This window comes from Phaseolus vulgaris, chromosome 7 (assembly GCF_051622355.1).
Source record: "Phaseolus vulgaris cultivar YP4 chromosome 7, ASM5162235v1, whole genome shotgun sequence".
NCBI lineage: Eukaryota > Viridiplantae > Streptophyta > Magnoliopsida > Fabales > Fabaceae > Phaseolus > Phaseolus vulgaris.
The window spans coordinates 53,875,204-53,979,446 of record NC_143504.1 but is presented as its reverse complement, the minus strand read 5'-3'; the positions used below and the strand labels follow the sequence as shown (position 1 = coordinate 53,979,446).

Here is a 104,243-nt window from a genome sequence, read left to right as displayed (position 1 = left end):
CTTCTGTTTTTTCTTTTTCTCTTTCTCTTTCTCATTTTGGTACACGTGATGTATCAATACATTATTATTATTGTCTTCAACATCAAGGGAGCTTCATTACACAGAACTTGGTTACTTCTTCCTCTTCACCCTTCTCTCTTGTAATTTCAACAAACTTCTGCACGCAATTTCAAATTTATGACCTACGTTTATATGCTATATATACACAGATACCCATCAAAATTCTTTTTTTTCTTAAACAATCATTTCCCTCTTCACCAAATATTCCCTTTATGCTGGTGATTGATTAAAAGAAAACCTTTCTTATCTAACTGCTACACTTATTACATAAGACTTAAATACTATGTAATATGCATTTGATCCATTTTTAAAATTACCAAATATGATACCATTTTAATATGAATTTTTTTGTTGTACTTTAGCATTGCCAACAGTTTTAAAAAAATTTATTGCTAGAAAAAGTATAATTTATTTATTTTTAAAATTTATTATTGTGGAGTAAGTCATACTTTACAAAAGCAAGTACCACTTTAACGTTTACAACAACAATTTATTCCCTTGTGGACCACCACACATGTAAAAGTTATAATCATGACAAATATAACTTTATGCTACTAAATGTTTTAAAAATAGAGTGAGGTTAAATCTTCTTTTTCTAAAAATGGTTTTTACTAATCTTTCCACTTTATAAATAAATTATTAAATAAAAATAAAATATTACTTAATATATTGTAAAAAAACACTTATTATACAGAGAAATTTAAGAGAACTATTAAAAATATATATTGCAGGAGGATTTAGAATTATTCTTAAAAAATACATTATAAGTGGTGAAAAAAACTTCAGAAAATATAAACATAAAATTTAAAAATGAAATCAAATATACAATTTTACCACCCAAAAAATTAAAAGACAACGACAAACCTAAAACCAAAAAAAAAAAGATCTCAGATATCACAGAAAGTGTTGAATGAATAACATACACATAACAGGTAAAAAATTAATATAAAGGGGAAGGATGAACATTGGTACTATTTTACTATTTTGCACAAACATAAGCTGCTGAATATATAGCTAGGGTTATGGTCAACCACATATATATTAGAGTTCATAATGAAAATTTGAGTTATAATTTATCAACACTGCATTTAGAGTAACCTTGAGAACCCTCCCATGGAAGAATTTATCCTTCTCTTGCACATGTCTCATAAACCTCTAAAAGAAAATATACTTTTAATTCGTGTCTTGAAATGTCATAACATAGATGACACACAAATTTTCCCAATGATTTCATATATCCTTTTTATTATTAACATTTTACTTCATGAGAAAATTGAATACATAACCTTAAACCACAACCTCTTTAGTAATTTTCTATATACTGTTGGAAAATACTTAATTACCATTATGTAAATATGGATTAGTCACACACACAAAAGATTCAGTAATGCAATCCTAGTTACTATTAGTTAATATCAAAAGCTTTGTGCAATATCTTTTATTTTTTCAAATAATAAATAAGTGCAGTATTAAACTTTTTCATGTTTAAAAAAAATAAGATATTATTTATTTAATATGTTCATTATGGATAATATATTATTCATAGAATAAGTTGAAAAAGGCAAACATTTTTAATGATAAAAATATTAAACCTGATAATTTGATATGTTAATTTTCTCTCATATTATAAACATGTCTTAATTCTTGAACATAATTAATGTGTGTGTATAGTCTCTTCTCAAATACTCAGGTCAAATCATTTTTATCTTCCATTTGTCATCTGCTGATACAAAGTTTTGACTTTTCTTCATTTTATTAATTAAGGTTTTAATTGTTTAATTTATATTACATCACTACAAAAAAATCACTAAATATAAAATAATTTTAGATACTAAAAATAATTAATTGCTATAGTGATTAAATTAGAGACGACTTTAGAGACTAAGAAAATTATTGGTTTTTAAATTAGTTTCTATTATTGATAAATAGTTTCTAAATTAGTATCTAATTAGCTACCAATGTTTTAATGACCAATTCTTTAGATTCTAAATTTGGTAGCAAAAACCTTGGTAGCTAATTAAATACCAATTTAGAAATCATTTAACAATAATAGAAACTAATTTAGTAACCAATTTTTTTTTAGTTTTTAAAATATCTCTAATTTAGTCACTATAACAACTAATTTTTTTTTCTAAAATTAGTTTCTATTTCATAATTTTCTTTTAAAATATTATTTGTACAAAATTTAATACTCATTAGTTACACTCAGCATTGTTCACTACAAGAAAATCATGAAATAGAAACCAATTTGTAGAAACCAAAATAATTAGTTGCAGTAGTAACTAAGTTAGAGACCATTTTAGAAACTAAAAAATAAGGTTTCTAAATTAGTTTCTATTATTTTCTATTATTGTTAAATAGTTTCTAAATTGGTATCTAATTAGCAACCAATGTTTTTGCTACCAAATTTAGAAACTAAATAATTGGTAGTTAAAACTTTAGTTGTTAATTAGATACCAATTTAAAAACTATTTAACAATGATAAAAAATAATAGAAACTAATTTAGAAACTATTTTAGTTTCTCTTGTAACTAATTATTTTGATTTCTTGGTTTCTATTTCATGATTGTCTTGTAGTGGTTGAGAGATACATAAGTATAAAATTAACCAAAATAAATTATAAAGTTAATTATAGTTTTATTTATATTTTACAAAATCCACAGTTTTGTTCATTAGTTCTTTTTTACATTTTTAGTTCCTTAGTTTTTTAGATATCCATATATTGGTCCAAAAAAATTAGACAATTTTTTTATTTTTCATAACTTTATTCGATTTTCAAATTCAATTATATGTAACTTTTTGTTACTTTGGATATGACATGGGAAAGAACGCAACCATTGTTAGCAATTTGAAAATTATTTAGAATATTTTTAGAATTAAAAATTAAACAGTTATATATAATTAAAGATTGTGTAAAAAGAAATTCAATAATCAAATAGTTAAAAATTAATGTACTAAATTAAGAGAAAAATTAGGGAACAAAATCACATTTCTTCTAAACATAGGAACAAAGTTACAATTAAGCCTAAATTAAATTATATTATAAATTGTCATAATTTTGGATTTAAGTTAGTTTCATCCATTCGAGTCAACACCAGACAGCAGACCAATACATTTGGATTTGATCAATTTGATGGATTGAGAATTGAGCGGTTAGACTCGCAAATAGATTGTTTCTTAAAATACAAAAATAATTTTTGAATTTCAAGTAAATTAATCAAGATAAACTGAAATAAATAAAAAATATAAGTTGTCATTTTCACTACAAACTCGCATTATAATTCATGTTAATAGGAAAAAAAAGATAAAGTTTAAAAACTCAATATATGATTGACCTTAAAATCAATTGACAACGGATAGAACATTAAATTTATCATTTATTAATTTTATTAATTATAAAAGAAAGTAAATAAATCAGTTCACAATTGGTCCAACCCTTCATACGCCTTTATTTTAGATTAAGGCAATTTCTCCCTCCACCATATCAATTTTAGCATGCACTCAATCAGCTCTAGAAAATGACAAAAATATCCCTCATAAATGACTAAAATAACCTTACACATAAATGGAAAAATTTATTTTTGAATCTTTTATGTGAAATATTTTAGATTTCAATTTTCGGAACATATTTTTGAATTCTGAAATTTTTTATCCGGAATGTATTTTTAGTTTTGTGTTCAGAATTTTTTTTCCAGCATGTATTTTTTTATTTCTCAATTATAATTATTATTTTGGATTTTTTAATTTGGAATAAGGGTAGTTTTGGAAATTTAAAAAATTGATATGGTGGAGGTTAAAATTGATATGTTGCAGGAGGGTAGTTTTGGAAATTTAAAAAATTAATATGGTGTAGGTTAAAATTGATATGGTGCAGGAAGAATTTGCCGAGAATTTTTTTTCCAGCATATATTTTTTTATTTCTCAATTATAATTATTATTTTGGATTTTTTAATTTGGAATAAGGGTAGTTTTGGAAATTTAAAAAATTGATATGGTGGAGGTTAAAATTGATATGTTGCAGGAGGGTAGTTTTGGAAATTTAAAAAATTAATATGGTGTAGGTTAAAATTGATATGGTGCAGGAAGAATTTGCCTTAGATTAAATTGAGAAAAAATGTTCACGGGCGTTTTCACTCTAGCCCAATCCATTTCGATTAGAAGGCCCATTTGTAGTTAAGACCAGCATATTCTCTTTTTTATTCAACTGTTTTTTCTTATATTTTCATAGTTTCAGATAACACCATCATCATAGTCAAATGAAAATATAATTTTATTTAAAAAAATATATATTTCAAATTCTACAATTTCAAAAATATTTTTTTTTCTATCTACACCTCTTAAATTGTAAAATTTAGAAAATATTTTTTAGATTCTATAATTCTGAATAATTTATTTTTAAAAAAAAATACATTCTAATTACGGAATATATATGGAAAGTGAACATTAATGTAATTTTTTTTTTAAAAGTACAGATATTAATAGGGATTGAGTTACCTATTTTCTTGAAAGGGAAACTGCCCCCACATCTACATGTGTGTTATCCCAACAATACTATGAGTTGATATTATTAGATTAATTATATAACTTGTTCGCTTGAAATTAGTCACAAATAATTATTTTAATTAAACTAAGACTACGATACAAATAGTTAATGTGTTGAATTTAAGTTCGAATTCTTTGAAAATAATTCAAGTACAGTTATTGGTGAAAAAGATCACTTGACCAAGTTTTATTTACCTTCCAATCAAGCTACATTAGCCTAAGATGAAATATTGGTTATGATTAAAAAAAACTTCAAGGATGTTAAAGAATAATTTTTTTAAATGAGTTAGATTGTGTAAAACAGAAGGTGAATAATGTTAAGACTTGTTTTTGTGTATATTAAATATAAGATTTAAAGTAAAAGAAGAATGAAAAAAAACTTATATTAAAACAATTTATTATTTATTTTAACTAAAACTTTATCTTTCTAAGTTATTAAATCTTTTGCATCTTCTTTTAAGATTTTAGATTGAATATTCATAATTTATTTAAATATATTACACCGTTAAGGAGATGACAACACAAATTAAACACAAATTAAGATAGACCAATTTTGATCAGAGTTGAAGTTTTAACGGTAGTTGAAAACTCTTTTCTGCATCTATTTATTTGAGTTTTAAATTAGATGTATTTGAATGTAATATTATTTCATATTGATGTTGAGTTTTCTTTGAATTGAAATTGGATGGAGTTATGTTTTCAATGGTGTATAATAATTTTGGATTTTAATGTTCTAAATATAATTGGAAATAGTCTCTAATCAAGTTTTGGTCTATATTAGTTTTATTTTAATGTTTTAAACTTTCATAATTTCAATGAGTGATGATTTCCCATATTTTTATTTTGCTAATTTTTGGCAATTTTCTCTTGGTACCAAGTTGACACTCAAACTATTGCAATTATTATTTTCATTAGCATGTCACGTGTTGTCATAGTCTTTCAAGCAACAATGTTCTTTTTTTGAGATTATTCAAGGCTTGAATAATAGAATTGTTAAAACAACCCTTCTTTCAAAATTTTCATCACTAAGTTAGAATGATATTTTGAAACTTGTTGACAGGTACACTAAATCATATTGCTCAAGTATTCTTCTCCTTTATAATTGTTAAATTAATATATAAACGAGAAAAATGTCAAAATAATTTCGTCTCTTCTTAAGTTAATATTGATTAAGTAATGTTGGTCCAGGTAAGTTTATAATTGGTAGCTTAAAAGGTGATTTTCTAATTTAAATAATGATTTTGTCCTGTTAAAAAAAATAATTATAAGTTAGTTTCGATAAAATTGATTTAACTTATGATTCTTATTACAAGATATAGGTTGATATGATATAATATATATATATATATATATATATATATATATATATATATAATTCTATCTTTTCTTGATTCTAGTTATGCATTACAATTCAAATATGAGTATAAAACTTATTTCAATTCAAGCAAAATACATACAAACAAGGATAAAACGAAGTAAAAAAAACATAGAGTAGAAAAAAACACTTAAGATGAAAAATAAAGAAAAATCTCCACTTAAATAACTAAAAATTCAAGAACACCGTATTCTCAAAAAGAATTCACAAGTTTTTCACAATTCTCAAAAAATAATGTCTAATCCATTCAAAGTTATGAAATAAAGATAAAAAAAACTTTTTTTTCGTATGTATTAGATCCTTACCTTTTCTCGTTGAGTGAGACGTTTAAATGGTCTTTCATCTATAATACAAATTACAAGTAAAAAAAATATTATAAAATTACAATCAAGCAATCTGTTCTAAATTACAACTAAATAAAGCCTTTGTAAACAACATAAGGCTTAAAAATAACAAACAATTATAAATTTATTATAAACAAAGAAATTTATTTGATTTTTATACTGAGACAACTTTTTCCTTTTCTACTAAATTGATGTTAAGGATATAGATAAACCATGTCAATGTAATTACATTGTGAAAAAATTGTGTTCTTATGATATAATTTTTCAAGTCAAAGTTAAAATTGTGTTATATAATTTTTATATTTAATGATAGTGGTGTATCCTTTTATGATTTGATTAGCATTCTTTTTAAATAAAATTGTGTCTAGGTGACGTAACTTCAATTCAAAGAAAGTTTACATAGTTCAATTTTTTCTTGATTTATTTTTTTAAAATATTTATTTATTTATTTAAATAGATTAATTAATTAAGTTATTAAAAATTTGACAAATTTTATAATTTTTTTTAAGAAAAGACTTTTGAAAACTTCAAAACTTTTAATAGAAAAAACATATTAAAATATGCTAAAAATGAAAGTTGTTTGAGATGAGATAAGAATGTCATGGTCAATACTCCAGGGAAATTGAAAATACCAAATTTTCAAAAAAAAATCAACATTTACTAATAGTTTTTTAAATTTTTTTAGTATTTTTGGAACATTTTTTTATATTTTAAGCATAGTTTATATTCTAACTTTAGGATTTTAATATCCTTTTCTAATTCATTTTTCAATTAAAAAATAAATATTTTTTTTCTTAATTTTATAATAATTCAATTAATTATTCCAAGTTTTTTTTTTAAAAACAAACAATTTAAAAAAATTATAAAACTAAATTGTGCAAATGTGACATGTCTTAAATGTAATTAACCTTAATAAAATTTAATGTAATTAACCTTCAAAAAATTTATTAATCAAAATAGTGTAAGATTGATACGAATTTATATCTAGTAACAAAATCTTGCCATCATGTACAACTTATTCATAATCATGCAACTTATCTATATTTGTAATTTTTTAAAATAAACAACCCCAATTTGTTAAAAAAAAGAAAAATTATCCCAGGTTAATAAAAAAACCAATTTATTCTCTACTGAATATAAACTAATATTTGGAAAAGATTCTCATTTCCATCCATTAGTCAATTTGGAACCTTGGTATCCAATGACTTCATAATAAAAAAAAATTACGAATAAGCAATCTTAACAACTAAGGAATGCTCTGAAGCCAAATCATATAATTCTGTGGTCTTATGTATTTCAGCTGTGATCAAATTGTAGCTGGGTTCTATAATTGGATGCAGTTGCAAGCATTGTAACAGGGTAAACGCCTAAGATGTAACAAATAGTGTAATAAAATTTGGTGGATTAACAAGTGTTGCTGAGCATACCTCTTAATAGTTAAGCATTCTTCAATTGGTATAGAGCCCAATAAAATATAACAAGGCAATAATACACTTAATGCATACTGCTGGAAGTGTAATGAAATTACAGTTACTTGTTGCTAAATGAGGAAGTATAGAGAAAGAACAAGGTTGCTTTGCACATTCATTGAATCACTAATGCCTCACCAAAATAATTCCAATTGAGACTACCATTTTCTCACTGTTGTACATGTAAATTGACTCTATCTGTATGCTTGAGATGCTCTTAGGCTTATATGAGAAGTAAAAAAACCTTTGACATCAGCATGTACAGATAAAAACAATTGTGTATGTCTAAATAATACCATGTCCTTCACTTTGTGAAGATTGGAAAAAGTGAACTCAAAAGAACTGCAAAAAAGATAGACAATCTACAACAAACTCAAAAACAATTTACATTCGCAGAAGGGCATTACTCACATAATTTTATGAAAGATAGGGTGGATGGATCAAAATTCAAAAACAAGTTTCTCACAGGGCATTCACTAATGCTATAAGATCAATCCTTCCTTCACAATTTGTTCCAGCCAAGATGCTATATCGGACATAGGTGGTCGTTCACTTGGATTCTCTCTCACAGCAAGTTCTGCTATATCAGCAAGCTTAAGCAAAGGTTCAACATTTCTTGGAAGAGCTACGTACCTATCAATAGTAGCAGCAGCCTTCCCTTGTTTGATCAAAGGCACTGCCCACTCAACCATGCTGGGTGGAGTGTAATCCCTATCATAAGCCTTTCTTCCACTCAGAATCTCTAGCATCACAATCCCAAAATCGTAAACATCGCTATCTATGTCTCCATTGAGATCTTTGTCACTCGAAGCAAGAAGTCCAAAGTCCGAAATTCTTGCCCCCCACTCCGAATCCAAAAGAATGTTTGAACTTTTTAGATCTTTATGCACAATTGGAGGAACAAGTTCCTTGTGAAGATACTCAAGCCCCTTTGCGGCTTGCATCGCTATCTTCAACCTGAGGCTCCAATTAAGGGGAGAAAGACCACCGTGGAGGTGATCATAAAGCGTTCCATGAGGCATATACTCGTAAACAAGCAACCTCTCCCCCATCTCTGCGCAGTACCCCAGCAAATTAACAATATTACAATGGCGGATTTTGCAGAGAATTTCTAGTTCCATTTCAAAATTACGATTATTGGTGTGGATTATGGTAGCCGCATTTGCTCTTTTAACAGCAACCACCCTCCCATCTGCCAACAAAGCTTTGTATACAAACCCATAACTTCCTCTCCCAAGTTCATTAAACTCCTTAAACCCATTCGTAGCATCCTTCAGTTCAGAAAGTCTGAAAACCTGAGGCGCCCCGGGACAAGAATTAACAGAAGGTGTTGATTGAAGAGCAACATTGACATTATCATCCTCTTGCTCCGGTTTCCCCATGCAAGACTTGGATTGTTTCTTTGTCCTCTTTCTGACCGATAAAAGACACCCGTAAAGCAAAATTATCAGAACCCCCAACACGGAGCACCCAACTATAACCATCCATTTACGCAAACCATGCCAGCGCCAATGCATACGTAGACCCGTTGAGGAGTGAAGTCCACAAACACTGAAACAAGAGCTGTTCTGACAAAGAGAACAAGCAGTGCAGACTCTATCAGCATTTTTAGTACACGAACTTGACAAGAAGAACCCTTTAGAACAATTTGACCCACAAGGAGAACAAATCCTCAAATCCTCTCTAACACAGAGGCTAGTCAAAGCTAGCTCGTTAAGCATACTAGCATTGAAAGCAAACTCATCGACCCCACAAGAACTAGCCCTGCAGAGTCCAGGACTCGAAAGCTCCAAAGGAGGATCAAAATCGGGTTTCAAAGCATTTACCATCCAACAATCCAGAAGAAGATCATCTTCCCTGATCCCACACGTGGTGAAATCCGAAGAAGCAATAGCCATGAAACCGTTCCCTCGAGGAATCACAGAAGAGTTCAAATCACCCCAACACTCTACTTCATGGTTATCCATTCTAATGCCGCAAAAATGGTTAGCCCCAGCAGATAGAGACACCAGTCGAACCGAATCCAGCGGAGGATCCGAAAACGAACCCGGGTCGCCCCAGCATTTCAACTCGCCGGAAACGTTGAAAACACCGCACACGGCCCTCCGACCCGCCGCTAAAACCGCGAAACTCTCGGAAACATTGGAAACTTTTATCCCTTCAGACTTAGGTCCCCAACATACGAGTCCACCGTCTCTGACCTCGCCACAGGTGAACCCTTCCCCGGAAACAACCCTCTTCACCTCCAGATTCATCACGGCTTGGTTGAAAAACAAGTAACTCTGTTTCGCTGTCAACGTTTTGTTTACAGTTGTCGTGATATCCCAGCAATCCACGGTGCCGGAATCGTGATCGGCGTAGTAGGATCCTCGAACAGCGCACACGTGATTCTTGCCGGCGGCGATGTGGGAATAAGCAGTGTTCCGGTACGCCGGCGGCACGAGGATGAGATCTGCGCTGGGTTTCGTTACAGCGCCCCAGCAAAACGCCTGCGAGGTGTTCGCTAAAATGCCGCATAGAAAGCCTTCCCCGCCGGAGAGTGCTGACATGGCAGGAACAGCATTGGTAACGGAGGAGAGAGACGGTGAAGTGGCGTTATTCCCCCAGCAAATGACGTCTTGCTTCCCGCTAGCATCAATGGCACAAAAAACCTCGTCTTTTGCAAATGAAGCGGTTATTGGACCCATGGCGCCGAACCCATGTGCAGTGCCACACAAGATGAGGAAAATGAGAAGAAGGGTAGCGAGAGTTTGCATGGTTAGGTTGGGTTGGGAAGAGTGTCATGGACTCTGCGATGAGTTGTTGCTTGGGTTCATGATGATAAAGATAGTGATGCAGTTTTTGTTTGCTATTCCTCCTGAAGAAAGAACCTTGTGAGTGAGAGTGAGAGTGAGAGTGGGATGGGTGATGACCATCAAACAACGTGGGTGTCGCCATTTTTACAGCTCCCATTCTCACTTTCTTTACTTACTTCCATCTTTCTTTCACTGTTATTGCTCCTCGTTTTCCCCATCAAATTATTTTTTTATTCTCATATTAATCAATCTTACAAGAACAGAAATTAATCCACCACTACTGCATCTGCAATTCAGACGTGCCTTTTCTTCCTTCATTCTCTTCATGCTTTCACGTTGACTTACTTTTTTATTTTCAATTAAGAATTACTTTTATAAATTGTTTCAACATGTTGACTATTTAGAATACATAGATTGAATTGGATCTTTTCTTTCTGTGAGGGTGAAATTGAATCTAATCAATTTTAACATAATTTCCTACTTAGCTTAGTTGGTCAAATTTCTTAAATAGTATATTAACAATATTATAAATATTGCTGAATCTATTTTATTTTATTCTATTAATTAAACAATTGACTATAATTATTAAATAATAATATAATTATTATTGTTATTATTTTATGTATCTCATTATTTTATTAACTAAAATGTATATTTTAAAATACTAAATTGTTTAATTTTTTAAACATTAAAAAATAGTAGAATTTGTTTTGTAAAAATTGAGTGAGGAGTTTGTATTAAAGAATCCAAATATTGAAGATCCTAATTTAAGTTTTAATTGTAGCAATATTCACAAAGATACATTGGCTTGATGGAAAAGGTGAATGATAAAATATGGATTTTGGGATGAATGAAGTGGATTCTATCAGTGTGTCCACTATGGAATCAACACAACAAAACAGCCACCTTCCAAATTCATCACCATACATTGCTCACTACAGACAAAGAAATTCAATATTTAATTTAATTTTTGTATTATTATAATTTAATTTTGGATTTTTTTTCTTTGAATTTTTTTTTTTTATTCTCTACTTACATTTATGTTAAAATATATTAGTATGAGAGACCAAGTTGAAGAGACCTAACTCAACTCAATTATCTCCAACTTTTCAGTTTTCACACTGCAATTCAATGAGTTTTGGCACCAATCAACGTAAAATATGATAACATCAACTTGAATAGCAATATAACAGTCAAGTGTCAAGTGTTACTTTTTTTTATGCCTTTTAATAAAATACTCAAATAAGATATTTCTTTATTTCCACTTGTATACACTCTGTTCTAGTTTAGCTGGGATCTTACTTTATTTTTTATTTTTAATTTCAGTTGCTCCTATTTTGTAACGTTCAGATTAAGTTTTTCTATTCAAAGTTTCATTCGTAGAATCTGTTTTTACACCAGTTAGAAATTTTATTTTAACTTTTCTGAAAATATGAAGTTTTTTCGGTAGAGAAGTTTTGAAATACTTTAGTTGAGTCTGAAGACACTTGTAATTAACAAAATTATCATTGTGTTGTATAATTTGCATAAAAAATAAACTGATAACTATTAAAATCAGATAACCATTTATAATGGGGATCAATTGACATGAGATTGATCTAATTCACACCTGTCTCCAATTTAAGTATGAGATCAGTTTGCACCATAAAATCTACGTTTTTATATAACAAAAATCTTAGTTTATTGATTTTAACTTTTACGTATTAATTGTATTAATGAATTGTAACACTTATCACTATTTTGGAAAAAAATAATAACATTGGAAAGCAAAATAAAATATTGATTATATAATAATAAAATTAAATATATTTTCGTTTATATTAAGAAAACTATTGAATGTATCTTTATCAATAATAATACGTAATAAACAAATATTTAACATGAATTATTTTTGTAATAATATTATAACATTTAGGTCATTGATAAATTAATATAAAACATTTTAAGATTCTAATTCATACTATGAATTAAAAACTCATTTTAATAATTTTTTTAATATAGATATTAGGAGATGTGTTTATATTAGAAATAAAAATTAATTTTGTGTAAATATAAATAGACACAACTCATAATAATAATAATAAATAAATATAAAAAATATAATTAATTAATAATAATAATAATAATGATAAATAGTAGGAGATTTTGAAATGCTTAGCTCTCCTTTTCGAACCTGCGTGTAAAGTTAAAACAGTGGCATCCTTGCAAACTCATTTCATTTGGTTTTAGCGAATTGTGATCAGATGAAAAGCACCATGCATCATATCACAGCATTTTCAATTGGGTTTCTCTTTTCTTCTTTCTCATGTGAATTTCTAAAGTATTTTGTCTTCTATGAAATTAGTTGGCCAAAAAGATTATTTAATCAGATTTGTCTCATCACAGAACCAACCTTTGTTTGCTTTACACGGAAGTGAACACTTTTCTATATCCAAAGATCAAAACTACAAAACAAACACGTGAAAAAATTACCATGGTGGTAGCAGTAAATGTGTATAAGTATCCTTTTTTTCCCTGAAACAAAGCATCTATTTAACAAATCACCAGAAAACATACCCTCATCGACCTGCTTAAGAAACTCAGTCTCAATACTTATATACCATGCTGCATATTTATCTTTAAATTTATGCAATATGAATCTAATATCTTATAAAAAAGAAAGAGTTCAATATATATATATAGATCTAGAGGAAGAGATGAAGGTGGTGGTGCAGCTGTTAGAATGACCTAGAACTTCTAAACCGCTGATTGGATCACGTGGATGACCAATCTGAGCTGTCTTGTGTCCTTTGATTGTTTGTAGAACAATAAAAAAAGTGATAGAAATGAAGAAGAAGAAAAATAATAATAGCATGAGGTCAAATAGACATGTTTTAACTTGCAACTTGGATGGTCCCTTGGTTCCTGTGGGGTAGACCCACCCATTGGGGTGCTGGCCTGCAACTACTGCAACTGCATGTGCACTATACCATTCACTTTTGTGTTCTATCTTCATCTTGGTCAAACCCAAATAAGAATAGTCCCTGTCCCTTGTGTAGCCACAAACCAGTCCAAATGGTTCCAATGCTGCATATTTTTTGTGGATCCCTACCAAGATCTTCAACAGCAGCCAGCCAGCACGGTACCAACCTCATTTCCTATGCATGATTAAGATTTATTTATATTTAGATTCATGCGTTGTGAAATTGTTTTATGTCATGACATGACTTGCAACTTGATATTCTTTTGTTCTCTTCTCAAGTTATCATGTTATTAACATATTTTTGTGCGCTTAATATTGAGGTTTTATTTTGTAGCTAGTGTCCACATAAAGTTCACAGAATGCAATGGAGATGGTGATGGGATAAGGATATACATATGAAATATGAGACATATATCATCCCATCGCTTTTTGTTCTTGTCTTTTGCTTTGCACTAGGTGAAATGAGATCATCGTGCATGCACTGCCACCGACCTGCTTCTCATTCATGTCATGCAATGACTCACCCTTCAACTACTACTTTCTTTCATTCTTTTTATGCACAAAAATCTTAAGTCAGTTCGTCATGGAGGTTCATTATATAATCATATAATACAATGCACTTTCAAGCTAGATAAACAATTCAAAGAGATATACACAGCTTATTCACCACCAAAAAAAACTCACACTGGAAACAGAACTAAAGCAGTAAATCGCAGTTCCTAATGAAAAATGAACTCTCTTTTTTCTCTGTCATGGACTTATTAATAATTAATCTTTACCAGAGAAATTAGTTAATATTTTATTAAAAAAACGTATTTTAAATTTAATTCAATTTTACAGTTGAATTTGTGTGTTTTTTTTATCAACAATAAAAAATAAATAAATGAGAACCACTTCAGGGATAGTCCAACCCTTATCCATAAAAAGTTAGCGCCTTACCAACCTCCAACCAAGGAACACCTTCCAACTTAAATAAGGAACAACCAAAGCAACTCAAGAAAGCATTAAACAACCAGCCTCAAAACCCACGTAAATGAATTACAACAGGACTTTGCAAAAATCCAAGACCAAACATTTACATGTACCAGTGCAAATACCTCGAGCGCATCTACCACGTCCCTGTCGAAGGTCACCGAGTTCCTATGTCTCCAAATTCCACTCACAACACCAACCCAAATCACTCCCCAAACGTCATTAACCACATCAGAAGCCGAACACAACCAGAATTGTTGGAAGTTTACCAAAGGGTCCTTGTGAATAACAAACGACACTCCAAGCCACTCAAAACAAAGGCACCGTACCCGCTAGATAAACTCGCAGACGGAAATCAGATGACATAAGAACTCGGTGTGTAAGATTATAAATATTTATAAATGGTTCAATAGGTAAGTCCAACAAACTATTTTATTATAGATTTTAAATGACTCTAATAATATATTAATAAATTAACGTTAAATCTGATTGAATCTTATAGAAGAAAAAATTTGTATTCATTTATATATTATTAAATGTGTTTATTTTTTAGTTGAAGTAAGATTATCAATTATTTTAAATGAAATCTATTATCTCTAACATTTTTTTATTAAAAAATTATGATTTTTCTCAATTAGATGAATGTTTGTGTTCAGTTACTCTAATGGAATAATCTACTAATTGAAGTAGGGAGAGGAGTAGAGGGAGGTTGAGTTGGTGAGGAGAAAGAAGGGTCCACTTATGTATGGTATATGTTAGTTTATGGGAAATGATGTAGGATTGGAAAGTTAGAAAGTGAAGTAGCACATGTGTTGTCTATGGGGTAAGAGGCTAAATTGAAGTTACCCTCTCAATTTTTATCTGTCATTCTATTGTTTTTGAAGAGTGTGGCAGTGAGAGTAAGCAAGTGTTGGGAACATGTAGGGCAGGAGTGAACTGCAAAAAAGAGTGTCTCATCAGAAAGAAAATCACATTTTCCTTCATTAAAACCTTTAGGACAATTGCCCTAAAGGACACCAATTCCGTAGGTCATATAGTACTAATAACACTTTAGAAATTAATTTTTTTTCCTATCTTTTCCACAGAGTGCAATCTCAGTACTTAAAGCAAAAAGTATATTGCACTTTGAGAATGAATTTACAGTTGTACGATGTCTAGTTCTCAGTAATATTCTTAAACATAGTATATGTTTTTATGGGAAAGGATAAGATTATATTATAAATAATTTTATATAACTTACACGTTTTAGCAATGCAATTGTTGAAGGAGAAGGATGAAAAAAAATATTAACATAACTTCCCCAACTATAGCATCATACGATCATATTTGATTGAAACCTTTATTATCAAAACTTGCATTTCACTTAGATCATGTTTATAGAAAAATTTTGTTATTCTAAAATGATTTAATACTTTGGCTACATAATCTAGGTAAGCCTAATATATATATTTTAAAATATATGATGATTATAATTTTGGAATCTTTTCGTTGATATTTTTTCAATAAAATTTTACAGACACATAATATATAAAGAGAATTTCTCTTTAAAAAATTGTTTTTGGTGTATATAATTTTTTTATTATTTATCTTTATATCAATGTTTCATTTTATTATTTTATTTTGGTTATTTTATCATTTTATAATTACTTAAATTTAAAACTAAAAAAAATTAATATTAAATTTGAAAGAATTTGTTTGAAAACATGCACTACGTTTATATTATTTGAAAAGAATGAGTCAAATTGAATTTTGAATTGATACATGGTTTGATAAATCGTTACATTAACTTTCTAGAATAGGCAAAAAGACATAGTACAAATAAGTACTTTGAGAGAAATGTGAGAAAAAAATATTGAAACGAAAAAAGAACAAAAAGAAAAAAAAAAGTTGAGGAAAGGAAAGAAACATAAAAAAAAGAGTATAAACCACAAAAAACTTAGTTTGTTTTTTAATTTTCATCAATGTAAAGGTATTTCTTATTGAAGCAATGTCATTGTTGTTTACTAGAGGGAACACAGACACTGACTATGTATCCACATTTTTTATTTTTATCATTGATATGTAATTATGTTTAATATTAAAATTGAATAAACAATATTATTATTCACACACTTATATTATCAGTATAAATTTAAGTTCATTTTAATAAATACGAATACATGTAAACATAAATTTTATCAAAACATAGCTAACATAGTAGTAATACATGATAAATTTACCAATTATTCAATTTAGTTTTATTTTGATTAAATATAAATTTTAATCAAATTAAATAAATTTTTACAATGCAGATTATCACCAATAAAAATAAAATCATAGCATAGAGCAGTATTTGTCATATCAATAGTGTTGTTTCTCCTTTCTCTATAAGTTCTTTTTTGTGTACTCATTTCTCCTTTCTATTTCCAACATTTAGTCTTCAAAGTTGTGTTTGTTATGTAATCTATTAAAATCTGGAAAAATAATAAATATTAAAAAATTTTAAAAAAATTTATATTTACTTTTAATTAGACAATTTTAAAATTCTAAATAATTTTTTTAATAAGCTTATATAATTTTTAATACTATTTATTGATAAAACTAATTAAAGTAATGAAAACTAAGTTAATAAATAATAAGATAAACGGGTATTGATATATTAATTTCAAGTAAATTTTATATTTGTTAACAATATTAATTTATATGCAAAGGAACTTAGGTGATATTTCTTTATTATAATTTCTTTTTAGAAAAATATCCAAAATATGAAATTAAAAATGATAACATTATAAAATAGTTTCTTTTAACTGATTTCATACAACTGTTTTTGTCTTTCAAAACCCACATAATACAACACAATAAAAATTGAAAATTTATAACTATTAATAAAACATGAAAACATATTATCAATTTATTCATAATCTTTATTCCTCTCTCCATTTTTCTCTTTATTTCTTATTAATTATTTTTATGATATATCAGTTTTCCACAAAATGTGGTAAGTATGGTAAAAAGTAGGTACTGAGAGAAAGTGGAAAGTAGGATAAGTGGTTTATGTGTACTAGAGAATCTTCTTAAATAAACTTTAAGACGGCTACAATAGTGGAGAGTAATTAGGAATAATAAATGTAGTACACCTCTCAGTTCTTTCAAATTTAATATTAACTTTTTTTTTTAAATTAAGTAATTATAAAATGATGAAATAACAAAAATGAAATATTAAAATGAAATATTGATATAAAGATAAAATAGAAAAAAAAATTATACAACCAAAAACAGTTATAATGGGAATCTCTCTCTATATAAGTATAGAGGTATAGATAACCAAAATAAATAAATAAAATAAAATATAAAGTAAGGATAAAATAGAAAATTATTTAAAGCAGTTAAAGTGGGAAATGCCTTATATAGGTAAAGATTTTTTATTTTATTATTTAATTATATTAAATATGGAAAAAATTAAATACAAAATTTAATCAAATTAAATAATATATTACTATTTGTATTAATCTTTTATCACTTATATTTATATTTATTTTTAATTAAATATGTTTAAAATAATTAAATAATTATATTTTTTTTATCTCAATAAATCGAATGTAATATTATTGAATAACTTAATATTTTAACAATGTGATTCTTAATGACTAAAGAAATTGAAGTTATTATTTTATAAAATAAACTAAATATCTCTATTTAAAAAATAAAATAAAATGTATACATTAAAGAAATAAGAAAAGCAAAATAAGATAAACAAAAGAGATGAAATATGAAATAGGTAGAAAATACATAGTCCTGCTACCTTTTACATGCTACCTTCTACCTTCTACCTACTACCTACTACCTGCTACCTGTCACTTGTTACCTGTTACTTGTTACCTCTTACATGTTACATGTTACCTATTATCTGCTACCTGCTACCTACTCCCTGCTCCCTGCTACCTACTCCCTACTCCCTGCTCCCTGCTACCTGCTACCTGCTACCTGTCACCTGTCACCTGCTACCTGCTACCTGTCACCTGTCACGTGTCACCTGCTACCTGCTACATGTTACCTGCTACCTCCTACCTGCTACCTTCTACCTGCAACCTGTTGCTACCTGCTACCTGCTACTTGTTACCTGCTACCTTCTACCTACTACCTGTTACCTATTACCTGTTACATGTTACCTACTACCTGCTACTTGCTACCTCATACCTGCTACCTACTACCTTATACCTGCTACCTGTTACCTACTACCTGTTACCTTATACTTGTTATTGGTTACCTGTTAGATGTTACATGTTACCTGTTACCTGTTACCTACTACCTGCTACTTGTTACCTGTTACCTGCTACCTGCTATCTGCTACCAGCTACCTGCTACCTGCTACCTATTACGGTTACCTGTTACCTGTTACCTCTTACCTGCTACTTGCTACCTGCTACCTCCTACCTGTTGTTACATGCTACTTGTTACCTACTACCTCCTACTTGCTACCTCCTACTTGCTACCTGTTACCTGCTACCTGCTACTTGTTACCTGCTACCTGCTACCTGTTACCTGCTACCTGTTATCTGCTACCTGTTACCTTCTACCTGTTACCTGTTACCTTCTACTTGTTCCATGGTACATGTTACCTGTTACCTGTTACCTGTTACCTGTTACTTGTTACCTGTTACCTATTACTTGCTACTTGCTACCTGCTACCGGGGTTATCTCTTACATGCTACTTGCTACTTGTTACCTGCTACCTGTTACCTGCTACATGCTACATGTTACCTGTTACCTGCTACCTGCTACCTGTTACCTGCTATCTGCTACCTGTTACCTGTTACCTGTTACCTGTTACCTGCTACCGAGGTTACCTATTACCTGTTAACTGTTGTTACCTGCTACCTACTACCTTCTACCTGCTACCTATTATTTGTTACCTGTTACATATTACTTGCTACCTGCTACCGGGGTTACCTATTACCTGCTAACTGTTGTTACCTGTTACCTGCTACCTGTTACCTGTTACTTGTTACTTGTTACCTGTTACCTGTTACCTGCTACCTGATACCTGCTACCTGTTACCTGCTACTTGCTACCTGTTACCTACTACCTGCTACCTGCTATTTGATACCTATTGTTACCTGTTACCTGCTACATGCTACCTACTACCTGCTACCTATTACCTGCTACCTGTTACTTCCTCCCTGCTACATGCTACATGTTACCTGTTACCTGCTACCTGCTACCTGTTACCTGCTACCTGTTATCTGCTACCTGTTACCTGTTACCTACTACCTGCTACCAGGGTTACCTATTACCTGCTAACTGTTGTTACCTGCTACCTGCTACCTGCTACCTTCTACCTGCTACCTGTTACCTGCTACCTGCTACCTATTACCTGTTACATGTTACCTGCTACCGGGGTTACCTATTACTTGCTAATTGTTGTTACTTGTTACCTGTTACCTGTTACCTGCTACCTGCTACCTATTGTTACCTGTTACCAGCTACTTGCTACCTATTACCTGTTACCTGTCACCTGCTACCTGCTATTTGTTACTATCTTCTACCTACTACATGTTGCTACCTGTTACCTGTTGTTACCTATTACCTGGTACCCGGTACCTGGTACATGCTACTTGTTACCTGTTATCTACTATATGTTATCTGCTACTTATTACCTGCTACCTGTTACATGTTGTTCCTTGTTACTTGTTTGTACCTGTTACCTGCTACCTATTACCTGCTACTTATTACCTGCTACCTATTACTTGCTACCTATTACCTGCTACCTATTACCTGTTACCTGCTACCTTTTACATTCTACTTGCTACTTGCTACCTGCTACCTTCTACCTGTTGTTACCTACTACTTACTACTTGTTACCTACTACCTGTTGTTACCTTTTACTTGTTACTTATTACCTACTTGGAACCTACTATGGGCACTTGTTTAGTTAAATTCAATTTTGTTTTAAAAATTGGATGGATGATAATCATATCACAATTGATAAAGAATTTAATGAAGAATGAATTCCAGAATCAATCTACTTTCTAATTCATTTTACTTTTCTTTCTTTTAATTTCTCAACAACAACAAACAATTTCCAATCACTGCTTTTTCTAATTAACTAATACTATAATTGAACTCATATGAGACATATGAATTTTGTTTAACTAATACTATAATTGAACTCATGAGACGACGACTAACTCTATTTATTATTTAATATTTTAACAATGTGATTCTTAATGATTAAAGAAATTGAAGTTATTATTTTATAAAATAAACTAAATATCTCTATTTAAAAAATAAAATAAAATGTATACATTAAAAAAATAAGAAAAGCAAAATAAGATAAACAAAAGAGATGAAATATGAAATAGGTAGAAAATACACAGTCCTGCTACCTATTATCTGTTACCTGTTACTTGTTACTTCTTACATGTTACATGTTACCTATTACCTACTATCTGCTACCTGCTACCTACTACCTGCTCCCTGCTCCCTGTTACCTGCTACCTGTTACCTGTCACCTATTACCTGTTCCCTGCTACGTGTTACTTGCTACCTGCTACCTGTTACCTGCTACCTGCTACATGTTACCTCTTACCTGTTACATGTTACTTGTTACTTGTTACCTGCTACATGTTACATGTTACTTGTTACCTGCTACATGTTACCTGTTACCTGCTACCTATTACATGTTACCTGTTACTTGTTACCTGTTACCTGCTACCTGCTACCTGCTACCTGCTACCTGTTACCTACTACCTGTTATCCGTTACCTGTTACGTGCTACCTGCTACCTGTTACCTGCTACCGGTTACCTGTTACCTGTTACTTGTTACCTGCTACTTGCTATCGGTTACCTGCTACCTGCTACCGGTTTCCTGTTACCTGCTACTTGCTACCGGTTATCTGCTACCTGTTATGTGCTACCTGCTATCTGCTACGTGCTACGTGCTACCTGTTACCTGCTATGTGCTACCTGCTATCTGCTACATGTTACATGCTACCTGCTACCTGCTACATGTTACCTGTTACATGTTACATGTTACCTGTTACCTGTTACATGTTACATGTTACCTGTTACATGTTACATGTTACATGTTACCTGTTACATGTTACATGTTACCTGTTACATGTTACATGTTACCTGTTACATGTTACATGTTACCTGTTACATGTTACATGTTACTTGTTACTTGTTACTTGTTACCTGCTACCGGTTACCTGTTACCGGTTACCTGCTACCGGTTACATGCTACATGTTACATGCTACCTGTTACATGCTACCTGTTACATGCTACCTGTTACCTGCTACCTGGTATATGCTACCTGCTACCTGCTACCTGTTACATGTTACATGTTACCTTTTACCTTTTACCTTTTACCTGTTACCTGCTACTTGCTACCTGCTACCTATTACCTGTTACCTGCTACATGCTACCTGTTACCTGTTACCTGCTACCTGTTACCTGCTACCTGGTATATGCTACCTGGTATATGCTACCTGCTACCTGCTACCTGTTACATGTTACATGTTACCTGTTACCTGTTACCTTTTACCTTTTACCTTTTACCTTTTACCTTTTACCTGTTACCTGCTACCTGTTACCCGCTACCTGTTACGTGTTACCTGTTACCTCCTACTTGCTACCTCCTACTTGCTACCTCCTACTTGCTACCTCCTATCTGCTACCTGTTGCTACCTGCTACATGTTGCTACATGTTGTTACTTGTTGTTACCTATTACCTGATACATGTTACCTGATACTTGTTACTTGTTACCTGTTATCTACTACTTGTTACTTGCTACTTATTACCTGCTACATGTTATATGTTGTTGCTTGTTACTTGTTTGTACCTGTTACCTGATACCTTTTACCTTCTACTTGCTACCTTTTACCTTCTATCTGCTACTTGCTACTAGTTGCTACTTGCTACCTTCTACCTGTTGTTACTTATTACTTACTACTTGTTACCTACTACCTCTACCTGTTGTTACATATTACTTGTTACCTATTACCTACTTGGAACCTACTATTGGCACTTGTTTGGTTAAATTCAATTTTGTTTTAAAAATTGGATGGATGACAATCATATGACTATTGATGAAAAATTTAATGAAGAATGAATTCCAGAATCAATCTACTTTCTAATTCATTTTATTTTTATTTCTTTTAATTTCTCAACAACAACAACAAATTTCCAATCACTGCTCTTTCTAATTAACTAATACTATAATTGAACTCATTATGAGACATATGAATTTTGTTTAACTAATACTATAATTGAAACGACTACTAACTCTATTTATTATTTAATATTGTTAACTTTTCATATAATAGATTATATATGTTATGAAGGACAGTGTCCAAAAATATTATGTTAGAAGTGTACATTCAATTCTTTTATTTTATTAAAACCGATAATAATCACTCACACTTCCATATTTCAAATGTACAACAATCTATCATACCTTTAGCTAAACAATCTTCAACAAATCACATATCTTCCAATTCTTTTTTTTTACCATCTCCTATTTCTCACACCGTGTTCTCAAATTGCCTGAAAGTGTTATCTTTCACACCCTTCCTCATGTATCCAAAACCAACAACCCAACCATTTTAGTCCCCATACTTCCGACAAACAACAATGTTTTCATAAAGCCAGCTTCTTAGAAAACTTTTCAACAAGGGTATCCATGTACTTTTTTCTCCTTGAATTTGCTCCAAAAAAAATCAAAGGAAAATTCAAGCATCCTATGGTTCAGAAAGTTTGCATATATTTGTCATCAACTTCACGCAACACCACTTATCTGAATCTACCCTTGTAAAAGTTCAGGGTCACAATGTCAATTCAAAACATCTTAAAATCCTTTTAATGAACCATCATATTATTCAAAAACATCTCTTCCATAAAAATAGCATCATGTGCGTATTGTAGAAGGTTAACTTTAACCTTGTCTTTTCCAACTAAATACCCCAACAACATCTTTTTGACAGTAGTCTCTCTCATCATTCATCTACCACTGTAAAGAGAAATGCAGTTTATGGGTCGGGTTGACGAAATCTCCTATGTAGCTTAAATTCGGCAGTAGGATTGTCATTTACAACAAAAGCCACATAACTAGAAACAAGCATCCTCTTATCCATTAACCTACCTTTTGCAAAAGCCCAACCTTTGATAGACGTCCCACTGTATTGCATGTAGTGCATTTGAATATTGGAATGTTGCCATACAATTTGACTTTACATTTATAAGCAGGGGAGGAACTAGTCCTCATGCACTCGTTAAAACGGCAACACAAAGATACACGTCTTTTAATTCTGAACTGTTTATTTTAACAAATTTCAAGTGATTTCTTTGAACACAGAGCAGCAAGGTACTAAGCATTATAACCAAAACAAGAATCGTATCCTCACCACAATATCTAGAGTAAAAAATAAACTCAGGATAATAATAATCATAATTTAGGAGTCCTCAGCACCAATGTAAAATCAAAGGGTCCTAATTTTTCACACTTGTAACATACGTGCGAAGCATGGCGACAACATCATCCGAAATTTTTGCAGCCTCGATTTTCAGGTTCTCAATTTTTGCATCAGTTTCTTCCTCAAGCCGCTTGACATTAGCTCCAGAATCACCAGTACTCTGTATTATTAATGTAATGTAGGACAGCACATCACAAATTAGAATACTGTAATGGGCTAGTCTAACATCATCAAATATAATCATACTGACTTACATCTGAAACCTTCTTTTGAAACTCACGCTCCAGTTGAGCTCGGTATTCAGCAATCTCTTTCTCAGCCTCTTCCTTGGCTTGTTTCAACCTAGCCAATTTTTCTAAAAGTAGACGTGCAGAGGAAAACATTGATAAGGTTACAAAAAATAGACACTTGTGATGGAACACATAATTAGCAATAATACGAAAAAATAGAGGGGTGGCTGAAAGTTGGCTGTTTGGCACTATCATGTCATAGCAATAATTTTCAAAGAGAATTTGTTCTAGAATAAAATTAGAATGTCTTAACAATGTAAATGTGTTTTGCACAATCATCCAATCAAAGATTATTACGCATGGTAAGTCTATTAATACTTTAGAACTTCATTACAATGAAATGTAGGTATAAATATTTTCATGTTGTCGTCCAATTACATATTACCGCTATATAAGTTTGCTACTTTCACTGTAACTACTTCAAAGTTACACTTAGGATTATTTCAGATTAATTGACCATTTAAAAATATTTATCCTGACCAAGCATGAAAATTAAACTAATTTTTTAAAAGAAAAATTTAACGTGATTTCTATTTAGTATAAAAATCTTTATTCTGACCAAGCATGAATTATTCTGAAAGTAAAATCTGAAGTGATTTCTAATTAGTTAACCATGTAAAAATCATCATACAATCAAACTCTTTGTTTTGTCACATGTATGAAGAGGCAAACAAACTCGTTCCCATCATAAAACCAAGAATCCATCCTTCCAGGTAAAAAAGAAAAGACCTGTATAAAATGAATAGAGAGTAAAACAGGTCTCTCTGGACATATATAATTGAGTCAAGCATAATTTTTAAGGAAAACACTTAACCAGACCAAAAATTAAACGTAATCACGGCAAAAAATGGGAAGATATGAAAGATAACGAAGATAGAAAATACCAGTTTTTGCAGCATTCACAATCCGTTGTGCCTCTTGTTCAGCAGCCAACAACTGCTGAATTCCACCTTGACCCCTGTTGGATGCCATTCTGTGACGAACACAGTCAGAAACTATATTTACAAATGGTTAATTGGTTAAATTTAACCTACAAGAAAGCAAACACTAAGCAATTACTCCGGCAACATATATCAATAATTAGGCAAAAAAATCGGCCTTGATTCTAACTAGGAATTCGGAAAAGTGCAAGGAGTTCAACAGCAACAAAACAGAACTGACTCTATGATGAAAACTTGAAATTTTGAACTAAAGAAATCATAAAACCAACCAAATACTCTTCTCCCTCCAAACAAAGGATGAGAAAAATCATTAGACGAAGTAATCATAGCAAAATCATACAGAATGGAAGCATGCAATTATACATCGATCGTAATTAGCTTGATTTGCAAAGACCAAAACACTTTCAAACAACGTCTGCAACGATTAACATTAGGTTTTTAATGTGTCAAGTTTTTTAATTGCAGTTTCACAGGATTCAATTTTAAACTGTAGTTGTGGTTAAGATTCGGGCGCGATTCACGATCTTGCAAAAAAAACGCAACCAAACACGAGAAAAAGGCGCAGTGAACTTAAAAATGAAATTAACGGGAAGCAGGGATCATCCAATCACAAATTTTACGCAGTTAAATTTGGATCTAACTCCTCTCGAGTGAAATTTTCTCAAGTGTAAAAGAAGTAGCGCAAAGGTGAAAATACATACAGGCATAGATGTGTGGGAATATCAATTTATCAACCATTCATTTTCTTGTTTAATCAGTAAGATTAATTACTTCTCCAAATCGTTACTGTTATTTGGTTTTAGATAAAAACCCTAGAAAAGCTAACCAGCATAGCACAGAATCGAAATTCAGTTGATAGAACAATTTAAGAAGCAAAGATCGAAATCTAGTTAAGGTGCAGTTCAGCGGTTGTATTTAATTTATATTTTTGCAGGCTAACGAAGAGAGAGGAAAAGGAAGGTATGCGGAAGAAACGGCGTGGAATTGGACAGGGAAAGCAATGGAATCGCGTAGATCTGAAAGGGAAGAAGAAGCGTACCTGTGACTGAAAGGTGTTTGATAATAGATTCAGATGAAATAGGAGAGACGCAGAGATCGCCAGAAATTTCTGTGTGTGGTGCCAAACAAAAACTGTCCTAGCTATTGCCAACTGTTTTGCTTCTTAACCCAATACTCTCTGCACGTCTATTTTTCCCACTGCTATTTTTTCACTTTTACTGCACTCATATATGTACATATAATATTTTTTCGCATAAATAATTTATTTATTTAACTTTCAAATAAAGTTAGTCAATGTTAAATATACCTCATTACTATTTAAATTGATAATGCAGTCTTCATATAACCAAATTTATAAAGAAATAATATTACTGATGTTGAAAATTTGTTAGGATTCGATTTCTAGGAAGTTAAATTTAAATGAGGTATTCCAATTTCTTTTTTTTTAAATTAATGAAAAGAAATTATAAATAATAATCTGAATTAGCGTTGTCAAACTGGACAAGTGAGTGAAAGAGAATACAAATAGCACGTGTAAGGACACCTCCGTCGTCCTTATAAGAATAAAATTAAATCATTAATTATTCATAATTATATTATTAATTAATTAATTTTTAAACTTTTAAAATTAATAATTTTATTTATTATGAATAATATCTAGAAAGATTGAATAAATTGGTTTTGGATTTATTGTAAAAGCTAAGACAAAATGACTGTGAAGTTGTTTTTTAGTTTTTATCCTTGGGCCTATAGGTTTCTGTATTGTAGAAATTCCATATCTGGATCTACTTTTATCAATGCTTTCTACACCCAATCAACTTTTTTAATTTCCAAAATGCTTTTTCATCCTGGAATTAAAATATATATTTTGAAAAAAAAATATGAAATTGAATTTTGTGTTTTGGAAAATCAAAATCTCATTATACATTAAAAAACAATGAAAAACAAAATCTGAAAAAGATTCCAAAAGGCTGTTAATTCGTGCACCTCTTATTGTAACACCCCATACTTCTTAAAATAACAAAAATACCCTATACCTTTATTTATGTTTTTCATTTCAGAATAGATAATTTAAACAAATTTTGGATTATAGAATCCATAAATTATTTACCGATTGGAAATAACTTCTGAATTCTATAATCTATAATAGGTTTCTTTAAAAAAAAATACATTTCGGATTACAGAACTCATAAGGTATTTCTAAATTTAGAAATATATTTTTATTATATAATCTAAAAAAAAATAAAAGAAAAAAGATATTTTAAATTGTAGAATTTCAAAGAAATTTCTAAATCTATAAATATTTTTTGAATTCCATAATATAGAGTTTAGAAATTACGAACCAAATATATTTTTGGATTGTAGTATCTATAATATATTTGTTTAAGGACAAAATAATCTTTTTGTCTAAAAAATATGGGGTGCAGGAATCAATTTCCCTCTACTTTTTTCCTCTTTGATTATTCCTTTTGGGCCTTTTTAGCCTGAGTGCTTCTGTACTCTTCACTTCCAATTAACGATAGTTGTTTTTGACAGATATGATCTAACAAAAATGAATCTACAATGTTAATAGTGATGCAAACGTAGCTACGCAAATCAACGTGCAAAAACTTTATTACCACAAATCGAGAACAAAAACTTTCAATCGATTGTGAAACTGCAAGACTCTACACAGCAAACTGAATTGAACAACAAATATACGTTCAGAACAGAAGCAAGTCTTGGTTGCATTCTTCAGCCTCTTCCAGAATGGTTTCCAACACAGGGGCATGTGAAACCTTTCTCACAGGAATCAGTGGAGCGGGTGCAAACTCTGTATAGTATGCCAACAACTTCATTTCCTTTGCCATCACACCAACACTTTCAAATCTACCAATGTTCAGTTCTTTGATGAACTTGGGAAAAAAATGGGTTCAATATGATTCAGTTGTGTGTGTGCTCTGAGAGGGAATACCACTGAGCTTTCTCTTTAATAAGGGTTATAAAGTGACAACATTATTGTATGAGTATGACCCACTACCAATCTCTAGGGCGAGGAAATAATGCACGGGGAAAATATGGTTTTGTTTCACAGCCACCATTGCTTAAGACACAGGAAAGGTCACAACCATGGATATTTTTAAAATAATCAAATCAGTATTCAAGCTAAATCTTCACAACCCCAAAACATATAACTTCAGAATTATAGTAACTTTTATTGTTTTTTCATCTAAATATATCTTAATTTGATTTATTTAAAAAAAACAATTGAGTTGTGTTCCTGCTAGGAAGATGGGACCTAGAGAACTATTGAAGTTTTTGTTTCTCTCCTTCAGTCGGACAGGTTGCTAGGGTTCTGATGGGATTCTTCTCGCCTATGTGCTTCTCCTCTTTGGCTCTCGGTCTCAAGTGACCGAATAGGTACCTGCAGAAGGCACTACGATGCTCTAGTAAGTAAAGCGGGTGATCGACATTTAGGTAGGTGCATAGTAATAAATGGCGTACCTTGTTCCTAGAAATGTGTGTTATTTATATTATTTTAATGAACTTACCTCATTGGGTCTGATTAGTGGAATGAATCACACTTATAAATGTATTACCTAAATGTATTAATGACATATTAACTTCATTGACCTTGGTTTCAACTTTAATAAATTTATGTATCGATCGATCAGACCGTCCGTGATAATTTTCTTTATCTCGGTCAGGTTTCTCTAATCTCGACTAAGTTTACCTGGTATCGGTCCAAGTAGACCGAGTTTCGCCCATACGAGGACAAGTTGTTATTAGAAAAGTTGTTCTGCCAACATCAATATCTATCGACAAATATAGATCACAAATCTGGGAAATACGAAGTTGTCGTTATGTAAGTTAACTTTTCCCAGTGCTAAACGTGCTTCTCGTGGTAGGTAGGTGGAGTTAATAAGCAAATGTGTGGTGGAAACTGAAACAAGAGTACAAATATAATGCACCAACTAATATAAGCACTGTTGCCATTGCTTCCTAGAAACTGGATCCACCATTAATCTTGTAACCTAATTAAGCATCATAAGTACTTTACCTAACCTAAAAGAGGGTTTTTCAGTAGCATAACTTTATATTAATATCAGTCAAGTTCTAATAAAGATAAAGATTCAAAAAGTTTTGGGAGCGATATTTGACTAATACTTTATTTCAAATTAAACTTTCTGTATTAGAAAAGTATGACTGAGAAGAAATATTTTATTAAAGACAATTAGTTAATTTTTTTTATGAAAATTAATTATTAATACATTTTTTACTGGTAAATAAATATTCAACCCCAATAACATAATTGCTTAAAAAATTCAAAAAAATCAAGTTAGGAATGCAAAGTTTAAAATGTAAAACAAATATTAAGGGGGGTGGGGAACTAAGGCAAATAAGTTCCTCCACAAATTAGTGCTTCCATATGAATCCAAGATTTATGGAGTACAAATTCCACACACGAAGTTAAATATATTGATGCTGCAAGTAGACCAATTTCACAAAGTCATGGTGTTCAAATATAAAAAAAAAAAAAACTTAATTCCTAAAACAAAGTATTCTCTTCTTTATTTTTTTGCGTTTTTAATTAATCCAGATTTTTCATATTTCACTTATGAATATGATTTATTTTATAGGTAGTTAGATATTAATTTAAAAGTTATTTATTAATAATTGAAACTATTTTAAATATTAATAATTTTTTTAGTTTTTAAAATAATAGTTAATTTAATGATTTTTTTTAAGATTAGCTTTTATTTAATGATGTTACTAATATTTTTAATTATCTCGGGTATATTGATTGATTAAACTAATAAACTTGGGTTAATTATACACATAAAAAATATTCTGAAAATAAAGAACAGAGTTGTGAAAGGCAAAAAAATGCAGAGTTGGCATTAATTCTTAAATCAACTCCTGCCAAATGAAAGGCAGGGATGCACAGAAGTGATGGAGAAAGAAAAATAGAAAAGAAAAAGAACTACATATTTGACAAAATGAATTAACTCTACAAAGATGTTGTGAAGAACTAGTTCTTATTTTTCAGAAGTGAATCATCTTCATATAAGCTTCAAAATCTTGCATCAGCTACTGCTTGAGGAGGGTATTGATGGAAGGTTTGTCGCTGTGTTCCTCAGCAACTTCTTCTGTGATGGTCGCCAGAGCAGGCGAATTGGAAGGCTTTGTTGGGAGGATTATGGGTGCCGGAGCAACCTCCATCCACGAGCTCAAGTTTCTGATTCCCTTAGCCATTGATGAATTTGATTCTTCTCCTTGCTCAGAACTTCTCTCCTCCTCCTAAACCTAGCTAGAAAGAAGAGAGTTAGAGATCTATGCTTGCTCGATGTGAATAACTTTTGGTTTAGTCTGAGAGAACAATTAAGAGGCTTCTCTGCTTTTATACAACAATATTACTGCAACCTAAAATAAACAGGTAAAATCACGAGTTTTAAGGATATCTTTGAATTGAGACCACCACATGTGAGAATAAAATCAAAAATGATTTTTTTGACAGATTCGTAGGAAGCTTCCAAGAAAAAAAGAAAAGCACGTGCGTGTGTGTTTGTGTGATGCTTATTTCTAGGCCTTCCGTCCTAAAAGTCTATTCAATTGCCTACTTTAGAGGGAAAGCAAAAAATAGGTCAGCAACTCCTTTTTCTCTTCTACAACAAAATTTAAAGTTTAACAATAAATAATTTTTTTGTTTGTTTTTCAATAGTAAGGATACATAGCAAATTTAAATATCACTATTATTATTTATTATTACTATATCTTAGTATTTTATACATGTATTTTATACTATTCCTTGGAAATTGCCTACTTTTTTTTTATAAGTAAATCTGTTAGATACATAGTTTTAGAGGTATTTTTATTTTTTTAATAAAAGTTGAAATATTTTTTAAAATAATTTTTTAATTTAATTCATTCATATTGATAAAAGATATGATAAATAATTATAGCATTAAATAGAAATTAGAAATTATAGTACCCAATTTTTTCACATTCTTATTTCTTACGCCATGTTGCTCTTTAACACGTGTCATTTATGCGATGCTTTATGGGAACGTAAATAAAGGTCAACAATTGCAAATTCTAGACGATTCCTGGTTTAATTTAGCGATAAACCTAACTAATTAAATTTTTCTGACGTATTACCAATTAAATAAAATTAAACGCTTTATTTTATTTCTGAGCAAAAAATTATTTTTAATTTTCTCAATTATGAAATTATTTTGTTCGGTCTTCTTGTGGACATTGTTAGTGTGAAAAACAGTGTAATTTTATATTTATAGTTTGTGCCTTTTTTAGTTAAATATTAAAGAGTTGTTTTATTTATATATTTATGGGATTAAAGTTAAGGTGAATTATTTCATTGAAATTGGGATCAATTATTTTATATGGTTAGGAAATTGTGGAACCTATGACAATGCAGCGTGTTGTTTTACAGCCCTCCCATCCCTCCTTTTCCTCGAGGATCTCCAAAAGTACTCACATGGTGTCAAAGGTTTTACACCCTTCTATGTATTTATTTTTAAGACAAAAGGTAAAATAAAAAATAAAAGCTTAATTGAAATTTTGGTTCCAATATTTTGAAAAAAAAAAAATATTTTGGTCTTTAATTTTTTTTAGTTTTAATTGGTTAATTTTAATTATTCATAATCTTGTTTTTCTTTTAGTGTCATTTTGATTTCTTAATTTTTAATTGTCCATAATATTTCGAATAGGAAATAAATTTGTAAATCACATAAAGTATAAGGTTGAATGTTATTTTTATTATTTATTGATTAATTAGTCAAGTCTTACTAAAAGACTATTTTTCAACTATCACTCTTAACTAGAGTGTTCTTTATTTAGCTTCTTTTAAACTAATTATATGAGTATTTTTTGGTAAGTTTTTTAAGATTTTACAAACACAAATATTCTTTAATAAAGAAGTTACTTTTGACATAAAAAAAAAGTTTTCATAAAAAATGTTATTAGATAAATTTAATCTCAATCTTTCAATTGTTTTATTAGTTATAACTACATGTGTTATTTTTATTTTTATACATGCTCTATAAATATACTATTGTTCATTTTTTTAGATGAAATATATAAAAAGTAATAAGGTATCAGAATCATTTAGTCTATCATAACAATAACAAAAGTTTATGTTGAATTTATCATATTACTCTATTCAACCATTCATAAATTTAGTCACACAAGTTTACCGTTTAATCTCAGTAAGATAATTATAAATACAAATTTCTAAGATTAATTTAGACTTAAAATAAACTTCACATCTTAAGATCAACTTAAGATTCCTTGTAATCTTTTTTGTCTTTCAGATTGGTTGTCTATGTAGATGTCAAACCTTGACCAAATTTCATTTCACAAAAATCATCACCTCCCTAAATCCTTGTTCACTTCTCTGTGAAACTTTGAAGATTTTGATCATATTTTCTTATATCATAACCCACCTCCCACTAGAGAGTAGGGCACACTAGAAGTCGTTTTTGTATAACTTTCTCTTTGTCCTCTCTTTTTTGAGTTAGTTTTTTTATATAGGGGGTATGCTAGGTTGTGTTGTTTACATGTGACATTTATGAGATAAAGGTAAATCTCTCGTAGCATAAAGATATTTTTAGATGGTTGATTCAGAGTCTTTTATGTATTGGTTTAACTTTCTTATGAAAATAGAGGAGTTGAGAGCTTAAATTTAGTAACAATTTAGTAACAAAGTCTAAAAAGAAGTTGGTTAAATCTTTTATAGTACCTTAATACAGATTATCAAAAAACTTGTGTTGTTTAAATATATTCAAATTATTTCAATGATGATTTATTTAAAATTTTGATTGTAAAATATGATTAGTTATGTATGATATTCCTGAGATTTTAAAGATTTATAATCTAAGTAAGTAAATGGAAGTATGTTGGATATTTTAGTAGTAAAAAGTTAGAATACTGTAATAGAGTCAAATTAGGTCAAGTTGTTGTTACATTATAACAAAATACTTGATGTTAGGTATAAAAAACTTAGTTTTAACCAATTGGATCTTAGGTTATATTTAACAAAATTTCAGAATTATGTAGAGTGGAAAATTTTAATTAAATGACAATCCAAGAATTTTAGTTCTTCAAAATTTGTTGGATGAGCTGTTTAAATGAAAACTCTGAATAATTTAACTCTCACTAAGTGAAATTTAATTAAAGAAAATTTTTGCATGCAAGTAAATTCCTGAATAAGTTGTTCTTATGAAAAACTCGCACTGATATAACTGCAAGTCAAGAAAGGTTTTTGCTGGGCATCTAAAATTCGTCGGACAAGCTGATACCTTTGAATCACAATATATCACTTTATAAGATATATCCGTTAAATCATAAATAAATATAACATCTTTATAAATACTTTAATAACCAAACATAAAACAAATTAATACTAAGTTATTAAAAAAACAACTAAAATCATCATAATCATGTCGTGTCATCATGATACTTCTTATACAAACTCATAAATAATTTTTTTCTACCAATTTTGCTAATTAACAAACTAAATTAAACCACTTCGATACAAAAACCTAATGTGTTTATGATTTAATATATACATGTCAAAAGTTTTTAAAGCATATGATGTTGCCACATAGGAGTCTCATGAAAAACTAATTTGATTTTAATACATTTAAAATAGATTTTGGGAATACATCATTCGTTTTTTCTTAGATGGAAACCCAACTTGTAACTATCTTGAACATTGTCTATTACCCATTGTGATCTTATTAAAGACAACTTCAAAAAATAAAAATAGGAAATCTTGCACTGAAGTTAACTTCAAGGAAAACAAAATCTCATGTGAGCAAGCACAGATTTTACAAAAACTAAAATAAAAATCATGCTTTTTGAAGCATAATTCAATAAACAAAATGCATAGAAGTTAGGGCTCGTGCATTGAAAAACAATTACAATAAATTCAGGACAAAATTGTAGGAGTAATAGAGATTCAGGGCAAAATTGGAGTATAGTATAAGAGATTCAGGACAACATTGTACCATTTTAGTTAAATAAGCCTTTATTCTGTAATATTTACAATACATAATATTTTTATCTCATTAACATAGCATCAAATACTTAACAAATATTTGACAATGAAAGAATACTTCTAGGCATTAATGCATTAACCACGCATAAGTGTAAAGAAATTTGAGAATCAATGTCACCTAGTGTATTAAATATGAGAGGACAAAATATCTCTAATGACATGGACCAAAATCACTAAATGATTTCTATGAAAATAGATTAGTATATCAAGAATATACTGAACTTTGCACATTTAATGAAACGAACAAAGATCAATTTAAAAATACAACATGCAAGCAAAAATAAAGGCAACAGTAATACACCTCCATTCAAACCTCCTTGAATCCTAACAATGTGTTATCATTTACCAACCAACACAAGTATCTACCATTCCGAAGCAGAACAATTTCCTCTATCATTAAAACCAAATTCAAAATTATAACACCAACAACAGAAGCAATCTAAACAAAAAAAAACAATGAAAATTCATCAAAATCATTCAAGAGGAACCTCAACGTCACCATCGGAAATCTCCTGTTGCAGATCCTTGGGGTCTTTCCCATCGACGGTGCACCCAACAGACACACAAGTCCCGAGGATCTCTTTGATGCTTCCGCTGAGATCCTTCGCCATGGAGCGCGGCCTCATCACCCTCGCTATCTCAATCACGTCGTCCAGGGCGATGTTTCCGTTGTGCTTTATGTTCTTCGTCTTTTTCCTGTCTCTCTCGGGCTCTTTGAGTGCTTTGATGACAAGCGCGGCGGCGGAGGGCACCACCGTCACCTTCGCCTGGCGGTTCTGAACGGTGAGCTTCACCGTCACGCGGAGGCCCTTCCAGTCCTTTGCAGTCTCCTTGGCGATGTCTTCACCGATCTTCTTCGGAGAAAGACCCAACGGACCGATCTTTGGCGCGAGAGAACTCGCCGCGCCCACCTCACCCCCGGTGACGCGAACGAACACGTCCACCACCTGCGAGGGATCAAACTTCGGTGGCATTGGACCGCTGGTTTCTTGACTGGAGTGGTGTTGATTAGGGTTTTGCGGACGAAGGTTTGTGATGCTGTTGGGAATATAAAGTTCCTAACTAGGGTTTTGTTTCATTTCTTGGGTTTATGGGCTTTCTTGATCTCAATGGGTTTTCTTACACTTCAGCTATTTCCAGTCACTCTTTTACTATCTACACTTTTCTTTATTTAAAATCATAAGAAGTTATTGTTTTAGGAACTGATTTCAGAACACTCTCTAGTGAAATATTTTCATTTTATTAATATTTCAAAAATTAATTTTGGAAAATGATAAAAAAAGTGTCCCAGAAAAATAATATTGAAAATGACAACATTGCAAAAAATATTTTTCTCTTATAATTACAAAAACTACTTTCTTGATGAAACAAGAAAAGCAATTTCTTTTTCACCTCTATATTTTCTAAAATTCCAATTTTGCCTCATTAAAATCACGATGCATTTTAAAAAAAGGTGAAGTGATATATTTTGTAATTCTGAACGGTGAAAATATAATTTCGAAATGCATTTTTTTCTTAAATGTTTCATTTCAAATTATTCATATGGTGTTTATTTTACATAATTCAATAATTTGTTTTATAAAACTTTTTACTAATATTTGGAAAGGTATTCGGGCTATTTCGAATTCATATTTTGAAACGTGTTTTATAATTTTTTTGGAGCTTGAAGTTTCAAATACAATAAAGGGTGGAAAAGACAATATAGGGTGGAAGAAGAAAAAGCCTAATTTTGGTTTAATGTAATCCGTTATATTTGGACTCTGTTTTGGTGGCTGGTAGCAGCGGTAGTACGCAGCTACAATTCATTTTTACTGTGTGTACTTCTCTTTGTGTTAAATACACACTCTACTTATTTTTTTCTTCACAGCTACATATAATAACATATTTTTTTAATAACTCTTGTTATCTTTCCCTATAGAAATTCTCTTTATTTTTTTCATCATTTTTTTTTATTTCGTTTAAATTTCCTTAATTTTTTGACTTCTTTATTGTTTTTGAAATCACTTTTAATTCTTGTTGAATCTATATAGTTCTTTTTGGTTTCAAGTCATTTGGTCATCAAATCTCCTTTTGTTCTTCAATAAATGTTGTCATTTTAATTTTAATTTTTTTAACAAGAAAAATAAAATTAGTAGGAAATACATTTAAAAAATAGATTCTTGAAATATAACTAAATTATATATATAAAAAAAAAATAACATATAAACGGTGTTAACAGTGATAAATATACACTCTTAACGTCTATTTAAATGGAATTTATGGTATTTAGTATGAGGAGCTAACAAATTATATTTTTTTATAGAAAAGAAAAATAAAATGAAAACAAAAATACGTGTAAAGAGTTTAAGGAACAATAAAGATAAAATAAATATTAAATGAATTTGCGGTATAAATAAAAGAAGTCTTGAACTAAAACTTCATAACAAGATGAGGGGAATGAGAAATCATCTCCTAGTTCTTTTGTAAAACGCTGTTTTCAAAAATCATATATTTTATATGAGAAATAATTACTAATTACTTTACTAGGATACACATTATATGTTACAATCCAATATTTTTGAGACACGTTATATTAAAATTATATTATTTACAGATATTTTTTTGAATAAAAAATAATAAATTTTAATTGTAAAATAATAATAATAAACAAAATTAATTTTTTTAAAAAATAAATAAAAGAAGGAATGAGCTAAGATTCTTGTATCCTAACAGATATAAGATTGCAATAGAAAAAATCTATTGACATTAATTATATGGAAAAAATAAATGAAGAAAAGTTATGTATACATGAAAAAATGAAGAAAAGTTGTGTATTTCATTTGAATGAAGTTCATTACAAATAACGGCATTAGAAGCCATCACAAATTTTTATTCTCTCTCTAATACTCACGTATCTAAGGATTACACAAATTTAACAGTACATAACTTACAAAGCTCATACACGAAGAATACATTATCTAATATAAAATTAAAGATTGTTACAATGAAAAAAGAGTATACCTGAGACAAATCATAGAGAGTGTTTCAAGAATTGATATTCGATCCTTTAGCAGAGATCCAAAGCACGAATGTACAAAATGTACTGTAACTCTCTGGACATGAGAAAGAGAAAATGAAAACCAAATATAAAAAAATAAAGCAAAATTTCTAGGACCGAGGAAAGCTTAGTGTGTAAAAAACATGAGAGAGTTGAACATTGTTTTCTATTTCTATGGTTGGGGAAGGTACGAAGCTTAGTGTGTAGTTATTAGCTTGGGATTTAAATGAGAATTGGATAAATAAAATAATATTATAATAAATAATTTTATGATCTCATTTATCCAATTAGTCGCTACAAAATAATTTTATATTTATTTACAAGAAAAATGTAATTAAAAACTTTATATAAATATGATAGTTAATTTTATTATTAATATATTTATATAATATTTGTCCTTATTTTGTGTATGTTTCTTATAAATGATAATATAAAATACATGAATATGTCTCAATTGAATGGATGGTCTCTCCATATAATAGATAATTCTTTTTCGTGATACACTTTTCAGCAAATACCAAAATGTGCACATCCAAAAAACATAAAAACTTTTAGGAGACAATGATCAACACTCTACCAATTTCTAACGATATAGCTACGATATACATGACGAACAATATCAATTTAGGCTACTTTCTTGCACTTTAACTTGTTTGGTGCTCTTACAGCCGTTAATTTAGTTTTGGGAAATATATGCTTTGGTAAGTGAGATTTGATGACATTGGAATAAGCATATTTTTAAGGGAGAAATGATTGATCATTTTGAAAATTTTTCCATGGCTCAACTAAAGGTCTGTTTTTGGGTTACTTCCAAAGTTCCTTCAGCTTGTTTTTCATTTTTCATATTGGTCTTTTGATCATTTGGTTTGCATGTTTTCAATTAAAAACAAATAATTTGATTTAGGTTGGGTAAGTGATTCTTTATGTTGTTTGTGGGGGGCTTTTGTTTTTTGTTTAGACTATTGTGGGTTAAATGTCCAAAATATATAAGAATTTGATCACCCTTAAAGTGGTTCATATTTTTTTATTTTTTTATTGCTGATAAAAATAATCCAAACTACTTTCAGTCTCATAAATTTATTGTATACCATGTGTTTGAACTATGAAGACTTAAATAAAAAAAACACACATATATATATAATAGAACAAAATGAAAATGTAGTTAAGACTCTAGCAAAAGAATAGTATTTAAAAATAAATATATGTAAAATATTTAAAATAAATAAAATGATATGTTTTATATAAATTTACATAAGTATATATAAATTTACACATATATATAATAAAAAATTATATAAAAATTTGGAATAAAAAAAGGCTACATCATCCATTGTGAACAACTGTTTCGTAAGATTTATCCTTCGATTTAATTTAATTTAATTTATTAATATATGGAAAAATATTTATTCTTATTAAAATTTATAGTTTGTCTTTACATTATAATTGTGTTCAGAGTCAAACATAATATGGTATTGAAAATTTATTAGGAACAAAAGGTTTTGTTATGTATTTATTTTTTAAATATATCAATTAATGAAAAGGCGTTTTTTTTCATATTAGTTTTTTCTCTTTCAATCTCTAGTACGATATCACTAGTTAGAACGATCTATCGCATTCGCACAACACCTTCTTCTTTTTTTAATTGAAAACTCACTTTCTTCATAACTTCCTTGATTAATCATGTATTCTTCTAATCTTTCTCCCTTTGATCATCTTGTAAACACTGCTATTAATTTTTTCTTCATCTCAATTAAAATTTTGCCCTTGTCTTGGTGACTTCCTTACTTTCATAAAACAACTTTCAAACATGCAAACACTACATGCTCGTAGCATTAGAAACCAGTAATAAAAACCATTTCGTTTTTGGAACCCTTGCATGTCCAAATTCAATTATCCTCTTCAAGAAGCTTGGCATCAATCAAATAAAATGTTGATATTATGGCTTACAAGATATATGACTCTTTCGATTAAACAATCTATCATTACAAAACTACAAACAAGGTGATCAAACTGTTTCTCATTCTATTAAGTCTGTATTTATTCGTTTACCAAATGACAGTAATATTATTTTATTTTGGAACTATTCATCTTAATAACTTGCATGTGTCCAGATTTCTTTGTGCATCTCATTTCAATATCTAAAATTTTATTTACTCTTAATTATTTGTGTCTTCTCTTTATATATTTTGTCCCTTTGATTATTTTATTTTATAGAACCTTACCTTCAAGATGATTGGAGTAGTTTAGAAGATTCAATCTTATCACTTTTTATTTGTCAAAATTCAATGATCTTCTATAACTATTATACTCTTTTAGTATATATATTGATGATATTATCTAAGTGGAACATTTTTACCGCTTTTTTTTTACATTAAATATATCTTACAAATAAAATAAAAAAATCCTAACTTTCATTAACTAACCAAACAAATTAAAATCGATTATTTCATCTATATCAGTTCTCAAAAAATTAGTGTACTTAATTTTTGTTTTTTACAAAGCTCCACTAATACAATTTTTTTTTTTTACAAATAACGGTTAAAAAAGTTATATAAAAACAATTTTTAGTCGTCGTTATTATAGGTATCATTATAAATAAATTGTTTATAATGATGATTTTAGAATTGTTGTTATAAAATCACATTAATGACACGTATTAAAAATTGTCGTTATTCCAAACAAACAATAACTTTTTGAAAAAATATAATTTTTAAAGACAGTTCTAGTGAGGAACCGTCATTATAAATACTTTTTAAGACTGTTCCCAACTAAAATCGTCGTTATAAGTATTTTTTTTGAAATATTTTTATTATATATATATATATATATATATATATATATTGTAATCATGTATAAACTATCAAATTTCGAGAGCAATAATGCCTGTAATACATCGTAATTTAAATATAAAAGTTTACAAAAAAATTTATAAATTTATGAAAAAGTTTTTTGTGATGCTAAAGTGTTATACCTGGTTACCTTAAGGTGCATCCAAGTGAGTTTTTTTGCATTGCACTTGCACTTCTCCTCCCACTCAACATGTTGTATCCAGAATAAGCACTGAAATAATAAGATTTCATGTTAGAACACACACATAACATTATGTAATGTAATGTATGAGTAATAAATTTTTGAATGTAATATAATCATAATGGTTTGATAAAACTTTAATTTATACTAGGAAACATTATAGAAAATTTCATAATTTTCTGACAAGTGTAAATATGATATGAGAACTAAAACCTCAAAATACCTAAAAAAAAACCTAAATAACATCCAAACCCTAAACCTCATTTCGAACAACTTACATTTTTTACGCATCTCCATCAGTCTTCTCTATCAAAAGTTATGACCGTTTAAAGTTTCTTTATGTAATTTTTGCCAACTCCAAATCTATCACTGTTCTCTTCCATGTCAGGACTCTTCCATCAAATATTCACTAAATGAAGTTCCCACAAACCCCAAACTACTAACTAATCAACACATAGATACATACAACATGTTTGATGTATACAAATATAATCTAATTCATCATAAAATAAAATTCAAATTGTCGAGGATCGGACACCCTTAGACTCAGAATCAACACATACGTTGCATTCATAAATTTATTAAAAGAATATTAAGATAAAGAATACAAAAAATAAAGAATATTCAAACACTAACTTGGTGGAAAAAGTGGCGCGGTGAGCAGTGACACGACGGAGCAGAATCAGCACTATAGAGGATCAGTAGCGCGGCGGCAGCAACGTCCTTTCATGCAGAGTGCACGATTTAAGCGAGGGAATGAGGAGGGAGGAAGACGTAACCTTAGGGTTGGTCGCATGGTGTAGGGGCGACGGGTTTGAGAGTGATTGACAGAGCAGTACTGGCACGGTGCAGGGACATGAGGTTTGAGGGCGAGGGTACGATGTGTAGGGGTGTGTGTGATCCAGAGGCGGGACGTGCAATGAAGGTGTAGGTGAAGAAAGTGAGGGAATAAATGAGAGTGAGGAATGTGAAGGGAGTGAGAGGAAGAACATGAAGGCTTTGTTTGGATTGAGGAGGGGATTTGTGAGGAGGGGAGGGAGTGGATTTGTGAGGATTGAAGAGGATGTGCGAGGATATGTGAGGTTGTTTGGATTGAGGGATGATAGAGTGGATTTGTGAGGATGGTTTATTGTAAGTTTACAAAATTATCCTTCTTATTAAAAAAATATTTAAATAATTAATTATGATTTTTTTTTGTAGGTTTGAATTAATTAAATATTTTTAATATATAATATCCATAATTATTTATATTTTTAATAAAAAATTAAAAAATATAATATAAAATATTTTGGTGTTAAATTAAAATAAATTTATTAATACATTAAAATTTATGAAAATAATATTCATTTGTTAATTTATATAACTATATATATTTTGATATTATAATTTTATTTTATTATTTATAATTATATTTTGTTATTAATAATATAATTAAATAATTTTGAAATTATAAATAATAAATAAATTTATGTAGTATTTAATTTTATATGTTAAAATAAAATGCATGCATAGGGTATTTTGGTAAAATGCAATAATCCTACTAAATCCCCACAAATCTCTTCATTTTGTGAAGAAAGAAAAAAACCATCCACCCTCTCCCCACTCTCAAAACCATGGAAACAAACACAAACCCACTCTCTCCTCCCCCTCCCTCCTCCCACTTGGAAGCAAACACACCTGAAGTGAGTGGAAAAAGTGAGAGTGAAAAGTCTATGCCAAAAAAAAAATCTCAGGTACATATATATAACGACGATTCAACAAGAAACCCTTACCGTTTACACAAAAACATACATATAATGACGATTTAGAAAAAAACCGTTGTTAAAAATAAAGAAATTTTGTAAAAAACTACAAAAATATCACTGTCTCTTTTACAACGACTGTTCTTTACGAACTGTATTTATATGAAATTGTTGAATTCGTATTTTGTACTAGTGACCGCCGATAATTTTATAAAATGTATTAATTCTTAACATTTTTAACATGTTATTTTCAACCTAAACATCATTATCATTCTTCATATTAAGAAAGAATATTCAATATTCATCAACTTAAGAAAGAATATTAGGAATAAAAGGTTTTATTGTGTGTATATTTAGTATCAAAATAAGTTAGTTTTTTTTTTTTTACTCTTTTGTAAACTTTTTGTACATCTCCTGTAATTCTAGAAAGGTGCGTGCTTTACACATTGAGTTTCCTGACCTTCAATCTATCATAAAACTTTTTTTTTTCATAATATATATAAGTTTTGTAAAATTCTATGATATTTTTTTTTGTGTGAATGAGAATGTTTTTGGATCCGTCGTTGTCTAAAAATAAATTTTAAAATGAAAATAATTCAAAGAGTCCCAATCGCTAGTAAGAGAACCTGGAATAAACACATTTAACAAATTTTGGGTGAATTACATGTGAATGACATTTGTCACCACGGATTTGATTATGAACATGTAACATGTGAAAACATGCATGAATGGATCTTGATTCTTTCGATAAAACATAGAAAGTTAAAGAGACATTATATTCTGTCAATGAAAAACAACATACGTAAAATTTTTAGTACAAACATGTAACATGTGAATTAACCGATGTGTTTCAACTTAATTTTATTTTCTCAACTTCAAAATTGAATTATTATATTTGTCGAACGAGAACTGTGCCACGCATAATTATTCTAGTAGAATTGATTTTTCTTAATAAATAGTCGTAACGTGTACAAATAAAAGTAACATCTCAATTCCAAATAATAGTAATAATAAATAATAATAATAATAATAATAAATAATAATAGTAATGAAAAGAAAGTAGTTATGATAACAATGTTAATTAAAATAACTAATTATAAATAAAACTACATAATAATATAGAATATAAATTAGCTCACAGTATTTCATTGGGAGCAACTATTTAAGACACATTTTGCTGTGTTTCTTTACATGGAAAGAAACTAATAGCTTGTTTGGATTTAGGTGCACACACAGAAAATGTAATAAAAAATAGAAAAACGTGAAGTAAATTATTAAAAAAGTAAAAAATAAGATATTTTTCTTAAATGTTTCTCACAAATTTAAACAGATTTGTAAACAAAATAATGTATAATCAATTATTCTCAAAACTTACGTTATTGTTATACCGTTAAACAAATTAATATATATTAATTATATATAATATTTATAATTTAGTTATTAATTATTAATATATATTTATATTATAATAAACAAGAATAATTAAAATAAAAAATAGCTAAAATTTTGATATTTTGTAAAAATATTTTATTTATTATTTTAAATGTATTTTAATTAATATTTAATTAATATATAATATATATTTTTAATTTAAATTTTATTTTAATTCTAATTAATATTTATAATTTTTTTATATTAATTTTTTTATATTTTTTTTCCTTACATTAATCAAATTACTTATAATGTTTTTATTCATTTCTCTACACTTTCTCACAATCCAAACAGATAATAAAAATAAATAAAGTTAAAAAATAGTAATAATAAAAATAATAAATTATAATTACTAAATAATAATAAAATTATAATTTACTATTTAGTTAAAATTAATTTATAATAACAAGAGTAATTTAAGTATTTTATAGTTAAATTTAAATTTATTTTATCTATTAAATGATTAGCAAATTTTCATTTGTTTACTTTTCACTTAGTCTAAATAATCTCAACTTTTTGTTTGTTTTCTTTTCACTCCTCAAATTCATCATTCAATTTCGTTTACCTGAAAAGAAAAATATTCTTCGTCAATATCTCTTGTCATTTAAGATTTTTTTGAAAAATTTAAAAATTAATAAGTGTTCTTTATCTCATAAAAATTCCTTTTCCTTTTTTTTTATTTATACTAGCAAAATATATACGTTTCAAAATTATAGATGTTTTCATAAAAATAAAGTTTAATATTATTATATTATTGAATAAATTCAAATTCAAATTTGAATGATTCATATAAAAAAGAGATGATACGTTTTGATTAAAATAATTTATTTCATAAATTTTAATTTAAAACTATTATCTCTTTAACTTTTGTCTGATAATAAATTTAAACGACTATCATTAATAGTTAAACATTAAAGATAATATTCTTTAATAAAGTTTTTAATAGTTTCAGTGTTTAAAAATAAATTTTCAGTTTCTCATTTATAAAAGTAGATTACATGTAGTTTTTATTTTCATTAACAGAGGTTTAACGAAGACATTTTTTTTAAATATATAAATTGCATTTACAACAAAATAAATATACGGTACAGAGAAGATATTTAAACATAAAATTTGAGAATTGTAGTATATCCAATCCTTGAGAAAGTGATGTGACAGAAGAATTAATGATAGTATAGATAATAAATTATTATTAAACGTAGAAGTTTTGTCTTACTTTGTGCACGCGTTTTTTAACAAACGAAATATTCGGTTGGTCCACGTGTGCGTTTTCTGGAGCTGGATAACTTTGGCCCTTATCTATTTCTTTTCCAGCACTCACTCACTCAAAGACGTGAACCGGTTGAGTTCAACAATGAAGACACCGTGGCTAACTTACGCTGCCAACGTGCTATTTCCTCATTTGTCTGTGCCAAATCCATTTTTTTACCCACCACATACTCTTATCCTACATGTATTTTCTCTCTAATAATAAACACTTGTCCCTGTCCCACGTTTTTTCTCACACACACCCTCCATCATCATTAATGTCTTCATTTAATCACAACTTAAACTTTATCCATATCTTACAAAATTAGTTAATACTAAATTAATTAAATAAATAAATAAGTGGAGGTATATTTGATGAAAGAGTAAATATTTGTTCGTTAAACTTTTGAAGATGGGTTCAGAAAACGGATGGAGTAATTATTAGTGAAATTGTTGGTTGGAAATGGTTTACGTGGTTAAAGAAAAGAAAACCTTTGTTAGAGTTGTTATTAAAATAAAACGTGTTGGTTCATTATTCCTGAATCAAGATAAAGCAGATCGAAAGGGTGATTCACGTTAAAAGAAGTGAGGCCAATTACACCGAATAGAGACAGAGGGGTTAGCTTTATCCACTACTCCCAAACCAATATAAATAAATGTTATTTCAACTCTTGGGAATTGAAAACAAAGGCACCTACAACCTAACAACACAACAAAAAAACAAGAGAGAGAGAGAGAGAAACCAACAAGCTTCTTCTGATCAATGGCGTCAAGGAAGAGTTTTCTTTCAAAGACCAGTCGTTACATCTTTCCGACAACCTCCGACACCCATTTGGGCCAAACCCAAGAGGGCATGTTCGAGTTCGACGAGGCCGAGTTGTGGAACCACCACTCTTCCGCCGCGGATCACAGCAAAAAGGGGTTACCCTCTTCGGGTTCGCGATCTGTTCCGAAGAGAGCTTCGAGGAATAATAGCAACAAGGTTGACGGAGGAGGGAGAGACAGAGTGCCCTCAGCGTCGTCATTGCCCGTTAACATACCCGATTGGTCCAAGATCTTGAAGGAGGACTACAAGGACCACCCCAGGTGGGAGAGTGACGATGAAGAAGAAGAAGAAGAAAACTTTGATGGTGATGAACGAAACCAAGGGCAAGGGCTTAGGACTAGGGTACCCCCTCATGAATATCTCGCTAGGACAAGAGGAGCTTCTCTGTCGGTGCATGAAGGGATTGGAAGGACTCTCAAAGGCAGGGACTTGCGCAGTGTCAGAAATGCCATTTGGAAGAAAGTGGGCTTCGAAGATTAATCATATTTAGTGTTCTAATGGGTATTAGAGTTAGGTTTTCTTTCATCTTTCATCTAATCATAGTGCATATATATATATATATATATATATATTCACTGTCAGAGAGAGAGATAAGATATGGATCGGATTCCATATTTGCAGTAATTTTTCTTTTTGGAAAATTTTGGTTGGGATGACCATAACTTATTTAGTGACAGCTAGTTAAAGGTAGTAGTAGCTACTAGCTATATCATTGAGAAGATCCATATGCTAGATTGTTGCTGTGGAAGAATGATCTCATGATCATAGAGGAAGGGACTTATTTTATTTGGTTTTTTTCTTCTTCTTAATGTTGATTCGTATTGTTGTACTGAGGAGGAGATGATGATGATGATCCTGATTTTAGGTGTCTACTGTTTTTGAAGAAGGGCCACCACTTATGATGTTTGCTATATTTATGAATAGTGTTTTTGGGTTTCGTGGATTTAGTTCGACGGTGATGTCAATGTTTGTTCTTTTTTGGTTACATATGTATTGTTTTTGGTCGATCCTTTGTGTTTGGATGAGAAGAGAGCAAAGTGGAGTTAAAGTGAGAGGAGGAGAAGGCCTGGAAAGTGTAGTGAAATTAATATGGATAAGTTTGGTTTGATTGAATGAGAAGAAAACAAAAATGTGAAGAGGGAGCAAGAAACGGGAAACGTCGGTGGGTGGATTCCATGGTTAAGAAAGAGGTTAGTGGTTAACGTAATAGTTGGTGAGAAAGGTACTTGTTCGCTGTCTTTGAGTAATATCTATCCATTAACCTCTATCAAATTATAATCAAAAACAGAAATATACACTAAATTATAATTATAATTGGAGAAAAAAAACATTTTACTTAAATTGGAGGAAAATTATAATTACATGATATCATACACCATTGCTTATATATATATAATTATTAAGAAAAAAAGACAAAACTCACTTCAATTGCACTTACGTTTCCGAAGATAAGTCTTAAAACTTTTCACTACAATAATACTTGTTTTAGTGAAAGTAAACCAAATCTCTCTCTATAGTTTAAGTTAAAGGGGGAAGTGATTTAACAATCAAGAAAAAAGAGAAAATTAATCGAGAAGAATCTTATGTGATTGGTGAAATGTCAATTTTCATTCTAGTCTTGATTATGTTATAAATTAATAGCTGAACACTTTTTTAAATTACTAATGAAATGAGATTGCAGGAAAAGGCTTAAACAATTTATATAATGCGATGGTTTCAAATTTTGATTATAGCCACTAGAGTTATGCCCCACTGGTATATATCTATTGCATATCAATTAGTATTTTAATGTTGAATCAAATCATTGGACGTAAATACTATCTACATTTGCGTCATGTAGATATTTAGATAGATGTAGTCAGGAATAATGTAAATGCTTAATTTTATGTTAGGTTTGCGAATTAACGTGCGATCATTAAATTCTAACGACAAATTTTCACCAAAAATATATATTTTCTGCTATTCATGAAATGGGTATATGTATAGATTAGTTTGGGGAATAGCTAAAACAACGCATAAACAATATCATGTGAGCGTTTGTCAAACACATAATTAATCTAATAGTTGTTCTTACAAGCAAGTTGCTATTGTAGGAATGAAACTTCCTTGTTTGTTGTATTTTTTTCAATTTTTTGTTTTCCATTTTGTTGTTCTTTTGACTATTTCGATGTGCAATGATATTATGATTTTCTAATAAGTTTTAAGAATATGAGTGTGTTATATGTTTAGGATCAAAGTTTTATTATTTTTCTTTTAGGAGTGATTTTTCGTTTATGACGTTATGGATTAATGCGGCCCGATGGAATTAAATTATCTCTAATTGTAATTTTTATGTGATCATTATGTAATGTTTGCTTAATTACAGTATTAATTAATTTGTATGATGTTTAACGGAATAACTAAAAAAATCGACTAGTTAAATGGATACGTGTATGCATATGCTCGATCTTCTAGTAATACATTAGTTAAATATAGATTTAAATTTAATGCGTATTATAATTTTTTTTATTGTCTTTTAAATTAACTATTCAATTAATTGTAAGTCCTTAAAAATGTATTTATCACAGCCACTAGTGTGTAAGTTAATTAATAATATATGTTAACCCAGCATATACCTTATTCCTTTAACAACTCTAACTGAGAGTTGTCATTTTTAAACATAAAAGATAACTAATCTCGATATATGTGATTATAGAAAAGCAAATTAGTTATATTATATCCTACAAATAATCAATAATGGCGTAAAAGTTTGACACTAATAATACACAAATTTCAACGTACTAGTTATGACCATTTACATTATTATCCTTAATCATTCGCTTCAACAATTTGAATAAGGTTCTATCTCATGAATTTGATACTGTACGAATAATTAAAAAAAATTATGCATTATATTATTTTCTTAATTTATATAATTCTTTTAGCATATTTAAAATTAAATATCTATAATATAAGGAAAATAAATAATCGAATCAAGTAAACGGGTAGAAATATAGAATAATTCACATCTAAGAGAGAAATAAAAAGTTTTTTTGGGAAAGAGTTGACAATGAATTATATGGCTATAAAATATTATTAAGATTTCAAATGATAAATTAATGCAAGATATTTAAAATGATTATATTGAAATTTAAATTTTGAAAATAATATTAAATTATATTTTAGGATTAGTGATTAAATTTGAGAGAGTTCGAGTATATTAATAGTTTTACATTGCGCGTTGTTCTCTATATATCTACTAAGTGGTAAAGAGACCATCATTATTATTATATTAATAACATAAATAACAAGAGGTGTAGCTTAATGGTTGGTGATGTAATCGACTTAACACATGATTCACCCGTTTCATTATTAATGGTTTTTTGTATGAAAAATTAATCAAGTATTTAGTTAATAAAAACATCTTCTGCGAATTTAACTTAAAGTGATTAATTAACAATAAGATTATTTTGATTAATTTTTACAGTAAAATTTATTAAAATAAAATAATAAATTTTAAAAAACTAATAAGTAAAATTTTAAATTTAATATGATTTCTAATTTTTTTTTCGATTAATTGCTAGCTAATATAACATATAAAATCATTCGAAATAAAGACTAAAAGCGCAGTGCTACTTTTTTTTTATTTTTTACGTTCTATTTATTTTTCATATTTCTTCTTTAATATGTTTCAGGAAAAGCACGTGAATAATGTTATGTATTTAAATTTTATTCTTATTCCGGCATTCTTTTTCGCCTTTATTACTAACAAACAGAAGTGGAGCTTCAAAAAGAAAACAAGTTAATATTTTCGCTATGTGAACCCAATATTAACAGAATTATATCTCATGCAAAATTTCAAATTTAATACGCAACCTAACATTTAATGAAATTCATTGCATAAATATATACAATCAATATTTTATTGACATTTATATTTAACATCCATATTCAATCTATTAGAATGACAAAAGAAAAGAAAAAAAATATTTTTTTTAACTTCAACTAAAACTGTTTTTTAAATAAAAGCTTTCATGTTAAATATTATTATACAACTTGACATCCCAGTTATGCTGACATCTTAAATAACAACCATCATTTGTCTTCACATGAAAAAAAATATTATTAAAAAAAAGAAAAAGAAAATACAAAAATGTGGAGAGACTAAACCAAAATTTATATGTTAACAAAAACGATACATAGATAGACTATATCTATTCATAAAGAATTCTAAGAACAAACTACATGGTAGCCTATTACACTAATGAAAAGATTCTCTATGAATAAATCATAAATTAGCCAACTTATCAACACATACATTTCCTTCACGAAAAATATGAGTCATCCTAAACCTGATTTTCTCACGATAATTAAAACAAATATTCCATCGATTACTAGGTATCCAATGAACATTAGTCTTAACAATAAATGTAAAACAAACCAAAGCAAAATCACATCCCAGTCAGACATTAGTAAGCTCCATCTTTTGAGCTTCCTTAATAGCATGTATAACCCAATAAAACTGAGCAACCAGAGCAGTTTGAACTTCAAGAAATGCAGAGAAAGCTCCAATCAATTATCTCATATTCCCACAAAAAATACATCGAGAATGTTAATTTTAACCTAGTGATGAAATAAACTTTCATCTAACAGAAAAATAACGAAGAACTTTAACAGTACAAGTATTAATAAAAAAAAAAAACTTGAACTAAAACTGCTTTACTTAACAAAAAATGTAACACTTGAGTGAAAACTTAGCCAAAACAAAGTTCACTTTAAGCTTTTGTTTTGAGCAAAAATTCTTCACTTAAATAAATGAAAATATAATTAAGGACAAAACTTATTTCCTACTAATTTTTTTTTCAAACAAAGATGAAACTGAAAACAAATGTCGATTTCTTATTGTATTTTCACTTAAAAAAAAGTATCGATTAAGCAAAAGTACTATAAAAACAACTTCATTCAAACAAGTACAAAGTTATTTTAAAAAATTTATCCAAAATTGAATATATCGAATTGATATCCAACAATTCTAGACTTAAAAGTCGGAAATAAAAGACATTATTAATTTCCAGTAAAGTTATTATTATTGGAACACTTTTGACTTTAAATCAATGTATAAATATAATAGCCAATAAATAATAAATCTATTTGAATTTATAAATACAATCAAGGTAGCAAGGAAGGAAGAAAAAAAAGCATGAATTAAACTAAACTATTGTAGAGATGAATTGAACTTTAAAAGTTACAAATGCATAAATGAGAAATAATTAATACTATATTATATTGGTTATATTAAAATTATTGTCATAAACGACACAATGACATTTATGCAATTAAATCTACATTGTTTTGAAAACCAATCAATATGGTATGTCCACTTTTCATATCGATTAACAATTAGTGCAGAAAGTCCTCATTTTTTATTTTATTTGTACAATTTATCGATCAAAGAATCTCAAATAATCGATGTAGAATGTGGTCGTTTTAGTAATGAATGATTTGATGAAATTAAATTAAACTATATAATTATTTAACCGAATTGAATTTGTGAATTGAAACAATCTAATCTACTTTGATCTCTTTTTGAATTGTCAGAACCATTATAAATGAACATATAATTTTAAATCATATACTTTCCATATAATTTTAATATAAATTATAGTTCAATTCAATTTAAATAATGTTATTAAAAAGTAAAATTCAGTCTTTAAAAAGCTAACTAAAAGGTAAGTTGATAAAATCCATTATTCTTTAAAATAATTTAACTTTTTTAAGATAATGCAGTTCAATTCGGTATCGTATGGTTCAGTTCAATTATTACTCTTATACAAGAGATTAATTTACTTTAATTAATAGTTGACTTTAAATTTAAGTAAAAATCAGGCTAAATATTTAAAAATAATCAGATCAACATATTAATTTGATTCATTTTAAAAAAATTAAATTTTTTAAAAGTAGATAAAAATGAAAGTTAAATATTTTTTAAATTTAAATTACATTATATTATTGAATTTAAATTTAAATTTTAAATATAATTATTTCATATATAAATAACACCTTATAATTTATAGTCTGAATAACCTAAATTCATTTATATACAAACCAAATAGATAGGATAAAAAAATAGTGAATTCAATTTATTATACACTCTTTTTAATTTATACCTATATATAAAGGGAATTTTCCGTTATAAATGTTTTTTGGTGTAAATAATTTTTTTTCCGATTCTAGCTTATTTAATATATCTCATTTTATTAATTTAATAGAGTATTTTTACCATTTCATATGAATTACTTAGAATATAAAATTATTTTTTAATTTGTTAAATTAATATTAATATAGAGTTTTTATATGACTCTCCACCCTTCCCTTAGTTTTTTATTTTAAGACAATAAAGAAAACATACTCTCACCCATTTTCACACAAAATCTCACATATAAAATAAAATAACTTTCACTTTCAACTACTTCTGCACTTCATTTTTTGCTTTTCAATTTCGACTCATATAAAATTATTTATATATATACGTTACATTTTTATTATAAAAAAAATAAATAAAAGAGAAAAATGTAAATACACCATCTGTGTTTGCACTAGTCTAATCTAATGTGGTTTTGCAAGCTTTTTGTGGCTGAAAGTAGAATCGAATATATCCCTATAAACATGTTAATTATATGATTTTATTTGAGCAATCAGATTATTTCCTTCACCAACCCGTATCGTATCTTTCTACTCATACACCACTTTTCCAAGATAATATTGAAAAGAGGAACAATTCGAAGGTTTGTGTTCCTGTTCATAATTTTTTTAGTTTAATAATTGGAAATGAAGGAAGCTAAAATGTCAGAAAATGATAATATTCGGACTTCAGAATTGACTATTGGCAAACAATATGACAGCATCAATTCAATGGGCGCACATAGTTACTTCACTTGCTCATTTCATGTGTTCCTACGGTTTTGTTTGCTGTTATTTTTTAAGAAAGTTGTAATTTTTGTTTTTTTTTTCATCCAAATTTATTTTTTAAAAATTATAAATATAAAAAATTAGTATAAACACGTTACGATTTTATTATAAAAATAAAATAAAATTATATAAAAGTAACACAACTTCACTGTATAACAAAATTAAAATAAGTCATCTCATCTTAATACAATTTAATTTAATATATTATTATTAATATGATTTTTATATATCTCGTCATGGTCGAATAACTTCTTTATATTTATAATTTTTTTTAAAAATTAACATCAAAAGGGGAGAAAATTTCACCACTCTCATAAAAAAAAACCCTATAATATAACTGATTCTTATTCCACCAACTTTATTGCCATATAAAATATTACAAAGTTGAATAATCTATATTGTTTAATGACACGATTGGGTCATGTTATGATTAATAATAAAAAGTCACAAGCTGCATTCAAAACTGATGGAACTTTCTCTACGTAGGGCATTGGACTTTCAATCCCAATGTTATACCTAAAGTCGTTTAGCAAAGTATTTTAATATATCACCAATGCTTTCCTTTTTTTTAAGCGATTTTAATTTTTGATAGGTAAACTATTCAAATTTTGTACTACTACAGTATCCTCTTAAATTTAATATTAATAGGAAGAGCTATTGCATTCAGATTTAATGGAGTCTTAAAAAAGAATAAAAATTGGTACTATGGGAAGGAGAAATATATTCACTAAGGCTTTGTTTTGATTAGAGGGTGCGGGGAGTGAAAATTTGAAGGTGTGGGAGAGTGGAAGTGTGAAGAAAGTTGAGGTTGTTTGGATTGGAATATAGTAGAGTGGATGTGTGATGAAAGTTTATTGAAATTGGTGAGTGATGTGATGATTGTAAGAATATTATAAATTATTTTGAATAGTAAAAGTTGTAAGATTACAAATTTACCCTTGTACATAAAAGAAGAATAAATAATTTTTAGTCTTTTTTTTGCATATTTTAGTTAATTAAAATAATTTTAAGTTTCATTTATAAATAATTATATTTATTTTTATTATTATTAATAACATTAATAATATTTAATATAAATAAAACAAAATAAAAATAATTAGTAATAATATTATTATTATTTATTAAAATTATTTGGTTTACATTTATTATCATTATTTTAAAAATTTATTTCAGTTAATATTATTATTTATAATTTTATTATTATTTTATAAATTAATTTTAAATATTATTATTATTTTTTTAATAATTTTATTATTAGTATTAATAATACTTTATATTTAGATTATAATTTGATGATTTTTATTAAAATTTATTGTGATGTATAGAAATAAAAAGGACGTAATGTATTTTGTTAGAAGCTGACGTGGTTCCCTCATCTTTCTTTGCAATTTGCTGAAGATGGGAACAATACATATTTATGCACCCACTCGCTCTCATTTCTCATCAAATCAGTAGATCCAAACGTAACTGCTTCTCCTTTTCCGTCGTCGACAACAGTAAATTGGCTTAAATAAACACACGCTAAGTGTGTGTTTGGATTGAAGAGTGGATGTGTGAGGATGTGAGAAGAAAGTGTGAAGAAAGTGAGGTTGTTTGGATTGAGGTATGTTAGAGTGGATATGTGAAGAAAGTTTATGAGAGTTTGTGAGTGATGTAATTGTTGTGAGATTTTTTAATTTTTTTTTAAAAGTGTAAAATATAAGTTTACAAATTTACCCTTGTATTTATAAATTATTTTATGTACAATTGAATAATTTATTTCGATACTATTAAATAATTATTTTTTAAAAAATACTAGTTATTTAATATTATCAAAACATGAAAAAAAAATCATAAAAATAATATTATCTAAGCATATACAAATTTATTGTTATATTTATTTATACATTTTGAAAGTTTTTTATATTCATTGATTTTGATTTTGATTGTATGTAGATACATAACCATGTAGATATTTTAGAGGACATTTTATAATAAAAAAAATATTATATATAGAGTGAATTGTACAACAAATTTATTTATAAAGAAGAAAAAATATATATAATAAAGTATGAAATATCATAATATGATAATTATGATGGAAAAATAATAAAAATAAAAGGTATTATTATATATATTATTACATTAATGACAAAGAAAAAAAAGGCAAAAAAGAGAAAACACCACCATCTTAGGTGGCTTTCCCCTCAAATCTCTGCATATGAGAAGGATGAGAAAAATCACTGTTCATGGATATCCACTCTCTCCTTTCCTTGCAAATCCCTTGATCCAAACCATGGATATCCACTCACATCCTTCATCTTGAACAGTACAACCCTTGAAACAAACAGAACCTAAATGTGTCTAAATCTAACTGGAGATTTTCCCAACAAAAACTCATATCTCCAATCCTATCAATTTAAAATATTCATTATCCATTTTCTAATATTATGCATTAAAATATTTAAATAGTTCATATCATATTAATTTAAGTGTTGTATCGATCGATACCAGATGAGTCAGTCTCAGTGACCGCCCACCCGAATCAAATAACATATAACATAACGAATACAATAAATACAGATATCAGTTGATAATTGATCTCCGGCCCATAAAGGACAAAAAGTCCACAAAACAATACTATAAATAGGGTTAGAAAAAGAGGTTAGATACGTTTTTTACAACTCACTATAATACACCTTAAACAAAATACTGACTTGAGGAAGGAGGCACGAAGATCACCGACACCTCAACAATTCTATAGCAGGTTACACGTGTCTGGACCCATTATTGCCCACACAGGTACATAAGTAATTCATATTTACATTACTTTAATAAGTAATTCATATTTACATTACTTAAATGATAAAAAAAGTTCAAGAAAGAATATTTTAACTCTCTTTTTTTGCATTACTTTTGTTTTAAATTAAATTATTAATTCATTTTTAAATTAAAAAACGAAATAAATTTTTATTTGTACGCAATTATATCTTATAAAGTATTCAGAACCTATTTCTCAAAAAAGCCATGATATATAAACTTCATCCAATAAAAAAAATAGAGAATGTATCTTAAAATAAAATATTCACGAAAGTATTTAGATATTTGAGCTAGAGTTACTTTTATGAAAATGATGCGATCTATTTAAAATAAAGAACAATGCAAAATGATAAATTCATCACACGATATGATAATAAATTTTAAAATTATCGTCAATGTTTGACGGGTGATATTTATAAAAATTTAGATGATCATATAACTATTATAATGCATCAAACCGTTGTCACGTACAACATTCTATAAAACCGTCTTTAGTGGATATGAAGATGATTTAAATGTAATCGTTCTTATATGTTATTTTACATAAATATTTTTAACGTCTTTTTTCCTTTTCCTTACACTATAAATTTTTTTTTTACAAAAGAATTTATATATATATATATATAGTTTAATTTTGTAATTTTATAAACAAGTAAAAGTTTATTTAGTTGAAATAAATATTGAGTAAGATAAAATTGTTTGTAATGACTGATTTGTTGAATGTGTAAATTTAATTTGTGTTATTTATCATTGTGGAAGAATAGGAAAAATATAAGAATAGATAGTTGAATTATGTTTTAAAAATATTTCGTAGATTTTTGCAAGTTTCGTATCATATTTGGTAGTCAAATGATATTTTTCGTGTTTTGTCTAACAATTCAATAATGATTTTCGCAAAAATAATTTTATGGACTCCTCTTCCTTTAATTAGCACAAATTAGATAATATGCAATGTAAGATATCAAAAGAAGAAGGATTATTCGATCTTTTTTATAATAAATTTTGAAACCCCGTCAACTTTATTGCTAATACATTGCTTATATGATTAAGTTTGCATGTTTTTTCAAAATGTTTGAGAAAAGTTGACCTCTTAATGTTTTATGAAAAATTTTCATACTTAAATTTTTATTGTTTTAGGCACTATGAAATTCTTAGAGTAAATTTCAAGATACTTTCATTGATTTTGATTAATTGTTATTAAACAACAAAGTGCAAACTTGAATACGCTTTATTTATTTTTATTTTTTTTATTTATAAAAGTTTTCTTGTTAGGCATCATTATGCAACTTGACATCTCAGCGAGGCTGACACCTCAAATAACAACAATCATTTGCCATCACATGAAAAAAATATTATTAAAAAAAGAAAAAGAAAGAAAATACAAAAATAGGGGGGTTAGACCAAAACCCACATGTTAACAAAAACAATACATAGGTAGACTATACCTATTCATAAAGAATTCTAAAAACAAACTAGATGAATACGCTTTATTTATAAACAATAGTTTTTAAACAAATCATGTGACACATGTGATCTCTTGTTTTGTTTGATAAGCAAAATCCTTGTTAGACTATATTCACAAAGTTTATAAGTTATCCAACGAAATTCTTTAAGAGTTTATTATGTGTTGTAGAAAATGTTCTCATCTTTATGTCTACCAAGAAATCTCGCAAAACATTAAACCTATTTCATGTCAATACACATTTTAATGCAACAAATGCCAACTCTTGAAATGCTATTTGTCACGTATGATCCTATGTTTTTATACTCTAGTTTGGATGAAAGCTCTCTGAGCAAGGCCTAATAAATCATGACAATTAATAGGATGTTGTTTAAAGAAGAGATAAACATTTAATGTTGCATGATGTACATTTAATGTATTATTATGATTATGCGTGAACATACAAACACTTGAAGATGAAAATTTGAAGTGAAGTGTCTGAATGGGTAAAAAAGGAATAGCAGTGAACTCTTTTCTCAACTCCCTATTTAAATAAGTCTTTAAAGTTGAAGAAAATAATGAATGTGACTAAATTTATTGCTCAAAATCTTTATGCATTCAAGCTTTCACAAGAACATGTTCATTTACAAACTAGTGAATGCTAAAATCTTGTATTCATAAAAAAAAACTGTGTTTTTCTATTTAGTGAGCAAAATCTTCTAATATTTTAAATTACACATTTAAACATTTCCTTATAAAAACTTCTAATAAGAGGTGATTGTGTTATAATGAATACAACAATTATATTTTTTAATTAAAAATTATATATATATATATATATATATATTCACATTGTTTGTAATGTTCCATAATTAAGATTAGATGTGATCAAATTTTTATGGATACATGTTAGAAGTTATAGTAGATTATAAAACTTTAAACTTAATTCTTAAAACAAAGTGCTAGCTTTAAAAACAATATAGTTTTAAATAAATTTCATATTTGTTTCTACAAATGTCCAAATGAACTCCACAGTATATTTAAACATGTTTTTATTATTGTTGACATTTCTTCTTTATTTTTTATCCTAGATCTTGATGTTCTCGCTTTTACTATTCTAATCTTGAAAAAAATACTGACAAAGATACTTTGATGATTAAATTCATCTGAGTAATGATTGACACAATAAATATCTAATAATGAATAATTTAGACATTAGATTTACCTATTTACACTTATTAGGTAAATTTCATTATATGGGCTTATGATGGTTCATTTGTATGGGCTTATTACGGTGCAAATACTAACTAGATCTTAAGATTAATGGTTTAACCAAATTATTGACGTAAGTTTCTATAAGCAAATAACCAAAACTCTTAGGTGTTAATTAGTAAAGTAAAACTATATCCAAGATATATTTAGTCATATTCATACCAGGCTAAACTTGGACTGGACTTAAAATTTTTGTGAAAAATTAAAATCTAAGTCTTATATTTTATCTGTTTAGTTGAAGCTCATTTGCCTATTTTTTTGACACTTGTAATGTATATATAATATAGCATTAGCAATATATTGTTAATTTAGGTTGTATGTGTCTCATTTATTTTAAATAAGGCTTTGATTTGAGAGAATAAAAGCTCTCTCTAAGAAGCCCTAAACAAGAAAACATATAAAATCATATATCCATTTGACTATAGTATAAGGATTTGTAGATTCCCGTAAGATATAGAGATAAACATTGAAGTTGCTATGCATACCTGTAGGAATCTAAAGGTTGATAATGTTTTTAAAATGAAACCCTTATCAAATCCGACACAAAGAAATACCAAAACATTGTACGGAAATTTATAATTTCAGTTCAAAATTCATACATCACAGAAAATGGTTAGTTGGATGAAAAAGAAAGGTCTAAATCCATGTCATAACATCGCAATTTATCTTTAGATGCACTATTTTATTTTGGTATCACTGCAATTCACCACGTACAGTCTCGGATCCTGTCATGGATAAGCATGACTTGTTGGACATGATAAGAGAATATACCTTTGGGTTCAACAACATATATCTTTGTCTTAAACAAACCTAGGTTTCTTGTCCTTTGGTTTAAGAATTCGTCGCTTAAGAGTAGAGTCGTAACTCAAAAGAGAAGTAACGTGTTGGTTTCAACATTCTTAAGGTAGACTACTGAAATGAAGCACCATAACTTGTGCACCTAAAATATTATATTGAATCTGATCCTCTATCCTTGGATATATGCTTCATTACTTCTGGCTTCTCCATTTGCTTGGCCAAAGCAAGCAAAACATTTTACCAAACCCACAACACATTTTAAATTATTATCGTTTGCAATATAGATAATGTTGAATGAATCCCCGTATTCTAACACAGTTCAGCCATGTGCGTAGTTACTCATTGAGGTAGAGAAGAAACAAAGGTGAATATAGGGAGATTCCAAAAGGTTTGCAACATTGCATGGATAAAAAGTTTCACTTGATAGTATAAAAAAAATGGAACATTTCCAATTATAATCTATATAGGTTGTTATGATTTCTGTATAACTGCAAAAAGATTAATCAGCAGAAAGTGATATTTAAAAACTTTTTTTCGTTTGATTTTTATATTACACGAAAAGTCATTTTTAACTTTCAAAATTCATAATTCAAAAATCATCTTTTACATACAAAAGTTTCTAATGGTATAATTCAAAAATCATTTTTTTGTCTTCCAAATTATTTAATGTAGAAATGACTTTCTAATAACACAATTTAAAAATATTTTTCTCATAAAAAAATAACTTCTGTATAATTGGGAGTATCTTTTAAATTTCATAATCCGAGTTCATCAGTGTCAAAACACACATAAACAAGGGTGACACGACAAGAAAGGGGTTGCAGAGACAATGGAAGGCAAGGAGGCCGAGACAATGGAGGCATTTGATTTTTTAACCACACCATGGGATACACATGATAACTATGGGGTTGCAGAAAGAAATAATCCGTATTTATTACTGAGAGAAGCCCATTGGGACAGTCAGTCATTGGAATAAATTATTAGCCCAAGCCCAAATAAAAAAGAAAGTCAACTAAATTCCAAAATGCGAAAAAGAGTAAATGAGGTTAGATCGAACTGAAGGCGAAGCAAGGTCTAATGTAGGTGACAGTCACTGGCAACGTTGGTTGTTGGAAAATCCCAACAACATCGTTGGTAGAAGAATCAGATGGAATGAGTGAGTGAAGAGGAACAGAACACAGCACACAAGAATGATGGGAGCGAAGAGAAGGTCGATCTTAGCCACACTCGCTTTTCTAATGTTAATGGGCATTGCAGTTTATTTTAGACTTTGGGCCATTCACTACAGCCTTTCTGTTGATGACACTCGAATCATAAGGTTACCATTTCTTCAAATTCTTTCCATTCTCTTCTTTTTCTGCAATGTTCCTTTTGAAAATGAAATATACCCTTGTTATGTTCCAATTTTGGGCTTATAAGTTATAAAGCTTGCTATATTATTGCATCAATCATGTGAAGCACAAATTGTTCTTTATAAGTGTCACATGATAATATTAACCTGTTGCAATGTCTCTCTGAATTTTGATTAAACCAATCTAGGACTGTCATTCAGAGGAAAGATTTTGTAATGGTCATGGCCTGAATTGACTTGTTCTGTGACATTTTACCCCTGTTTTGGTAAGATTATAAGATTATTGGTTCTGTTTCTGTTATAATGGTGATTGGTATATGCGTGTGTTTGCAGGCAACAGTTTGATACTGCTAACATGGAGGCAATGGATGAATCTGCTGAGTGGAGGCTGAGGTATGATAAGGAGGTGGATAGGACAAAGAAGTGTTTGCAGGAGCTTCAAGTGGTATTTAATCTTTTATTTGGATTCTCACTTTCTACCTTGCAAAGTGAATTTAAAAAAAAAAGACTTAGGGTGTGTTAGATTTCAATTTTCAAAAACTGTTTTTAGTTATTTAAAGTAAAACAAAGTAAGTTTACAAAAAGAGGATCAGAAACCATCTATCAGCTGTTTATGCTGTTCATTTTTAAAGCATGTTTTGAAAATAATTTTGGATGAGAGATTGTTGAGTAGCATGGAATTATTTTAGAAAACAGTTTTCAAAACCAAAAAGTTAGAAGAAAATCAAACATGCCTTTAGTTTCAAGTTCTATCTTTATGATTTGGTTGGTATTGTTTCACACCTTAGCCTTCTTAATTTAAGTAGATAGTAATATTGTTGTGATATAACTGCACTAAGATAATAGAATTGGCACTCAATCAAGCAAGACTGTGGAAATCAATAATTATTTTTCAAACCAATGAAATATCAAGCATTCTCTTTCTTTCCTGTAATGACCATGTAATCATGTTTGTGGCAGTTCCAGAAGTCCTCCCAGAAGGGGCAGGATGCTTCTCATATTAACCATAAATTGGAAATACTGCAAAAGGTATGTCTTCGTAAAAACATCAATCAACCTTCGATCTGCGGCCTCATGATAATCGTTCTAATTGGTCCTCTATCTTAAGGAATCAAGACTAAAATCTTTGAAGCATAATCACACTGTGAACTTCTAATTGTGCCAGACATGCAATATGTATGGAACCAACTTAAATCCACTAATCATTCTCTAGATTTCAAAATCCAAAATTTATTGTTAACTAAATGCTATAACTTAATCTATCAACAAGGACCATTTCCTACTTTTTCTTATTCACATAATGATGGTGGAATTATTTTCTGCTCTCATTGGGTATGCATAATTTGTGAGATTTTTATGAAATTATTTAAGTGTTCTAATGACCTTCTAACCTACCAGGAGAATGCAGTCTTATTGGAAAGGTTAGAAACATTGAAAAGAGAGCTTGATGAGGAAAGGTCGAGGTGCAGATCACGATACATGAAGTAATCATAAAAGTATTGACTAGAATTATATTTGGTCATTTTGTCTTAGTGTTCAACCATGGAAGAATTTTGAATGGATGATTTATGATCTCAACCTTAGACACATTTACCATCTACTGAACATGGAAATAAGTGAGTCACACCAATCATTTCTTCTTCTTTTTCAGGGTTCTTTTTTTAGAGGTCACATTATCCTGTATACCTTATTTTGGCTAAATGTATACTTTTTTTTATTATCTAGATGTACATGATAATTTCATCTTTTAATTTCTTTAAAAAAAATGTTCGGTGTATTATCTAATTAATCGATTAATTTACGACTTTATATAATATGATAGAACTGCAATATTTTGAGTACTGTGAAAAGGAGTAAAATATTACATTATTCAGAAGTAGTTGCTATGGGAATATCTCAGCCAACATTCATGCACATTATTTACTAAACTATTGACTATAATAATTTTGAATATGTGGCTGAATACATAATACATTATATGTTATAATGTAGTTACTGATTAGGCGAAATCTCAGAATCCGTGGGCTTAGTTCTCAGTTGATGCAAGAACCTTGTCACGGTTTGCAGTTTTGATTGGTTTGAAGTCCTTTCTCCAGAAGCTCCTCTTCTACCCTATAAGAGCATAATATAATGGATGAAAACACTACAACTGAAAACATCTATTTACATTCCTTTATTAACGACAGTGTGCAAGATCGTGTGAAGTAAAAAGTTATAAGAAATATTAGAGATGATACCTTTCGCCACTTTGCCTTTGGAAGGGTAGTGTCATTGTTCATTATCCCCACCAATTCATCAAACTGAAACCAATTAAGATGTAAAAAAATGTTCATCCACATCAAACTTATTATAAATCACATACCTGCTTGAGAATGATTTCATATTTCCTTGCACATTCATATAGTCTCATTTCATCTCTAACTTCATCAGATATGGCTTTGGCTTGGTTCTCTTGGTGGGTCATGTTGTCCAGAGATTAAAGAAAATCTTCTATGCAAAATTGGATAATAGAGCAGGTATGATAGGTGGTATTTATATCAAAATATAGAAAGAGAATGAGTGAATTGCTTGAAAGATATTTGAAAGTTGGAACTTGTAGTCTGTTTTTTTTATTACAAAAATGTCTGACAAGACACCTGTTATCTTTGTCTTTCCTTAATCTCGGGTAAACAGATGTTTCAACAATAACTTCTCATCCACTCAAATCAATTATGGTCGGTGTACTTAGGTAATAATTTATACTATAACAAACAAAGAAATGATATCAATAATGTATCTAGTAAATCTGGGTACACAAATGGTCATGAAATTATGAAATAGACAAATGCTCACAAAAGAAACTGATTATTAACCTAGTTTTAACTTTTGTTTTGCTAAAAGAAAATCTGAGAGTATGTATGGTAAAATTTAAATGAACAAATAATAATGGTTGAAGTTAGTTTTTAAAAGAAATTAAAGATAGACTATAATTTTCCTAAAAACATACCTCTAATAAATTAAAATCAATATATATTATAACTCCGGTTTATATTTTTTTGTATAAAATTAATTTAAAATGATAATAAATTTAAATGCAATTTACTGTTTAATTTTTTTTTCTTATAAATATAATTATTAAAAAATTTAGATTAATGACCTATAATTTTTTTAGAATACAATATTTATATACGGTTTTTTAATATATAAAAAGTTATGTTTTAACCTCTATTAACATGCTATTAACATGCTATTAACATGCTTTGCCTTGTTGTTGAAAAGAATTGTTTATTGAGAGAGATCACCAAACATTCTAACCAACCTAATTGATAAGGAAGCAAACTCATATTTCTACATTATGCAAACGTTACCCATCAAATAAAAAATAAAAAAATGGATGGAGTATTAAGAATGTTGAAAAACATGAACCACAATAACAGTTAACAACAGTTAACAAGTAACTCACTAACCAAAGTTTTTGTTCTCTACTCCAATCTTATCCGTAAATCAGTTACTAAAACTCAAAATTTATAAAAAAAAAACTTTCCGTTTTAAAATCAAATCACAACGTATGTTCATCAACAAACAAACCAGGACAAGTCTGTAACATTTATTTTTTATTATTAACTAATAAAAAATGAAGTGCTCATTTTTTTTAATGTTCAAAGTCTGATTTTTGGTATAGAACATTATAAATAAAAGATAAATATATATGTAATAAAATAAAATCAACTATTTTTTTTATTATAACGTATGATTTATACTTTTATAAAATCAACCAATACACCACCAGGGAGATACACGGATATATGAGTCACATTAATCATTCTTATCTTAACTTTTGTTGAGATCTCTATTTTTTAATATAATATCTTTATACTTTTCATGATTTATAACTCACCTATTATTAATATATAAAAATCTTCTTTTATAACTTTAGTCACGTTTTTTTCATACAGAAAAAATACGTTTTTAATCTCTCTACATAAGATTATTTTATTTTTTTTCTATTTAAAAAGTTATAATTTAGTAATTTATTTTAAAAAAATATTTGCTCTAGTTAAACTTTTTTTCGTTTCAAAATAATTTAATTTTTAATATTATGATAATTTTCAGTTATTCTTTTACAAAAATATTATTATTATTTAATAGGTATGTTTAAAGTTTGAGAAAAAAAAAATGTATTTATATAAATTAACATCAATCTATATATTAGTATTTCTATTTTTCTTTTAAATTCCATAATACTAAAAATTAATTTTGTTTTCTATATTATTATATTTTTAATTCATTTTTAAAAATTTTAAAATAGAATTAATATAATATTACATTTAAAAAAAATATTTTATAAGGTTCTATTTTACATCTTTCCATTGCATTTTTCTCCAACTAAATCAGTAACCTTTCTAAGGTTGAAATATTGAAGTAAAATCTAATATTATTTACCTTCTAAATTAGAAATAGTTTGAATTTTAACAAGTGAAACATTTCATTCTATTTTTCAAATCTTGGATAAAAATTTGGAGCAGAAAAAATATGTGTTAAAAAGACTAAGAATTTTAAATTTACATTCACAATCAACATTATTAAAAAGAATAATTCAGAATCAACATTATTAAAAGAATAAAGATAAAGACAAACCTCCATCAAGACATTGAAAATTGGTTCAGGCTCAAACTGCATAAAAGTGCTTATGAATGACAATTTCTTTTTATCATAAACTCTATTCTTATATTATATGTGGATAATTAAATTCCAAAATCCATATGAAAAATATAAAACTGATTTTTTTAATGTATAACAAAGCATAATACATACCAAATTTCTTTTTAATAAATTTAAATATATTTATTTATAAGCTAATTCTTGTTTTAGAAGGGAAAACTTTAATGACATGATAGGGTCAAAGTTTTGATTTTAATTAATCCTAATATAATAAATTATTATTTAAGTTTTGACACTCATAAATTATATTTTTATTCAGTTTTAAAAATTTTAATCATTATTTTTAAATTTTTCAACTCTATAGTATATTATATTAATGACTTTCAAACCAATTTTCATATAAGTTATAATTGCATGTTTGATTTTTTTTTATTTAAAATTATGTATGAATTTTTTTTATCTGCTTTTGTATTTAAAAAGTTATAATTTAGTATTCAAGTTATTTTTAAAAAAATATTTGGTGTTTTAGCTAAGTTTTTTTCATTTCAAATTAATTTAATTTTTAATATTTTGATAATTTTCAATAAAAAAATTTACAAAAATTTAATATGTATGCTTAGAGACTGAGAAAAAAATAACACACAATTTGTTTTACTTTTTTTTTCTGTGTAATAGGTATTATACAATTATTCAAAAACTTAAATCAATTACCATTAATTTTTTTCAAGAAATATATAATATTTATATACTTTTATCATATTTTTCACATGTTATGTCAGTCATGTACATAACATTATAATATTTGGTAGTATTTCATAAAAAAAATCTTTTGCAGATAGTTTTAAGTTGTAGTCCTTTAATGATATTTTCATGTAGCAAAATTTATATATTTTTTAAATATATTTAAATAAATGATTTTTTTATTTGGATTTCTATTAAAAAGTTACAATTTAATTCTCAAATAATTATATTTTTTTTTTCATTGAGTTTCCCGTCAAACTTCTGTTTATTAAGCCTGTATTAGTTTAGGTTAAATATTATAAAAAATCAAATTTTAATTTAATACTAAAGTTTTATTTTATTTTTTATTGGAATATTATTGTCTAAGAATACTATAATATGCATTTTTTTTAAAAATTAAGAAAATAAATTTGTTTTAATAATTCAATTATTTAATTTGTGTAAAAATACTCTAAACATAAATTAATTTGGAAGGAAAACATACTTCCTTTAAATATCAGCAAGTTTTCATAGCTTGTGTGCTTAAATACATGAATCATGTAACGTGAAAGATGTAACGTGAAAGGCATAAATGACTAAACTAAATAAAAAAAATATGAAAAATAAAAAAAATTACACATTTAATTTTTCACAAAACAATAAAATAAAATTATACACAAAGTTTATATATAATAACTTATATTTTAAAAAATAATCACTTTATATATAATCAATTATATATAGAGACATAGCTATATATATCATGCATATAGTAAGATATTTACAAAAATTAATTATTTAACTTAATCAGTTATAAAGATTATAAAATAATTGATTATTTCTAATATAATTATTTTTATCATAATAAAATAAAATTATTAAATAAATTTAGTTAATTATTTTAAATTTTAATGTTTTGATATTTTTAAATATAATTTTTTATCTATTAAGATTTTATAGTAACGGTTTTCAGTTCAATTTGCAATTTATTTCAACTTTAATATGTATTTTGAAATTAATTTTTTATTATTTTCTTAATACAGTTTTTTTTATCATAATAAAATAAAAAAAATATTATAATAAATAAAGTAAAATTAATTAATTAAAACTTTCATATTTTAACTTTTTAAATATATATTTTTTTTATCTGTTAAGATTTGTAATAAATACTTTTATTTCAATTTCAATTTATATTTTATATTTTACATTAAGATATTTTATAAAATTAGGAGTACTAATCACAATCAAATTATGGATGATTACTCTATAAACCGATTCTTCACACATATTTATCCCACCACATAGATATTAAATATTCAAATATTTTTCAATTTTAATTACTTTAGTCATTTTTAAATATATAAGTTTATAAAAATATTTTATTTATCACTTCTCATTTCTTTTCACTTTTTATTTTTTTTTCTTAATTCAAATAATGATATATTTTACTTTTTATTTAAATTTTAAATATTAATGTTAAATTCTAATTACAATTACCATTATGTATTTATTGAAAATATTAATAAAAATAATTTTTAAAAATATAAATTAAATGAGAAAGATGTAATGGTATGAGAAAACAAATTGTTATAACTTTTCCTATTTTGATGATATGGCGTATGAGGCTTTTAGGATAAGATTGAGGGTTTTTGGGTTATTTCAGTTATTAAAGATTTAACTTGTCTAGTGAGAAATTCGTCTAAAGATTCAATAAATAATGATATGTTGGATTTCAACGTGATCAATTTTTTTGGTATTAATACTTGTACTGGTAAAGCTTTTTGTTCTCTTCCTGCTAGATGAGAGTTTTCTTCACCAGGCTAGGTTAAAATTAACACTGATGGAGCTGCTAGGGGATATCCCGATCTTGCTACTTGTGGAGGTATTTTCCGTGGGAGTATGAGGGAACTTATTAGAGCTTTCTCTGCGTTTCTTGAAGTTCAGATTGCTCTGGTTGCTGAGTTTTATGGGGTTATACATGTTATGGAGGAAGCTCAAAAGATGGGGCTTACTAATGTCTGGCTGAAATATGATTCTACTTTGGTTTGTGCTGCATTTACTGCTAGGACTAATGTTCCTTAGATGCTTCGTAATCGATGGAATACTTGTCTTAATTACTGTGGGAAAATTGGGTTTAGGGTTACACATATTTTTCGTGAAGGAAATGCGTGTGCTGATAAGTTAACTAATTTAGAATGTATTCATAGAGAATCTTTTCATTGGTATAATAGACTACTATCTAGTTTGTTCTTAGAATTTTTTATGAATAGATATAGTCTACCTATGTATCGTTTTTGTTAACATATGAGTTTTGATTTAGTCCCCCCATATTTTTTGTATTTTCTTTCTTTTTTTTGTTTTTAATAAATTTTTTTTTCATGTGATAACAAATGATTGTTGTTACTTGAGATGTCAGCATAGCTAAAATGTCAAGTTGCATAGTGATACCTAACATGAAAACTTTTATTTAAAAAATACAGTTATCATAATTTTTTAACATCTTTTGTCTTGTAAATTATTAACATTTTCTCTTGTAAATTAATTATTACAAACTATTAAGAAGAAATTACGCTATTTATTGTAATTTATCTAAGAAAAATAAAACAAAATATTAAGAACGAGAGGAAATAATCAAACGTGTGCTCTAAAAATTTTTTGGTTTAATGAAATTGAAGTTTATGTTTTTTGAAATACAATACATTATTTGAATGAAACCACACAAAGGAGAAATGTGGAATCAATGTTATGATTAAACATAAAGTATCTTTGGGACGTGAGTCAACTTTGTTAGAGAATAAAAAGAATTGTGTAGCAAAAGAAACAAAATAAGTGTTACAAATAGACTTTGAATATTTTAGTAATTTAAAACATAGCGAATATTGAGATTGTTTGGAAAATGTTAAACACCCATTATTTTGATTAAGTACTTCAATACAACAAAGCATAAAATATGGATGCATAATTTGTAAGACGAATGCCTCATTCAACAACAAATCATGTTAGGCGCAAATGTTTAATCTATCAGACGATACACCACTATACAATCTTTCTTTACATCTAATAACACATCAATATATATGCTTAGACAATACACACATAATATAGGCTAACACCGTATGTCTTGAATATCTATATGTTTATTCTATGGTGTAGGAAATGTCTACTGTTCTCTTCTTCCAAGGAGATATGTTAAAACACAAGTCACATAAAGTGATCTCTTAGATACAAAGTTAAAGTTTTCTTCAACAACGACCTGACACAGACATTTTTCAACTCTAACCCAACTATCTGCCTAGTATAATGCACAATTTTACCATATTTTGATGCAAAAGGTTACGCTACCTATGGAGATAAGCATTGTAAACTATTAAGGATGTCGCTTAAAGAAGAAAGGACATTTAAAGTTGCACGAAGTGAATTTAATGCATATAATCCACTATCAAAACTCTTCAAATGTGAAAAAGACATTCAAATTTAAAGCATATGATGGTTCATTGTCCTGTTAGTGTTATAACTTATCAAAGTAATAAATTGTTATTTCCTTTGTGTATAACGTCCCTCATAAAGAAAAAAAATACCCACAAGACTTTTCACACTCAAATTTCAAATCTAAAATTTTCTCTAAAGTCAAAATGCATCAAAAGCCACACTTTGTAATTGACTAGATAACTATTGACTCTAACCAGATGCAACTCCGAGCAAACAACTCCCTTCACAACAATTAAGTGAAAGTTGTAAATAAAAGGAGGATGTTGTTGAACAAAGATATGTAGAGTTGACTATTATGGAGATCAATTTGTGAAACATTAAATATTTTAATTAAACGTTTTCATTAATACATTAATTGTATACTTCAACATTCACCACAATAAACTATTCAAAATAAAAAAGAAACACCAAACCAACAACTAATTGAAATCTCTCATTATAAAATATGAAGAAGAAAAAAAAAACTTATATGACCTAGTTTTCTTTTATACTTCTTTCATTCTCTACAAGAGAGAGTTCTAATACTTAATCAACATAATTTTGTATTAGTCTTTAAAGACGTAAAAATCTAAGTCTAGGAGTAGGATGAAATGTTTTATATATGTAAACAACTTTGTGTGTAAATGTATAAAAAAAAAAAAAACTCTCTTTTGATTAATTTAGAGAGACTAGGTAAAAAAACATTTGTGTTGTAATTAACAATGATAGATTAAAATAGTTGTTTTGTACTAGTTGTTAATAAAACTTAATTCATTCAATTAAGATTAGACATAAAATATTGAAACAACTAGTATACAATTATTGTGTTATTTCTTTTATCTTTCTCAACTTTTTTATAATTAACCCCTAACATTATCTTTTTTGGGCACGTAAAAACAAAATTTAAAATTGACAGCACTCTTAGTTTTAACAAATATCCAAATTTAAGTTTTATTCTTCCTTCACTAAAATAAAAAATAAAAAAATACATTCTTCTGTTTTAAAAAAATAAATTTTTAGACAACGTAATTAAACCTTCTTTTTAAGTTTCTCCATATTTTTTTAAACTTTTTAAAACTATTTTTGTGTGATGACAAATGATTGTTGTTACTTTAGTGTCAACATAACCGTCAAATTGCATAATAATATCTAACATAATTTTTTTTTTATATATAAAAAAAGTTAAACCTTCTTTTATATTATGTGATTTATAAAAAAATATTACCACAAATAAAATATCATAATTTTATAATGTTAAAAAAACAAAATAAGACACAAATTTATAATTTTGTAACATTTAAATTATAATTAAAATAATGTAAATTAATATTTATTAATAATATATAGAATAAAAAATGATAAATATTTTAAAATAATGATTGTATTTTTAGATTAATTTTATAGTTTATTTTAAATACTTTAACACACAGCAAATAGAAAACTCTCGCTTGACATCTCTAAATAATAATATACTAATAATATTTGTTTTATTTGTTAATTTAAAATTTTAGTATATAGGATTAGGCTTCTTCTTTCCTCCTGCACCACTATATTTTTATTCCTGCACCCCTACAATTTTCTATATTCCGAAATTGGCATTGACATTTTATTTGAAAAAGGACACCGTGGTTACCAGAAATCAGGATATGGGAGTGTGCTATGGATTCATTAATCCATAACTGAATTATTTTTTTTTTCGGATGAGGGGGTGTTCTGGAAACAAGTTTTGCATAAATTATTGTTTCCAGATTGCTGAATCTAAAAGCCTAATTGTGTTACGGATTGGTGGATCCACAATGTTTTTTTTTTGAATTATGAATTTCTGAATTCGGAATGCATATTTCTCTTACAGATTGGTGAATTTGGAATGCTTTTTTCGAATGATAGATTTTTTAATATGAAATGCATATTTTGAATTATGGATTGGTGGATCCGAAATTTTATCGAAAGTGCCAATCTGAAAATTTTCCAGATTCCATAATCCAGAATGCAAAAGAATAAATATATTTTAAGTGCATTTTAGGGTTTTTAAAAAATAATACGCACAGTTTAATCTTTGCATAACATTGTGGGGGTGCAGGAAGAAAAATGTAGGAGTGCAGGAAGAAACTGCCATAGGATTATACTATTAAAGTGACTTATTTCTTTTAAAGAGTGGAAAAGAAACATTTTTCTATTTGAACCTATGTCCGGAGATGGGTCTGGTTTTGGAAACACAAGTCCAAAGAAGAAATTGAATTGGGCACAGCACAATGTTAAACGACGTCGTGAAGTATTTTATGTATGAATAAGAGTGGTTTACACTGAGAGAAGAGGATAAGAGCAGAGTTCTGAAAACTGAGATAGAAGCAGAAAAGAGAGAAGAATGGAGAAGTATTTCGGAAACGCTTATCGTGGTGACCCTGGCGTGCCCCATGCGGACCCTGATCGCTTCGTCAACATTTGGATTGGATCCGTTACCTTCTCTGTTCTCACCTACTTCAATCCCTACATGTGGACGCTCTCTAACCAGTTCAAGTACCACTCTCTTCCTCTCTTCTCTTCTTCTCTTCTTTTCCATTTTTTCAAATTTCGATTATAGACGCCACCCTACCATTCGATTCCACCTATCTTTAACTAATGCTTCCAATATCTTTTTTGCGTACTCAATTTTTTTTCCTAGGGATTACTCTTTCTAATCAGTTGTAGTAATCGTTTATTGCATATGTATAATTGGTTCTTGAAATAATTTATTTCTTACAGTTATTCCATAATATCCTTAGTATTCAATTAGCTTGTTGTGGGATATTTGGAACTACAATGACGATTGAATAGATGTGAATTTGATAGAGAACGGTTGATGTTTGATTTGGGAATTTAGCCCAATATATATTGGGTGCATTGTTTAATCATATGCAAAAGTAACAATTAAGGAGCTTTATACTGCTAGAGTGCATGTCTCGCCTATATTTACGCCCAACAATTTGAAGTGATGGAACTTCGCCATAAGCAATTCTAAAGAAAAAAGTTAAATTGACTTTTCCTAAAATTATAATTTGCTTATGCATAAATTAAGTGTAAATTTTAGAGAGACTATATGAGAAAGTATCTACAAATTAACATGTCTAAACTGATTTTAGCTTTTAGAGAAGCTAATTTAAATTTTTCTTTCTAAGAAGTGCCTATGGAGAAATCCATCCAAACAGGCTTTAGTCTCATGGCATACTGTTGGGCTTAACTATTGAATGGAGTGGCTTGCAATGGATTGGAGGTTCATTTTTAATATACACAATTTAGGTTTTCTAGTCATGCTTTCGCGTTTGTCTTTAGTTGTGTGTATGTATACAGCAAGGTGTTTGTTTTCATGATGCAGTTGGCTCCTACACTTGTATCCTACACTTGTACTGCAAGGTATTTGGATTTTGCTTTTATGATTGTCACCTTGGTGCTTTTTATCTACTCCAATGCCATCTTTCTTTCTCATTATTTTCTTCAATATCACAAATGGTAGTATACACAATGGGGGAGGGAAAGGCTCCCTGTCCAATATGATTCATTTTTCTCTCTTTTCCTCCCTCCCAATCTAAACCTGATGACTTTGACAGAGGTACGAAGGGAGTTCTTTATTTCAGGTTTGAATACTGCTATGAAGAAAGAATTTTATTTTCATATCTCTTACAAAGTTGAGTTAAATGGTGAAAATGGACAACTGGAATATGTCCTATGCTACTAGAGTTTCAAAAAAAATTGAACAAGATAAAAAGGACTCATCTATTTATGTACGCATGTTTTGTGGGATATTGAAGTATAGCTATTGTTTGCTTTAAGGTCAAATTGGTTTTCTTCTCTGGTTCCCCCCTATATCCTGATTATGATAGTTGAGTAGAGTTGACACTCTGCATGCACCATTTCTCTTCTTTAACTATTTGTGATTTAATCTTTTGAAGCTTTTTTTTTTTTTTGCATCAATTCATTTAAATAACTTAATCTAAGATCATTTCATGTGCAGTTGGCATGATAAAGCATTTTTATATGAGCAATATCACTGGAAACAGGCAAGGAAGAAGAATCAGCCATATGAGTTCTTGGTATGCTAGTTTACCTAATTTTTCTCGAGAGCTTTAGCTGAGCAGAACTGATACTTTTGTTTACTTTGTGCTTTATTTAGTATGAGGAGCTAATTATCTCTTAAAAAAATTGCGTTGTTGCAGTGGAACAAGACTTGGGATAAGGCCGAGAGGGAACATTACTACTACAACTGGCCTGTTTACTTTCCTTAGGCCCCTTCTGTTATATTTCTTACAGACTTTGCCCTATCTTTATTTTGGTTGCAAACCTGGATCCAATTGATGCCCCCCTCCCCCACTCAAATGCTTTTCTCTTATGACTTGAAAAACTAATACAAGGACGCTTTTCTTGTGTTTAGTCCTCTCTTTTTTATTAACTACGTAATTATTCGAACTACAAATTATCGAGATAAAAGATAATGTCCTTAGGAGTAGTCCAGTGTATGGTTGTTACTATATTCAATTGTCTGAGGGAATTAGAGCATGTTCTGTTGACCTCCTTTAGGGGTTTATAGAATCTACTTATGCACTATGGGGATGATAATCTTTTAGTCTTTAAGGGGTAAAAATGTTTAAATATGTCTGTAAGCATCATGAAACTACAGTCAATGTAGTGTGTAGGGGTGCTTTCCCGTCAGTGGAGTCTTCTGCATTTGCTAAACTTTTGGATTGTTGTGTCCTAAAGAAAATAATCTGTGACTCCATATGATAGCAGCGGCGACAAGTTATTGTAGTCTTAAATCTTTTATATGTCTCTATCTCTCAATTTTGTCTGATAAGTGATTACACTCTTTTTCAGATCAATTTATGTATCTATGAAGAATAAATATGATATCTAGAATAAATTAATAAAAACAGATTAAAAATCAAATTCAGTTGAATATTTTCTAGTGTGAAGCACAGGGTTTTTAGACGAGGAAGAATGATTTCCCAAAATAATTTTACAGTTTTTTTTCTATTATCATTGCAAGTGCTTATAAGTAATTTTTTAGACCATGGATGTTATGCTTTTGGTAAAGTATATATTCTTTTTGTCAATAATCGGATACTTACATTCAATTTTTTAAAATCAGGTCTATAATTTGCGAGGAAATTTACTTAATTTTTTTAGTAGTGGTAGTGGAAGTCGTAAACAAATTCCTTTGATATGTACCTTCATTCCTTTTTTTTTTTTAATTTCAATACTATCATTTTAAGTACAATGGAGAGTGATATTTTATTATTTATTTTTAAGTAATGGTGATTGATTGATGTAAGTTTTGTGATGTCTTTAGGTAGTTGTATTTTTTCCACTTAATTTTATTTTTTATCTTTTTTTGGAAGTTATAAAATCTAGAAAAAAACACAATTAAATAAAAAATGGAGGACAAAACTAAAACTTGAAAGAATGTTATGAAAATATAGGATGCAGAACACTGTAATTGAAAGAATTGAAAGAATGTTATGAAAATATAGGAGGCAGTTATTTGAAATGGTGATATTATATTTTAGTTAAGATTATTTAAAAAAATTAAAATTAATTTCAGAATTAATATGGAAGTGAAGGAAATGCATCAATTTGCCAAGCTCCTACAACAACAAAAATAAATTGAAAAAAAAAGAGAAGAGCATTTCACATATACCGTTGTGAATGAAGAATAAACCCAAGTTACCAATAGTGATGGGCCTGACAAAACCTACACACCCTGGGCGAGTGTGGCACAGTCCAAATTGATAAGCCGAAATATAATCTTCAAAAGAAGTATTCATAACAACTGTCAAACAACAAGAGCATTTCCAGAGAAGGGAAGATGATGCCGCATTCTCATTATCTTCTTCATACTCCTTTCTTATCATCTTTATCTCCATCTCTCACTACCCATACTCCCTCGCTTCCCCTTCCTAGATTACAACCCAAGACGCTCTCCTATCATCTCCCTTCACCTACCACTTTCAACTCCACCACGTCCCACTTCAAACCTCTTCATTTTGCCCTCTCTGGAGCCCTCTCCCTTGGGGTATTATTCGGAGGTAATTTCCCCTACCCCTCTTTTCCTTTTTCCTAATCCTGCAATCAGAATTTGAAGCTTAGAATTTGTAGGAATTGGGGTGGCCGAGGCTGCAAAAGTTGGTGTCAACAAGCCGGAGTTGCTCCCCAAGGAGTTTAGAACTGTCATTGATGTTGCTGGGTTCCTCTCTGATGGACAGGTGTGGTGTTACACTGCATTCCCATGCTCTGGAATTTAAATCAATCTGTTTTGCATCTTATGAAATTTGTCTTTGATAGTGTAGAAGTCTTCTACTGAAGTTTTCTAGTAGTTTTTTTTTTTTTTTTTTTAAATTAAGAATAGTTCATGGAGAAATTTATCTTATTTCCCTTTTTTATAAATCCCTATAAGCAAGGTTGCACAAACATATTCTAATTTGTCAACTTTCTTAACAATTACTCTAATAGTCTTTTACAATTCAAACTGCACGGCTATTGAATTCTGTCTATTCTTTACTTTTATTTTGAGAGTTTAATTTTCTAGAATGTAACACTAAAAACTATTTCAGACATGATTTTTAAATTAGTTATTATATAAATCATTACAATTACGGAACATGACAATATGTAATTAGATGTCATTTTAGTTAAATTCTTGTTTTTGTTACAGAAATATATATAACTACAATTTTGTAATTAAAAATAAAAGCAGCAGTTCAAAACAACAAAACTTATTCTTCTAAGGTGATGATAGCATTAAAACTGAATGCCGTGTTTGTGAGTTTAGGATAGAAAAAATGTTAACGATGTTTAATCAATGATTCTTCTGCAGGAGAAAAGACTAGCAGCAGAGATTGATGCTCTTGAAGCAGATACCGGATTCAAGTTAAGGGTTTTGGCCCAGAACTATCCTGATACGCCAGGTTTTTGACTATGGTCACTGCACACAATTTAGCAAAATATGGATCTCACGTAATTCACAGGCTGCTTCTGAAATTTAAGGGTTAAGTTAAGACTATTATTAGGGAAACTTGAAAGCTGAAACTAATGAATTATGCAGGTTTGGCTGTCAAAGATTTCTGGCGGGTAGATGACAGAACAGTTGTCTTTGTTGCTGATCCCACATTTGGTAAAGGATCCGCCACATTTTTCTTTGTTACTTTTTTTGCCTTTATTTCCTTTCTTGCTTCTTTCTTAATTGATACATCTACCAGTGGAGGTAATATATGAAGAGGTTTTGTTGATCAGGTAATATATTGAATTTCAATGTTGGTGCTTCAGTTGATTTGGACATCCCACGTAGTTTTTGGAGTCGCTTGGCTGGGAAATATGGGAACATTTTCTATTGGAAAGAAAAGGTAGATTCTTGTTCTTCTCAATCTATCTATTCTTTATTAGCTTAGTTAATGGTTTAACATAACACCAAATGAAACAGGGGGAAGATGCATCCATTGAAGCAGCAGTAATGGCAATTTCTAATTGCCTGAGAGAACCAGTTGGGCCTAATAATTGTTCTGAGGTGAATTAATTTCGCTGGTTAATATCATTTTGTCGTGTGATAGGTGTACTCTATAGAAATGATTGAGGATCATCTATTTCTTGTTTTAAGTATCTTATGTACTTCATTCATTGTTAATACATATGGAGTCATGAAATGCATTTCATTGTATAAAATAGGAGAACATGATACTGTACATCAGCATGTTTTGTTAATAGTTCAGTCTCAGGTGGTGAAGGTACACTGACTTTTGAAGTCTGCTGACTGCAGACTAAAAACTTTCGAGTATTTATCTGATGTTGGATTAGTTGAGAGTTATGTTGATGTATTGTCTGTTTCCTTAGAGAATAGTGTCCCCTTGAGTCGTTGGATGAATAAAGTGAAACAATATAAGATGCTAAACAGTCATTTATCCAGGTTTCTTTGGGAGTGTCCTAGAAGTAAATTTTTGCTTACAGTTTTGTGATATAATGAAAATAGAATGTTTTAGTGTAGAGTAATTCTGACCTTATAAATTGGTATTCATGAGATTGAATTAAGTCCAGATCCAAAATTTAAATTTTAAGATCTGAAGGAAGTTACCAGAATTCGTCTTCCTAATTAGTAGTTGGAGTATTAAGTTGTGTGATATCCATAACTATCTAAAACTTCCAAAGTTTCACTCATTTTATGAAGTAAATTTAAAGCTACACATTAATATAATGAAAAGTAGTTACACCAAAAACTACTACATTCTAGAAATTGAAAAATAAACGAGGTTGGTGTATTTTCTGAAACACCAAAATGCCAGTGAATCTTTTGTGTTATTCACTTTGATACATCTTTATTTCAATCTTTTATATATGCTACTAGCACATTCTAATATGATATTCATATATTAAAAGGGAAGAGCCTTTAGATCCAAATGATCTAATAGAGTATTAAACTCTCCTAAGTTGAAGTTTTGTTGGTAATAAATATAATTATAACTTACATGTTTTTATATAAAGTCAGACTTACCATAATATTTCAGACATTCTGTTTAATTATTTTAGGATGAAAAAAATTGTAATTTAACAACGTTATAGATATGGACTAGCTGATTGATAAGGTTAGAAGAATCAAGAACATGAAGTTAAAAAATGGAATGTATAAAAAATTTGATAGACTAATTAAAAAAAAATCAAGTCGCATTTGTGGAAACCCCAATGAATAGTTGATGCGTCCAAACATCCGAAAAGAAAAAAGAAACAGCCAAATAACAGTGTGTTTTTATCCTTGTTCACCACTTTTCTATTTCGATTGTTTAGGTTCTTTATGACACCTTGGTAATTCATTTATCGTTGTTTATATTTCTGGCATGATTATGTTTACGAATGAATAGTTTTTATCATTGTACTCATTGTTAATTGAATTCCCAGCAAGCATTCACATTTCTTTCTTGTTCTTAATTTAAGGTATGATTTTGAAAACATACATTTAATTCAATAATATTCATTGCAAATCACAAACCAATTGATCATTTTATTATGCATTCATTTTATCTTCATGTTTATTTAGAAAATCGAATTTCTATTAGCATAAACGTCTTTTTTTTTTCTTTCTCATAATCTATTCATTTTATCAATGTTATTTTCTATGCTTCACAATTAGTATTAACATCTCAATCAAGTTGCCACTTTAACACCCAAGAATCATTTGCAGCATACTATCCCTTAAAGGAAGATAAAGAAATACAACCACGAGGGACTAAACCAAATTTATTTGCTTTCTATAAATTCAAGTTAGTTTATTTGGTATTTTTATTTCACTCAAATTGAAAATCATTAACATAATTAGTATGCATAAAAAAAAATCTATAATTTATGTTTTTGATTAAATCGAATTTAAAATCTAAGTTTCACATACAACAATATTTTATCAAGAAAATTTGTGGAGCGGCTGCACCAAACTCAAATACATAGATTCTGGCCATGGTTTCAAGGTTGTGGAGTTTTTTTTTTGGGTAAAAAGAAATAAATAATAGAAATATTTCAGGAATACCCCAATCTTTATTAAAAAAACTCAAATCACACCGATCCTCAAGAACATCAACGAACACTTAACTAACCTGAAATTTTAATAACAGAGCTCATGCAAAATAGTTATTCGAAACACCAATTTGAATAAGAAAAACAACCTTTGCAGTTATCCATTATCGAACCTTCAGCTAAACTATCATGAAGATTTCACTATGATCTATTGTTCTGTTTCTAAAAATTTTCTTGTTTATTTGTTTTCACAATTCTCCAACAACTACTATACTATTCATATGTACAACCATATGCTATTGACGACTTCACTTTCTTTGATTCACTTTTCTTGGACAACCTAAATTGGACTAAGTACTTTGTAGGTTGATAGTCGATAATGAGGGATCCATGCCACTCCCACCCATTCATAGTATTTGTCCACACCAGCCAAGATAACCTACAAGCTGTGGAGTGGGTAGATATTTGAGTGACAGTATCAAGTATCAGTGAAATGCATCTGTGGATACTCCTCATTTCAATAATATTTTGGAACTACATTGTCATCATCCAAACTGAGATAAGACAGCACTCTTTTAATCTTTCTCAGCAGTGAAAGCATGAAGGAGCATACCTATCACTAACCGATGTCGTCTTTCAAGTTGTAACTTTTTCCAACAAAATAATTCAATGAGAGAGATATTCACAAATAATTGGTAGAAACAATCAAACATCTTTGAGTAATCCATGTTGCAAAGAAAAAAGTTATGACATGCTGCAAATTAATTGACACACTGCTAGATGCATGAGTAATCCTCTCACACCACCAGAACTTGTCGTATGCTATGGAATGTTGAGTTTATAGTTCTAATCAATATCCTCACGTCAAATTTATTACCTTTCTCTTATAAATTTAGCCACTGGTGTAGAAAATCGTTGTTAAATCTCTAATTTTCACTACTCAGAATAACACTTCTGCGGTAGCGCGTAATACTGCTTAATTATTTTTTTTCATTGCAAGAAGTGGTACCTGTAGTTAACTTAATATATATTGAATCATATGCATATACATCTTCAAGTGTAACAAAAGGCTCAATTAGTTATAACTAGAAAATTAAAACTCCCTAGACTGTTGTTCATCATAGGGAGATATGAACATATAGTTCCACCACCCTTTTCAGCATATCTTTGATAACTTCTTTGCTTTACACTCTGGAACGATCTAGAATGTTCTGTAATTCTTGAGGCTGACAAGGGATTGCAAGAGCTCCCTTTTGCCTGAAACCAAATTCTTCCTGAGCTTGATCCAGCAGTCCCAAGAAAGCAGGATCATTCAAGTAATGTAAGCCAACAAAAAACCTTTTGGATTCTCCACCCTTTGTTGCAAGAACAGCAAAATATCCTTCCCTAACATCATCTGACATCACACTTGGGGGTCTTCTGTGTACAAAGAGTGAAACACCCTTTTCTATCTTCCCAACCAAAGACCTAAGCATCACTTCCAATCTCAAGGCTAGTTTCTTCTTCTTGAATGGATGTAGTGAATTAGTGAACTTGAAAGCTTTTTCAATTTTGAGCTTCTAGAAGCTGAGTTGGGTTATTTATGTACAATGAAAACATGCTGAAACACAAAAATCTTGATCATAGGAGAGAAGCCACTAAACAAGTGGCAAGTAAGCGTGTTCATACAGTGTACTCATGGCCATTATTTGATTGGTAAAATTTTAATCTGCCAGCGTCTAACTTCTACTCTTAGACTAAAGGAAACCTCCACATCATACACTGAGTAACCCAAATGTTTTATCTAGTTAGAGTTTTTAGCAGTATTATTCCCAAATGATTCAAATGTGCCGATTGGAAGTATTAACAATGATGGGAGTAGATGAATTTGTTTAAGTCAACAAAATACATGAGAATTCACAACATTTTATTTACTAGATCCCTTATTATATTTATTTTAAATTTGTATAATTTATTTATCTTATCTCATTTTCTAGTTTTGATCTCCTCATTTAGTTCACATATGAGATTTCTCGATAAGAGAAAAGAAATTTGAAAAAAGTTGGAGAATTACAAAGAGATAAATAACTCACACCTAGATATGGCAAATGTGTGGTTTGAACAACTCTTTGTATAATCATATTTTTTACTAACTTTTTAATTATAATTAATTCAGTATTGGATATGAAGAAAAATCTTATTACAAGACTCATGGATTTAATCATAGTGCATCGTCTAATAGATTTAGTCATATTGCATGAAAGATTTATAGATGTATGGGTATCTAAGTTTTTTTTTTCTGTAGATATTCTCAATAGTTATTATACTCAAATAGCTGATATACTCAAGGTATTACCATTTTTTTTATCGGCCACAAGGTATCATCATACTCTCCCAAATCTATCATACAAAAAATAAAAAGTGTGATGTTGAATTTGTGTTATGATTCGATTGAAACTATACTGTGACAATATCTGAAATTAAAATTCACACTGAAGTTACAGATAGTTCCGCAATACCAATACCACATACACACTCAAACCATGAACTGGTATGAACCTTTTGGAGTTATCTATGCATACAATCATACACTATTGCAGTCACAAACTTGTCCCCAGGCCCCTACTTCCCTTACTCATAATGGAAGCGTTTTGCTGTAGAACTTCTCCCCATTTCACAATTTCATACGTAGCAGATATTAATGATACTCAAATAATAACACATCTAAACAAACGTGACACTAAACTTCAAACATAATAGAGCTAATCCATTTCATCTTACCAAACTAATTCATAAGATAAGATGAGCTTGTCACAAAGAATATTAGTGCAACAAATTCCTTCGCTGATGTCAATTTGATTGATCTTATCCTCATGCATGATTCAACATTTGACCAATGACCAGCCATACACTTGCACAATATAAGGTATTAGGTCTTTTTGTGAGGAAGTATCAGTTACAAATTGATTAATAAAATATTATGAAAATAAATTATTGAAATCATTTAATATTTTAGTATTTTATATACGATAAATTGAGGAGGGAAAGTAATGCGCTGTTATAATATATAGCCTTTTAGTGGAGATATATTAAAAAACATTATAGTTAACAATATAAAGAGATGCAATTAATTTATATTGTTAACTATGCTTTATATATTTGTAAATATATATTTATTATTTAGAGTGTCTACCAGTGTTGTTTAAACAGTTGCACGTAATCAACCATAACCATCTTTTTGTCCTTTCCAAACATCTTTTACAAAACAATAATTATATGTCCCACCTAACAAATATTACAAATCAGAGACTACACTCCTCACTTGGTTAGGAAGATTTATTCATCAAATCGATCGAATCTTGCATTCAAAGATAAATCACGAGGGAAAAAACCGATATAAATACAAAAGAGACCAATAATCATATATTTTTTCATTAGAATTTAAAAGTATTAAAACTAATAGCTGTCAAACAAATTAATAAAAATACCATTCTAATATTAAATTTGAACCCACCGTTTCAAACATATCTAAACTACATATTTTCGAAGAAATCAATTTAAGAAAGAATCATTTATGTAAAAAAAAAAATGTCGGAGATCCACATCGACTAAAAATTAGAACCTTTCATAATATATAACTGGTTTTATGGGGGTTGAGTTAAACTTAAAGTTCACTTTATAATATAGTATCAGAGTCATTTCGAGTCTATCCTAACACATATTTGTGTTGGACTTATCGTGTCACCTCCTATCAGGATATCTTAGAACTAATCACAATCCTTCACTTCACTAGAAAGTGAAATAGTTGGATTTTATAAGACAGCCAAATATATTATACAGTAAAACATAGGGACAACAAAATCTTGGCTCTTCCTCAACGACAAAGGCTGCTTAGCGCGTTTGAGAAGAAAGAAATTGATCACATAGCAATCCATACACTGTGTGGCTGCACCCACTTCCCACTTCTGCTGCACTCACCTATAAATAATCAAGCTTTTTCGTGTTTCTGCATTCTATTCTATAGTGCCCACAAGCTCAAAACTAATTCACAACCTTTTAAATTTTACTACTTCATATCAAAATGCTGAAGACTTTTGTTGGGAAGATAGAAAAGGGTCTTTCAGTTTTTGTACACAGAAGGCAACCACTGAGGTACTACAGTGAAGCCACGCCAGATGATGTTAGGGAAGGATATTTTGCTGTTCTTGCAACCAAAGGTGGAGAATCCAAAAGATTCATTGTTGAGTTACATTACTTGAATGATCCTGCTTTCTTAGGACTGTTGGATCAAGCAGAAGAAGAGTTTGGTTTCAGGCAAAAGGGAGCTCTTGCAATCCCTTGTCAACCTCAAGAACTACAGAAGATTCTAGAGGGTCGTAGAGCATAGAAAACATCCAGAAGCACCAGAGGTGCAGGAAAGGATGTGGGATTCAAATACTGTTGATTTGATGTTCTTAATAACTTCCTATGTATGACATGCGAGTGTGTAGAAAGTTTGAATTTCTAGTTATATTTTGCTACTCTGCATGAAGATGTGCAGGTAGATGATTCATTATATTTTCTAGATCAATAGATTTTCATCACTTCTTGCAATTAATAACAGCGAAGCATTATCGATGGCGTCAAAAAACTTCTTCTGTCCATGCCATCTGGGGATGAAGTATTTGGGTGCAACTTATTTGAAAATCAACTTTATGAGAACCTCAGTTTTATTTTATTGGCTTATGAGAATCTCAGTTCATCAAAAAGTAAAAAAGCTAAACAAAATTTAGAATGCCAAGTAATTATTTGCCACCATGGCGATTACTCCATTTACTAAATAATTATAAAAAATTGTAGGTTTTATTTGCCACCACAGCCCAGAAGATTCGTTACTTACAAGTGCATCATGTTAAAAACTGAGCATAAGATAAAATTGAAGTGAGGGAAATTAAAGTAGAGAGAGATTATATAGTTCCTCTACAGAAAAGACACTTTCTATTTTAGTATTTGATGAAAAAGTATTTATTTTCACAATATTTCCTACTTATATATATATATATATTGTTTTATATAAATTTCAAATTATTTTGAAATTTGTACAATTAAAAATGATATGGTACCGTTAATAGATTTTTCATGTTTGTGCTATTGAGTCATTCATATTAGTACAAGTGTTTTGTGTGTATTAGCCTCTTCGATTCATTAATTAAATTAAAGGTTGAAGGATTGTATATTTTCATAGGATATTGAGTAATATAGGAACTTGTCAAAACACACATGAATGTCTATGCTTATGTGTCTCCGCTTACATGTAAATAGTGTCGATCCAAAACCCACAAAAAGAAGGGAAGTTCATACTAACGTCGCTCCTTCTTGACATATGCTAATGGGACATTATATTAGTTTAAAAGAGTATTGACTTAATCGGTGCTAAAAAATAAATTAAAAATATTATTTATTAAATATATCGTCGCTTAAGTTAATAATAACAATTTAGATATATAAATAATTTAATTAAGCATGCTTTTGATCAATATTATTAATATATGAAATATTTGACTTTTAATTATAATGTTGATCTAATATAGTGATTGTAATACTGTTTTAGGCGATGTTAAGTGAATTTATTATAAACAACAATTCTAACAATTACGGTATAACATCATTGTTCAATAACATCCTATATGAAAAATAAAAGTAAACCTCAATTATAATGGAAAAATAGATACATGATGTTTTTATTGTCTCCTCTAATATTTCTCACACCTCTTATTCTCTCAATTGAGTTATAACTTATAATTCACTTAATATATATTGTTTTCCTCTTAATCTTGCACACTAGAGTTGTGCCTTAAACTCCTTATTTAAACTAAATTGTTTGAATTTAAGTGGATTCTCGCTCAAACAAAAATAAACTCATTTGAGCGAGATACTCTGATGATGAGTTGAATTTTTGTGAGCTTGGTATGTGCCAGAGCTTTTCATATGAAATAACACTGAAATTTAGCTCTTATCAATATATATCCAATAGCTATCAAGTTCACTTTTAAATTCATCTGGTATAGTGTTTTAAACCATTTTTAACGAGGTTTAGAACAATATTTGCATATAAACAAAGGTTAGGTATGATGAAAGAGAGTAATATCTAATAATGCAAAGAATCAAGATTCAGATTCTCGTTGAAACATAAGGACATTTCATGCTATGATTATATTATGATTATAACTAATCTGAGAAGTTTTGGGACACCGTTTCATTCAATTTAACCGTACGGTCATTGTGTCTTAATATGTCGTGAGCAATCACTCACATTTAATTTGCAACAAAATTTCCTTAAGTTGCTGAGCATTGGTGATCCCTAGGAACAAAAACTAACAGCATCATGTGCCTGGCCCAAATTAATTGAACTCTAACGAATTAGAATAATTTTTTTGATGAAACCAATGTAGTGAGATTTTAGTGATCTTGAAAGTTGAGGGCTAGCAGTTCCACAACGGTAGAGTTAATCATAACATGGAGTTTTATATTGGCAACCACCATAAATTGCAAAAACATTGTTTGCTTGTTGGTTCAGAAACAAGACACTTAATGCAACATTTTGGAGGTCTTTTTCATCCTTCTGGCTCTGCACTCGCAAAGACAATATTAATATACGCGTGTACTTTATCCATGTATTGGGTTAATTGTTATTGTCGGTACAATGAATCAGATGAACTATTTTGATTTAAGTTCGCAAAATCATTCATTTATTTTATTTTAGTTTATGGATTAATGTTTCCTTTGCTTAATTTCGATGGTTGAAGTACCGATATTTTTTCAACTTTTTTGTAATGGATGTTTATTTATATTTTAGATATATTATTTTATACATTTTAATTGCATAAAATTTTGTAAACTTAATCTACTTTGTACAAGTAAATTCTACATTTTGAATTTATACAAAGAAATATATTATATGAAGTGTTAAAAAATCACACCTAATATTGAATCGACCAATACCAGACACGACGACAAATCGTTTAAATAGATAAATGTTTACTTACTAAGTAAATAAAAATTATTTGAGCAAAAACTACATTTTCATCATGCTCAATAAATAATATCCAATAAATTTATAACTAATTGATATCAACGTGATAATGAAATTGACCCACGTAGCGAAAGAAAACAAAAGTGTGGAGAGAGAAAGAAATTGGCATATTTTTAGGGTAAAATTCATTAGCTCAATGTGATTCTCACACGTGTTGTACCGTGTCTTTAGTAGGCTTTCATATACAATAAAATAATAACTATTATAATGTAGATATTTTATATTAGTTGTACGGATTTTTTTTAATATAAAAATGTTTTCACTTAAGCATTATTATTCAACTTAACATTTCAGTTAGACTGAGACTCAAGTATCATCAATCATCTGTCATCACATGAAAAAAGTATTATTAAAAAAAGAAAAAAAATACAAAAATATGGGGATTAGGCCAAAACTCAAATGTTAACAAAAAGTAAATTATACCTATTCATAAAGAATTCTAAGAACATACTAGATGAAAGCCTATTATACTAATGAAATGATTCTCTAAGAATAAATCCTAAATTAGCCAACTTATCAGCATACGCATTTCCTTCACGAAAAATATGAGTAACCCTACCCCTGATTTTTCCACAGTAATTAAGACAAGTATTCCATTGATTCCGAAACATCCAAGGAACATTTGTCCTAGCACTAAACACAACACCAACCAAAACAGTGTTGAAGCTGGAGGAAGCTTCTTCCCTACCAAGGCTTGATGTGTGTTTGATGAAGAAAATGGCTTGAGTGCTTTGAAGATTGTAATAGGTTTTTAGATTCATTTGAAATTAGGCTTGTAAGTGTGTATGATTGCCTTTTGCTGTGTAACCTATCCTAGATGCCTAACCAAGTCTAGATCAAGCACATGATGTGGTTAAATGGTTTTTGAAAAGCTTTTGAAATGTTTTTAACAGTTTTAAAACAGTACACAAATAAATCTGTTTTATGGAGAAAGAATCTGTTTATTTCTTCTCTGTTAAAAAGGCTTTCGTTAAATGGTTTTTGAAAAGCTTTTTAAAATGGTTTTAACAGTTTTAAAACAGTACACAAATAAATCTGTTTTATGGAGAAAGAATCTGTTTATTTCTTCTCTGTTAAAAGGCTTTTCTAAATTTCTGTTAAGGCACCAAGGGAAAACTCAGTTCATTATTTCAGTTAAGATGAGCTGGCTTGTGTGTTATACTTTAATCTGTTTTACTATGAAAGAACAGGTTTATTCTTTGGTGTGCTGAAAGGTTTTTCACAAGTTAGTTAGGGCACCAAAGGTACCACTCAGACAGTTATTTCTGTTAAGCTGAGTTGGCAGTTTTCACAAAATAAATCTGTTAAGTTCAAAACTGAATCTGTTGTTTTCTTAACTGCTTTTCAACTGTTTTTTGAAAAGAAGTTAGAAACTGTTTTCTATATAAACAATGTCTCTCTCACATGAACAAGTGCTGAGGAATTACGCTTTTGACAGAGATCAAACAATTTCCATGTGAGAAGAAGGATTGAAAGAGTTTTTGAAAGGTTTTCCAAAGAGATTTTCAAGTGTGCTTGTTCTAGGAAACCTTGAATCTTGGTGAAGGTGCTGGTGCAGTTCTGCAGCAAATTGAACTACTGGTTTTGAGTTCTTGCATCTTCTTTTCAGGTGTAATCTTTCCTTTATTCTGTTTTGGAAAGGTGTAAGTGTTAGTCACTCCTTGATAGGGTTTCTTGGAGTGCAAGGTGTGCTGAAATAGGGTTTTTCAGCATTGTGTGTGCTGTTCTTGTAGTGTTCAAGAACTGCTGGTTTTGTAAGTGATTGGTACTGTTTTTAGTGAATTCCACCTTGGGGTAAGGTGAGACTGGATGTAGCTCTGTATGAGTGAACCAGTATAAAAACGTGTGTATCTTGTATTCTCATCCCTGCACTCTTTTCTGGTTTTTGCTTAATTCTGTCAAGAACTAAATCTGTTCTTTTTAAATTGAATCTGTTAATTCTGGGTTAAGTGAAAACTGTTCTTCCTGATTTGTTGAAGTTTTCTGATCATAAACAAGGTTGCTGCATATAATGGTTTAAGTGAATTGTGAACAAACTGATCATTCATTAAAACCTGAGAAAGGATCATACTTCTTGAAATCTTGTGTTGTGTAGCTTTTGATTGATTTCTAAGCATAGTTGTATCCTTCATCCTCACAATATTAAGCTATACTTCTTGAAATCTTGTGTTGTGTAGCTTTTGATTGATTTCTAAGCATAGCTGTATCCTTCATCCTCACAATATTAAGCTGATCTGGTTCTGTTATATTTCTTGTTGAACACAATTTTACATTGAACAAAATTCAAATTGTGCCAAGACTGCTCTGAAGAATCAATCTGTTTCATGTAAAAACAATATGTTCTTTTTGCCTCTGGAATACTGAAAAATTGTGTGTTCTTGCGAAAATTTTATAAGCTCAATTCACCCCTCCCCTCTTGAACTTAGACACTAATAGACCCAACAATTGGTATCAAGAGCTAGGGCTTGTATTTTGCTCAAGTGTGTGTATGATGTCTGAGTTTAAAATGCCTTTTGCTGAAGGTGCATCTATTAATAGGCCTCCTATGTTTGGTGGTGTTAACTATGCTTTCTGGAAAATCAGGATGAAGATCTTTATGGAATCTATTGACATGGGAATCTGGGATGCAGTGGTCAGTGGACCTTTTATACCTATGCAGGTTGTCAAAGATGAAACAATAAAGAAGCCTTGGTCTGAATGGAGTGAAACTGAGAAGAAAAAGGCCCAATATGACTCCTTAGCCAAGAATATCATCACCTCTGCACTGAATATGGATGAGTTCTTTAGAGTCTCTCAATGTAACTCAGCAAAGGAGATGTGGGATGTACTAGAGGTGACTCATGAAGGAACTGATGATGTGAAACGGGCAAGGAAGCACTCACTCATTCAGGAGTATGAGCTGTTCAGAATGCAATCTGAAGAAAGTATTGCAGATGTGCAGAAACGATTTACACACATTGTAAATCACCTCACTGGCCTTGGTAAAGTCTTTGACAAGGAAGAGCTTAACATTAAGGTACTGAAATGTCTTGATAGGAGCTGGCAGCCTAAGGTAACAACAATCTCAGAATCCAGAGATTTATCCAAGATGTCCACTGCTGCACTTTTTGGAAAGCTGATAGAACATGAAATTGAGCTGAAAAGATTGAAAGAACAAGAAACAGTGGAAAAGAAGGCCAAAGGAATTGCTCTGAAAACAACCATAGAACATGATACAAGTGAGGAAGAAGGTGATCCAGAACATGATGAAACTGTGAGTCTGCTCACCAGGAAATTCAGCAGATTTCTTAGAAAGAAAAACCGTGACAGAACTCAGCAGAGAAAGAGGTATTCCAAACAACCTATTGATTCAAATTCTTCCAATTACACGTGTTTTGGATGTGGTAAAACAGGTCATATAAAAGCTGATTGTCCAAACAATCAAAGTAAAGAAAAATCAGCAAGCAAGAGGAGTGACAAAGGGAAAGGTAGAAGAGCATATATCTCATGGGAAGAAAATGATGTATCCTCATCTAGTGATTCTTCAACTGAAAGTGAAAAAGCAAATCTTTGCTTCATGGTGAATGATGAGGGATCCAACTCTGACTCAGTAAGTAATTTCTTCACTGATTCTGAAAACTATGATCAACTGCTATTAGCCTTTAAGGAAACACATGATGAAGCAAACAGGTTGGCTGTTATGTGCAACAGATTGAATAGAGTAAATAGGGTACTTGAACCAAAGGTTAAAACTCTTGAAGAAGAACTGCACAAAGCTAAAACTGAATTAATTAGTCTTGAATTGACATGTTTGCATGCATCAATTAAAACTTGTGATAATTGCAAAAAGCTGGAAAAACAGGTTGAGTATTTGTTAAAAACACTTTCAAATTTCACTAAGGGAAGAGAAAATCTTGAAACATTATTAGGTTCACAAAATGCTGTTTTCAATAAAAATGGTTTAGGATATAATCCTGGAATGAAAGGCAATGTGAAAAAGCTGTCAAATTTCTTTGTTCCTTCCAAAACAGGTTTTTCCTCTTTTAGTAATTCAAAAACAATGCATACTGCAACATGTTTTTATTGTATGAAATCTGGTCATGTATCTAGAACATGTAAGGCTAGGAAATATCTTGTTCCTAAAGGATTGGCCAAATGGCTTCCTAAGGAAAGGTGTTAATCATGCTGGACCCTAGACTAAAGGGGTACCATATATGCTAAATCTGTTTTGTTGCAGAAAAACAGCAGGAGAAACCAGTGGTACCTAGACAGTGGCTGCTCAAAGCATATGACTGGTGATGTGACTCAGTTCATAAATCTGAAACTCAAGGCTGAAGGGCATGTCACATATGGAGATAACAATAGAGGAAAAATTCTTGGGAGAGGAGATGTTGGTACTAAAGACTCAACTACTATTGAAAATGTCCTATATGTTGAAGGGCTAAAACATAGTCTTCTAAGCATTAGCCAGCTGTGTGACAAGGGATACAAGGTCAATTTCGAAGCAAATACTTGTACAATTTCAAATGAAAATTCTGGTAAGGTGCTGTTCACTGGAAAAAGGGTAAACAACATTTATCTCCTAGACATTATAAAGAGTTGTTCTGAAAATGAGTGTTTGCTATCTAAAAATGATGAGTCATGGCTGTGGCATAGGAGACTAGCTCACATTCACACAAATCACTTGAACAAGCTAAAATCTAAGGAACTTGTTTCTGGTTTACCAAACATAAAGTTTCAAAATAACAGATTGTGTGATGCCTGTGTAAAGGGAAAACAGATTAGAACTTCTTTTAAATCAAAAGATATGGTTTCTTCAAATAAAGCTTTGGATGTTTTGCATATGGACCTGTTTGGACCATCTAGGACTGCTAGCTTAGCTGGAAATTACTATGCTTTGGTGATTGTTGATGACTTTTCAAGATATACATGGACCTTGTTTCTTGCTTCTAAAAATGATGCATATAAAGCCTTTAAGAAACTTGCTAAGGTTCTGCATAATGAGAATGAAAATAGGATAAAACAGATTCGTAGTGATCATGGGGGAGAATTTCAAAATGCAAAGTTTGATAAATATTGTGAAAAACATGGGATCATACATAGTTATTCTGCTCCTAGGACACCCCAACAAAATGGTGTTGTTGAAAGAAAGAATAGATCACTAGAAGAGTTAGCTAGGACTATGCTAAATGAATCTGGTTTACCTAAATATTTTTGGGCTGATGCTGTATATACTGCTTCTTATGTGCTTAACAGAACATTGATTAGACCAATTCTTAAGAAAACTCCCTATGAATTGTATAAAGGTAGGAAGCCTAGCATTAGTCATCTTAGGGTGTTTGGCTGCAAATGCTTTGTTTTAAATAATGGTAAAGATAATCTGGGGAAGTTTGATCCTAAATCAGATGAAGGAATACATATTGGTTATGCTATAAATGGTCATGCTTATAGAGTATATAACAAAAGATTGCTTGTTGTTGAAGAATCTATACATGTTGTGTTTGATGAAACAGATTTTTCTGTGCCCAAATCTGTTATGGATGAACCTGGTATGGATGATTTAAGAACAGTTATACAACAGAATCAATCCAGTGAGCTTGATGCTACTAATCCAAATTCTGTCAAAGAATCTACTGTGAATGCAGGACTGCCTAAAGAATGGAAAACTCCAAGGGATCTCACTCTTGACAATGTAATTGGTAAAATTGAGAAAGGAGTCTCAACAAGGAATTCACTCAACAACTTCTGCAGAACAGTAGCTTTTGTGTCACAGATTGAGCCTAAAAGCCTGGAAGAAGCACTACAAGACAACAATTGGATAACAGCAATGCAGGAAGAGCTGAACCAGTTTGAATACAATGAAGTGTGGACTTTGGTTCCAAGGAAGCATGAGATGAACATCATAGGAACCAAGTGGGTGTACAGGAACAAGATGGATGAACATGGAGCTATCACTAGAAATAAAGCAAGACTGGTTGCTAAAGGGTATAACCAAGAAGAAGGTATTGATTTTGGTGAAACCTATGCACCAGTAGCACGTCTTGAAGCTGTCAGACTTCTTCTAGCATTTTCCAGCATACAAGGTTTCAAGCTGTTTCAAATGGATGTCAAGAGTGCATTTCTAAATGGCTACATCAATGAAGAGGTGTTTGTATCTCAGCCTCCAGGGTTTGAAGATCACAAAAATCCAGAACATGTGTTCATGCTTAAGAAAGCCTTATATGGATTAAAGCAAGCACCTAGGCAATGGTATGAAAGGTTAAGTGAATTTCTGCTGTCTCAAGGTTATAGCCGTGGCAATTCAGATAAAACTCTCTTTCTAAAGAAGAAAAGTGAAGATATCATACTTGTGCAAGTCTATGTAGATGATATTATCTTTGGATCCACAAATGAAGAGATGTGTGAAGACTTTGTGAAAACCATGAAAAGTGAGTTTGAGATGTCAATGTTAGGAGAAATGAATTTCTTCCTTGGATTACAAGTTAAGCAACTCAAGGATGGAATTTTCATAAGTCAAGAAAAATACTGCAAGGAACTGCTCAAGAAGTTTGATATGAATCAATGCAAAGCAATCAGTACTCCTATTTCAACAAGTTGTCAGTTGGATCAAGATTCTGCAGGAAAATCAGTGGATCAAACGAAATATAGGGGTTTAATTGGTTCTTTATTATATCTAACTGCCAGCAGGCCTGACATTATGTTTGTTGTATGTCTATGTGCTAGATATCAATCTGATCCAAAGGAATCACACTACAATGCAGCAAAGAGAATTCTGAAATATTTGCAAGGATCTAAGGATGTTGGATTGTGGTATCCTAACAAGGTATCTCTGAATTTGATTGGTTTTTCAGATTCTGATTTTGCAGGTTGCAAAGTTGATAGGAAGAGCACAAGTGGGACTTGTCACATGCTTGGATCAAGTCTAATCTCTTGGCATTGCAAGAAGCAAGCTTGTGTTGCTCTCTCCACAGCAGAAGCAGAATACATAGCTGCTGGAAGTTGTTGTGCTCAAACCTTATGGCTAAGGCAGCAGCTAAGTGATTTTGGTATTCTGTTGAATAACATACCTATAAATTGTGATAATACAAGTGCCATAAATCTGTCTAAGAATCCTGTCATGCACTCAAGGACTAAGCACATTGAAATTAGACATCACTTTCTAAGGGAACATATAGCTAATGGAACATGTGATATACAATTCATTGGTACTGAATTTCAATTAACTGATCTATTCACTAAACCACTTGCTAAAGACAGGTTTCACTTTCTTTTAAATGAATTGGGTATTATTAGCTTGAATTGTCCTCTGCAGTGAAAATTTCAATCTGTTGTTTTATGTTTCAACATGTTTCGTTCCCTGTTTCAGAAATCACAGCTGTGACTAGGAAAGAGAAAGATTTATTTTTCTCTCTCTCACTTTATTATTGACTGCTTTTACGGTTATTGACTAGCAGATTCATGCAAATTAGTGTGTGGGTATCCTAACTAATTGGATTTTGTGTAGATGCAACAGATTTGATGTACCCAAAATCAGGTTCCAAGATATTCTTACGTGAATCCACACCTGAACCTGCTGCACCATTGGAATAAAATCTGTAGCATATCTGTGGGATTTGATTTTTCTTCAAAATTCAGTATTTCCAAAATCTGATTACATTGCCCTGAATTAAAATTTGTGTTTTTCAATTTTGGTTTAATAAGTCTATATAAACCAAGCACAATTTAGCTCGCCCCTCACACCATCTCACTTGCACTATAAGTTGTCCAGGTGCACATTGCTTCACCACAGGTTTTGTTTCTGCTTTTAAATAATAATCTGTAATGTCTTTCTTCTAGAATTGTATGGTAATATGTTGATGCAGGGAAGAACAGATTAAGCATGGCATCCTCCTCACATAGAAAGAAGAAATCCAAGGAGCAATCTCAAAGCAGCCAAGGTATCCTGGAAAACTGGTTTGCTGGAGATTCAGAGGCAATGACAAGGTTCATACATGAAACTGGCAGGAAGCAAATCAATGTACCCAAGTTGCTTGAGTTCTCATGGCTGAGAGAGGAAAATTTGATAGAAGCCAAAGACTTGCTCAAACATCAAAAGCTGAAAGGATTTCTGGAGATGAATGGAAATGTCTATCCAAACCTTGTGAAGGTGTTTTACTGCAACCTTGAACAGGATGGTAAAAATCTGGTTTCCCATGTAAAAGGAGTGAAGCTGAAGATCACTAGGGAAATCTGGAGCAGTGTGGGTGGAATCAAATATTCAGGACTGAAAGTGAGCAAAGGAAACACTGCTGGAATTCAAGGATTCAACAAATTGCAATTTTATAGAAGCTGTGTGAGGAATCCCACTGAACCAGTAGCTAGGTATCATGCAGGTAGCCTAACTCTAATTCCTAGACTCTTAGCTCATATAATTGCTTGGCAGCTTACCCCTAGAGGAAGTAATCATGCTGTACTTCATGAGGAAGACTTGATACTGCTGTATTGCATCATGAACCAGCTTAAGGTAAATTGGGTAAGTACTATGGTTGAACATATGCTGAAATCTGCAAGACTACTTGATTATCGTCTTCCCTATGCAATTTTTGTGTCAAAACTGATTGATCACTTTAAAGTGGACACTACCAATGAGAGAAATGACTCTATTAAGGCTGCAAGTGAAATAGATAACTCCACACTCATGAAAATGGGATTCTATAAGGATGAAGATGGCTGGGTTTTTAGAAGGAATGCTGGACAAAGGGCTGAGCAAGAAGCTGCTCCTCAAGGAAATGAAGAAGAAGAAAATGCTGATGGTGTGCAACACATGGACGCATCACCAGTACATTCTGCTGAACATGAAGATGTTGCTGCCACTAGTCAGAATGCAATAGTTGCATATGAGGCACCTGAATACAGAGGTGAACCTCTGTCTATGTTTGAAAGACAAGTGCTAAGCAGGCTCGACACACTCACATATGAGCAGAAAGCACACTATGAAATGACCTACGCCAGGTTTCAACACTTGGATGACCAACTTGAAGGAGTTCAAGTGCAGCTAGCTGAGCTTTATTACAACAACAAGTGATCCTATTTCTAAGTCTTTATCTTTTATATGTTGTTGAGCAATTTGGAATTAATCTGTACTGTTTCGTTTCTGCACTGGTTTTTAGTTGTTTTGTGATTTGTAATGAACCATCTATGGTTTATTGGTTTTATTTGAACTGTTATGTATGACTATTATTGTTTCTGTGGTATTCTGTGCTCCCATTCTGTTTGATGAATCCAAAGGGGGAGAAGAATAGCCTAGAGAACAGCCTAAGAATAGCCTGGTACAGGTTCTGCAGATGATATTCACAGTGGCTGCTGATATGATTCAGATGTTAAATCTGCAGGTATATCATTTCTAAATCTGTTGTTCTGCTTTAACACCTGTTTTCTTTGTATACAGTTCTGTACAGATTTGGTCATGATCCTTCTTCAAAGTTGTACAAAGCAAAGGGAATTTGTCTCCATCAAACAGGGGGAGATTGTTGAAGCTGGAGGAAGCTTCTTCCCTACCAAGGCTTGATGTGTGTTTGATGAAGAAAATGGCTTGAGTGCTTTGAAGATTGTAATAGGCTTTTAGATTCATTTGTAATTAGGCTTGTAAGTGTGTATGATTGCCTTTTGCTGTGTAACCTATCCTAGATGCCTAACCAAGTCTAGATCAAGCACATGATGTGGTTAAATGGTTTTTGAAAAGCTTTTGAAATGTTTTTAACAGTTTTAAAACAGTACACATATAAATTTGTTTTATGGAGAAAGAATCTGTTTATTTCTTCTCTGTTAAAAAGGCTTTCGTTAAATGGTTTTTGAAAAGCTTTTTAAAATGGTTTTAACAGTTTTAAAACAGTACACAAATAAATCTGTTTTATGGAGAAAGAATCTGTTTATTTCTTCTCTGTTAAAAGGCTTTTCTAAATTTCTGTTAAGGCACCAAGGGAAAGCTCAGTTCGTTATTTCAGTTAAGATGAGCTGGCTTGTGTGTTATACTTTAATTTGTTTTACTGTGAAAGAACAGGTTTATTCTTTGGTGTGCTGAAAGGTTTTTCACAAGTTAGTTAGGGCACCAAAGGTACCACTCAGACAATTATTTCTGTTAAGCTGAGTTGGCAGTTTTCACAAAATAAATCTGTTAAGTTCAAAACTGAATCTGTTGTTTTCTTAACTGCTTTTCAACTGTTTTTTGAAAAGAAGTTAGAAACTGTTTTCTATATAAACAATGTCTCTCTCACATGAACAAGTGCTGAGGAATTACGCTTTTGACAGAGATCAAACAATTTCCATGTGAGAAGAAGGATTGAAAGAGTTTTTGAAAGGTTTTCCAAAGAGATTTTCAAGTGTGCTTGTTCTAGGAAACCTTGAATCTTGGTGAAGGTGCTGGTGCAGTTCTGCAGCAAATTGAACTACTGGTTTTGAGTTCTTGCATCTTCTTTTCAGGTGTAATCTTTCCTTTATTCTGTTTTGGAAAGGTGTAAGTGTTAGTCACTCCTTGATAGGGTTTCTTGGAGTGCAAGGTGTGCTGAAATAGGGTTTTTCAGCATTGTGTGTGCTGTTCTTGTAGTGTTCAAGAACTGCTGGTTTTGTAAGTGATTGGTACTGTTTTTAGTGAATTCCACCTTGGGGTAAGGTGAGACTGGATGTAGCTCTGTATGAGTGAACCAGTATAAAAACGTGTGTATCTTGTATTCTCATCCCTGCACTCTTTTCTGGTTTTTGCTTAATTCTGTCAAGAACTAAATCTGTTCTTTTTAAATTGAATCTGTTAATTCTGGGTTAAGTGAAAACTGTTCTTCCTGATTTGTTGAAGTTTTCTGATCATAAACAAGGTTGCTGCATATAATGGTTTAAGTGAATTGTGAACAAACTGATCATTCATTAAAACCTGAGAAAGGATCATACTTCTTGAAATCTTGTGTTGTGTAGCTTTTGATTGATTTCTAAGCATAGTTGTATCCTTCATCCTCACAATATTAAGCTATACTTCTTGAAATCTTGTGTTGTGTAGCTTTTGATTGATTTCTAAGCATAGCTGTATCCTTCATCCTCACAATATTAAGCTGATCTGGTTCTGTTATATTTCTTGTTGAACACAATTTTACATTGAACAAAATTCAAATTGTGCCAAGACTGCTCTGAAGAATCAATCTGTTTCATGTAAAAACAATCTGTTCTTTTTGCCTCTGGAATACTGAAAAATTGTGTGTTCTTGCGAAAATTTTATAAGCTCAATTCACCCCTCCCCTCTTGAACTTAGACACTAATAGACCCAACAAACAGAACCACATTTCAACCAGACATTAGTAAGCCTCATCTTTTGAGCTTCTTCCATAGCATGTATAACCCCATAAAACTCAGCAACCAAAGCACTCTGAACTTCAAGGGATGCAAAGAAATCTCCAATAAATTTCCCCATACTCCCACGGAAAATACCTTCACAAGTAGCAAGACCAGGATCCCCTAGCAATCCCAAGCTCCATCAGTGTTAATTTTAACCCAGCCTGGTGAAGGAAACTCCCATATCACAGGAAGAGGACGAAGAACTTTACCAATACGAGTATTAATACCAAAAAACTTGATCACACTGAAATCCAACATATCATTTTTCATAGAAGCTTTAGACGAGTTACCCATCAGACAAGTTAAATATTTAATAACCGAAATAACCCGAGAAACTTCACATGAAAACGAGAAAAATTTCTCATACGTCGTATCATCCATATCACCCATATTAATGGGACATTTAGAAACAATGTCTCATGTATCAAACATTTAAAACATTTTATGGAACTAGATTTTGAAGGAGGTTTGAAATTAGAAAAATTTATTTTAGAAAAAAGAGTAAGATTGAGAAGACTTATCTCGACTCTCCGTTTTAGGTTTATAGTCATCCCATTTTATTACTCATAAAAGAAACATTCCAAACATTAAAAAAAAAAAACATTTACTCATAAAAGCCACATATGAAATAAGATTAATTGTTTTTAAATACATTAATATTTCCAACAAAAGCTACCCAATTGAAAATGTTTCAAGATAAGTGTTGAAATAAGTTTCCACTTTATGAACCAAGATAAGATCCAAGTAGAAGATAAGTCTTTCTTTCTTAAAGACACTCTAGAAAATGTTCTATAATGTAAACTCTTATTCAATAATTTTGGATACAAGTGATAGGTAAAATTAAAAGCTCCATAATGGATTTGATGGGCTTCAAATTCTTCCTTGCTTCTTTGTTTTCTATTATTCAGGTCTCTAGCTTATTTGGACTTAATATGGGGATACAGTGTAACCTATGCAACAACTATATAATTAAAAGGGTTTTGGAACCTCAACAACAACAAAATATTTTTCATTTAGCGTGGATATATCAAAGGTCAAAAGTGTTTTGTGTGGAGAACATGTTATTTATGAAGGATAACTTGTAACAAAAGAAAACTATGGGTTAACACTTTTGTCAACGAGAAGAGAAATATGCGCAACATATACTTTTTTTTTTATGTGTAAAAAGAATGTGGGCTTGATGTCTGGGCCTTAAGAGTCAGGGGAACACTCTAGAAGCCTATAAATTAAAAAAAAAATTGATGACAAGTCAATAGACTCAATCAGATTATTGTTTAATTTACCTAACTTGATCGAATTAGATTATTGAATTTCCAATTGACATAACCAAATTAAATTAGATAATCAAGATTAATTACAATTTTTGACCTAAACATCACTCTAGTTTAATCTATTTATCGAAGTCTGCTCAAACGGGTAATACATATTGCACAATACATTAAAAATACCATTAATAATACATTTTATATCTTCTCACACAAAATATCAATATATTAATCCGATTTTCCTATATTATCTATTCAAATTACTAATATAATTGTACAAAATTAAAAGGCTTATTTCAATCACAGTTTCTCCATCTTATCATTTCTCCACAAAAACTATTACATCCTTTCACAACTGTATCTACAAAGACTTGTTCAACCAAAAACAAAAAGCTTAACTAAAAATAAGAAAGATGACTCCATCATAGAAACTTAGGAACATATATATCCCTTCCTGCACCTTTGATGCTGTCTGGTCTCATTCTCCAACCATCTAGAATCTTCTGTAATTCCTTAGGCCTACAAGGGATTGCAAGAGTTCCCTGTTGCTTGAAACCATACTCTTCTCCAGCTTGATCTAACAGTCCCAGGAATGCAGGGTTGGTCAAGTAATCCAACTCAACCACAAACCTTTTAATTTCTCCATCTTTGATTGCAATCACAGCAAAATACCCTTTGCTAACATCATCTGCCACAACACTTGTGCTTTCCAATTGATTTTCATTGATGTAATTGAGTGCAGGCTTTCCAGGCACAATTTGTGAGACACCCTTTTGAATCTTCCCAACAAAAGACCTAATCATCTTCAAATCTACCACTGAGTGATGATTTCTTCCTGATATTGGAACTTGAAACTGTGAACTTGGGTGCGTATAAGCAGAAATTGGGTATTTATATTAAGAAAATGAGGAAACACACACGAAGTTTCTTCTGAGAAACCATGCTTGCTTGTGCATCTTAGACATACACTGCATTCATTATTAATTAATGCATTATTTGACAGATCATTGGTCAAAATCTTTAATTATAAAATCAAAATCGCCACAGGGGAGGAAAAGTTGTCGAGTTTCATGACTTGTATATATCATTATGCAACCCTGTGTTTTCTTGGAGTCGACGGTGACGTTGAAATAAGAGAGTAAAAATAGGTTTTGTTTACTTCATATTTTCTCAAAATATTTTGAAATTCAATTTAACTGATATAATTTTTAATTATATATTTATTGATGATCCACTTATAATGAATGATTTAATAAATTTAATAAACTTTTAGAAGGATAAACTATAAAAAGACTGTGATATTATCTTAAAAAATTAATTTTAAATCTAATTCAATATGTTAATCTTATAATATCAATTAATAAAATTATATACTATAAAATATTTATATCTAATCAATAGAATCACCAACACTGTAAGTTAAATCTTGTTCAAATTTAAAAACACCTGTTTGATAAAAACTAAAAGCGTAACTTTTACGTAAAGTAAAAGGGAATTTAAAATATTAAAGGGAGAGAATATATTTTATTCTATAAATTATTTAAAAAGTTTGATGAATGAAAAAGAATATTACATTGGCGGTGCAAACTAAAGTTTGTGGTGTGGAGGAGCAACACGCTTGTGACGTTTACGAAGAGTAACGTTGGTATAGAAGGACAACATGAATGAAAATATGTTATTGAAATTTTGAAAGACAAAGACAACAAGAAAGATATGAATGTCTATGTATCCTTGTTATTTAAAGTAGACTGGAAAAGAGCTTATAACCTATCATATGAGTGCAAGGATGTGTAAACTCACAATTTTGTACCAGTAATTGAAAAAATTAAAAAAATTAAAAAATTAAAAATTAATTTTTGAAAAAAAAAATCAAAACATAATCTAGAGAGATGGGATTATATAAATATTTTTCTTGTTAAGAATTAAATATTTATTATTTAGTTTTACAAAAGAATTAAATAAAATATTTTGATTTTTTTCTCTCAATATATTTGGAAGCTTCTTTTTAATGAAAACAAGTGTTTAAAATGTATGAGAATTAATTAAAACTAAAAACAATATAATTTTATATTTATCATAATAGATTTTCTGCTTTTTTACCTTCTTTAGAATGACTATCACCTCATTAAGTACCCATTTTTTTTTAATTCTTAACAAGACAATCATTTATTAGAAACTAATTTTAGATTAAAAATAATAATTAGTTGTTACAGTGACAAAATTAGAAACCATTTTAGAGACTAAAAAAATTTTGGTTTCTAAATTAGTTTATTGTTAAATAGTTTTTAAATTGGTATCTAATTAGTTTGCTACCAAATTTAGAATCTAAATAATTGGTAGTTAAAACTTTGGTAGCTAATTAGATACCAATTTATAAACTATTTAACAATAATATAAACTAATTTAGAAACCAATTTTTTTTTAATTTCTAAAATGGTCTCTAATTTAGTTACTCTAATTTTATTTTGGTATCTAAAAATTAGTTTTTATTTGATGATTTTCTTGTACTGTACACTTTAGTTTTACAATATATATATATATATATATATATATATATATATATATAAAAAGAGAGAGTTTGAAAAAAATAAAAAATTAAATTATGATTAATTGATAGTTAAAATCTTGATCACTAATTAGATACTAATTTAAAAATTATTTTTTAATAATATAAATTAATTTAAATATTAATAATTTTTTAATTTTAAAAATAATATTGAATTTAATTAATATAATGATTAATTATATTTTATCTTTAAAATTAGTTTTTATTTGATGATTATATATATATAATCTAAATCTAATTGTTTTTTAATTATATTTTTCATTTTTCACAAACTTTAGTTATTTGTCTTAAAAGAATTACAGATTGTGATTAAAATTTTATTAAAAAAACTTAAACACACTCAAAATATTCTGTCTTAAATTATTTAGAAGACTAGAACAAAAAAGTATTAAAATATTCTTTTCAAAAAAATTGATTCTGGTTGGAACTAGAATTTGTACCCATTTAAACTCTAAAAAAATCAATTATAACTTACAAAATAATTTTTTATTCAAGAATTTTCATTTATGAGTTATTTTTATTTATGAGATTGGATATAATTATAATATAATTATATTTAATATAAAGAAATTATTACTTGAAAAAAATGTCGTAGGATCATATTTAATAATTATATTGAGATAGATGTTCTATATCTTTATTGTATTATTAAAATTGAAATTTATATTATTTTTTGGAATCTCAATTATTTTTTTTCATTAAATTTTTTTCTTGGTATAATTTTTGTTTAATGTAAATTGTGATATTTAGTTCCTTAAATTTGAATATAAATTTTAAAAATAATAAAAATTATAGAAACTAATTAACTATTTTAGTCTCTGACTTAATTATTTAGTCACTATTTTGCTTAAATGATAAGTATTAAATTACAGGAATTATAAAATGCAGTTTTGATTTGAGCATAGAAGTAAGATTGAGTATGTTTTGGTGATATTTTTGTTGTACTAATTTTATTTAAATTAAGTATTGTATTTATGCATTCATGAGAAAACCTTCAATTAACTAAAGTATCTTTTGAGAAAGTTTGAAGAGGTTATAAGGACTTAATACTAATTCAGATCTAACACTTAAAAAATTATTAAATAAAATTTTAAATATCAAAATAATTAATTACAATATTAACTAAATTAAAGATTATTTTATAAACTAAAAAAAATTATTAATATCTAAAATAATTTTTATTATTAATAAAAAATTATAAAATAATTTTTAAATTAATATTCAATCATTAATTATCAAGATTTTATTCACGATTTAACAATAATTTGCATAAGATCCCTTTAAATCTATCTTCATATCATTTTTCAACTTAATAATGTATTATCTATCCTATAGCAATTGAAATTTTACCAATTCAACCCACTTTGATATGTTTGATATGTGAACCACAAACTGTCATGAGGATAAACTATTCTTTATCTAATTGGGAGAGTCGAGAAAGGGTTATACTATATGGTGCACTCCTAGATCATAATATAATTAATCTTTTCGTATAATTTATAGTATAATTAACTCTATAATTAAGTCGGTATAATTTATATGCATTAGTAAATGACTACGAATAATGATAGTTAATAAAAATCCTTCGTAACAAAAAGATATTTTCGTAAGTAATTTGAATTTTTGATGTTTTATAATGACGGTTATAGTTATAACTGTTGTTAATAATAGTCACGGTGAGAAATAACGACGATTCTTCCATCTACGTTGTTATAAATATTTTTTTTGAAAAATAATGATGTTACTCACTTAATCATCGTTATAAAGGTGAATAAAAATGAAAATTTGTCAAACCCACACTCTCGCACTCACTCTTCTTCTTTAGCCTGCCCCTAAACCCTCACTTTTTCTTCTTCTCCATTCGCGCCTCATTTCTATCTCTCCTCCGCGACACTTGTCCCACTCCTCTCCTCCCCTACACCGTTATCACTGCGAGCCCTCTCCCTTTACACTCTCTATTGGACGCTGCCAATGCGTAGAGCCATCGAGCCATCTTGTTGTTGCATCACACTCAAGCCAGTGTGTCGCATCTCTCCTCCATGCGCAAAAGTTGTCTGGAAACCTTGCATGTCAGCAGCAACATCGTGCGCAAACCGCACCTCCACACATTGTCAGGACGTTCGCACGCCTCCAACACCTCTCGGACCTCCTTTTTTCGCCTCACCACTTTCTGCCACCGTGCCTCGCTGCCCACTACGATTAGTATATTTAGGTTTAAGGTTTTAAATTTTTGAATTAATTTTATAATAAATATTAATATTTGCATGTGGAAACTTCATTTAGTGTATATTTGATTGAGGAGTCCTTAGATTGAATAAAAGAGTGATAAATTTGTAGTTGCAAAAAATTAGCGAGAAAAAACTTCAAACAACCATAACTTTTGATAGAGAAGTCGAATGGAGACGCGTAAAAATGAAAGTTGCTCGAAACGAGGTAATTAATCATGTGACCAATACTCGAAAGAGATTGGGATCCACCAAAAATCCATCGCTTACTATTATTTTTTTATTTTTAATTATTATTTAGGTACTTTTCAGGTATTTTGAGGTTTCAGTTCTCATACTTACACTTGTTAAAAAATTCTAAAATTTTGCATGATCATTACAAGAAAATATGGAATATCAGTTATTATATATGGATAAAAATCCGTATATAAAGTGAACGTTACATACATATATTTACATACGGATTTTAATTCTTATGTAAGATATTTAAAATTTAATTCAAAAAAAAGAAATTATTAGAATATAATTCGTATGTAAGGTATTTAAAAATTTAATTAAAAAAAAACTGTTACATACAAATATAATCCGTAAATAATTTATTTTAAATTTAATTAAAAATAATAAAAAGTGTTACATACAAATTATATTCGTAGGTAGTGTATTAAAAATTTAATTAAAAACACTTTTAATTAAAAAATAACAAAAAATGTTTTATGTAATGTATTAAAATTTTAATTAAAAAAAACTCTTACATATGAATTAAATCTGTACATAACTTATTTTAAATTTAATTAAAAAATAACAAAAAGTGTTACATATAAATTATATATGTATTTAATATAAATTAAAAAAAATTACATACGGATAAAATTCATATATAAACTTATTTCAAATTTAGTTAAAAAATTATATCCGTATATAATTTATTAAAATTTTAATTAAAAATAAACTGTTAAATATAGATATAATTTTTTATATTAATAATATGTATAGTATTAATAATATTAATAATATATATATATATATATATATTATATTATTAATAATATGTATATAATAATAATAATAATAAGTATAATAAAAATAAAAATAAAAATAATAAGTATAATAAAAATTATAATATGACAAAAGAGTTTTTTTTTCACAGTGGTTAAAGTTATTTTGGTTAATCAAAAAAATTAGTTGCGAGTCCTGCCAGTGCAATTTGTTCTCAACATTAATAATCGTCGTTATTTATTTAAAACACCTTTTTTTTAGTAGGTTGT

At 29.4% G+C, this 104,243-nt stretch overlaps 10 protein-coding genes and 1 long non-coding RNA gene across 13 annotated transcripts; 5 read left to right on the top strand and 6 right to left on the bottom strand.

Annotated features, from left to right (window-relative positions):
• Nucleotides 1–7,874: 7,874 nt before the first annotated feature.
• Nucleotides 7,875–10,923, bottom strand: LOC137830262 (CRINKLY4 related 1). The gene has a single exon (XM_068637463.2). It carries the CDS (start codon nucleotides 10,544–10,546, stop codon nucleotides 8,273–8,275), a length of 2,274 nt encoding a protein of 757 aa, XP_068493564.1. The 5' UTR covers nucleotides 10,547–10,923; the 3' UTR covers nucleotides 7,875–8,272.
• A 12,878-nt stretch (nucleotides 10,924–23,801) lies between these two features.
• LOC137830265 (V-type proton ATPase subunit G1) lies at nucleotides 23,802–26,514 on the bottom strand. 2 transcript variants are annotated; one of them, XM_068637467.1, is made up of 4 exons: nucleotides 26,245–26,514; nucleotides 25,149–25,237; nucleotides 24,229–24,329; nucleotides 23,802–24,134 (listed from the first exon to the last, which is right to left on the bottom strand). In XM_068637467.1, the coding sequence occupies exons 2-4, from the start codon at nucleotides 25,234–25,236 to the stop codon at nucleotides 23,991–23,993; spliced, it is 333 nt and encodes a 110-aa protein (XP_068493568.1). In that variant the 5' UTR covers nucleotide 25,237; nucleotides 26,245–26,514; the 3' UTR covers nucleotides 23,802–23,990. The 2 variants fall into 2 exon arrangements, with proteins under 2 accessions (XP_068493568.1, XP_068493569.1); XM_068637468.1 differs by having other exon boundaries at nucleotides 25,149–25,259; nucleotides 26,245–26,401.
• Nucleotides 26,515–34,544: 8,030 nt separating this feature from the next.
• LOC137830261 (large ribosomal subunit protein uL11) lies at nucleotides 34,545–35,330 on the bottom strand. Its single transcript, XM_068637462.1, has one exon. It carries the CDS (start codon nucleotides 35,235–35,237, stop codon nucleotides 34,737–34,739), a length of 501 nt encoding a protein of 166 aa, XP_068493563.1. The 5' UTR covers nucleotides 35,238–35,330; the 3' UTR covers nucleotides 34,545–34,736.
• Nucleotides 35,331–45,307: 9,977 nt separating this feature from the next.
• On the top strand, nucleotides 45,308–46,524 carry LOC137830260 (protein S40-4). Its single transcript, XM_068637461.1, has one exon. The coding sequence runs from the start codon at nucleotides 45,515–45,517 to the stop codon at nucleotides 46,055–46,057; it is 543 nt and encodes a 180-aa protein (XP_068493562.1). The 5' UTR covers nucleotides 45,308–45,514; the 3' UTR covers nucleotides 46,058–46,524.
• Nucleotides 46,525–59,861: 13,337 nt separating this feature from the next.
• Nucleotides 59,862–61,971, top strand: LOC137830259 (acyl-CoA-binding domain protein). The gene is made up of 4 exons (XM_068637460.1): nucleotides 59,862–60,153; nucleotides 60,520–60,631; nucleotides 61,147–61,215; nucleotides 61,585–61,971. Exons 1-4 carry the CDS (start codon nucleotides 60,026–60,028, stop codon nucleotides 61,672–61,674), a joined length of 399 nt encoding a protein of 132 aa, XP_068493561.1. The 5' UTR covers nucleotides 59,862–60,025; the 3' UTR covers nucleotides 61,675–61,971.
• A 36-nt stretch (nucleotides 61,972–62,007) lies between these two features.
• Nucleotides 62,008–62,692, bottom strand: LOC150026000 (uncharacterized). Its single transcript, XR_016523451.1, has 3 exons — nucleotides 62,549–62,692; nucleotides 62,424–62,486; nucleotides 62,008–62,298 (listed from the first exon to the last, which is right to left on the bottom strand). It is a non-coding gene; the product is annotated as an uncharacterized LOC150026000 (long non-coding RNA).
• An 8,557-nt stretch (nucleotides 62,693–71,249) lies between these two features.
• On the top strand, nucleotides 71,250–73,419 carry LOC137830258 (actin T1-like protein). Its single transcript, XM_068637458.2, has 3 exons — nucleotides 71,250–71,532; nucleotides 73,004–73,082; nucleotides 73,206–73,419. The coding sequence occupies exons 1-3, from the start codon at nucleotides 71,381–71,383 to the stop codon at nucleotides 73,272–73,274; spliced, it is 300 nt and encodes a 99-aa protein (XP_068493559.1). The 5' UTR covers nucleotides 71,250–71,380; the 3' UTR covers nucleotides 73,275–73,419.
• Nucleotides 73,420–74,777: 1,358 nt separating this feature from the next.
• On the top strand, nucleotides 74,778–76,843 carry LOC137830256 (thylakoid lumen 15.0 kDa protein). Of its 2 annotated transcripts, none has more exons than XR_016523074.1 (6): nucleotides 74,778–75,071; nucleotides 75,142–75,248; nucleotides 75,860–75,999; nucleotides 76,088–76,156; nucleotides 76,276–76,385; nucleotides 76,463–76,843. XR_016523074.1 is itself a non-coding variant. In XM_068637456.1 (6 exons), exons 1-6 carry the CDS (start codon nucleotides 74,852–74,854, stop codon nucleotides 76,553–76,555), a joined length of 690 nt encoding a protein of 229 aa, XP_068493557.1. In that variant the 5' UTR covers nucleotides 74,778–74,851; the 3' UTR covers nucleotides 76,556–76,843. The 2 variants fall into 2 exon arrangements, 1 of the variants encoding a protein (XP_068493557.1); XM_068637456.1 differs by having other exon boundaries at nucleotides 75,860–75,950.
• A 2,835-nt stretch (nucleotides 76,844–79,678) lies between these two features.
• On the bottom strand, nucleotides 79,679–80,123 carry LOC137829422 (auxin-responsive protein SAUR32). Its single transcript, XM_068636223.2, has one exon. The coding sequence runs from the start codon at nucleotides 80,007–80,009 to the stop codon at nucleotides 79,719–79,721; it is 291 nt and encodes a 96-aa protein (XP_068492324.1). The 5' UTR covers nucleotides 80,010–80,123; the 3' UTR covers nucleotides 79,679–79,718.
• Nucleotides 80,124–82,517: 2,394 nt separating this feature from the next.
• On the top strand, nucleotides 82,518–83,096 carry LOC137830257 (auxin-induced protein X15). Its single transcript, XM_068637457.2, has one exon. The coding sequence runs from the start codon at nucleotides 82,595–82,597 to the stop codon at nucleotides 82,898–82,900; it is 306 nt and encodes a 101-aa protein (XP_068493558.1). The 5' UTR covers nucleotides 82,518–82,594; the 3' UTR covers nucleotides 82,901–83,096.
• Nucleotides 83,097–98,478: 15,382 nt separating this feature from the next.
• On the bottom strand, nucleotides 98,479–99,109 carry LOC150025999 (auxin-induced protein 6B-like). The gene has a single exon (XM_090304260.1). The coding sequence runs from the start codon at nucleotides 98,988–98,990 to the stop codon at nucleotides 98,610–98,612; it is 381 nt and encodes a 126-aa protein (XP_090160386.1). The 5' UTR covers nucleotides 98,991–99,109; the 3' UTR covers nucleotides 98,479–98,609.
• Between the last annotated feature and the right edge of the window lie 5,134 nt (nucleotides 99,110–104,243).

Bases quoted from the DNA above. Each gene is read 5' to 3' on its own strand.
- LOC137830260 (XM_068637461.1), top strand. From the start codon at position 45,515: ATGGCGTCAAGGAAGAGTTTTCTTTCAAAGACCAGTCGTTACATCTTT.
- LOC137830265 (XM_068637467.1), bottom strand. From the start codon at position 25,236: ATGGCATCCAACAGGGGTCAAGGTGGAATTCAGCAGTTGTTGGCTGCT. The intron at 24,330-25,148 runs GTATTTTCTATC...GTCTACTTTTAG, and splicing joins TGTGAATGCTGCAAAAACTG to AAAAATTGGCTAGGTTGAAA. The intron at 24,135-24,228 runs GTAAGTCAGTAT...TTAATAATACAG, and splicing joins TTCAAAAGAAGGTTTCAGAT to AGTACTGGTGATTCTGGAGC.
- LOC137830257 (XM_068637457.2), top strand. From the start codon at position 82,595: ATGCTGAAGACTTTTGTTGGGAAGATAGAAAAGGGTCTTTCAGTTTTT.
- LOC137830258 (XM_068637458.2), top strand. From the start codon at position 71,381: ATGGAGAAGTATTTCGGAAACGCTTATCGTGGTGACCCTGGCGTGCCC. The intron at 71,533-73,003 runs GTACCACTCTCT...TTTCATGTGCAG, and splicing joins ACGCTCTCTAACCAGTTCAA to TTGGCATGATAAAGCATTTT. The intron at 73,083-73,205 runs GTATGCTAGTTT...GCGTTGTTGCAG, and splicing joins ATCAGCCATATGAGTTCTTG to TGGAACAAGACTTGGGATAA.
- LOC137830262 (XM_068637463.2), bottom strand. From the start codon at position 10,546: ATGCAAACTCTCGCTACCCTTCTTCTCATTTTCCTCATCTTGTGTGGC.
- LOC137830261 (XM_068637462.1), bottom strand. From the start codon at position 35,237: ATGCCACCGAAGTTTGATCCCTCGCAGGTGGTGGACGTGTTCGTTCGC.
- LOC137830259 (XM_068637460.1), top strand. From the start codon at position 60,026: ATGATGGGAGCGAAGAGAAGGTCGATCTTAGCCACACTCGCTTTTCTA. The intron at 60,154-60,519 runs GTTACCATTTCT...GTGTGTTTGCAG, and splicing joins GATGACACTCGAATCATAAG to GCAACAGTTTGATACTGCTA. The intron at 61,216-61,584 runs GTATGTCTTCGT...CTAACCTACCAG, and splicing joins AATTGGAAATACTGCAAAAG to GAGAATGCAGTCTTATTGGA.
- LOC150025999 (XM_090304260.1), bottom strand. From the start codon at position 98,990: ATGATTAGGTCTTTTGTTGGGAAGATTCAAAAGGGTGTCTCACAAATT.
- LOC137830256 (XM_068637456.1), top strand. From the start codon at position 74,852: ATGATGCCGCATTCTCATTATCTTCTTCATACTCCTTTCTTATCATCT. The intron at 75,072-75,141 runs GTAATTTCCCCT...TAGAATTTGTAG, and splicing joins CCTTGGGGTATTATTCGGAG to GAATTGGGGTGGCCGAGGCT. The intron at 75,951-76,087 runs GTTTTTGACTAT...TGAATTATGCAG, and splicing joins GAACTATCCTGATACGCCAG to GTTTGGCTGTCAAAGATTTC.
- LOC137829422 (XM_068636223.2), bottom strand. From the start codon at position 80,009: ATGCTTAGGTCTTTGGTTGGGAAGATAGAAAAGGGTGTTTCACTCTTT.